At 41.0% G+C, this 142,220-nt stretch overlaps 9 protein-coding genes across 22 annotated transcripts; 7 read left to right on the forward strand and 2 right to left on the reverse strand.

Moving 5' to 3' along the window:
* Positions 1–3,395: 3,395 nt before the first annotated feature.
* rpa3 (replication protein A3) lies at positions 3,396–4,630 on the reverse strand. Its single transcript, XM_027023358.3, has 4 exons — positions 4,399–4,630; positions 3,984–4,058; positions 3,717–3,828; positions 3,396–3,626 (listed from the first exon to the last, which is right to left on the reverse strand). Exons 1-4 carry the CDS (start codon positions 4,495–4,497, stop codon positions 3,544–3,546), a joined length of 369 nt encoding a protein of 122 aa, XP_026879159.1. The 5' UTR covers positions 4,498–4,630; the 3' UTR covers positions 3,396–3,543.
* Positions 4,631–5,020: 390 nt separating this feature from the next.
* On the forward strand, positions 5,021–13,870 carry umad1 (UBAP1-MVB12-associated (UMA) domain containing 1). The gene is made up of 4 exons (XM_027023367.3): positions 5,021–5,269; positions 5,483–5,567; positions 9,653–9,738; positions 12,115–13,870. The coding sequence occupies exons 2-4, from the start codon at positions 5,489–5,491 to the stop codon at positions 12,391–12,393; spliced, it is 444 nt and encodes a 147-aa protein (XP_026879168.2). The 5' UTR covers positions 5,021–5,269; positions 5,483–5,488; the 3' UTR covers positions 12,394–13,870.
* Positions 13,871–14,031: 161 nt separating this feature from the next.
* On the forward strand, positions 14,032–38,872 carry glcci1a (glucocorticoid induced 1a). The gene is made up of 8 exons (XM_027023362.3): positions 14,032–15,019; positions 24,214–24,365; positions 29,031–29,126; positions 33,066–33,206; positions 34,014–34,163; positions 34,589–34,799; positions 35,251–35,371; positions 35,481–38,872. The coding sequence occupies exons 1-8, from the start codon at positions 14,614–14,616 to the stop codon at positions 35,827–35,829; spliced, it is 1,626 nt and encodes a 541-aa protein (XP_026879163.2). The 5' UTR covers positions 14,032–14,613; the 3' UTR covers positions 35,830–38,872.
* Positions 38,873–40,933: 2,061 nt separating this feature from the next.
* rims3 (regulating synaptic membrane exocytosis 3) lies at positions 40,934–79,191 on the forward strand. Of its 2 annotated transcripts, none has more exons than XM_027023356.3 (7): positions 40,934–42,193; positions 48,094–48,398; positions 71,556–71,697; positions 71,965–72,077; positions 72,539–72,640; positions 72,756–72,895; positions 72,995–79,191. In XM_027023356.3, the coding sequence occupies exons 2-7, from the start codon at positions 48,134–48,136 to the stop codon at positions 73,205–73,207; spliced, it is 975 nt and encodes a 324-aa protein (XP_026879157.2). In that variant the 5' UTR covers positions 40,934–42,193; positions 48,094–48,133; the 3' UTR covers positions 73,208–79,191. The 2 variants fall into 2 exon arrangements, with proteins under 2 accessions (XP_026879157.2, XP_081560088.1); XM_081703962.1 differs by lacking the exon at positions 40,934–42,193 and adding an exon at positions 42,217–42,927.
* A 1,464-nt stretch (positions 79,192–80,655) lies between these two features.
* On the forward strand, positions 80,656–102,134 carry ptp4a3a (protein tyrosine phosphatase 4A3a). Of its 6 annotated transcripts, XM_081703977.1 has the most exons (7): positions 80,656–80,869; positions 86,669–86,816; positions 94,243–94,771; positions 95,441–95,533; positions 98,076–98,206; positions 100,004–100,078; positions 101,043–102,134. In XM_081703977.1, the coding sequence occupies exons 3-7, from the start codon at positions 94,529–94,531 to the stop codon at positions 101,158–101,160; spliced, it is 660 nt and encodes a 219-aa protein (XP_081560103.1). In that variant the 5' UTR covers positions 80,656–80,869; positions 86,669–86,816; positions 94,243–94,528; the 3' UTR covers positions 101,161–102,134. The 6 variants fall into 6 exon arrangements, with proteins under 6 accessions (XP_081560103.1, XP_026879151.3, XP_081560128.1 ...); XM_027023350.3 differs by lacking the exon at positions 86,669–86,816; XM_081704002.1 differs by lacking the exon at positions 86,669–86,816 and having other exon boundaries at positions 94,246–94,771.
* A 3,790-nt stretch (positions 102,135–105,924) lies between these two features.
* Positions 105,925–110,976, forward strand: LOC113585695 (C-type lectin domain family 17, member A-like). Of its 6 annotated transcripts, none has more exons than XM_081704026.1 (7): positions 105,925–106,497; positions 106,853–107,288; positions 108,699–108,820; positions 108,956–109,024; positions 109,582–109,671; positions 110,486–110,567; positions 110,751–110,976. In XM_081704026.1, the coding sequence occupies exons 3-7, from the start codon at positions 108,769–108,771 to the stop codon at positions 110,887–110,889; spliced, it is 432 nt and encodes a 143-aa protein (XP_081560152.1). In that variant the 5' UTR covers positions 105,925–106,497; positions 106,853–107,288; positions 108,699–108,768; the 3' UTR covers positions 110,890–110,976. The 6 variants fall into 6 exon arrangements, 5 of the variants coding, with proteins under 5 accessions (XP_081560152.1, XP_081560157.1, XP_081560144.1 ...); XM_081704031.1 differs by having other exon boundaries at positions 106,856–107,288; XM_081704018.1 differs by having other exon boundaries at positions 105,925–107,288; positions 108,719–108,820.
* A 6,194-nt stretch (positions 110,977–117,170) lies between these two features.
* Positions 117,171–126,036, forward strand: LOC113585687 (uncharacterized). 2 transcript variants are annotated; one of them, XM_081704047.1, is made up of 6 exons: positions 117,171–117,558; positions 117,831–117,978; positions 118,192–118,447; positions 119,524–120,827; positions 124,714–124,780; positions 124,971–126,036. In XM_081704047.1, exons 1-6 carry the CDS (start codon positions 117,308–117,310, stop codon positions 125,162–125,164), a joined length of 2,220 nt encoding a protein of 739 aa, XP_081560173.1. In that variant the 5' UTR covers positions 117,171–117,307; the 3' UTR covers positions 125,165–126,036. The 2 variants fall into 2 exon arrangements, with proteins under 2 accessions (XP_081560173.1, XP_081560174.1); XM_081704048.1 differs by having other exon boundaries at positions 119,524–120,710.
* A 150-nt stretch (positions 126,037–126,186) lies between these two features.
* Positions 126,187–131,051, reverse strand: si:ch211-264f5.2 (uncharacterized). Its single transcript, XM_027023361.3, has 8 exons — positions 130,787–131,051; positions 129,344–129,658; positions 128,490–128,819; positions 127,863–128,063; positions 127,697–127,739; positions 127,438–127,532; positions 127,202–127,248; positions 126,187–127,004 (listed from the first exon to the last, which is right to left on the reverse strand). The coding sequence occupies exons 1-8, from the start codon at positions 130,830–130,832 to the stop codon at positions 126,906–126,908; spliced, it is 1,176 nt and encodes a 391-aa protein (XP_026879162.3). The 5' UTR covers positions 130,833–131,051; the 3' UTR covers positions 126,187–126,905.
* A 2,894-nt stretch (positions 131,052–133,945) lies between these two features.
* Positions 133,946–140,292, forward strand: LOC113585704 (pyruvate dehydrogenase (acetyl-transferring) kinase isozyme 2, mitochondrial). 2 transcript variants are annotated; one of them, XM_081704065.1, is made up of 11 exons: positions 133,946–134,210; positions 134,499–134,640; positions 136,225–136,296; positions 136,404–136,588; positions 137,226–137,315; positions 137,411–137,488; positions 137,724–137,800; positions 138,205–138,303; positions 138,899–139,009; positions 139,286–139,344; positions 139,477–139,614. In XM_081704065.1, exons 1-10 carry the CDS (start codon positions 134,093–134,095, stop codon positions 139,340–139,342), a joined length of 1,029 nt encoding a protein of 342 aa, XP_081560191.1. In that variant the 5' UTR covers positions 133,946–134,092; the 3' UTR covers positions 139,343–139,344; positions 139,477–139,614. The 2 variants fall into 2 exon arrangements, with proteins under 2 accessions (XP_081560191.1, XP_026879169.2); XM_027023368.3 differs by having other exon boundaries at positions 133,949–134,210; positions 139,231–139,344; positions 139,477–140,292.
* The last annotated feature ends 1,928 nt before the right edge of the window (positions 140,293–142,220 follow it).

The following is a 142,220-nucleotide window of genomic DNA, read 5'->3' on the forward strand; positions in this document are numbered from 1 at the left end:
ACTATTATGAGAACAACCGTCAATAGAGCGGAGAGGAATCGAAAGGGTTATCGACAAAGTGAACAGAGCTTTCCCATGATCGGGATGACAGTGGTCAAACCCTCCTTAAACCCTCCTTTTTACGTTTTGATGGGCTGAGCAATTTTTTTCGTATATGTCTGAAGCCTTTCATCATTGAACGTAACCAGAAAAGAGGACTGGTTTTGTCTATATTTAGACAATACGCCGCAGAGGAAGTTTAACACGAGTATTTAAACAATTTCTATAAGAGTTTTATACGGAAATCATCACAGACCCCAGATTTATAATAAATACAACCGAGTCCTAAATGCACCACTATTCCCCGTCTTGTTGCGTCACCTTTTTGCGTCAAAATGTGCATTTTTTGCACTTTTTTATAGACAGGATTGAGAACATTTCATTCTCTGCTCACGAACCCTTACTTGATATAGTTGCTGTTTTAGGCAGTTTGGACCTGTTTCCCTGTCTTCTCTGAATAATATTTGATCTCAGATGAAGTCCACAACCTCACCCCATGATATTGTCCCTTTATGTATCCCAAAACAGACATTTACTATGTAACAGGGCACAGTACTTTCTCTCATCAAAATATGTGAGCTTGTCCACAGGCAGCATTCCAATTGTTTTAAGTAAGCAACTTTCTGCCTCTTCTTAAAAACAAAGATCCTTAGTAACTTCTGGCCTATTTAATTTACTTCTAAAATACTTGAAAAAACTACTCTTTCCTTGCTGCTGTCACACTTAACATGCAATGACAATTTTGGAACATTTCAGCCTGGTTTAAAGCTCTTATAGTACAGAGTCTGCCTTACTAAAACATCACAAACATCACAATAAAGTGATAGGATGACCACAATTAATGTTGGAAATAATTTGTCCTCAGTTTATATCACTGGCAGTCAGGTCCCACAAGGGCCAGAACTTTTTTCATTAATATAGGCTCCCACTTGGAAGCATCATTTGGAAATATAATATTTCATTTCACTGTTACACTGATGATACTGAGCTCTATCTTCTTTAAAACTGAACAAGCTGATCTCAATAATGTATCTTAGGGAATGTGGATGGCCAATGTTGCCAATAACTTTCTCCAATTAAATGAACAAAAATCACAAATTCTTGTTGTTGGTCCCTCTAAATCTAATGAAACCTACATAAAAGCCTTGTTATGTTAACACCATAAATTTTCAGAGGAATTTCCAAAATCAAACCATCTCTCTCTGTTCTGGCTTGAAAGACATGGAATGACCCAATATGTTGGCGTACTAAGGATAGGATATATGTTACATTTGTCCTCTGGTTATTGAGAACAAAGCATTACAAAAACAGCTATTGTGTGCTACAGAAGAAGAGTGAATCTTCTACAGTGGTTACAGAAGGTGGACTCTTTCTCATATGGTTCAATACACAAACCAGATCTGTATAGGTGTTCCTTAAGAAATATTTGTTGGCTCAGTGATTAAGGTTCTTTACTTGTAATTGGAAGGTTGCCAGTTCAAGCCCAACCACTACCAATTTTCTACTGTTGTGCCCCTGAGCAAGGTCCTTATCCTTCAATTGCTCAAGTTGTATTCAATCATATCTGTAAGTCACTTTGGATAAAGTCGTCAGCTAAATGCAATAAATAAATGTTCTACCATGGGTGGTGTGACACAAGCTGTTGAGCAGTTGTAGAAGCTCCAACATGGCTTCTAAGATATATAAACTTTCCTTATGTGCTGTGGATGGTCTACCTAGTGCAGATGTTTTTTGTTTTTTTTTAAAACCCCACATTGATACAAAGCAAATACATATGCGACTCAACTTCAGTGTTGACTCAGTGTTCAATGTCAGTATATCTGATGCAGTGCAAAACAGAGTTAGCTTCACTTCCCTGCGTACCGATGTTCATGACCCGCAGGGATGGAAGCTTGTTGAACCCAGTGCTCTGGAGTCATTTGTTAGAGGCGTCAGGGAGAGAAATGGAGAAAGCCTGCTATATATCAGAGTACAGCTCACATGTTGCAGGAATTATACCCACCCTCCACCCCCACCCCCCACCCACTCACAGACAGACCTGCAAAGGCTTTCTGCTTGGCCAGAAAGCACTGGTTGGTGGCTTTGACAATCATTAATACTATAAAATGCATTCCAGTACTGTGTGTATTTATAAGGCAAAGAAAAATATTTATAGACTAGTGGAAGATGTTTAGAGTTAGGAAGATGAAATTAAGATGCGATGCCATCAGTACACACATTCAGATCACACATATATCAGATAAAGAACAGCCATTTTTATGTACAATTATTTAGTGGTTTCCTCGAGGAACGGGATCTTATAAAGATGGGAGAGATGCTATTAAACTAATTTCAGAACTATTTCACCATCTTTTCCAAAGGCAGTAGGCACTGGGTCTGGACTTGCAACAGCATGGCAGCTGGCTGGCCTCAGGGCACACCTCACTCAACCTCAGAACAGGTGAGAGAAACACTTACTGCCCATCACAGACAGCCCTATTCTGTGATAACACACTCACAAAGGGCCCTTTACTGCTCTATTGTGTGGTAGTGATTTTATCCAACCGAAAGCAGCGCCTGTTGTCAAATCCGGAGAGCCACGTGATAACTCCATATAGACTTCAGATGAAGGTATAAGGAATCTTCACGCCCACCAGGTGCTTTGTCATATGAGGTGATGGATGCACTCAAAAAAAAATGTCATCCATTTTTTTCTTTCCTAGAGCATATTAGGTTTACATATTAGGTTAAAGAGCCAGGTAAATCCCCACTATGGACACAATGCAATGGCTGCTAATTCTGTAATTTGATAACACAGTTCACATATTGAGACTGATACACCATAGTCTTTTGTTACGAGTATGGTGGCAAAATAGCAAAGTATCCAACTGTGCTTTGACAAGAAATTCAGTGCAGTCACATGAGACAGTAAAAACATGACTGGCAGGATATTAGCATCTCATTCTTAAAGAAAAGAAGCTGAGAAGTGCAAAAACCAAATTATTGAAATACATGTAGATATGTATTTAAAACATCTTGCTCAAATGAGTCAGCTTCTTTAAGAAAAAAAGACCATATATACACAGCAAGTGGCATCTATTAATTTCTAGCCCAAACCAATTTTCTTTACAATAGTTATGCAAATGACCATCTGTGAAATATGAAGTCTATCTTGTCAAAAGGGGGAAATCTATTCCTTTAGCATGTTTTAAATTCCCAGGGCCACAGTGATGTATTTTTGCCACCTACTGGTCAGAAACAACGACAATGAGTATGGCAATATGATATTCAACAGTAGAGGGCAGTGAACACTGACATTTCTAGAGTCACCAGAAAAAGCAAAGTCCCCAAACAGGTACATGAAATTAAATGGCAAATTACAATTACTAATGATTTTTTTAATTTATGTAACAAGACAAACATTCAACTCAAAGCATTTTGCAGTAGATATTTACATTGGAAAGAGGAAGAAACGCCTAAATACACAAAGTGGGAAAATAAAGAATCGCATTATATATTTCTTTTTTAACCACTAGAGGACATTTCAAAAGGGTAATACTGAGGAAAATCGTGAATGACTTTCAGGGCTTCATTGTACAGCTCCAAATCTGAAGAGAGCAAATGACAACAGAATGAATGATCTGAGAAACACAGTGTTGTTGGCATATTAGTGGATATTCACAGTGAGATTAGTTTACCAAAGGTGATTGCTCTTTCATCCCTGAACAGGTTGTATGCTGCAGCCATAATCGTTCCTTTGTTTGACACGATGCCAATAACTTCCACAACTCCACTCAGTTCTTCTTCCAACTAGAAGAGGAAAACGGTAAATAAACATAGATAAACGGTTTTGTCACTCTGTTTATTTGTATTTTATCTGAAAGTTTTATCATAACGTGCAGATTGGGTGGATGCTTGTGTTAAAACACAAACTGTTCCAGTATCTGCGCAACAGGGACACTTACAGGCTCTTTAAGTTCAACTGATGCCGTCTTTCCTTCTCCATCTGACAACGTGAACGCCTTTCCAGTTGGGTGAACCTGTTAAAACGAACAAACAAACAAACAAAAACAGAATCGCCAGCCCATGTACCTCGTTAGTTAACCAAGTCTATTTCCAGGGATGGGCCCCTAATGTTAGCTAGACAGCTATATAATCCAGACATATGGAATAAAATGAAGCTAGTTTAGCTAATTGCTTTTTCACTCCAGTTACATTAGCTACATTACCTAGATTAAATGCTTGATCTGATAAAAATGACTTTCTTTAGAGAACCAGTTTAAGCCAAAATGTTTAGTCTATTCTGAACTTAAAATAACAACCTTGTTAGCAAGATAATATATCTTATTGTAGACAAAGCTCCAGCTGGCTATATCTTACCTTTTCCACCCGTCCAATGAAACAGACTGGCCGGTTGGCGTACTGAACAAGCATAGATGCATTAACTCTCGTTTTTGGCGACTCAAATACGCCTGTCATTTTGAGGATTTACAGAAAGAACTTGTGATGGACACAAAATTAAGTCGGAAATCTCAAGCTGCTGAAATGAGGGACAATAATCGCGCGCGCGAAATATCTCGGTCACTTATGACATAGACGTACTTCCGCAGACGTATTTCCGTAGAGGTCGTCGATGTAAACGTTTCGCAAGAAACAAATTCTCAGTTATCGTTCCTTCAAGTTTTCAGCCTCCATTTAATTAGTTTGATTAATTAATTATTTTTATTTATTTATCGATCGATATATTTCTTTGAATTGTGTAGCATACCTCGATACATCGGCAACTTCTCATCTTATATGTTGAATGAACTGAGTGCTTTCATTTATTTTACACAAGGTTTAGGTTTGTTTGTTGCATTTCAAATTATTTAACATGAAAATGTATTTTTTTCTTATATACTTTGCACAACATAAAATTAAATAGACACAATAAGAAACACGCTGTTTTGGTTTCCTTACTTATCTTGCTCCCTAACCCAGTTCCCACTCGAGCCAACAAGGCTGCACCAGGCTGACTTGTAAACAAAACTCAAGCAAGTTTTTTGCTAGTGATCTTCCTTCACGGTCTCCTTAGTATTAAACCTGAAAACAGCTAGTTATCCGTGGAAGTGTAGTCAATAACGCATACGCCAGTCGTATGTCACTGGCTGTGTTTAACTAGCAACTTATCTAATTACATCTAGTTCATGTCCATTTATTTGTTGTTTTGGATAGCTACGCTAGCTAGTTAGCTGGTTTAACGCAAACCACAGTAAGTAGCTAGCTAGCTAGCTAATTGGTAAAATTGCTAAAATATGTTAACTAACAACCTGATGTCGCTGCTTTTCTGTTTTCTGCTATAGACTTACTCATATAGGTTATACTTTGGAAAGTTGTACATTATAGAAGTCACATGTCTATGCGGGTGGCTAACACTTTATTTGCTACAAGCTAGGGTTAACTTGCAATTATATTCTTCTGCTAGAGCAAAATGTTAAGTTTCTTGGGACTTCGGAAGGACTCAAAGAAATCACCGTCAGAGAGAGAAAGCGACGGATTTGTCTTTATTGGTGAGTTGTATGACAGACCGAGAGCCGTCTGACACTTAGAAAATAAGACCGTTGACACGGAGTCATGTTTGGCTTTCTAGCAAATTAAGCTTTCTAAGATATATAGTTAGCTGGCTGGCTGACTAGCTATTAATAATGCAGCGCTCCTCCTCTTTCTTTATCCTGTGAACAGATTATATGTGTATGTTTTTGTTTTGCGATTTTTGATATAATAAGCTTTTAATATGGTTCCTTCCTTTGCTGGATTGTATTAATATTATAGTTTTACCCCAGCAATACGTAACTGGCCAAAAGAGGGCAACACAGTAATGCTTAGTGAATCTGCAACGAAGACGTAATCTATTGAGGTAATTTATACCTCAAATAAAATAGGATGTGTCAATTTCGTATTTTTAAAGACTCCATTCTCCTGGTTCTGTTATTGTGTGTGTGTGTGTGTGTGTATATATATATATATATATATATATATATATATATATATATATATATATATATATATATATATAAGCTCCATATGATACAGCAAAAAGCTGATTAGCTTTTACCAAGCCATAGCTGACTACCAAGTTCTCTTAGAGTCGACGTGAAACTCTGTATATCCCTGAAAGTTGAAACTCCAAATAATGAAAAGACTGATATAGGAATTGTCTCCTATTTTCTATCCCTCCTGTCTTCTAAAAAGTGACAATTTTCTTTTCATCCTGTGGCTTCAGTTTTGGCAGCTCAGTGAGGAGCAGACACAGATGGTCGGGGGTCATTTGTGTATCTTGGCTAAAGCTGTGATTTTAAAAGCCAAAAGTTTCTTCCACATGAATGCAACATACTGACTTCGTCCACAGACATTTGCGGGCATGATTTTCCAGACACCAATTAAATCCACTCTTGGACTAATTTGCGCTGTCTGGTGGGACTCTGCTGAAAATCTTCTCTGGTGTAGGATATAGACATGATCCGTCACAGCTGACCAGCAATCTGTGTGATTCATTAATCAGTTTGCCTGTTGGGTATGACTAGCACAATCACTGGGAAAATACTGCTGATACAACAGTCTAACCCCAGCTATGCCCTTAAAAATATTATGACTTAGCTATGACAGTCTCTTCCCTCTTCCATAAAATATACAGAAACTGCCTAATTTATGCTGCTGTATTTCATAGTGTTTGCTTCCTTCTGGATATTCGGTAAGATTTTGGATTTTATATTGTACATGAAACACTCAAGCTGTGTAAAAGTTTTATTCAGATTTAAATGTGACTGTCATTAACTGTCAATTATCAGACACATAGTATGTAGGTCAAACCCAGATCTATATATTTAAGTGAGTCTGTGATGATGGTTCAAATTGGTGACAGCCTGGGATTCCTATGGAAAGATTAAATGGTATTAAGGTAGACAGCATCAAATTAATGGATTATTAGCAGAATAGAGGGAGGGGTGAATGTCTGGAACAAGGTTTATTTGTGGTTTTTCATCCCAAACCTAGATTTTGACATTTAGGCTGGTGATGCAATGAAATTCACCCAGGGTGACAACAAAAAAGAAAGCTAAAGAAATGGTAAATGGTAGGTAGTTAATGTTTGTTAGAGGTCAAGGAATAACCTGTGTAATTCAGTCTGACATAGATTACATTCATCCCTGTACTGTTATTCCCAATTAGGAAATGGGCTTGATAGAAAAAAGTTCCAGTGTTCCCAAGAGACCTTTAGGAGAATGTTCATTTTGCTCTTTGTCACGCCAAAAGAATTACATCTGCTCATGTGTTTTCTTTCTTCACATTTGGCTCACTGTTCAGGGAAATGTGATGAGTAAGGATTAGGCTTTTTTGCTTGAGCTATCAGTGAAACGATCATGGCCAATCAGGCTTTGAGTCCTTAAAGACGGGGCTTTGTGAAGGGCCTGCAGCTGACACTTTCAAGAGGAAGGACTCTTATAGCCACAGAAAACTGCTGTACTCACGAGCAGCTGCACCTCTTCTGAGGTTTCACTTGTATCTTGCTTTCTTCCTCTGTACTCTCGATATTACTGAGCCTCTTCAGTGTAAAACCAGCAAGTTTCTGCTTAGTTTTGTTGTGGTCTTAAAGACTCAAAACTTAACTGGGGGTTTTGAATGTTAGCCAGTAATGAGACAATACCCACTTGTGTCCAGCTTTATGAGAGGTCTGTGTATATTTCCAAAAAAACAGTCTGAGATTTAAGAACTTTAAATATGATGTTTAGTCAATTCGTCCTGTATTTAAATATCATAACACTCCTTTGTACTAAAAACAGAGCCAAGATTTTCTTGTCATTCTAATTCTGGATTAGCCCAAAGACCCAAGATGGACATTTGAACTTTTTTCAGGTTAACTTGACTGTTTTTATTAAAGGCTAAATATTTAGTTACTCTACGCCAAAATAACTCTTTTTTTTTTTTTTTTTTTTTTTTTTTTTTAAACTTTGCTCTTTATCAAGCTGCATTGGTCCTAAGCCAGTGGTTATGTTTATGTTTTCGTGTATTTAATGGGTTTTCCCTCTCTCTCTCCTGAAGGGTTTACAAAACAGGAGAGGCTAGACTTTAGCACGCAATGTTTAGATGTAGGGCTGCGGAGGGTCTTTGGTGGTTAAGGCTGGAGACGAGGCCAGGCTAAATGTGCTGACAGTATGTAAAGAGGAGAATATAGACGAGGCTTACTTTACATTGCATTATTTATCCAGGCAGTAGATACCTTTCACTTTGGGGTAAGACATTCCTTACCAATAATGTTGCAGTACTAAAGAAACTGTGCTTGCAAAGTTTGTAAAGCATCATAGCCAGGGGGTCACTTTAGGTCCTTGCTGCTATACTACGTTAGCCTTTAGGAGCCCGCTGTCTGTCAGCATACTAACAGTTGTGCAGATGTATATTTTGTAGCTTGGTGCACAGAAAGTATGGGCTGTACAATTTGAATAATTTTGCCACACCCTACATTGTTTGCTCTGGCCTGACTCGGCCATGACTTTGAGAAAATGAGCACTTAATCCTGGAGCGGTGTCGCCTGATACATCATAAAGCCGTTTGCCTCGCTTCATAGGAGACGCATGTTTTCTGCAACCATGGACACCAGAGTTTGGCGTGTTACTCGTTGCGAGGTATTGTGGTGAGATCAAAAGCTCACCACAGATAATTGCTAGGCCCCAAGCAGTGGGCTATGTAAGAGTGTGAGAAGCCCCCAGAGGATAGTTGTGTGCTTGGCAAAGCACTAGGAGAAATAAAACATAGACTCAACAAAGAAGTCCAAATGTATGATGCTCAGTAGTGGCGGGGTGGGGTAAAATTTGGTCTTGTTTTCCTCTCTCACCATCCCAGAATAAACCAATTCTGAAAGTACAAGTGTTATTTTGTGAATGTTTATGCTGCATTGTGAAAAACACTCTTCAAGAATATCTTTGGAAAAAGGACTTTTGGATAAAAGGATATTTTGGATGTAATTTTGTTTTTAAGATTTCAGAGGATAATGTGTGCATGGATGGGGTATAATTTGCAGTTTTCTTGCCAGCACTGGGCTCATGGAATGGGAAGGTTGTTGTATGTTATTTGAATGTATTGATGTTTTCTTGAAACTGCCACTGTGAATTGTGTTTGTAAGTACCCAGGAGAGCTAATGCTTTGGAATCCATTAATGTGATCAGATAACACTTTATTAATTGCAGATAATCCACATTATTGACTCAGCTCTTTTGAAGAAAAGAGACTAACACAGCTCTTTTGAATGACTAAAGATTAGATCTTCAACAAATCTGCCCACCTTGTTTTAACATTGTTTGCAAGTCTTACAGCAATTTAAAAAGATGAAATGTTAAATTGGCTAATTCAAACAGAAAGTAATAAAATTAGTTCATAACTTCGAGTTGTAGACAAGGATAGTCCAGATTCAGGACTGGCATACTCCAGGACTGTCAACTGTCAGCAGCATTTAGTCCTTAAACAAATCCATACACCTTCCATATCATTGTCACTTTCTGTCAGTACTTGACAACTTTAGTAGCACAATGTAAATGTAAATTATGGTGTTTTATGTTTTTTGCATTTCACTGTTTGTACTGATCGAGATTCTCCTGCATTTTAGGGGAGACTACTGAGGAACAGAGACAAAAAGTTAAGGCTGTTAACACTGTGCAACCCTCCACTAATGTCATCGTGCAGCCTTCAAAGGTGAGTTTCATTCATGCTTTCATGTCAAATAACCCAGGTTAGGTTTTACCAAAATTGAAAAAAAAAAGCAGGTATTTATTAACTTGCGGTTGAGCAAATGTCCTATGTGACTGAGTGTGCCATATCTTTAATTTGATCAAATTACAAATGACTTTAAATATCAGTAATAAGGAAGGGCTTAGTTGGAAGGACTGATTTTCTCTGCTTACATGCAGTGTGCAGTGCCCTCATGTGAAAGTGCAGCATTGCTGCTGGGCTCAGTGGCCCCTGGAACCAAGTGGACAAGCTCGTGAGGCCTTTCAGTTCTGCTGGCCTATTGTGTGGTCAGCAGGTACTGGACTCGGTCTGGGCTGGGCCCAGGGGCCAACACATGTCGCACTGTTATTCACATTATTCCCCTGCACTGCTTCCACAGCAATATGGCTAAAGAAAGGTGGACGCTTTGCATGAATGTTCACAATTTGTCCATCTATGCGGTGGGGTTTTATCAAAGCCTTTACTCTGTGCCTTTTGTTCAAATTATGAGGTTTTTTGCAAGATGCTGCAAAACAAGGGTATGTGTTGGTGTATGTGCATGTGTGTGTGTGCGCACGTGTGTGTATGGCAGTGTGGCACTGAATAGTGTAACAGATTGTCCAAGGCACCATGTGCCACAGGAAATAGAAGTATAAACCATCCCACCAGATTTACATTAACCTGTATCATGCATTCAGCTGTATAAAAACCTCATCAGTAACTGCTTAAATTCAGGCTGTTTAAACATTGTTTAAGCTCCAAATTTACCATTACCTTGTCTGATTTACGAAGCCTCCACCTGTTGGTTATCGATAGATTGGTTGGTTAATTGACTAAATTAATGAATGCAGATTTTTGCAGTGGTCCAATATTTCCATGATTGGGCTATACTGATTGGATGAATGTATTGCAGATGCATGTAAACAAAACTAGCCAACCATGGGAATGGCAGGTAATTCACACCAATACATTGGTATGGTACTATAGCAAGTGGTAAAAGGTGCCCCAGTGAGGGATGTACTGTCTCTGTTAACTGCAGAGAAACTGACATTTCCTGCATCTTTTCTGCATTGAGTATAACATTTTGACCTTAACTGCATACACAGCAATAGTACTGCCTGTATGTGTTTGGAGGGGTCTAAATATATTAAAACAAGCCACAGGGAAAACGGTCATGCAGCAATATATAATGCATATGTTTGTGTATTGTCATGTTTAAGGCATAACAACAGGAAACAGGTTAAATTCTTCTGAAACCAAAGACACAATAATTGACCAAGGCATCCTGCATCCACACAGTATAAGCCTGGTTTGTGGACAGTCACTCTTTTTATTTAGTGACTTTTTTACTGGTCTAAATGGGTGTGAATAGCAAATTTAACATGATGGTCTTTTTTCCCCAAATTTTTCAAACTTTTTGAAGGAGATAAAGATGCACATATGAATTTAGACAGCTGTTGCGTTCTACAGATCGTAGATAAACTGTGCTTCCTTTATGCATAAAATCTACGCGTTGAAAGTATCTAAAGAAAAAAATACGACAGTGCAGAATTGAGAGGCTCAGCTGCTATAGCTGGGCTGCAGGCATGTCTATAGGCAGGCTTGGTATACAAGCGTTTCCTTCCGTGGGTTGGTGATGGGCTTATTTGAATCTGCTGTGCCACGAAACCTCACCAAGTTCAGACTGGCTTTCCACTCTAAGCCCTGAGAGAACATTTCTCGACCTATTTGTGAACACCAGTTACAAGAGGGAAAAAAAAAAGAAAACACTGAATATAGACAGACCTGAAACAAACAAGGGGATATAGATGATGGTGATAAGTGTACAAAGGCCTTTCTGATATCTTCATACAATGGATAGTGTAAGATCACTCGTGACTCATGAACCATTCTGTAATTTTTAGGGCCACTTCCAGTAAAATCACACAGAATGGCTTCCCACTTCATTATTTATCATCAGTTAATATTCTATTGTATATTGTAAAAGTACTCTCCCCCCCACTTGACACCATTACTACGCTGATTTCTGCGAAAAACTGAGCCTCTACTAGTTAGATTTTGTGCACCTTTTTTGTTTCAGCAGTTTTTCCAGGTACAGATAAGAATAGTCTTGATAATTGCATGTCTATCAGCATGGTTGCAATTTCAACCACCATTATAAATATAAGGGGACCCATTATTTACAGTTTTCCAAAGCAGGAGATGCATTTCCTTTTTTCATTTTACACCCTTGAAGACCTTTTAGAAGTTCTGTGTTGCTACAACACATCACTTGAGAGAAAATCTAGAGACCAGCTGCAAACTCTGCACCATGTCACAGTGGCCAGTGTCTCTTCTTTTTAACCCCCTTGTTTTGTGTAGTCTTCCCATGCAGGTCAGAGCAGCCCTGCCGAGACCATCCAGCCAACCTCAGAGGCCCTGCCCTCCAGAACCACTGCAGAGCCACAGGGAGTGGAGGCAGTCCCAGCTCTGTCTGAGCTTCTCGGAGATATCCCTTTCACCTTAGCGCCACATGTCCTGGCCATGCAAGCCGGCGTGCCTCTCATCCCAGAGTTCGTCCTGCCCCGAGACGTCAATGAAACCCTGGCCAGCTTCTGTTATGACTTCACTCTGGAGAACTCGGTGCTCCGTGAACCATGATCGTTGCCTTAAACGCTCACCTAAAGAGTGAGACGCAAGCAGTTTTCAGTCAGAAGAATATAATGCTTAGCTCCCCAGTGGTTTAAGGTTTCAACTGCTAACATCGAGGAGTTTTGCTGTGTGTATTCTCAGCTGTATGCAAAGATGTCTTTGAGATGAAGGATGTTAGTATCTTAGTAAGATTTTGTGGTTTTTTTTTTAATGGATAGCTGAATTTTTTACATTTAAATTTGTTATATGATAAAACTATGTGCAATAAGGGGAGTGGGAGCAGTTTCAAATGTAAGCCTTTTAAGAGACAGTGTAATGTCTCAAGAGCAGTTAATGTTATATACAAACTGCTGTAAATGTACTGTCATACCTTACTGTAAAATGTCATCCATGCGCTTGAGCTTGTTGATAACTCATTTATTTCTCTGCAATTCTTGATCACACATAAACAGAAAAGGCCTCTTGCAGAAATATTGTGGCAATAAATTACCTTGTTCAGCGGTGCATGTTTTTAACTTTTATTTGAGGTTGGAGACCATGAACATGCCTCAATAAACAGCACTAAAACACTTGAAAGCACTAGTGCCCATGCAAAAAAACACCACCTCTTTTTCGCACAGTTTGCCTTGTTATGTTATTGGCATCGCTTGCTGTGTTATATCATGTCTTCCTTCATGTGTGAATGTATTTTGAATTTCAAGGTGGTTATTGGATTTGTTCAAGAGCTTGGCATCAAGAATAGAATGTCTCCCAGAGAGCAAAGGAGCAGGTTTTTTTGTCTTACGAGAAAACACCCAGATGAATGTGGCAACATTTATTTAGTTGAATATGCAATAGTATTTCAGTATAAGTGGCTGGATTTTAATATAGAGCATGCTGCTAATTACAAGTTGCACTCTGAAAATGAAAGACTTCCGCTTGCCTTAGCTACTTCAATACTTGGTTTGTGGCAACCATTTCTTATCCTTATATCTGGGAATTTCCTTTGTGGTGTGACCATATTACAACTATGAAAATTATTTTGAAAAACATCTCCTCTAGAAGTGAATCCCACTGTTTAATTTGTATATCTCGCTCTTCCCCTAGTCAACAGCTTCAGAATTATCTTGAGTTTTCCTCTACAATTTTCTTTGATATTATATTTTACTCATATAATAGGACTTTTTAAAATTTTGTTTATATATCTGTAATGCACCATAAAATCACACGAATTAGCCTTTTGCTCTCCACATTACATTTTTATGATGTACACGTGTATAAAAGTCGGAATGTGCTTTCAACTGTTCAATATTATTTATCCTGAGTTATGAGAATATGCCTGTGCTTCTAACCTTTGGACACTATAGAGTACAATCTCCCATGATTAATTGATGTGTGCATGCTAAACTTAGTAACTGAACCAAATAAGATGTCATCAACCCCATGACTGTTAACCAATTTATTTTGTTGGATCCAAAATGTCTCAATAAAGTCTTTTCTCAGCGTTTGTGACGGATAATATAACGGTTTTATGTATCACTTTCAAAGGAGATCTGTTAACTGCTATGATTTTTTTTTTTTTTAATTACGGTGATCATCCCTAATATTACCCACGACTCAAACAATTGAGGCTTTATCATCATTCGGGCTCATCACCCACGCACTGGCCTGGTTAATTTGTGAGTCTGCTTCTCCACGTTCAGACGACGCGCACAGCGCGCATTGTGTGGACTCTTCAAAAGCACCCATTGGATGCATTTCCAGTCAATCGTGAAGACCAGCCCAGTTTTTCCATCTTTGCCCACCAATCTGCAGCGTTTAGGCTGCGGGGGGAGTCGAGACTGACGACATGAGGATAGCGCTTATTCAGCGTAAACTTAGTTTCGTCCAACTCGTACCAGTACCTCTCTCGTGCATAAGAGAAGTATAACTTATAAGTTTGTAAGCGAATTTGTTGCAGATATTAAACGGAGCCACTGCTTTTTCGAAGAAGGATGCTAGCTACATTGCTAAAATGTAACCCAGTGAATTAACTAACAAGCAAGCGTACAATAAAACCTATATTAACTTAAAAGGTGCTTTCGTTTTATGGACTAAGCTTCACGCTTATTAAAATTATGTCTGATGACTGTATTTTAGACAGCACTATCTACATAAGATAAACTATATTCCAAAAGAAAATCTTTTAGGTAGTTTTGCGGTTGCTGTACTTTTCCAACGGGACCGGTTGCAGGCTGTGCAGTTGCAATCATGTCAAAAACGTTATTAAATTCAGCTCAGCCGCAACAACGGGCCAAACGCAGCAATGACGGGACCCCCACCACCTCGCCCGCCTCCGCCGGTAACAGCAGCACCACCAGCGGCGGCGGCGGCGGTGGCAACGGGAGCCGGTTGCAGCCCATTCGTGCCACGGTGCCCTACCAGCTGCTGCGTGGAAATCAGCGCAGCCCAACCCGCTCGCCCTCCTCCATCTCGGTCGGGAGCAACATTTTACCGATAACGTCCGGTTGCAGTCCCACTGTCCCCGCGCAGCTGCCGCTCGCGAACCCGGTTGGAAACGGCTCAGTAGACGCTTGGCCGGTCACGCGACAGAGACGGTCCCCACCTGACAGCAAGGGCTCACCTGAGCGCTGCACGAGTTCACCTGCTTTCAGAGGTAAATAACATGACTATGCGTTTGTTATTTGCTATATGCGTTTCATATAATGTCTATTTTATTTTTATTTTTTATTTTTGCACTCAATCAACCCTTCCGTAGATCTAATTGTTAGCTCTAGGCTAGTCAGATAATTGGGTCAAACTGTTGGTGGGGTCTTGTTTTTTCAACGATTGAATGCATTTATCCCTCATTTATAGGTATGTAACAGCTGACGCATATCGGAGAAAATCTGTAGCCTGGTAGCCAGCGAGGATACGCTGTGTAGACCTCTCTGTCTTTCTTGTGGATTTGGATGAATATTTTCATTTGTCTGTTTGGTCTGCATTTTGTTTCTTGTGCAATTACTGATTTGATGGAGCTACCCTAGGCACGTAGATGTTCGTTCATCCACCACAGACATGACATGATTAGACACAGATAAGACGCTGGTATGCCGGGAGCGTTTTTGCATCGTTTAGGGCTGTACTAGTTCTGCCCGCAGCGCCGTGGCTAAGATAGCTAGCTTTAGCCATATAAACATTAGCTTCCCTGCAGGGTTGCTGAGTAATAATTTCAGTGAATGCACAATGAGCAGTGAAATGCATAGAGCAAACCTCTCCACGGATCACCGTCAGCCGTATTGTGTAACGGAATGAAGGCTTCATTTACTCAGGATGTCTCTACCCAGTGAGCCGTTGTTCACAGGCAGATGGATGGAAGGAATTACGTACGCAATTTGAAGGTTGACTATAGCCACATAAGGCCTAGTCGTGGATCTGTGCTGTAGCCTGTACTGTTTTTCCTACGAGCTGTGAACATTTTAATGAAGGTTTAATGTGTGTGATTTTACGAGACGAAGACATTTTGTGGGGTTGTAATGTTTTCTGTGAATTTAAGAAGGCAGTCATATTGTAACTACATATACTGATGTCCGTGCTCAGCCATTTCAAAAATAACCTAATGATGCATTTGTGATGAGGTGGACCGAACGAATTGGTGTCGCGTCATATTCACCATCATCGACTGGATGCCTGGTGATTCAACATCAAAGACATTTTATTTATTTTTACTGTGTTTCTAGATGCAGAGTAACTGACACTAATGCTCTTTGCTTTCCAAGATTTGTTTGTGGGTGAACACATCAGTAATAACAAGAATGTTCACATTATTAAGGGGCCACCTGTTTAAAACACCTGGGAATATTTTCTTCACATAATGGCAAATTTTTATGTTGTTGATTTTACTACCAATCATGAAATCTGTTTTTCAAAAAAATGTACCTACTGCCTATTGCATTTCATGTGTATAATGACCCCGTTCTTTGTTTTTAACCTAACGCCAGCCACCCTGCAGTGTAAGGTTTTTAGAGGCTCTGAATGTGAGCTGAGTAGGGTATATCTTGTAAGGGTCCAGCTGAAGTGATTTTTTTCTATTTATTTATTTATTTATTTATTTATTTAGCCGCCCAGCCAAATGGCTCTATGACAAATGTCCAGTAAACCAGTTCTGTTGTTCTTAGGTCACCCCTTCTTAGTAGGCACAGTTTGGAAGTATAGTCTGAATCCTGCAATGAGAGCTCCCATGTGTGAGTAGTTATGGTCATGTTAGCTAGGGGAGTGATTTTTGTTTTTTGTTGATGTATGTTGGATAACTGCGTCGGCCTCCACATTAGAGAGGGTTTACTCTGGGTCACGGGGGGGGGGGGGGGGGGGGAATGGCTGTGTTTGTGGAGTTAGAATTTTCGAGTGGTGTACAGCACGCACATAGAGGTGAGAAGGGCTAGGTCTCAAGTCTGCCATCTTGTTTGTTTTAGTCACTTGTGAGCATGTCAACACAGCTGTGCGTTCATGGTCTCGGTTGAATGATGCTGGAAAGGCCTGCCAAGTGCTGCAGGCATTAAGGAAAAGGGATGTGGGTTGCCTACTGTCACATGACCTTTTCTGAAACTTTAAGAGGTGAACCCATATGTAGTGCTGGACGGAGCCCTGGGGCTGTCTCACGCGGTGGCTACCTTCCCTGCTGAACACCCCTGTATCACACTGGGAAACTTTGGCCCTTCTTGACTAGCTTACTAATATTTTTAGTCTTTACGCTCGCTTGACTGGTGCTGGTCCGTTTCACACTTCCCTTACAGTAAAACCTTGCTGATACACAGGGGACAATGTGTGAGTAATGTGCTGCTTGGTCTTTAGTTCTGTATTCTCTTATGATGAGCTCTGGTGAGCCTGAGTATCACTCTAAGCAAGTTTCTATCCAGTAGGTTGGCCTATTTCCATCTAAAGAGGGTTTTTTTGTTATGTTTTCACACTTGCATGTTTGAACCATTGCCCCATAAATAACAATAAAAAAAATAGTATTGCAATAAAAGGTAGTTAGAGGTAACACAGCTTTGTAAACCAGGATGAATCGTTTTGCTTACTGCTCTCTCTTTTTGGCAGAAATATAAAAGTAATAACATCATACATGTTGCCTTCATTTTAATTTCTTAAAATCTAAAATGAAATGGCATTCACTACCTATGAAACATATAAGAAATTGGTCTCATACCTCAGATAATTATCTTAAAACTCCTACAGGCTTTGGTTTTCAAACACTAATAGTTGCCCTTCTTGTTGAGTTGTAACCTGAATATGTTGTGAGGCCTACTGCAGTGGTGTAACAAGCATGTTTTATGTACACTCAGGACAGAATTGATGAGTACCACAGCAAGAGTGACTTTAACAGAGTGCAATTGATGTAGACAGTTCAATCATCGTGTACACCCACAAGGTGCACACATAAAGTCTTGCAGTGTGCACCATTGCATAACCAAGGTTTTATACTATATGTGCTAAAACGTGTGTGTGTGTGTGTGTGTGTGTGTGTGTGTGTGTGTGTGTGTGTGTGTGTGTGTGTGTGTGTGTGTGTGTGTGTGTGTGTGTGTGTGCAAGAATACAAAATAATTTGTGTGCGCACAATGAATACAAGATCATGATGTTACGCTTATGAGCTTGTGATCCAGTTAGATGTGCCTGCTTATTCAGATAGCTTTAATGATAAATGTAACTAAATGCTCATTTCATAAATTGATTTCTTCATTCTTCCAGTTGTAGAGTATTGGGTGGCAGAATGTTTATTAAGTTACTGTGTTGCATCGCTTTTATTTTTGGGGTTTTTTGTTTTGTTTTTTTTGGTTTAATTTTGGCTTTACAGTGCATACACTGAGATCCGAGATGGCATATATGCTAACTGCATTGTGAGAGTGAGGCAGTGCTGGTGTGACCCTACAGTGAACTGGTATCGCTGCAACTTCAGAGAGAGAGTGTACAGGAATTAATGTAATAAGGTATTTCATTAATTTCCTCATGTACTGAGCAGCAGTGTATCTCACTCTTAAAGGGACTGTGTTTGTGATGCATTTCCCTGTTCTTCTCATCTCTGCAGTATTGTACCTATATTGATATTACACAGAGCTAATTTAAATATATCTGTTTTTAAAGTTCCCTTGAATTTGGCACACAGATACACACCCTGTTGGTGAAGAAGAACTTATTGATCCACTCGAGGAATCTTAGCAGCGTAAACATGTTGAGCCTGTATAGACTAGTGGCAGGGTTTGGTGTGGGGTTAGCTGTATAGATGAATGAGCTCAGAGTTGGATCATGGAACTCTTTACATGGCTTTACAGAGAAGTCTGAGGCCTCATTGTTGTCATGGCAATTCCTGTTGTCTGCTCCAGTAAGGTTCCTGAGGTTTTCCACGGACACGAAGTTGACAGTCACAACAGTTGCAGTGTTATGCTGACAAATTTATCTTAACGCTACATTAATCATGGTATTAATTCATTGCATCTACTTCCTCTTTTGTGTTTTGTGAGTCTGCATGTGTTGGCGCTTTGCTTTTATAGGGCTGTAGAGAAAAAGAAAGGGTGCCATTGGTTAAGGATGCACCAATCAAATCGTCAATTTGGGCGACATAGTATCACTATCAGAATCCACCTGTATTAGTGTTTCTGTTTGTATGGCTGCACAACCGTGTGTAGACCTCTCCGTAGGGCTATTCTGTCATTCCCGTCAAGCTAAGCTGCTTATGTCTAGGCTAGACAATGTTAACAACTTGGTGGAAAATTGCTTTGATACTGGTACTGTACAACAACAATCTGATATGATGTGCTACAAATGCTGCACCTGGATCAGTAACCTAAAGTTTCTGACACATCTTATCTTGCATGGCTGTTATGTGAAGCATTTAATCCACTCATTGCATATGGTTAAGGGTGTTAAAACTGCAATAGTCAGAGCGAGTGATACAGTGATTAGCTGGAATTTACTGTGATTCTTATTAAAAATGGAGCTAAACATTAACAAAATCTGTACATCTATTATTTATCTAGTAAACTACTTTGTAGTTTTAAAATAATTATTATAGTTTTTTTATTATTAGTTTACACTTTCCAACTTGATAATAGTTGCAAAATATTGCATAAATGTCATTTTATTTTAATTCTCATTTTAGTAACAAATTATAGTAACACCCAGAATTTCAGAAGGAAATTTAGATTATATCAGAGGTGAAGGGTTAGTGGTTGCTTCTAGTGATATGGGAGGGTATGTCAAAGCCATTTATGAAGAGGGATGTGAAATATTACCAAATAATTTTGGTTTTGGAACGTTCTGTTCTGTAGGCAATCGTTCCAGTGTCTGTGCAGCCCATTACGTCTCTGCTCTCTGTGGTGAGTGGCGAGTTGGACTCTGATGCTTAGCGTCGTTGTCTGAATAAGTGTTTTGACATGCTTTGTACCTTCTGCATGGCCTTCAGCTTGGAGAACTGCATTGGTGGCCTTCCTAGCAGCCGTTTATTTGTTGTGACCTTTGTGCAACAGGAACAACAAATAGAGAAATAGAGAATTGAAGGAATATTCTATGTAAAATATAGTTGATTTTGAGCTACTGTGTACCGAGGCTACTTAAAATTCTATTTTGTTGTTGACATCTTCATGGCCTTTGTATGAATACAACAGTTTTCTATGGTTTTCACAGGTTTATTAGTTGTTTTGATATTTGAGTCATGAACTGGTAAAGCCACTTTTTTTTTTTAACATTGTCAGCTCTTCTGAAAGCATAAGGGCTGTAGCCCAGTAAACATACCTTTTTCATTACATTATAATTATACAATTATAATATCACCAAATAATCACACATATTGGAATCTGATTAAAAGTTTACAACTTTATCAGTCATTGTGCCCACTTCATGAGGACAGCTAACCTCGGATATGAAAAGGGCTAACAACGCTGTTAAGGCTGCTTATAGCTTTTTTTTTTCCTCTTTCAATTGTAAATGAACTTATGCAAAAGCAGGCTGATTGGTGAGGAACCAAGTTTATGTTTGTGTCCTGCAGCGCTGAACCGGCTGAGCTAGTTCAAGGCCTGAGAAGACCTTGCTGTGTTTTTGAGGGAGAAAGTTCACATTTGCATATCGCCTGTGTCTTGGTCAGTTCTTGTTGTTCTTTCATGTGGAAAAACTCTCTGAAGGCCAACCAGACCCTGAGTGTTTTCCTGTATTTTGCACAGAGGTCCTGTGTGTTGTGACTCTGTGCTACTTTAGCAGGGTTATGAGCACGTTTTCAGTGAGCTGGCTTGCTTGTTGTCTGCTGTGATGTCCACAGAGAATCAGAAACAGATGCCTATGACGGTCTGTAATTGCGCATGCTTTCACATTAACACCATAAAAAATGCCAGACAAATAATTCTGAATGCCAAGAAAAAATAACCAACAACTGTGGGAGGGATTTGCCACAGAGTGATCAGTTTTTAATTACCCCTTGCTTTACTGTTTGCAGTTGTAGAAATGTACACATGCCTTCTTATCTGGTGTCTAATGTTGGTGCTTATTTCTTAGGTGTAAAAAAGCCATGAGGTGCTTTGTTACTTTTCCCTTCATCAGAAAAATGGAATTGCTTTTGTTCGAGGTGTGAATAACCACACTGTTAATTGCAAAATCTAGCACTCTGTCCACCCACACCTTCTCTCTTTGTCTGTGGAGTGATCTATGTTAAAGGTCAATTATCTCATACGTGGCGCTTGCACTGTGTGCAAAAAATGCAAAATAAAGACATGAGTCCTAAAGTTGGGGTCTCTCTCTCGCTTCCTCTTGCACACTCCCCTCCCCACTGTGCGGGTGTCGGGATGCTCTCCTGTAAGGGATCTTGGCAGGAATCCGCACTTCTATTCATCTGCTCTCAGGAAACCCAAGAAAAAAAACAAGGTCTGAGAGGAAAGCTGGTCAGAGCCAAGGCCCTGGAAGCAAATGCTCTCCACATTCAGAGCTACCCACTGTGAGGCCTTTGGGCCAGCTGGAAGAGAAGGCCAGTTCGTCCTCTGCCGCCTTCTGTGTAAGGATATGTCATGTGAGGCTAACTCGCGTCACTCTCCAAGGCCTGTGGAGCAGGTACACTCAGAGATTACCCATGCCTGCTGGTTAGCTGTGAGAAATCAGCAAAGCAACTGGACGCACAATGTTGAGCAGTGGACGTTTCACTAAAGGGCACTGTTTCAGGTCGTCGCGTAGTGGACGTTTCACTAAAGGGCCCCATTTCACTAAAAGGCACCGTTTCAGGCTGTTGGCTTTGAAATGATCCATCATGTTGTCCTGCTTGTTAAGCTTGAGATGCCTCTATGTTTTCAAAGCCTTGTGTGCCACACTTTCAAGAGATGCCTCATACTTGGATGGCTTGTATTCTGACATGGATGTCAGGCCAAGTCAGAGAGGAGATGGTGTTGACAGGAATTGTGTGTGTAATGTTATGGAACCGGCAATGTACGAAAACTTGTTAATTTCACATGTGCCATGGAACCTGGAATGATTTTAAAAACTCCATCAGTTGCTGTTTAACACAGAACATCTTGAATGAGCTAGTGAATATTGTGTTATTCAGGGAGAGCCAAAGTTAAATGCAAATAGTTTGCAAATGGTTTGCTTTATGACATCTCCCTTTCACATGACTCGAGTCTGCTTTCAGGAAGCACCCTTTAGCAATTTGTGTTTCTGAGATGAAAAGCCTTGTAAATCAGTGGATGAGAGAAAATTAAGGTTTTAGATGACAATTTCACTAAAGTGAGGTGCTGGAGCTTTGGCCGGAGCTTGGACCACACAACTTAGATGGTCAGCAAGCACTCTATAATGCTTGCATAATTGAAAATTAATTAAGCTGAACTTTTTGAAAAGAACATGGTGAATGTGTAGGCAGTAAAAATGATTCAAGGATAAATTACTAATGGTTGAATTGGAGATAAATTAGTGTTACATAGATCATGTTAACTGGCCCTAAACAGAATTGTTAATGAATAAGTGTCTACAATGTAGTTTTAGACAAAGATTTAATTCATAATAATGACCATGGCTAAATTTGTCCTCCAAAAACACCTATGATTCTGTGCAGTTGTTCCAGATCACCCTGCATTTGACCATGGCAACACTCCATTTTGCATTCTGTCCCAAAAGATCACATGTTCACAAAAGGTCAAAAGGTCACAGTTCCACCTTTTGAGACCTTGATTGTTTTTTCAGTCTCTGAAACAGTTTTTTGAGTCAGCAGATGCAAGCTTCACAGTGTGCTTGATCCCAATTGTACAACGTGTAGCTAATTGGGAAATTTCAAATGGACTTTCTCAACTTCCTAAACTAGTATACTAGTATAAATACATGTAGTTAAAAATGTCTGTTGACTGAGCTGTTGCTCTCAAGCCATGGGAAAATGAAAGTAAAGTCTAGATGTCTTGTTAATGTTATGGCTGTGGTACTGGTGACAGCAGAAAGCTGACTGAGTGTTGTGGGTCATATGTTGGTACAGTAGTGGCTGTGTAGGCAGATTTGAGTGCATTCACGAGGTAGCACTTTTTTTTAAGCACACTGATGCTGCCTGCAGTGTTTATCCTTCAGCACTGAGCCAAGATTGGACAAAAAACTTTAGAAAATGCAGTGGGGGTAACCTACACACACAGTGCAAAAGCATAATTTGAAAAACTGCCATTTTATTTCCACTTGCTGTGTTGAACAACTTGGAACTCTGTGCAGTTGTCAGCTCCAAATGCAAACACTCCCAGCTGAATTCCAGCTGTGCTCCCATCCTATTATTTGCTGTGATGAGCACCCAGTGATTAAGTGTTCATGCCACGAACACCGCCGTGATAATTGCAGTGGGCGTGTGAACCTTTTCAGCTTTCTGGGAATGAATAAAAAATAAAGACGACGAGCTTAGAACAACATGCCGGTCCAGAGACAGACGGATCTGTATTGACCCGCACAGGAGGTGATCATCCTGGGAGACGTGAGCAGGGCCAGGAACAAAAGCGTTATTTTATCTCCAGCCTCCCCACAGAAGTGTGCAGTGGAGTGAAAAACATTTATGAGCACGGGAAAAACGCAATCAAGTGCCCATCAGGTAGGTGAGAATTGGGAATGTGCAGTTAATGCCAGTGGAAGGTGGGTTGGCTCGTGATGGTGGAACACAGGACAGTGTTGGATATCGCTCTGGGTCACAGTGCCGTGTCGGCCGGGGATGGAGGTTAAAAGCTCCATGCTACTGCTGATGACGTCTAGTACGTGGGTGTAAACGACATCATTGCTCTGGTGGAATGCTACCGGGATTGGGCTGTCAGGAGCTGACAGCATGTACAACCTTGACCTCTGTTCTCCCCACGTCTCAGGGAGACTGAGTCCGAGGTATTTTTATCAGGTGTTGGGCTGCTTTGGGAGTAGATGTCGTCCTTGTTCCCAAACAGTGAACTCCTGCAGCCAAGGTCTACATTCAGTATTGCAGCAGAGCTATGAACTATTCCAACAGTCCCAACACACCCCAGGACAAAGATGCAGTGCAGCTAGTACATAAGCCTATGTTGAGCATATGAAAAGAAATTGGTTTACTGATTGTCTTAATTTAGGCATGTTGTGATGTGATGTGGTCCATCATCACAGTAATTGGAACATGGGTATTGCACCTGTTGGATTAACGATTAACTGTACAGTTGTAACTAAGGTACCAATCAAATGCAGAACAACCTATTAAACTTTAAAAGTGTGTTGTGTGTGTGTGTGTGTGTGTGTGTGTGTGTGTGTGTGTGTGTGTGTGTGTGTGTGTGTGTGTGTGTGTGTGTGTGTCTGTCTCTCTCTCTTTCGCTTTCTGCCACCCATGTGTTCTCTCTGCTTTTTCTCTTTTTTCTCTTGCTGTCTCAGTGGAAAGGTCAAAGGCCCAGCAGGTACGGAGTGCTGAACCAATCAGGCGGACCTCCTCTCTGGGTGCAATCACTGGGCTCTACCTGTCTGGCCAGTGGCCCCGTGACCCCCAAGTGCACTACCCCTCGTGCACAAGAGACAAGTCCACACAGGTAGGCAAGTTGCACAACCTGCTTCCATGCCTTGGGGTTATTCAGATTTGTTAGTCTTCGTCTCCTATCTCAAAGGCTTATTTTTTCATGTGTGTTCGTTAATGTTGTGTAACCAGTGCCTGACTGTGGTCTAATATGCTTACTTACGCTTTAAGTAGGGTGTTTAACTAGCATGTAGAATTTGTAGTATGCCAAAATTATAGTGTGCAATAGTGCACACTTCACTGGACTTTTCAGTCCCAGGAGTCTATTAGCTGTTGCTTAGGCCATCCTGGCTTGTTTAGAAACATTAGTTTCGTTTTAAATACATCTGCCTGTTTTTAACGGTGCTGAATTATATTATGCTGTTAAAAAAAAAGAAAAGTAACCCATGTCTCTCAGCTTTGTTTCTCAGCTTTGGACTATCAAGAAGGCTCGAGTGCATTCCAATTGCACTGGTTTTAACTATACTGAGAGCTGATAAGTGTTCTTAACACAGTGAACTAGTGAGTGTATCAATATTTAGAACACGGGTGCACCAGTCAGATTGAAGCTCTTCACACTGACAGTCAGGTTTGCCTGTTGCCATTTGTTGTGCTTTGTGTCATAGTGTTTGAGAAGGTCCCTAAGAAGCCCTTCTGTAAATGGCATTCATGAAATACAAAGTAGATGTTGCCAAATGCTTTCAAAGTGGAAGGGATCCTCTTGAGAGGATAAAAACAAACCACCTATGAATAACAAGCTTCATGTTTCATATTGAAAGTATGTGCAACCTTTTATTTGAGTTGATTAAAAATGAGGAACGTGATTATGCCTGATGACTGATGGGTGCTTTAGATAACATGCAATATGCAATCCCACTGAGAGTCTTAGAGATGAATGCCCAACCTTCTGCGTAGGTGACTAGGTTGGTATGCAGCAGTGTTTTGATATACTTAGGACTGTTGGTCCTGTGCTGCTAGCATCCTAACCTTAGACACTGCTGTCCTCCCGACAACTGTGCGCATGAACTGGGACACACAGTCATTCCATGCGATAGACGTGCTTGTTCTTCCATGCTACTCCGACTTGTAGAGATACAATCAGCAGGCCATGACTGAGAAACAGAGCTACTGGGGTTAAAAAGGTTACGGTTTACGTTGATGTATTTCAATTTCTGTCAGTGGACAGGAGGTTTTGGATTTGAATAGTAAAATCCACCTCTACTTTGGGTTCTTTGATAAATGTGTGAAATTGTCAGTGGCTGGGAGGAACTTCAGCTTCCACCCCCTATCTGATCTTGTTCCTGCAGCAAGAATCAACCATCCATCTAATCCAATCTTGTGTAGCCAATCCAATATCAAATAAAATATGGCTTATATATGCCAGTCTGAAGCAAAATGCTGCATGTCAATAGGTGCATTTACAGACAGCCTAATATCTTTAGGTTTTAAGACCCAATTTTATTGGTTTTAAAATTGATTCATATAAACACCTCAGTCAGAATAAAAAGACCCAAACTGATTGAAATTGCAGAGCGGTAGTTTTAACCGTTTCATTACCTCCTGCGCATGCTCTGTGTCTTGAATGTACACCTGTGGTGATGTACTTTTCTCAAAATGGTGGCTTATAGGCTCAATGTGACCTCTGCGAAGAGCTTCCTTTTTAACTCCAACCCTTATCTAACTCAACATTATCAATGATGTCATTGCCTTATTGAGAGGATTACATCCTCATCTCTTGTTCTTTGGGTTTTATGGCAGATTAGGAACCATTTGACACACTACTACCACCTACAGTTTACAGTGCACTCTAACTGTGTGTGCCACACAGATGTTCCGATGTAATGCGTCAGTGCATGTAAACACCAGGCCGTATTGGATCACAGGCCATGTAAACAGTTGACCCGAAATCTTCAGTCAGATGACCAAAAAGTGTGCATGTAAACCCAGCTAATGCTAGTCAGATGTGCACAGGTGTCTTCTTTACCATGGAGTCTGTTTAGGTTCACCTGCCAGGAGGTGTGTCCCCTGACACAGATCAGCATGCTCCCACAATCCTACCTGCCACCTGTTGCAGCTCTCAGGGTGAGATTTCACAGTTTAGCCAGGTCAATGCCTCCCAGCTACACAGTTTGCCTATTGTGGGATTCGGTACATGCACTTCTGACCTGCTGTGCCCCGGTGTGCAGAGACCTCGACTGTTGTAGGTAGAGAGACTACTGCTGCGATGTTTTCTCCTTTTTTCTGCTTTATGCATCATTGACTGGACCTTGTAGACCTGCCATGCCTCTGTCTACACTGGAGAGTTCCTGCTAAGCTGAAACACGTCTGAGCACATCTGATTTTTAGAAGAACATATGTGTAGGAACCTTTTACCGCTGAGATATCAGGAGAGTTTGTTTGTTTGTTTGTTCTTATTTGAAAACGTGTGCTTAAACATCTGTGCTTTGTCTTGTGGGAAGCTTTAAGAAACATGGGCTGCCCTGAAAATGAGCAATGGGCCATAACGGTAGCCCATCTAGTTAGCATATTAGGTTCATATTGGGTTTCACTGTGCTCTCTTCCAGGCATTCAGTACTGGTTCTGGCATTCAGTACTGGTTCTGGCATTCAGTACTGGTTATTTGTGATGTTGGTTTAAGAAGCCTGTTACTACTTGAAGCCCAGGGTTATGAAGCCAGTGAGAAGTGTCAGTTGAAGACATCTCACATGACCTTATGCATCCTGTTTTCCCTAGTGCACACAGAAACCAAAGCTGTGCAGTCACTTTGTTGGACAGGCCTGTACAGCTGGAGGTATTTACAGTAGCACAGTCCCTTGGTACAGCTTCTTAATTAGGATCACGTGGTCAAAGTGGATCTGAATCAAGATCACAAAATTTAATTGGTCAAAAAATTACTGGTACCAGGTGAAGAGAGACAGTCAAAGATGGTCAGTACCTGAAACCAAGCTCATAATTGGATTAGCTTTAGGCTGTCAGGATGACAGAATAAAACCAGTGCATGTTTCTAGTATAATGTAAGGTTTTATTTCACTTTCCATGTGTCACTGTTCTGCCTAGCCCCCCTGTGGGTGTGATTTAGCAAGCAGATCTTGCACATCTGTTTGGATTTGCTGATTTTTATGATTCCAGAATCTGCATGAAACTGGACCTGTTCAAAGCTATGAACATGCAGTTCACTGGAAACTAGTTTAATTTAAATAATGCATTAATTGCACCTATGATCTGTCTGGTCTCAATGTACTCTAGGTCATTTACCTGCTGCTATAATAACAGTGTGTTCTGTAAGTTTAGCACACGTGCACCACACATTGCATCTAAAGCCCCTTTTCCTATGATACTGTACGTACATTGGAGTTTGTGTGACTAACCATGTATTCATCACAAGTCAACTCAATTCTTCCATTTAAACTGTTTATGTAATCATTAACAGTAATAAATAGTACTGTCATGAATGTACTATGTGTGGTCAAATATAACCTGGGGTAAATGTGGGGACATTTGCAGCAGTGCTCCTTGGCTTAACATTTTTAAATTATATATTTAATTAGTTAATTAATTACTTTAGCCATAACCCTTTCATCCTTGGTATTCTCATTCTGTCCTGAGCAAGCTGCAGCCACTGTGTCAGAGCAGTGTGTGTATGTGTGTGTGTGTGTATGTGTGTGTGTGTGTGTGTGTGTGTGTGTGTGTGGGCGTGGGCACGTGTGTGTGTGTGTGTGTGTTTGTGTGTTGGAAGTATAGGGTGTAAGATTGAGTCGCATTATCGCAGGTGTTCTCACTCATGCCTCCCCCTCTGAACAGAACCGGCAATAGCCACCTTCACAAATTACCCCAGGTTACATTTTTATTCTTTGCCTTTTAATGAATAGAGTAGTGGTTAAGGGGAGAAAAAAACCCTTGCTCCATTTCCTGTCTGGGCCTGGCGCTGATCTATTTCCAAAAGGCCAGCCTTTGAAATGTGACGTCCGTGCCCCAGATGAATGGAGGAACTTCGGTGTTTGCGCTCCTGCCCACAGCTGTGACCACAGTTCTCCCCTTGGGCACTGCTAAACATGCCTCTTCAGTGCTTACATGGTTCGGCTGGCCTGCCTGGTCATATTATTTTATTTGCATTTATTTATTCTGTCCATCCACACATCTGTGCTCCCTTCCTCCAATATTCAGTGTAGTTTCTCTGTATGATGGAACCCATGCAATCTATATACACATGCGTGCACAAACACACAGTGGTCTCCTTTGTCAGACCTTAGGAACCCTTTTAAAGTCTCCTTACAGTACATGGCTTGTCCCTTGTCCCAGGGGGAAACCTTTGTTGTTGTTGTTGTTGTTGTTGTTGCTATGCCTGGTCATCAGTGGATGTCAACTTCTTTTATAATACTGTGCTTGAGTACAATAACTTTGTAATCATGCTAGGCAGTGGCATTTATAGACCTCACTCAAGTTCATTCACTTCATAAATGTGTGTCGCAATATATTGTGTGTTTAATCATTATCGCAGTATGAGGCTTTGCAAAGCTGATATTTCAAAATATTGCAATATACAAATAGTTTCCCTCAAATCACAAAAAATGTATTGCATGCGGTGAGTATTCTTATTGACCCTAGTCTTTCCAAATGAGTGCATTGTGGGTGTTTTTAGTTTAATCACAGCATTCTCAGCACAAAACAAACATAAGTAAATAGTGCAGTTTTGTCTACTCAGACTCCTGGGTGCTGGACTGAGGAAACAGGCGAGGACGAGCACAGGAGCACACATCAACGCTCAGCATCGTGGGGCAGTGCTGACCACCTCAAAGAGGTATGGGCACTCATAAGGCACTCATAACATGCTCATAATTTGTGTGTGTGGAATGTGATTGTTTAGGCTTACAGTGGTTCTGCTAGTTTCACAGCTTGTGCACCTCATCTGAATTGCATACCCACGTTTGCCAGTGCATGCAGCTTTGGGAGTTGCAGTCTTAGTTGTGTGGTCATCCTTTCTGCTGCTATTCATGGAGTTTTATTGTCACTAAAATGCAGAGGATGGCACTTTTCATTATGGAATGATCATCTTTGTACAATGGTGGATATAGCTGCTCATATGTAGTGTGTGTGTGTGTGTGTGTGTGTGTGTGTGTGTGTGTGTGTGTGTGTGTGTGTGTGTGTGTGTGTGTGTGTGTGTGATAGAGAGAAACAGAGGGAGGAGGTCTGACATAAAAGCCCTTGTATGCAGTTCTGTAAAAGGATGGCAGCCCTAGACAACCATCCTTCTCTGCCTGCACTTGCTGCTATATATAACTTCCTGTGTGGCTGCAGACTTCCTGTGCCGCTAGTGCTGTGCTAGCGGTAGTGCTAGCCGCAGTTTCAGCAGATTTATCACAGTCTCTCAGCCCCACCCAGCCTGTGCAGTGAGACGGAGATGAGCCTGTATCCCCTGTAACGGCACGCTTCCTTATTCAACTACAGTTCCCCCAACGCACGCACACACATGAACACTCTCGTGCACACATGGTTTATGGCATCTCCTGATACTCCAAACTCCAGAACAATAAAGCCAGTGTAGATTTATGATCTGTTAGGCCAGGGGTGGGGGTCACAGAATAAAGTATGCAGTTGATCACTCATTCATAAGAGCTAGGAGTACCTCATTTGTAACTAGTACCTGCTGATGTCTGATTGGGATCACTTCTAGGGTGACATGAATTAGATATATCGCACCGTGTGTGTCTGTGTGTGTGTGTTTGTGTGCTCACATGGCTGAGGTGCACATGACACTCTTCTGGCTCTGCGTACTTTTTTGGTAGTGCTGTCATAGCTGTGATATGATAAGTATAAGCAACCCGCTCTGATGGTGTAAACATGTAAGGTGGTGCAATGTAAATACAGCTGTATATAAATTTGGCTGTTTTGCAGTTGTTGCACCTGCAAAATTTTGTGTAGGTTGTTCAGTGAAGCGTTTGGGGAGTTCACAAAATGCTGCACCGTTTGTGAAGAGCAGCTTTGCGGTGGCAGTGCAGTTGTAGCAACATCGGCCGGCATTGTTTAACTAAACGTGTTTCTCATGTGAGCTCCTGACCATGTCCTTCTAATAAATGACCTGCACAATCCATTTATGGCATTTTTTTAATCCATATTTTTAATCCAAAGTGTCTTAAGTACAACTTGAGCAATTTAGGGTTAAGGGTCTTGCTCAGGGGCCCAACAGTGGTAATTTGGCAGTGGTGGAGCTTGAACCAACAACCTTCCATATTAACTATTAATATCCATTACAGTATACACTAGTTGACATCAGTCATGTCTTGTAACTCCTTGGAGGCCATAAATGGGGAAAGGCAGGACCTATACCCGGCCATTATACAGGGGCCCTTCAGGTTTCCCCTCTACTGCTATGACAGTTGTGTGCGTTTCAGTTAACGTGGGCCAGGCACTTCTGACTGCCACTCTACTGTCAGTGTGAGGAGGGTCCCCTTCATCACCCAGCAGGCAGCAAACAAATATAGTCTGCTCAGAGGATGAAACTTCAGTGACAGAATAATGCAGTAGTAATTTACCACACCTGGACCTGTTTTTCTCGTAGGTCCTGTACTGATAAGCAAGGACCTTCTACATGCTTACATCCCACTTTTGAAGAAAAATATTCTGTTTACAGTTTTTTTTTTTTTTTTTTTTTTTTTTCCCTGTTACTATAGTGAAATGACCAAATGTTGAAATACTAACTAACCAGTTCTATTGACACTGAAGACTTGGGAGCAAAACTTGTCTGGACTTGTCCTGACTTGTCCTGCTATGTCTAGAGGTTGAAATAGAGCATGCACCTGCCTGCTGCAGTAGAGTCTGAATCCCTGTATATTAACACTCACTGATTTGTCCTGCGTTGATCAGTTTCTATGCTGCTCCATTTTGTGTCCTTACTACCTGTGTATTTCACCTCTCTCCATTTGGCTCTCCCTGTAATTTCTCAATGTTTATAAGGGATATTTTCATGAACTCAACTTCGGCATTTAACAACAGAGTCCCTGATGTCGTCAGTGCCTGTGTGTGTTAATGCACATAGGTCCATGGGTACACGTAGGTCATTTTCAACAGTGGTCCGTTATAAGGGGTGTCTGTGTATTTGTCTCATCATTTTTGTGGACGAGTATAGAATTAGAAGCTGTGATACTACAGGACTTTGGCAGGCTATCAGGGGGTGTGTAGGGGGTGTGTGAATCGAATGAGCTAGACACTGAAGTCCGAATAGGAGGACCCATAGAGGGTAGCAGAGAACATCATAACTTCCGGATGTAGGTGGATAAGCAAATAGTGGCAAACCAACCAAACGCTAGGATAGCAGACTGATGGAAACATTCAATCGAAGAAATTTATGGAAAATACCATGGAATGAAAGGAGAAATAAAGCATGAAATGGAGAAAACATGGAAGGTTAACACCAAGGTTGTCCCAGTAGTGACAGTGACACTTTGGCTGTGATCCCTAAGGGTTGGAGGATCATGTAGTATTTCAGATATTTTGGGCAGCAAATATATATCATTAAATGCTAAATAAATCACTGAATTTTTTTGTAATGTGTAGTTTCTCTATGACTTTGCTTTGAGATGTGATCACCGCTTCCAAAATGCTCTGCGTTATGTATATTTTAAAATGTTATTTAACGTTCTAAATTCTGTACAGCTCTCTGAGACGTTCTGCAATCCCAGCATTGCACACCAACATACACAGAGCAAATGCGAGGTAGTAATCGCATAAAACAGTCTGTCTCAGTCCTACTTTCATCATCTGCCGAGTGCTAGTGTGTCTTTTATCTGTGAGATGTGCAAGACTACAAGTAGCATAGATGAAACAGAACATATAGTAAGTTTGGAGGGTGTGTACACCATGGTGTTCGAGATGACCGCACTTTCATGTCCTCTCAGGGTGGAAGTTGAAAGTAATCGATCGTGTTGTTCATGCATGACTGAGAGGTAGATTTGTGGTCCCTCATGCCTGCCCATCTAAGCCTGTGGAATCTGGGTCTGCTGAGCTTAATAAATCTCTACATCTCTTCAAATACAAGCATATTGGTCAGAACCTCCCCTATGCACATCCTTGTCTATGTTTAGACATAATTATAATTTGAATGCCCCTTATAACATTCAGTAGTGATCTCCCATTCAAACAAATGGCCCTGGTAGCCCAAGGGGTTTACAGCATGCTGTTACCAGTAAGGTTTTCTTCCTATGTGTACTTCCCATTGCTGTACTTTTTTGTATGTTTTATAGCGCCACCTTGTGGTGCTTCATTTAAGCACTTTTGGCAGTCCTCTTTTCGCACTACATTCTAAGAGAGCCACTGTGCCGCTCGGTTTACAGTTTAGCTCATTAAATGGCTCAATGACTGGCTCATGAGCACTGAATTTGTAGTGCCACCCCAATATGCATCGGTGTTGATAGTACAGAGAAACCAATTCTGCCAACACACAGAAATGAAGAACTCTTAAGCAGGGCCTGCAAGGACATTGGCTTCAGCCCGTTCTGTCGACCATTCTGTTCTGTGAGACACCACTTTAAGTGCTCCTGTGTGGGTATTACTGAGAGGTTTTGAGGCTAGTGATCAACAGGATGCAAACAGGAAGGTTACTTAAACTGCTGGTGTCTGTTCATAACTCATTTTGTAGCCCACCTCCCTTTTATGGTCTACGGTTCACCATAAATCCTCTGATCCCATTTGAGAAAACCTTCAAACACCTATACACTCATTTGTCTCTTTTTGTCTCTCTCAGATAGCTGACCTCCGGTCACAGCTGCAGCGGAGTAAGCAGGGGTCAGGTCGTCATAGCAGGGACAGCAGGGAGCACTTGTCTCCCCTACACTGCTCTGTCATCAACACTCCGAGTACCATCAGCATAGCCAGCCAAGCATCGGTACACAGACACACAGAGACATACACACAGCTTGTACCAATAACATAGCCATCCAAGCAGCACACACACACACACACTTCCTTTGTACCATTAGCAGTGTCTGCCAAGTTTTGGTTTACACACAAACACAATGCCAGTACTACTAATATAGCCTGCCAAGTGGTGGTGATCACCAAAACACACCCCCACCACACACACACACACACACTGCCGGTACCATCAACATATACAGTCAAGTACCGGGGAGTGCACACACACACACCCCCATGTATATCCTGTACCATCTGCACAGCCAATCCCGCACCACTGAGCATGTGCGTGCACGCGCACACACACACACACACACACACACACACACACACACACTCACACACACACACAGCCAGTAATATCGAATAACATAGCCAAGCACTGGTGAGTGTACACTCCCACCTTCACCCTATACCATCTGCACAGTTAACCAAGCATCAGTGAGCACACACACACACACAAACATACTGTCATCTGTAGTATTCTCAACACAGCTAACCAAGCCCTGGTGTGTGGGTAGAACACACCACCACACATAGGTATAGGTGTTTGACATTCTGGTGCTGTTCCATTTTTTTGTGGGGGGGAGGGCTGTTAAGAAAATTTTACTTACACGTATGATTGCTTTTGCTTTTGGGGATCTTTGGGTCACAATCATGTTGATAGAATGACGCCTCCTCTACGTCAGCACTGTGAGGTGCTAGATGTTTTTAACCAGGCCTGTATGCGCATTTCTAACTGCCTGTATGTGCATGCACACGCTGTGTCTCCCTGCAGTCACTCATGTCAAAGCCGGCGCAGATGCCCTTGTCCAGCATCACCGTGCCAAAGGCCACCATATCCAGAGTGCCTAGTAGCATGGAGGGCATCAACCACGAGCTGGAGAAAGTGTTCATCAAAGACAACGGGGAGAAAGAGGAGCTCAAGGTTTCTGAATGAGGCTTTCTTTACCATTCACGGGAAGACCAGGGCATTTCAGTTGAAGTATTTTAACACTTTAAAGTCAAACGCACGTTTAGATGCTGAGCCTTGGCTTACATCAGTGAATTTCTGCTTTTACTTGTGGGAAGGACTTGCGTATGTCTCGACCACTGAACACGCACGCGCTCGCTTTTTCCCTGTCAAATGAAGTCTTAGAGACGTCTTATTCTGGGGGTGCTGTAGGCAATATGCCACACGCGTGCCTTTTGGAGGTTCACATACTCATAAACTTGTACTGTTTAGGGAATCAAGTGGCTACTGGGGACTGGGCATGCTTGATATATTCTCTCTTCGTCTCTCTCCCCATCCCTTTCCTCATTCGTTCTCTCTCCCTCCTCCTCTTGCTCCCGTTCCGTTCCCCCTTTTCCCAGGCGCTGGAGGTCCCCGATGGCCGCCGCGCTCCATTTCCCCCGCAGCAGCGGAGCAGCAGCAGCCGTGGCGCCGACACCCAGACGCCGTTGGCACCCGGCCGCTCCAGCAGCTGCTCCAGCCTCTCCCCCTGCCCCTCGCCCGCCTGCCCGCACGGCTCCCACGACGGCAGCCCCTACTTCGCGGACGAGCCCCTCGACGAGCGTGACAAAGGTCGGGTTCCTGCGCTCATGCGGTCACTGTTTTGGGACTGTGTCCAGTCTTATCTGCAGAGGGTCTTGTGTAGCTGCAGGTGATGTCACTTGTTTAACCAGTTGGCCTCTAAGGGGTGATAACGGTTGGAGTGAAAACCTGCCGGCACACTGACTCTGCACTGTTTCACATCACTGCATACTTGTACTTGAATGAGGTGATGTTGCCTTTGCTGGAAAATATATACCTCTCTGCAGATTCAGCATTTTAGCTTGTTTATCTTTTTGTGTATAGTTGGACATTGTGATTTATTGTGGAGAGGTTATTGAATGAATAGCTAAAGAGTTCTAACGCACATATTGTGTAATAATGCGTATTTTTAAGCTCCGTTAATGCACGTGTTGGACTGCAGTGTGTGGTTTGGTGATGGCTCTGTGTAAGTGAGATTTTGGCCTGTGAATCTGCACTGCAGACAGCGGCAGCAGCTCCCCGCTCCCAAAGTTCGCCTCGTCTCCCAAACCCAACAACAGCTACATGTTCAAGCGAGAGCCTCCAGAGGGCTGTGAGAAGATTAAAGTGTTTGAGGAAATTACGTGAGTGTGGTTTTATTTCTGGAGGTTGCTGGTAATTTTCTATACTTGTATGTGTACACACACACACACACACACACACACTGCACTGACGGTTTTCTCTTTTGTTCAGGTCCAGACAGTCGGCAAGTCTTCCCCTCTTCTCTTGCCCTGACAAAAACAAGGTAAACTTCAACCCCACTGGTTCCGCCTTCTGCCCAGTGAAACTCGCCGGCTCTCTGCAGCAACATTCTGCCTCCCAGCCGGAAGAAGAGGTTTCCTCCCACGGGCCGGGACCTAGCTCTCCCCTCCTCGGAGCCGCTGCTACCGCACCAAGTATCTTTGCACCCCTCTACCCCACTCAGGTCTCTACTAGTACGAGCACAGATGACCCCCCGGAATCTGCCATAGCCCCTCCCGCACATCGGCAGGAGGCACCCTCGGAATGCCCCGCCCAGCCTCAGAACTATGCAGTCGGCTAGATTTACATGGAGCTGGTCTCTGTGATGCCGCATTTCGTCCACCACCCCCCTACCCTACACCGCCACCACCGGCCAACTAGAGAGACGCTACCTGCCTAAGCCCCGCCTCCCGGAAGGGAGGGCCCTACCTATTGTGCTGAAATTGTGTCTGCATGGCATCGCAGCAAGGCCCCAAGCACACAAATCACGTCTTCGTGTCCACACCATTCTCCTAAGCATGGTCTGCCAACAGCAATGAACGATTAAAGTGTGGGGGCAATGTCACGCTTTGGGCAAGCGGAGAGGCTGATGTTGAAATGGGTGGAGGTGAGGGGCAGCTGGTGATGGGTATATATGACCAGTATGGAAATAGAGAAATAGATATTGGTTTTCTGGACCTCAACATATGCAAACATGAAATTAATATTGGTTTACTGTTAACCTTAAAAAAAAAAGGGGGGGGGGGTGTAAGTGAGCTGTTTTTAAGTCTTATTTATATAGTTTCTGATCAAGTTCAGTTACATTCCAAGCATTTTAGATTTGCTCTTTTGGGGTCATTCACTTTTTCCATAATGCTAATGTGGACAGATTCACTATTGTCAAACGTAAGCAAAGTGATGCACATATTGGCATTGATAATCAGACTGCACAAAGCACGGTACTACTTTTTCACCTACAGCAGTCATTCTGGTGAAAACAGTGAAATTACACGAGGGGTTTAATATAGTCAGCAGCATGTATCTGAAGCTGATAGTATGTTGATTGTTTCAGTAACAATCACAGTATGAATAAGCTCTCTCTCTCTCCTCTCGCTATCTCATATATTGTGTGTATGTGTGTGTGTATGTTAGTGTGTGTGTGTATGTTTGTGTGTATGTATGTTTGTGTGTTTGTGTGTGTGTTTATATATACATATATATATATATAGCCAGATATATTATAAGAGGAAAAAAAACTTTTGATTTGAAAAGCATATATTACTTTATGTATATTATAGATAAAAGAGAGATATACTGTATTCTTCAGAAGTTTGTTTACATTCTGTCCAGGTTTTGAAACTTTTAAAATGTTTAAATGCAAAACTAGTTTAAAATAAGGTAAAAATTACATTAATTACAAGAAGGCCAGAGTTATTGCACAGTATCCATTTATAGCCTCGCTTCAGGTGCGCTACTCGGAGTTTAAACTCAGGTAATTTGGAATGTACTGTGCACCCATCCACAAATCACCCCCTACCCAATCCCCCAGCTATTTGACATTTAACCAGTTTTTTGGTTTCCTACAAAAAAGGTACTTGTGACATTCCATGTTAGGAAGAGTACTCTGGCTTATCCGTGAGCCTCCAGGTGTCACCAGCAGTTTTGGAAGGATCTGAAGGGCACTACAAATCCATTGACAGCATTCTGTGACAAACGCTTAGCGTCACCTCAGAAGAACGGAAATGAGATCTCATATGGGACAAAATTAGTTGCAGCTGTCACAGCCATCTTGGCAGTAATCTGACGGTGAAGGTTCTATTCTGCATTGCCTTCAAGGTCAGATCTGTGCTGCTGGCTCTTAGGAGAGCAGGTGTGGCCGTGAGCTACTGTGCAATGCTCCGGAGATGGCAGTCATGCTTAAAGGGTAGTTGCACCGCCCCGGTCTCTATTATGCTACACAGTATGGTTAAAGGGGTGCTGTCCTCCCAATTGAGAAGAGTGCGTGTCTACCACCAGACTATAATCTCACTGTCTTGCCAGTTTAAGCCCAGGTTTCTAAATTGGCATTGGGCGTAAAGGTTTCTGTTGGATCCCAGTGTTCAGACGTGACACTCATGCAGGTGCAGTGCAGATTCCACGGATTTCTCTTTCACATCTCCTCTCACTATCTTCATCTGTTGGCCTGCAGGCTGCCTGCACTTGGCACTGATTGATTGTGGGTGGGCATTATTTTACAATTCACGTCAGCCAAATTTCCAAGGAGATAAAGGGGGTAAAAGGGTAGTTTCATTGACCTTCTCTAAGAAGAACTTTTTTTTTTTTTTTTTTTTGGTCAAAATCAAACAGCATCGTCATTGGAATATTAACACTGCTCGACTAAAGCAGAACCCAACACGTTTTGATTTCTTACCCGTATCGACAAAGTCACTGGCCACCAACTTGCATTTTAGGTAAAACAGCTTTAAAAATGACTAACACTTTTTTTCCATTTCTTTATTTCGCACCTTATCAGAGATCAATAGTCTGTCGAGTCACTGCTGTCATTTGGTAAGCTAAATGTGTGCAATAGTAATAAAGGTAATTTATCAAGTTTGAAAACGAACACAAGGAAATGCTTTATCGCTTTAATGTCTTAACGTTCCGTGCTGAACAATGGAGTCCTCGCCATTGCGTTGCGTAGTTTTGAGACTGTGGCCCAGACAGCATGCAGCCATCTATCGATACAAATACCAGCACTGTTGCTGTTACCAGAGCACACTGCTAGCACATTGCCAGCAATCCATTGTTTAGTTGCATGAACATGAGTTTGCAGATCAGGTGAAGGTCACCCTTGAGCTTCTTGTCCAGACGCGCACAATGGCAATAAAGTTGTGTTGTTGTAACCACTAACCAATCAGTCAAGAATATGCCCAAATGTGAATGGCATTTGGTGTCAAAGGGTAATGAACTTTGCTTTTAGAGGCAGAATCCCCTTGAGAAAGAAAGCCAAAACAAAAAAAACCCCAGCCACAGTTAAAGTTTGAACACACTCCTGTCCTCTGTTTGTCTCTGTATTCTGTAGCGATCACTCTCTGCAGTTAGACTATCATTAATGTCAGCAACAGTTTGTTGTCATTGTTTTTTTTGGTTTTTGGGTTTGTTTGTTTTTTTGCCTCTGTGCTTTCACTTTATCGTCGCCGTGCTGCTGCCTTTGCCTTGGGCTAAACAGCTTACATAGCACTTGTACATGTGTCTGATGTTCATGTCTGGTGACTCTCAACAGACAAAATAAGCCACAACTTTATTTTCTTTAGCCTGATGTGGCTAATTGTTTCATATTTTTCAAGATCTTGTGTCTTATTTAAATAAAGTTAGCAGAATCAAAATATTGTCTCCTTATGCTTATTCAAAGCAGGTTCTTCCTAGTATTAGTTATTTCTATTTAGAGTGTTTCTGGCATACAGCAAAATGTTTTTGATACTGGGGTTTATGTATTTACAATGACATATCAGGTGTATTTTGAATGTTTTACCTTTTATTAATATCAATAATAAAAAGGTTATTTAGTTTTAGGCCGAAGTACTTGAGTAAATTTGGTAATTCTGGACACTGAGGGAGAGTTTCAAGTAAAGTACAATAATGATTTTAGTTTATACTGTGTTTGATTCAAACATCACCAAAGAATTTAAAATTGTATCCCACTAAACTAGAAAATTGATAAAGGAATATTCCCTATAAAAAAAAAAATAGAGAAAAAAAACTATTTAGGATAGTTAGGCATAATTGGATTTCCGTGCTGGATCCTTTGATAAATCTATCTACCATTATAGTGCTACTGTGTAGCTGTAGTAGCGTAATGTATGCAGCAGGCGGCGGTAAAATATCAATTCTAGACGGGAGCATGAGACGCACGTACATGTCACATGATCTAAAGGGCTGCGTGTTAGACCGTCAGCAGCAGTCAAGAGGAGTCCACTGTTGACTATTGGTCGTATTCTAGTCCTTGATGGTGTTTTTCGGGAGGAAAAATCTGTATCACTGTTTTAGGTGGGTTTTTTTTTCTGCTTAAGGGGATATTTAATGAAGCTAAACCTTGGTCAGTGTGCTCCATTTGTGCCACTGTTGCATAACTGATGATGGATGGGGAATAAGATCTTTTTTTTTTTTTTTTTTTTTTTTTTTTTTTTTTTTTTAGCAGAATAATTGCAAAAATACTGGCAGTAGTCTAACAAAATTGGCACCTGTGAAATGTGCAAACTAATGTTGCAAGACTTCACCTCTCATTTCAGCCTGCAGATTTCAGCTTACTTCTCGCCCCCCATGACGTAATGACGATTTTTTTTTTTTTTTAAGAATTTTTGCTGAATGCAAGGTGTTTTTGATCAGTGAAAAAAATGGTTGGAAAAAACTTGCTGCACAAATTAGCCTGTTCCACAAAAGCAAAACTGTTTGGTTCTGTATGGTTGCGGTCAAAGCAATCAGTTAAATATTGAAGAAAGAATCTGGTGTCATCATTCTTTTCAGTGATATTTAGTATGAACTACAATTAATTGGCTTCTTGAGCCTGTAGTTTTGCTCCATAAATTTGTGGATTCGTGCTCTGTTTTAATAACAAATTTTCACATGGATGTGTTATGAAACAACATACCACGTCAGGATATCTTGTGGGAAAAATAGCTTGTTTTTTTACCACCAGAGCCCAGAAGACCTGCATAAGCTCCCTTTTCCTGCAGACACTAAGAGCCAGGAGCACTGCAGACCACGAGCTGATGGTCTGCAGATGCATTAGACCAATCTCTAACTCCTGAAACTCCACACTACTAATACACTGCAAGATCAAAACATCCAGACAGCAAAGCAGATGCCCTTATTACTGTCTGGAGAGCAGAGGAAAATGATCACTGTTTCCTGACTAATCTAATTTCCCCTCTCTTGGGATTTTGGGATCCAGGCACTAGGTATGCTGGTCAAGACTCACTAAAGGCCACATAGCAATGTCAAATGAATCACATTCTGCTTATAGTCCATTCAATGTTAATCCATTCAGTGTTAATGTACTTCAAACATATTCAGACTATTAGACAGGGTACAAGATGTTTTAGGTTGTCATCAGGTCTTTTCTCATCTATTTAAGTTGAGTGTATTTTTCCACAGGGTTTTGGTTTTATTTTGGTGCTGATGTTGATGACTGCGTAAAGTTGTTTACGATTGCCCTTAATGCACTGCACATGACACATGGGCAGCTAAACTTTCAGTACTGATGCAACTACTTTATACCATTACAATGGTAAACCAGTTACATATAAAGCCCAGTCTTATAAGAAGTTTCACTCTCAATGGGAAATTCTAGGTCTGGGCTCAGTCTGTGTCCTGAGAAACAGCAGTATGAATTATACCTGTTTGTGCGTGTGTGTGTGTGTGTGTGTGTGTGTGTGTGTGTGTTTTAAGTATAAAAAAAAAAACACTGGTACATTTAGTTCTGTTCTTTTCATCCTGCTTAATACAATTCTATCAGAAAAGAGCAATACATTAAGCTTATGGTGCCATATATGCAACTTAATATCACCTGATGCAGAAACCAGTTTCTATTCAGTAATGGTTTCAGGGGACACTGTTCTGGTTCAGGTGCTGCAGTTACATGAATACAGAAGAGCTTATTCACTTATTCTTCCATAGATGGAGGAGAGTTAGTCGTCACAAACCAGAACCCTTCTCCATGGGGAAAATCTCAGGCTCATTCCCGGCTCATCCCTTCACGTCCTGCAGCAGCAGGAAGCGCAAGCAAGCTACTGTCCTTGGTTTAAAGCCCCGAGGAAGGTTTTAGACCTCAAGCCCCTCTAATCCAATAGAAGTCATTTTCCAGGTGTCTTTCCCTGCCTGGTCATGTTGCCCTGGATCTCCAAATCCATAAAGCTCTACAGCTGTGCATGCATTCTTAACAGTCACAACTCCCTCTTATCGGCACTGGAGGTCTGAACCAGGCTATTTGGAGGGCGGTCTTTCAGGTGTTATGATTGCAGAGGTACTTGTTTAGGTATTTAGGCAACTATTATAAATTTAACTGAATAAGAGGAATGAATAAGAGGTTAATTCTATTAAATACAGTCTGAGGTGTGGTGTGGTTGCGATTATGTTTTGAAGCTCACATTATCATTGTGTCATTGTGATAAATCAACAGCACCATGGCTGTAAACAATAAAGTAAGAAAGTTTCTTAACAAAATTAATTTTTTAGAATGTGGTTCTAAAATTCTCTTCTAAAGGCTTCACACTGAATACCCTGACCGATTTTCTTCTGAACTACACCAAGTATCAGTTCTCCGAAAATATGGTTCAGTGCCTGTTGATTGGAATTAATTTAAGAATCCTAATCGCCTCTTCTTGTTATCCTACGCGCATCATTTTGCATCGGGGGACTAAGTGGGTCAGGTGTGTAACCATGGAGATGGGTTAGCTGTCGGAGGCTGGCTCTGCGCTCCGCGGCGCGTTGAAAATGCGCTACGGCCGCTTCTGAGTTCACTAGCTCCATCGCTTGCAGTCGCTCCGTTGCCCTCCGTTCGTGGATGCAGCTCAGCAATTCCCTGTCACACGAAATTATCAAACGAAAACAAAGCCCAAATAATGTCATTCATAACGACACGACAGACGCCAAAAATAATTTGACAACTTTCGAAAATTTCGTTTCTGAGATTCACCCTGCTTTTAGCGGTGAGTATGCTCTTCTTTGCATGCACTGATGAGATTTCTGTACGCGAATCATTGTCGCGGCTTCACGGCAGAGTATGGGCTGCCAAAGAAGCCCCATTATTCGTCTCACAGACTTGGTTGTTTATTTTAATTTTGTCACTCTGCACTTATCGTGCATTGTCTGTAAAATGAAGCAGGGTGTAAACTATAAAAATGTTATGCATTGTGTTTTACTGAGGGATTTAAAATACTGGAAAAAAAACCTCTTGCTCGATCCCAGTTGGTTCATAGGATACTGAGAGATGCTACAATGTACAGTGGCCTGCTTATACCGGTGTCATGTCGGACACCTGGCCGTGTTCGGAAATTCGGTGTTTTTCCACAGATACTTGCTGCGTCTAATTTAATTTGTCCCTGTTCTCCTGAGGTTTGCTTGTTGTAGGCTTCAAGAGGCTTATTGTTTCGTGCTGATCGGTAATTTAGGATATGCATATTATGCAGTCTAACTTAGTCCTCGACCACTGGTCTAATTTACCTGTTATATTTGACCTGGCCATTGACGATTCAAACATTTGCGCGATCAGTTTCTTAAGATCTTTTCCCTTTAAATATAGTGTTCTTTATTATAGGTTGGCTGGCACTGTAATGGACAAGTTTTGTACATTTTTGTATGTAAAAGAATGAAAAACAAATGATGTATTTTCTTTCATGACCAAAGAAAAGCACGAGGGCTCGACTGTCATCGTTCATAAAAGGTTTGAGTATCTAATTTGTACAACTGCCTCGTAATATCTCTCTCTCTCTCTCTCTCTCTCTCTCTCTCTCTCTCTGCTGTTTAACTATTCAGGGGAGAGGCTAATTTAGACTATTGATTTCTCTGAATTTATTGTCTATTTTTGTACCGTTAGGACTAATGTTGGACTCCTGCAGAAACTATTTAGTTTGGAGTGGGTTTTTTGCTGCAGTCCTGTAGAAGTTATAGTGTAATGGCCAGTGATAGTGAGTAATCTTGAACTGTGGCTCGTTACTATGTGTTGTGTATGACTTTCCTTTATATTATACTAAAATGATCATAACAGCACTGTAGATTGTTGTCAGTGTCTACACTTTTTACATGCTGAAGTGAATGCTTACCTCAAGCAAAGGCTTGTGCATGAGTAAATATCAAAACATCCTTTATCCTTCATTGCAACACTCCTAAATATTCCAAATATTCCTACTGTAGAACATCCTGCTCAATTAAGCACAGTTCCCAATTACCCCAGAAAGCTACAGAAGTATTTGTTAATCATATATTTTCCCAGAAAGCATCTAAAGTCCATGTACTCCAAGTACTAAATAATGTATGTGTTCTGAAAATCACAGGTATGAAAGTCTGCTAAGAACTGAGAGGCTTAGGCAAGTTTTGATGTTTTCAATCACCATGGTACCCGAGACAACATCAGAGAGCCATCTCATCTAGATTGCTTCTCTGCCCAGCCACTGGGGCAGCTTGTACCTTCAGGCAATCACTGTTAGCAAATGTAATTAATTTAAAAACCACTTGTGAAGTGAGTCAAGATGGTCATGTCATTCCAACCCATGACCTGACACTGCTACAAGCGCAGTATAACCAGCATTTATTCAGGCGTATTACCAAACCACTTAAATAGGGCTTATGTTACCTGTGTCTCTCCTCCCTCTCCCACAACACTCCTTTAAACTAGTCCAGGTCCCTCCCCTTAATTAGTCTAAGATGCAGCTAAGTTCGTTGAGTTAGGGGAGGTGGGATGCATAATGAGTGGACAAGTCTGATTGGGCCATTGCGGAGGCCCTCTGGTGAGGCGACAGGCAGCTTCACTCCTCCTCCCGTAACATACTGGACCCTCCTTTTCTGATCACAGATTTCTAAGGTGGATTCTGTCTCTGGCTCATCTGCTCATGTCCATTTGGATTATTCTATTGTCAAGGAATTCTGACTTTTGTCTGTTTGTGTGAAATTCTTTTCCTCTTTTTGTATATTACCCTCTTTATTTATGCTACTCTGCTGCTCTTGCTTTCTCACTTCTCTTATAGATTTTCTATCAGCACAGAGCCAAATATTGTGCGTGTTACTTTATTTAACTATGTCCACTAGGAGTGGTGACAATAAGAGAACCATTACAAATAATGACAAATAATAATGATAACTATGTCAATAATAAAAACAAACCAGTAAGACCTTAACAAGATAGTAAGCCTTTGTTAAAATGACTCCCTGTGTCAACCTGTATATTGGAGTTTCAACTGTTCCCTCATCCCCCAGAGTTTAAAATCCACTGAAGTGCATTCAATCCCAGTGTACTGGGCCTCCCTGCTCCAAATGAATCACTCTTCTTCACTGAGTGGTGCTGGAACATTGTTGTGCACCTTTGAAATGAAAATCAAATGAGTAACACATGTTGGTGTTTTATCATAGTAATGAGTTTGGCTTGGCTCCGTGAGCGTGTAGTCTGAACAGCTGTAAGTGGAAGTGAGAGGGAGATCAAAGGGCCCAGTCCAGTGTCCCCTGTTACCTTGCTCTTCGAACTGCTAAATATGGAGAGCCATGCGCTCAGGACCCTGTCGCAGCCTGGCCAGACATGCTCTGCTCCCAGCCATGGAAGACCACTTTGGACATTGGGTCAAGTGGCCTCTGATGAAGTTCAATTCAATTAAATACAATTCAGCCTAATTTATAAAGTGCTTTTAGCAGCAGACCATCATAAAGCTGTGTCACAGAAATCCAGGCCTAGATCAATAAATAAGCAAGCCAAAGGGCGACAATGGAGAGTAAAAAACTCCCTGGTGGCATTAAGAAACCATGAGAGGAGCCTGGCTCAGAAGGTGAACCCATTAATCTCGGGCTACACTGCTGCTATATTGCAATAACAGTACCAAGGCAGCAGAGGCTGGGTGTGCCTGCTCTTAAATCAGCATACCACAAGAGGCATCTTCTATCATAGGTAACTAAACCAAATACGAAGCTTTCAAAACCCATGGCAGTCCTCTCTAGACCAGATCTGCCAGACCTCATGCTCCCCTTGAGAGGAACCCAAATAGGGTCAAGGTGAAGGGGTCATCGTTAGTCACTGCATGAAACAGGCCTGGGCCTTTCATCACTGGCCTGTTAACCTACTTCCCCTCACAGGCATCACTTGGGTCTTCTCTGGCTGTGTGCTCCCCTCGGCCTTCACTTAATGGTTGCAGAGATAAAATGAATAAAATAGCTTCTTCAGAATGAATATCACAGAAATGCCACCTTTGATTGTTATGAGCCATGTTCCCAGTTTACATCTAGCTGACGCTTTTATCCAAAGCAACTTACAATTATGAGTGAGTACAAGTTGCAGGTTAAGGGCCTTGCTCAGGGGCCCAACAGTGGCAACTTGGAAATTGTGGGGCTTGAACCAGCAACTTTCCAATTATAAGTCAGGTACTTTAACCACTGAGGCAAGAGAACAATAACTGGACCACACCACAGTCCATTTAATTGTCCTCTGTTGTAAAGATGAAATGGTGTCATGACTTACTAACAACACTCACAAATTATAATCTAATCAAACCATAATTACTGTGTTTGTGCCATTGTTAATTTATGGTAATACATATGTTCGTTTCAAGTTAATAATGGTTTAATGCTATTGTTGAAAGGTTTTTTTTTACAGCAAAGATAAAGATGTTTGAAGGTTTGATAATGTTTTAGTTACACAGTTATTATTCAGAAAGGCACTCCTGAAATCTGATGCTGTAGTTTATAAAAAAAAAACAATCAGTTTTATTAGAATGAGGTTCTGTGAAATGACTGAACAGGTGACACTGCAGTGTTTCCATTCAGAATTGCCTCTCTGTGCCTCTGTGTCAGCTGGCCTGAGTGCAAGCCCTGCTCCCTGTGAAGGACGTTCACCAGCACTCTCACAAACTGACACACAAACCAGTACTGAACCAAAACCCTCCCAAGCAAACTCTATGGTAACATAATTGTCATGGCAATGTGAAGGGGAACTATATCAGATTTCCTGTTCAGTTTTGCACACTGCCTTTGATTCCATAAACACACACACACACACACACACACACACACACACACACACACACACAATTATGTAAAGTGAGAGCTGAGTGGTTGCAAACACCAGGTATGGACACTCAGCTCACAACGTCTCAGCTGTTCTGTGTCATTGCAAGAGTAATGCAAAAATGTCTCACACACACCATTAACATACCTGTTGTTGACCATTTGACTGTTTGGTGTGTTGAGTACAAATAAGACCAAAGTCACACCAGGTTCCATTGTTTGAACATGAAGAAGAAATGTGCTGCTTCTCTGTCACAGTCTTAATTATACTGATGAATTGCACCCAAGACCAAGGACAACTGCGTTTATTATTGGCACACACTCTGAGCTACCCCAGCACTATCAGTGTTTTGCTTTGTGAATGCTGACAGCGGAATTGTAGACATACTTTGCCCTGTGTTAATAGCTGGGGCTGGATGACAGAGAGCCATACGGAAGAGGCCGAACAAAATAAAGGCAATATGGAGAGCTGGGCCTGTGGGCGAGGCGGGAGGGAAGAGATAAACAAGAAATGAGAGAAATATAGAAGGATCAGGGAAAAAGAAAAGAAAGAAAAAGAGTGAAAGAGAGCAAGGGAGTAAGATGTGCGTTTGAGGCAGCTCATTAGCCAGTGCGAACACACTCAGCTCCTGCTGCGTGTGACATCTCCTTCATTCCTCTCAGTTCTTCCCTACCCTGTCCCCCCCCTCCCCGTCTCTCCTGTTAGTCATAGAATTATTCCCTACACCTCTCGCTCTGCTTTCCTCTCCCTGTTCCCTTAGAGTCCTTTTTTCCCCACTCTTCTTTTGTCTCTCTTCCCCCTCATTTCTTGTTGACAGTGGAGAGTGTTCTCCAAGGGTAGTAGGAGCTTCCCTAACGCAGAAGGAAGCGCACAAAGTCATTTTAGAGCTGAAATAAAATAAATAAAACTCACCGTTATCTCTTTTTTTTCTCCTTTCTCTCAGCTCTTTTGCTCCCTTGCTGTCTCTCTCTCTCTCTCAATGTATCATTTTATCTCATTCATCTTTTAAAATAGAGAACCTCATGATTATTTCTGCACCTTTTGCTCTTTAAGCCATTTACTCATCATTATTAGTTGAACCTGAGACATGTGAGTAATTTAAGGGTTATATTTTTAGAACTACCTTTAAAGATGTCATTTTCTCAGGAAAACACCAAAGGAGAGAATGCTGGAGCTTTTACTTAATAGCCATGACCTCTGCTCATCCTCATGGCATCACATTTGAGGGGCTTCCAGTTTGTCTCCACACATGTAACAGCCCTCAACACCCAGCACATGAAACCCAAGTGTTTTACCTCTGCATAAAAGGGCTTTACATGTTATTGTAGAGATGGACAGAAACAGAATAAAAGAGAAAGGAGCCTGGGTGAGAAAGAGCGACAGTACTCAGTGTTAATGCACGAGTGTTCACCACAGGGTTTCAATATTTAATGCAAACTTGGGTGTGGATTTTAATCTTGGCATTAGAATACAGCAATTAGAGTAGAAGAATATGAACATATTTAGTGTTCATAAATCAAAAAGGACGGTTCTTTTATAAGGAATTTTAAAAGGACTTCATTTCGTTAAGGGTTATTCTTGAAGACTTGGGAAGTTTGTTAAGCGCAATGTCTGTCTGTCACTGTGTGTATGTGTGTGTGTGTGTGTGTGTGTCTGTGTGTATGTGTGTGTGTGTCGTTTTGGGGGGTACAATTTCCTTTCATAGTTCATCCAGTGAAATGTTCTATTTCACGTAATGCTCTACATCCCAGTTCTTTTAACATTTAATGAGATCTCTCTCCATGGTCCATACTGAAGATGGTAGTTGGGTCAGCATGTAACCCCCCTCCGCTCCTCTCCTGGCAGCCCCTGTCCAACCCCCCTGCTGAGAGGGCCGTGCGGGACCATGATGCTCAGCGGCTCAGTGGAGGTGTCCGGCCCCAGCGGGGGGATGAGTGTGGCGGCTGCCCGCAATGTGGTGCGCAGTTCCAGCATCAGCGGCACCATGTACAACCTGGAGAAAGGTCCCAGCGGCACGGTCCCTGACATGTCTGCTGCCATGGCTGGCTTGACCGGAAACAAGAAGCGCCGCTCCAGTCTCGGAGCCAAGATGGTGGCCATTGTGGGTCTATCGCAGTGGAGTAAGAGCACCTTGCAGCTCAACCAGCCAGGTAATGGACTCACCTGTGTTTCTATTACTAATTCCATCTCAGTTTGATGTCCTAGCTTGGTTTCCTAATCAGGTATAGTAGTTACTGTGGTTTGATTGGTATTAAAGCAATATCTTAGTAAAAAAAAAATAAAAAAATTTTTAATTCAGAGTTGTGAAATACTCACTTTTTCCCTAAATCAGCAAAGTCATGTTTATGTTTATGTACACATTTATGATTGGTGTCCAGATTTTTCTTCTTTGGTTTTGTACTGAATTGATGAGGCTAATGTGCCTAACAACAAAGGGAAGCGTGTGCCCAGAAATAAGCATTTTTCAAACTGGATGCTGAAATCATCACACACACACAAACCTCAAACTACATGGAGAAAATGGACAAGAATACTGGCAAAAATCTGGTTTTAATATAGCTGATGCTACAGTTTTTAGCCTTGCAATGTATGTTTATCAATAATTATAGAAAACAGTATGTCATGCAGTGTGGAAAACGTAAGCAAGCAAGTAAGCAAGCTCCCTTGAGATTACTTAACATCTGAATCAGATTTTGGGCAAGATATGTAATGATTTTAGCATGCAGTTTATCCGGTGCTAATCGTTGTAAATTAATTTCCCTCACATGTGAGCTATATAGTAGGTCAAGTGGAAAAAAGAAGCAACATTTTGACACCACACATGCTTCGGCTGATCAACAACATTTAAGGTAAAAGGAAAGTTGTACCAAGATGATTTCTTGCAAAACCATTCATTTAATCCTTGGATTGGCATTTTAACGATTCATGCAGTTTTCTCTGGTCCTTTTCTGTCTCTGCTACTCTCCTTTTGCTGAGTTTCTAGCTGTGTCTGTTGTCATCATTCGTGCGGTGCTCGACCGCGCGCTGTTCCGCACTGTTGTCTTTTTTCCATCAGCGCTGTTGCGTCTGCAGGTCAGTGTGACTCTGACATTCTCCTGCTTCTACCTCGTTATCTCCCCCATTCTCGCATTTCCTCCCACCCTCACAGAATCGCTTTCTCTCTCTCTCTCTTCTTATGCTCTATCCTCCTTCCCATAGTCCTTTTCAAGTTTATTTTCAGAGATGTTCGAGGGCACTTTTTCTTTGGGTTTATTTTCAGATGTGCCATGAGGCTGTAGTGTGCAGAGCTGACCATTCAGCATTGCAGCAGTGGTCTCCCACAATGCTTTGTGGTGAGTGCAGACTCATCATAGGCTAGCCATTCAGCTCTTTAGTAGCAACTCAAGCGCAAGAAGTGAGGGTAAGTGAGGGTTTTTTTAAACCATAATTCAGTGCATCTGCTCATATCTTTAATCAGGTTAGCCATGATTTGATGGCACCAGAGGGTGTTCATGTGTAGCATGTTATGCTACTCTCTGGACCTGCCCAGCACAACTGAGCTACATCAGGCGTGAGTGTTGTGCAGCAGTAAATCAGCATTAACCCAGGCTTCTCCTCGGCACAGAATTCCACTTTTTGGTATTGGGCAGTGTAAAAGAGAAGATTATGTACTGCGTGTGTGTTTCACCTGAATTGAACACTATTGGTTGAAGGGAGGTGGGATTGTTGTTCTGGTTTTACTTCTCCTCTGTGGTCATACCAGCAAGGATACCATCAGGACTCCTGCAATATAAAACTCTTCATCATGTAAAACTCTTCAACATCACCAACAGCATCACATTCAGATGCTAACAGTGACACCTGAGTAGAGTGTTACCCCCTGGATTATTAGTTAGAATGAATGAGAGATACAGAAAGAGAATCAGCTGAGACAATTAAGGAAAGAGAGAGAGAGAGAGAGAGAGAAAGAGAGAGAGAGTGATAGTCTTTCAGGTGCCAGGAGTGTTAAATTTAGTCTTCAACAAATACATTTGTTTTTAAATCTCAGTTCACAAGTCCTTACATGTCTTCAGGAACCCTCGAATACAGGGTTTAAATAAAGGAGTATGAAGAGAGAACTCATGCATGAATGAATCGCAGTGCAGATCTGCAATAATCAGTATTGAGATGCCAGTTGTTAAGAGGTTTTGGAATGAGTGCAAACAAACCTCATTAGGATGGACATTGTTCAGTGAGTGTATTGTAAAGGTCTTGCCAGCTACTCAACTCTGCACCCCACCTTCAGCAGTGCGGAGCTTGACCATATGGGAGATGGTGAAATTAATGTGAAGATTAGGTTAGCACAGAGTCTTTTGTTTTTACTTAAGGGATAATAAACAAAAGGCCTGAAATAATATTCATTTTTGTGCACAATATTCCACAAACTGTTCATTTTATTTAAAGGTCTCATGGCTGTCTGTCACCCTCTGCCTGACACCAGACCCTGCTAAGGAACCTAGCAGTAACACTGTGTCTGTTGTCTAACTCTTTCTTTCTTCCAAATTGAAACTTAAATAGCTTTATTTGCCATCAATTATAATTAACAACTGTTGTGAAAATATATATTTCTCTCTCTCTCTCTCTCGCTCTCTCTCTTTCTGTCAGTCTGTCCCAGTGTTTATACCCTGTGTCTGCTTGGGGATGGCTGACCTTTTCAGACTGCTCTCATCTTCATAGCCCCCCATCCCAAATCCCCATGGGCTGGCGTGGGTTGAGGGTTGACTGGATCGGGGCAGGTGGCAGTGCCGTGTGAGATTGATGCACCAGTCCAGATCCTTTCTGCACATTTCCTACTCCTTTGCTTTGTGGTGGCATGAGTCCACATGTGCTACACATCGACTTCAGGCTGGCCTGTGGAGAGGGAGATCAGTGCAGATCCCACAACTGAGCATACAACACTGCAGCCAGTTCGGCATTGAGAAGAATCTATAGAACCTGAGCATTAAAAGGAGGGAGGAACTAAGAGATGGGCATAGACCAGTGTTTCCTTCCTGGTGGATCCTTGAGTTGTCCTGCACTGCACAGCTGAGCGTTTTTTCTCTCTCCAAATGTACCTGCTTCAGCTCATCAACTAAATAACAAGCTCTTTATGACACTAAAATGGGAGAGTCAGAGTAGGGTGAACAATAAACAGTACAGTGAAGAGGTATAGTATGACTGGGACCAGAAACCACCGGAATAGAAGAAAAGACACTGAATGTGGAGCAGCGAGGTGAAATGTGGTGTTGCTAGAGAAAGAAAAAAAACAGAAATAGCAACAACAGTTGGAGTTAAAGAGAGAGGCTTACCTCATCTTTCTGGGTCAGTACCAGGCCCATATGGATGCGTGACACTTCCATGCTGGAGCGTGACACCTCCTCACTCTGGCGGCCCCCTTTGGCATCCAAGCGTATGTGTGCTAGCCACCTCCATCTCCATGACGACGGCAGGGCCAGGGCACGTGGCTCCACCAACCCCTTGGCCCTGACACGCACACTTGTCAGAAGGAGGTCGTCGATGTTCTCACTGCGGGGTGCCCTGGCTAATGGAGAGGATCTTCTAAATATAGATGTTCAAAGAGCAGTAGAGATTGAGAGAGAGAGGGAGAGGGGGACAGAGAGAGAGGGAGGGATAGAGAGAGAGGGAGAAAGAGAGAGAACGAGGTAACTGAGGAGGGATCACTACCAAAATTTAGAATCTGCTTTGTACCCTTTCTTCTCTGCAGGCCTGTTGCTGACTTCAGGTATTAAAGGCTTTGGGTCTGGTCCTGTTTGGGGTGGTTGAGATGATGGGTTTTTTGGATTTAAAAGTGAACCTGTGAGGAGTGCCCTATGGTCCTGTAAAAACCCCACAATAAGTATTTTGTACAAATTCATAAGATATTGGCTGTGTTTCTCTGTATAGCTGTAAATCTAATATTCTCTCCAACTGCAGATTTACAGAGAAATATTAACTGAAAGCTTATGAAAACACAATCAAATAATACAGACCAAAATTTCTCACAAATGTCTAGTTTTAATAAATGAAGTAGTTTTTGTGTATCTTAATATTTATCTGGCTCTCCACAACCTTTAACAACAGCAACACTTTTCATGTGTCTCCTTTCTACTGCTGTCTCTCTGTCTCTCTCTCTGTCTCTCTGTCTTGCTCTCTCTATCTCTCTCATATAACTTTACTGAATCTTATATCCATAGCTGATCACTTTGTAAGTATTGCACAGCACGGTTAAACAGGGATGACAGGAATAACACATGATGATCCTAGATCACTTTCATGCACATGGATCACTATACTGAGACTATAGTCATAGATATGGATCACTATACTGAGACTACGGTGGATCACTATACTGAGACTACAGTCATAGACATGGATCACTATACTGAGACTACAGACATAGACATGGATAAGTATACTGAGACAACAGTCATAGACATGGATCACTGTACTGAGACTATAGTCATCACAGACATGGATAAGTATACTGAGACTACAGTCATAGACATGGATCACTATACTGAGACTTTAGTCATCATAGACATGGATGACTGTACTGAGACACATTGCATATTGCATTGCACAAAAAGCATGAACAATCCAGTATTATACATTTTATTGCTTTTTCTCTATAACTGGTGCAGAGGCTATTTTGAAGGCAGTCTCTCTTCATTCTGTTTTTAAAAAGAGCCTGCTGTTCTGTTTTGCCTGGATTCACTCACTATGGTCAAGGTGTGTCATTGCACACCAGATGAAAATGCCAATCAGAATATTGATCAGAAAGGTCAGAGCAGGTGTCACTCTATCTCAGCATTTCAGATCACACTCCTAGTCACTGACAGATGTTTCAATTCAGAGCCAAGCTAGTGGGAGAGAATCCACATTCACAATTATAACACTGATGATAACACTGAGTTGTGTTTGAAAGTGTTAACCAGATAACCAGATTTCTTTACAGAAAACAAACATCTATCTTTATAGATAGCAAACACCCAAACCCAGTGGAACTTGTTCATTCTCAGCAGGCTGTAGTTGTGTGTTTCATATCTAGAGCTGTGTTATTGTGCATGTTTCATATATAGAGTTGTGTTATTGTGTAAAGCTAATGTATGGAGCTGTATGTTTTGGCATGGTTTATGTATAGAGCTGTGATATTGTCTATGTGTCATGTATAGAACTCTGTGATTTTGTGTGGTCCATGCGCAGAGCTGTGTGTTTGTGTACAGTCCATGCGTAGAGCTGTGTGTTTGTGTACGGTCCTTGCGTAGAGCTGTGTGTTTGTGTATGCTCCATACACAGAGCTGTGTGTTTGTGTACGGTCCATGCACAGAGCTGTGTGTTTGTGTACGGTCCAAGCACAGAGCTGTGTGTTTGTGTAGCCAAGCCTCCCTCTCACTGGGTGTGAGTTTACACTCAGTGCTGAATGCAGAAGACGCTCCTTCAGGCAAAGGCAGAGAGCAGCTTCTGGCCTTTCAGCTGTTCGAACTTGTGTAAGAGCATGTGAGGTGAAAGTGTTAGCTCTGAGAGTGAATCTGTAAACACATGTGTACTGAAGAAAATGTGCTTCAGAGCTTCCTAATTATCTACTTATCCGATGACCATATCTGAGTCAAATATGGTGAGATGGAAAGAAAAGCAAAGAATTTGAGATATGGACTTGATGCATTGATAGAGTTTTTATTACTGGATTTAACATGGAAACTGATGAAGAGTGAAGACCCTGAGTTTACAGTGCAGGCTTCATTTGAGGGCATATACGTCTATAATCGGTAAACCATGAAGCAAAAAGAATATTTTTTTTATGCAGTTCTTTCAGTTTTGTGTACAAAAGCTAATTGGATATGTAGCTGCCAAATAGTTTATTGACTAACTGTGTTGTTGTAGCAGCATTTGTTTATTCATGAAAGAGCCAAGCAAAGCCTGAGTTGATTCTAGATGTGGCTTTTGTGTCTGGGGTCTCTTAGTGGTGACTCTAAACATTAGGTCTGGAGAACTGTTGCTGGCCAACATTAGGCTGAATATAGAGTACATTAAAACAATATGTGTGTCAGAATCCACTCACTGGTGCATTAAGAAAAAGAAATTAAGTAAATTTAGCAATAACAAAAGACCTGGATGACCACCGAAGAACACATTAGTGCATGGGAATACTTCTCATCACAAAGTAAAACTTCAGAACACATCATGAAGCAAAATGCAAAACTCTGGTAAGCTTAACAGAAAGAATAGCTTACAGCTTGCAAAAAGTGCATGAGGAGCATGAAGAGTTGTGGAGAAATGTTATATGGACAGATGAGATTAACCTTTACCAGATTAACAGATAACAGAAAGCATCAGGGCAATAAAACAAGAGGGCCTTCGTCCATAGCAATCCATCTCATCCAAAGCTCATGGTATGGGTATGCATGGCTGCTACTGGAACTGGATCGCTTGCCTTCACCGATGATGTGACTGTCAGTGGCAGGATCGAGTCTGAAGTGTTAATTGTTAATTACAAGTACCTTACCTGCTCAGATTTGCCCTTGCAGCTGGACAATGATCCTTATCATAGAATTTGTTTCCAGGGTCTTGGTTTTTTTTTTTAGGGTATGTTGCACAAATGAGAAAACATATGTCTTGGTGAATGTACATATAACATACCAAACAGACTGACATACATACAATATTCTGATACATATCAAGTATAAACAACAGGGAAAACTGTTATAGGGACCTAAACACAATAATATAAAATAAAATAGATTTTAAAATAGAGGTATAAGAGAACAGAAGTGTAAACATGACTTGGCCCAGATGTTGTTAACTGTTGTCTGTGATCACCTGTGCTGAGCCCCAGGAAGTATTACTGATCACAAGTCTGAAAACAAATGCCCCTAACAAGCAGGAAGAGGGAAAATAGAGTAAAGTACAGAACAGGTCTAACAGACTTCAGGTAGTCAGGGATAGCAAAGGATGTGCAATCAGATGGATTGGGATATCAATTTCAGTTGAGTAATAGAAACATAAACAGTTTCGACTGCTGAAATTTTACGCTTTTTGGCCTATATTGAAATGCCAGTGGTGAATCAATTAGTAATTTCTTACTTGGTCTAGACTTGGGCTTCAGATGGGTTTGAGAAACTGGCCCATTATGAAATAAAATATTTGACGTCCTCGTCAAGTTTCTGATTTCTGTCTGTAAAGTGTCCTTGGATTTAAGAAAGGTGCTATATAAATGTGACTAATAATAATAAATTACCATGGAACCTCTTTTCTCTGATAACTCTCCTTGCCTCCAGCTGCATTTACAAAAGTGTCAGCTAAATGCTATAAATGTAAATACATTTACAACATTTATCAACATCTTTTATCCAAAGCAATTTAAAATTATGACTGAGTACAACTTGAGCATTAAAGGCCTTGCTCAGGGGCCCAACAGCGGGGCTTGAACCAGCAACTTTCCACTTATGAGTCAAGTACCTTAACCACTGAGCTACCACTGTCTCTACCTCAGGGAAAGAACTGCACTCCTTTTGATTTCTTCATTTGCATTGTGTAAACTGGTTGCTCTCATTTCTCATTGATATGAGTCAGGCTAGTCTATTCCTTATTGATCTGCCATTAAAATCAGCACAACCTGCAAAGTTTATGTTATGTTGCAGAGTAGCCAGATTCAGACCAATTATGTTTTTGAATGAAGCTTGCTGACAGCTATTGACCTGGCAGCTGCGGTACACTCTCAGACGTCACCGCAGTGCTCTGAGGTCTGTTTGCCCGGTCGTAGCTGCTTTTATCTGACATAGCTGTCTGCCTGCTATCTGTAAAGTCTGTGTGATGATACAGCACTGTTCCAAGCTGTTTATTACCTCTCCCTCTGTCTCCGGCCTTGCGAGTTGACACAGTTGTGCACCCTGCCTATATATGATTTCAAACAGTGTCTCCTTTTTATTTTCCCTCAGATGTGTGGTGGGCTCGCTCCTTTCTGTGTCACACCTGCGTCTGCCGCTTCCCCTTCTTTCTGGCACTTGTTCTTTCATTTCGCAGCTTTGCTCCCCTCTTCCCCGCTTCGGGGAATTTTCAGGCAGATGTGGGCCATAGCTAGCCTCCCAAAAGGGCCTTGCTGCAGTCGTCTTAGGACCCGAGGGAGACGTTGTTCTGAAGGGCTCATTATTGTCCAAGTCAGAACAGAAGAGCAAAATGCACACAGGCACAGCTAACCCTAAGAATTTACATTTACCTGACACTTTTATCCAAAATGATTTACAATTATGACTGAGTACAACTTGAGGGTTAAGGACCTTGCTTAGGGGCCCACCAGTGGTAGGGCTTGAACCAACAAACTTCTAATTACAAATCATGTACCTTAACCACTCAGCTACTACTGGCCTAAGCCTAGGCCTATCCCTAACCCTAAACCTAACCCTAAACCTAACCCTGAACCTAAACCTAACCCTAACCATGAACCTTACACTATCCCTGAACATAAACCTAACCCTAAACCTAAACCTACCCTGACCCTAAACCTAACCCTAAACCTACCCTAACGCTGAACCTAAACCTACCCTAACCCTAAACCTAAACCTGTATGTGGGTGCTCTGCTCAGAGTTTCTGATGAATTTTGGGTTAAGGTTAGGGTTAGGGTTGACTTCTATTTCTAAAGTTCTATTTGCAAGACCCTTTTATTTTGTTTTGTATGACCTATGCTATTTTGAGAGTAGAGGTATCCATTTATCTTACTTTTAGACTTGCATTATCTGTTCTAGGTCATGCTGAAGTAGTCATGAGCTTTAGTTTATTCTCCTCTGAGATAAATATGCAGGTAATACTCTGTAAATACACCTCAGTGGTATATTGGTAGATTTATATCATTCTAGTCTCTAGTTTTCAAGAAGCTTTCAGCTCAAACTGGAAAAGCAGGTCTGGGTATTCACTTAGGAACGTTGGTACAAGCGCACACCCCAGTGCCAGCAAGAACTAAATATAACCCAGCCAAGTGACAACGAGTGAAAGACGTGCGCATTAAGAAAGGCCAAACAGAATGAATCACACCAAGGAGGTGGTCTGCATCTCAGGCGAAGAGAATTCCCTGAGCCAGAAATTACATTAGGCAGGCCTTTTGGCTCAGGGGAGACCACGAGGCTGTTTACCAGTTCAAATTAAGACTAAGAAAACACAAAAGATTAAACAGAAACACTGTTATGGCTTTCAGTGACAACGCTGGAACCCAGATGTACACTGCTGAATGAAATAATCCAGCCTTGGTCAGTACACACATAGATTGCTGTGTTGAGTGGGTCTGCTTTCCATGGCTCACTGGATGGGCTGCCTTATACCGCCCCCCGGCCATCCTTTCTCTCTCTGTCTCTCTCCCTTTCCCTCTATCTCCCTGTCTATTTCTTTCTTTTTCTCACTTTCTCTCTCACATGCACTCTCTCTCGAATTGACTTAAAAAATCATTACTCACCTCTCTGCACGCTGAGAGCTACTGTACTGCATGGTATGCTTTTAACTAATCTAGTGAATGTATGAGAGAAGTGGGCTCTCACAGTGGCTGTGATGGGGGAAAATTACACTGTTGTGTTAGTGAGTGTATTTGTGAGGGCATCTTATACTGCCACAGTGGTTATATTACTCCTCCCCTCCACTGTAAGGGCTGCTGACATACACGCAAATGTGGCAAAGCTGCACGTTTCTTTCTCTGTTACTCTTTTTGTCCTGCCCTTTGTGTTAACTGGAAATGATAAAACCAGTGGTTGATAAGAAAAATGAAAGGGATTCAGTGTGTGTGTGTGTGTGTGTGTGTGTGTGTGTGTGTGTGTGTGTGTGTGTGTGTGTGTGTGTGTGTGTGTGTGTGTGTGTGTGTCTGTGTCTGTGGGCACCTCATACATCTGTTGTTTTGTTGGATGAACTGAAAGCTTCATCTCTGTTCTTAATTACTTATAACTGTGATAATTTAAAAAATCACCTTAAAACATTTTGACGTTGGAGATCATTAGTTCAAAGTTCATTTTCTAAATGGTGTGGAGAGAAACCTATACTTTGCAGGTCTTCACAAGACAGCATCAGCCTTCCTGATGTAGAATTCCCCTATAGCGAGAGCAGGTCCTCTCTAATACTCGCTGATATTATGGTAATTATTCATCTCTCTCTGTAAAACTTCGTGCGTGTTGTGCAATCTGGGGGCAAAGATCACAAATACGCCTAAGCCTGCTGACACCTGCATGAATCTTACAGCTGACCTCAGCACCTGCAGGGGTTTGGCCACCTCCCGTATTCCACCTCTACACTTGTCCTGCAAAACCATAAGTTAACAGTTTCTGGGTTTCACTGCTATAACTGATGCTGGCTTGATGTAGCGGTTTGAGCGATTAGTCTAGGGAAATATGATGTTGGATAATAACCCACACTTCATGCTCTTAGGGTGTCGTCATAAGCAACGGCTGGGAGAGTGAGATGAGTAAGTTGTGACAGTCTATCGATTTCCACTCTGAATCACCAGCTCTTCTCTCAGTGTGATTCAGACCTGAGCCTTGGGAAGAGAACACTAATATCCAAATTCTCCTGACCCCTCCTGGACCTTGTTTAACCAGTGATTTAGAACTCACGCATAACTCATTCATTTTCTCTATATATGGACATGTTCAGAGAATGCATCCTATTTCCTCAAACCACTTTTGAAAGCTCTTGAAGCACTTGTCGTGTGGCATGAGCATGTTGATTTCATGGCTTGCGATTTTTGGCCATAAATGATTCATCAAGTATCGCATGGTAAACAGACACCTAAAACACGCATGTGAAATGTGAGCAGATGTAGTGGTGTTTGCCCCAACATGCTCCAGCAGGTCACTCCAGAGCTATTTGAGGGTGTGAGGAGTCCATTTTACTTGGAGAATTTGAAGATTTGGCTGTAATTTTCTTTTTGACAGCAGGTTTGCTGGCGTCAGGTCCCATAGCGAGTGGTGTGAGCTACTGGTGTGAGCTACATGTGGACCAACTGTGCTTGAATCTTTCAGGTACTGTGAGGTCACACTGTAGCACTGTTGGCTAACTGTAGCAGAGTGGAAGGCTTCTCTGTGTGGTTAGTGAGTTCCTGTTAATCGTTGGGTGCTTGAGAATGATCAAAGGGGATAAATGTCATTTTCTTTAAAAAACAAAAAAACCAAAAAAAACCCCTGCTCTGTTTAAGACTGACATCTTCACGTTTGCAATGCTATTACAGTCAATTGCCTAATGGACACAAACCCATTTCCAGCCTAAGATTAAAAATGCTACACCTGGTTGTGATATGTGGTTTTGTTTTTGTTTTGTTTTTTTCTTGTAGAATCCATGTGGAGAGGAAAGTAAATGTATACAGCTACATGTTAGTGAGCGATTAAATGAAAGTTTTGGGGGTTTTTTTCTCTCAGTTAAATTTTTGGCCAAAAATTCTGCACCCATGGCAGAGTGGTTTATTGACGTCGAAGCTCCCATTTACAAGGCCTGGTCTTCCTGCTTGTTTATTCTCTGTAATGTTGCATGGCGAAGCTGTAGTGAGCTTCTATGCTGATGTCTATGCTTCATCTTTGCTGCGCCAGGCCTAGACGAATCTCTTTGAAGCTGAATGTAGAGGTTACGAGGTGATAAGCACAAAGACTCGGACGACTGGCTGGGCCCAACAGTGTATCGGCCAACTGGTGTCCACCATGTAGATCAGGAGTTTGTAACACTGTTCCTGTCTCTCTTAAATATGGCTGCTCTGTTTATCATCCCTATTGAGCGGAGAACATTTGAGTGGTGCTCTGGTGATGAGCTCTGTGGGATTGAGAGCAGCTGAGTGGTGCCCTGGTGATGATCTGTGTAGTGGAGAGAGCAGGTAAGAGGTTGAGAGGCATTGTGTGAATGGTTGTTTTGCTTTTGGAAGCTCTGCTGTCTGCGCTGTTTGAAACTGGAGTGAGAGCATAGGGGCAAGAAGCATCCGCAGACAATTCACACTGCAGAGGTTTTCACATGTGTGTGCAGAAACACACACACACACACACACACACACACACACACTACTTGAACCATACAAGTGTAGCATTAGCAAAAGGAAGCACACCAAGTCTCCCTTAATGTAATCTAAAAGGCATATGACCACACACACATGTACACACACAAGTGCTCCCACCACCCTAAGCTCCCACAGGGTACCATATGCGAGGGGTGCTGAGACAGGGAGAAGCCAAGACATCGCTCCATTTCACCTCCAAATTTCACTCCCTTTCTCTCACTCCTGTTCACAGTCCTCTTCATTTCATCCACCCTCTGCTTTTCCCCATTATTTTACTCTCATTTCCTTTGACCTTATTTAACTCTGAGATCATTGCAATGCTGAGATTTAAAGTGGTAGAGTGATTTGAACAGAATGCGGAAGGGATTCTCTAGCAAACTATGTGAATTCTTCAGTGTGATTAGATTAGCCGAATGAGCACACCACTTGCACTGAAGCCAGAATGCTCACATGTGAATAGAAATATGTAAATGTAATATGTGTATGTAAATGTAATTTGTAATATTAATATGTAATATGCAATATGTAAGTAGACTGAATGCCTATATAGACACCACAGAGTTTCTCCTTGGCTAGATGGAATGACAGAGGCTTTCATTTGTGGTTTCGGCCTTCACCTCTCCTTTAATTAGGTGCTAAGTAATTATCCCCATAACTCAAACATATCAGCTGAAATTCCCAACACCTCACACTCCTCCCCACACTCCTCCGCATGCTCCTCACCACCCCATGCACCATTACCCTGGCGTGCCTGCCCTGAAGGTTTCCCTAATGCCAGCTGACATTTATATACTGACTCACAATGAGCAATCTGTCTGCACAGTTGGAAGATTTACCAGAATGACCCTCCAAATGCTAGCCCAGCTGATGTCTCAGAGGTAACTCTGTTTGCTGAATGGTAAGTTGTTTATCATTCCCCACACTGGCGCTCTTGTTTGGGAACAGGACACTATGGCAACTAACAATTTAATAATTTGCCCTTTGCTTAGAGTTTGGCTGAGTTTGCCCTATGTCTCCTCTTTAAGACTCCTTCCTACAGAGAGCACCGAGAGGAGCAGCATGTGTGCCACCTCTCCACAGATGGACAGGATGGGTTGAGTGTGTGGTGTGGTCAGTGTGTGGTCAGTGCCCAGGTGCAGTGTCTGAGAGCCTGCAAAACAACACAATACCCAAGGCAACTGGGCAAAAGGGTCAAAACAGCTTTAAGGGCTTTGACACAAAAAATATTAAACACTTTTGTGCGTTTAGGTCGGTGTTCTACACATGAGGGATGAATACATTTTTGTAATATTACATATCTGGTATTCAAAGTAACAGTCTCCAGTTTGCTAGACTGGAATGCTAATGGCTCCAGTTTGAAACCGTGATAGCTGGCATAGCAGCAGCTTTGCCTCTGCACTGTGCAGTCTGTGGTAAATACAGTGTGTGTGCAGGGTGGAAGGCAGACTGAGCACAGTAAGGGAACACTTTTGCAGGACCAGCACAGCTCCTCTGTAATGTCAAGCCTCCACTGGATCGTTATCGTTTGAAGATGAAAGATTTCTCGTCATAAATCAAAGCACTGCAGGGCTATGGAACACATGAGCATGCGCACACACACACACACACACACACACACACACACACACACACACACACACACACACACACACACACACACACACACACACACACACACACACACACTCCCAGCCGGAACTGAACACCTCTGCCAGACCACCAGTCATTAATGAGCACTTTAGGGGCTGGAGTGCTTTTTTATCACAAATGATGCACCATTCCCCAAATCCAAATTCAGAATGTAGTGGGTTTGTTTGCGGAAATGTGGGCCTATTACTTCCATAAATGACTCCTTGGTTACTGTTGCTATGCATAGCCCAATGTTGCTGTTGTGACTTGAGCCAGTAAGCTAAGCAGGGAGACACTTAGCACTAAAATGGTAACATTTGGACATTTTGATGTTTTGATGCTGTTCCAACATAATTTTATACTAAAAGGTGTGATGTATCTTATTAACTGAATTACATTCACATTTATGGACACAATTGCATAGGGTAATTGTGCGTTCAGTCACTGTTTCTATCTCAGCTCAGTTTAATCTCTTCTTGTTCCATGTTCCATAGCGTTGCTTCCTAATTTCTGGGTCTTAATTTCTTTCTGTTTCTGAGATATTATTTTGAGCAACAGAGATCAAACCTCTTGGATCCTTATATAACCAAAGACAAAAAGCATAGAAGACATAGACACTGCATCCCAAACACTCCATGACGTATGAATTCTTTACATCCTCATACAGTCACACTCACTTTTGAACACACACAAATATAAACTGCACACTACACTGGCACACATGTTGAAGCTGATAAACCTGAACTGGCACACATTACACAGTCACACTCACTTTTGAACACACACAAATATAAACTGCACACTACACCGGCACACATGTTGAAGCTGATAAACCTGAACTGGCACACATTACACATTTACATTTCTTATTCTTCCTCATATACGCTGTCAGACACACACACAGACACACACACAGACACACACACACACACACACACACACACCCATCCCAGTTTGCTGCAGCTCTGTGATAGAGAGCCAGGTTTGTGTGACAGAGGACTGGCCTCCATCCACACCTCTTTCAGTCCTTCAGCATTTCTCCAGGGACCACATTACCCATTCCAAAGTCAGAGAGGGAGCGCTTTAATTAATACTCTCCGAATGTCAGAGGAGAGAAGGTCCTCTCTTACTACATGCTTAGGCTCCTGTCCTGCTCTTCACCATTTCACAGGTAAAATGATTGGATAATTTTACCTGTTCATTGTTACACCAACTCTTTATAACAACATATAACAAAAAAAAAACCCCCACAATATGTATCCCGCAACATGCTGGTTCTTCACAGATGGTGTTGATGGTTTATTTTCATGAATCATATATGAACTGCAAGTGGAGTCTGTGCTGTTTTTTGCTGATCCATACTTGACTTTCCCATTAGTGTGGAGCAATGCTTTGCTTGTTCTAGCCTCATTCATACTATGCTGTGACTGGTTTTTACACTGGATGTGTAATGAGGTTTGTCCTGAGTTTTATTCCATTTTGTAGTTGTTTCATAGTAGGTAACACATAAAGAGATGTTTGGAGGATGAGAGGGAGTCTATATATTAAAGATTGTAAATGATACTCAAGGAAATGGTTGTCAGGTAAGTTACCATGGAGTTTTTGTGTTTCCTTAATTCTTGCAATATAGGTATCATTGCATTAATATATAATATAGATTTGTGTATAATAACCTTAATAGTTTATTAAAAGCTTATACAAGGTGCCTAGCTGAATCATTGTCCTAAAAAATGCAGATTACACAGTTTCTAGGGATTGTCATCCATTTCTATAATCACATACACTTCTGAAGCAGTAATAGTCATGTAGGAGGGTATAAGAAAAACAGGAGATAAAGGAAAAAAGAGTGTGCAGACAAAGAAAAACAAGCCTGATGATTCCTTTCCATGTGAATCAGAATTGAACAGACAGGTAAACAGAAGGAGGAGGAGGAGGAGGAGGAGGTGAGGAGTAGAGAAGAGAGAGTAAACGATAAGTGCGAATGAAAGAATGAAAAAGTAAAGGTAGAAGAAAGAGATGATGATGATGACGATGATGACGATGCAGGAGTTCGAGAAGAAGGGTCCTTGCAGTAGGGAATCTTGGTGCAATGCAGAGAGCATTGTCATGGAAACGGGGGGGGGGGGGGGGTGAGAGAGAGGGAGTGAGAGGGAGTGTACAGAGCTGCTCTGTTTCAAATGGAGGTAGACAGGAGGTGGAGACTGTGTGGCTTTAACCCTCAGGCCCACAGTGAGCTAGCATCTACTGATCTGGAGACTGATGAACTTTACAGGTGTTCTGTATCTTAATTGTGGTTCCTTTTCATCAGTATGACTTCTACAATCCTCCTGCAGGTTTAGTGTTTGGAGAACCCATGGTTTCAAGAAAAATGAAATCCCCAGTAGTGCATCCCAAACAATCCCTGACATATGAACACCTATGTTGACTGAAAATTCAGTGTTAGAATTTTTTTTTTTTTATCTTCAGTTAGATGAAAGAACACAGCACACTTATAAAAAACAATCCCTTAGGGGAACTTGTGCTTATTTTGTGTATTTGTAAAGCAGCTGAATAACTTTACCCTAATCTAAAACCCACTGGATTATACATACAATTGCTCATGCAGCTATTCACTGAATTATGCATCTATATTTTAATTTGCATATTTAACAACTGAAATTGAGATAAGAACATCAAACTGGCCAGACAAATGTTTCATCACATCTCAGCAGGTCAATCAAGAAGAAACATAAAATACTTGAAAGTCTGTAGATGACCATCTCTGATATCCCACGCTGGATTGCTCTTCCATATTCAGAGGGCAGTGTGTATAAAACTGCAATACAGACAATGTATTCTGGAGGGTGGGAAGATGAAAGCATGTAATGGACCAGTTGTACATAAATGGGGCTGGAACAGAGTTTGGGGTGTAGTGGGGAAGGCATAGCCTGAAGATTTGTTGGATAATGGTAGGTATATGTCTTATTTTGAACAGCAACAGTTATTATCAGAACTTTTGTTTGCAGATTGTTCCATTGCTGAGGTGGTGTCTTCATCGAATTAAGTAAAAAAATCTGTTTTGATCAGTATCTGTAACTAGCTGACAGCCATCAAAGTACCAATTGTATGGGAGTCCTCTTTCTGGAGAGAACATGCACCTTAATGGCCTGAAAGTAGTTTTAATTGTTTTATTTTATTAATTTGTTTTAATAATTTGTTAGTCGAATTATTAAAATTATGAAGATCCCATGGCTGGCTTCCACTTCAGCCCTCACAGTAGAAAACAGAGAACAGTAGTGGAAGTGAAACTTGAGGCACTGATGTCAGTGTTTCAAATATGAAGTCAAAAGCTATGACGCAGGCTTCCTTACTATGGTTATTCTACCACTATTCGACCAAGACGTGTAAGAGGTTTTCTTTGCTGTAGATCTTAATCCAGAATATTTGAGGATTTATTATCAGGATTTTTTTTTTTTTTTAATTAGGTAACTGAAACAGTTTATAACAAAGATATGAGGCAATATTTAGATGAATCTATGCTGGAACAGTTCTTGTGAATTGGTGTAATGATACATAACTTCCAGTGATCTAGAAATATTTCACTTTGAAAACAATAGAAGAGATGGAAATGTACAGGCTTCTAGTGGTATAACCCTTTTCAGTTTAGTTCTTTATATTTGTTTTGTGTGGATGTTCATTTGTGAAGGTATATCAGATATATTTAAAAGTGCTCTAATACATTATAAATACATGAGTAATATACAAATTTTGCTAATGTGTAGTGTTGCCTTTTAGATCTTAATAAATTATATTTTAATAAATATAAAAAAGATTCAATGTTAATCATAAATTATATACAAAATCAATTTTCAGGTTATGCACCTTTGTAACATTGTCTGTAAGAGGTAGTCTAAAATACAAAACACACCTAAAGCACATGTAAGGTATTAACTGAACATTCTTAATGCTCATGTACCCTCTATGAAGGATGTCTTAGTTATTTAAACATTCTTGGATGAGGTCTGAGATTATATCACTATGAGTTATGGAGGTGACGTTAATAATTTTGTGCATCCGTATGTAATGAAAGGGCACTGATAGTATCTTTAAGGAGGAATGAAAAGAATGCTCGCTTAAGTGTGTAGCCTGCAGAGCCTTATGTCACCCTCCCACTCTAACAGTTTAGATATTCCTGACTACAGCCTTATGAATAAACTCAGTGCACCCTTTTGCCTGTGAGGTGCCCTCAGAGTTCTGCATCTTCTCTCCTGCCCCCTTCTTTCTTATTTTATTCCCTTCTTTGCTTTCTACCCTTTTTCTTAGTCTCTCTCTCTCTTTCTCTCTCTCTCTCTCACTCTCACTCTCTTGCTCAGTCTTGTCACCAATTACCCTTGTCATGGAGAATGGGGGGTGGGGTGGGGGCTGGGAATATGTGATGGGATGTGTTGCGGGGTCCCTCCAGCTGAGATAAAGAATCTAAGAATCCTTTTCTTCAGGCAGTGGCTGGACGCTGCTGTCAGATTCTGAGCCATTTACACACAAGCCCCAGAGCTGTCTTCTCTTTCATTTAGCCTAGTCACAGAGAGCACACTGCAAGATGTGGTTTGGAGAAAATCACCCCTACAAGTCTGTAACACAGCAGGCTTCTCTTAATGGCCCAGAGCTCCAGTAATGGTGTCCATGCAATATTCGATAGTATTTCAAAATTTGAAACCATAAAAGCCTCTTATTCACACAGTGCTGAGCTCTTGTACAGACCACCCGCATGGACGTCTTCTTAAAATATCTACCATTGGTTGTGTTGTGTTTAGTGATGAAGCTGTATTTTTAGCCCTGGGTAATCTAAAATGTCTGTTCCCCATGCTCTCTGTCTTGGACATGAGGCTGTTGCAACAGATACCAGACGGAGTAATGTCCGGGGCTTTTCCCTTATGAGACGCCCAGCTGAGCTGTTGTTCTCCTCCAGCAAGCCTACATACTGGAGGAGAATAGCAGCTTGGCTCCCCATAGCCACAGGTGTTTTCCTAATGAAAAAGACATACAGCGCCCTCCAAAAGTCCATGGGAAACAAAGGGACAAAATCATTATTATTGCCACTGTGGTTTAAAGCAAGTCTACAAGACAAAAGAATGGGATGTTATACTTCAGATCCAAGCATGTTTGCTCACAAACATTGGAATAACATATATTATTGGAATAACATATATTTTTTGCCAACATGCAATGATAAAAAAAAATATGTAAAAAAGAAGACCATAATCTTAGTTCTTATAAAAGGTCTCTGTATGGTGTTGTGACAGTGGCAGCAAGGGAGCAGGACGTGAGCAGAGGAGTTTCTTTTTTTCTCCATAAAGTAAACACAAACATGTAGCAAATATGCATAAACAAATTACTGGCAGGAATGACTCGAAACGAGAACTCGGCAGCTGAAGACTCGAACATGAACAGGACGCTCTTAATCAAGAGCAATGCACATCACAGGAGGTATGTGCCTTAGGGCTAGATCAAAGGAAACTGAAACAAAACACAGATGTAGGTGATTACTGGTGATGGGTGTGTGTGTGTGTGTGTGTGTGTGTGTGTGTGTGTGTGTGTGTGTGTGTGTGTGTGTGTGTGTGTGTGTGTGTGTGTGTGTGTATCTTCGTCTGGCTAGGTGCTTGGTGCACCATAACAAGTGTGTGTATGTCTGTTTGTATGTATGTGTGCTATATATGTATACATGTGTATTTGGTTTGATATGTGTGTGTGTGTGTGTGTGTGTGTCTGTGTCTGTGTCTGTGTGTGTCTGTGTCTGTGTCTGTGTCTGTGTCTGTGTCTGTGTCTGTGTCTGTGTCTCTGTGTGTCTGTGTGTCTGTGTGTGTGTGTGTGTGTGTGTGTGTGTGTGTGTGTGTAAGCTTGCACATATGGACATATTTATGCTGAAGCATGAAGTGTCCAGATTAGCAAATGTTATCTATACCTAAAAGTGTTACCTACACTAACCTGGGCCAATATTTACTAGTTTCTGCCATGCTAATATTTACATTTCTATATCACCAGTAGTAGTTCCATTACATCCAAAATATTAGTTAATTAGTTACTTTATGTCTCCCACACCAGATAATAAAACAGCCAGAGCAACACATTCTGAGGAAAACAGATATATTTACCTTTTGGACACTGCATGTGCTTACCTCAAGTCTCAGGTTCAGTGACTTACCCAAGAGCACTAGAGGCTAAAGCAGACAGTGTTAGGGTCACCTTCAAGTTTCAAGTTTGGTTTATTTGTCACATACATAGTCATACACAGTATAACTCGCAGTGAAATAGTTGAGAGTGCTCTGTCCAAACTGAGGAAAAGAAAACAGGGGTGCATAGAGGAATATATATTCTATATATGTACAAAAATATATTAGCAATGTAAGTACAATATATGTATATTATGTTTATATGTTTATTATGTTTACACATCCATTTCACTGCGAGTTATACTGTGTATGACTATGTATGTGACGAATAAACCAAACTTGAACTTGTTCAGGACGTGTTCACACGTCACTCCCCTTCCAGTTACCTGCTCACTGACCTCGCTGGCTTGGTGCCTCCTGTTCCTCTGGGCTTTTATCTTAGTCTATAACCTCTGCATTGTTATAAGCTCTGCACTGCACTCATTAACACATTTACCTTCAGACAGCAAGGCCTCCAGTTGCATTTCTTCAAACAAAGCCTAGGTGGTATGAGATAAGATACTCTGTATGCTCCCACTGACCCAGGTGTTGAATGCTAATCCTTAACTAACCTTACACTAAATATCTGTCCATGGCAGGTGTCCAGTGGCACATCTCCCTCCAGTGCACAGGAGCTTAATTAACTGCATTTTTGCACTAGCTTCTGCTAAAGTATTTGTGTTTAAACATATAGGTGTGTGTGTGTGTGTGTGTGTGTGTGTGTGTGTGTGTGTGTGTGTGTGTGTGTGTGTGTGTGTGTGTGTGTGTGTGTGTGTGTGTGTTTATGTGTGTGTGTGTGTGTGTGTGTTTATGTGTGTGTGTGTGTGTGTGTGTGTGTGTGTGTGTGTGTTTATGTGTGTGCGTGTGTTGCTTCACAATGGGAGAAAAAAGTGGATCATCGATTGAGCGATGTGTGAGAGGTCGCTGACATCACTCTGGGAATACCATGCAGGCAGCCCTGCCGTTTTGACATTTCTCATATTCTCTCTCTTCCTCTTTCTCCCGCTCTCACTATCCCTCTCTCTCTCTCCTTCTCTCCCTCCCTCCCTCCCTCCCTCCCTCCCTCTTTACTTTCTTTTTCTCTTCTTCTATCTATCACCCTCTCTCTCTCCTTCTCTCAGAACTGTTCCTTTTAATACTTCATCAAAGAGTCCCTGTGGATGTACTCACCCGCTGTTCTGGTATTTACTGTGTGGTTGCAATGCAGGACTGGAAGGAAATGAAAATAGAAAGATTGAAACACAGGTGAATGGAACAGTACAGTGACACAGTATTGAAAAACAGATTGCAAACCCACAAAACTCTCTTGCAGTATTGGGGTGGTGTGTATGCAACCTCAGACTGTGTTAATCTGACCAGTACAGATGAAACTGTACACCCATTCACAGCAGCAGCCAACGATTGTTTAGATGTTTAAAACATCAGCTCTAGTGTTGATGTAAGGCCACACAACACTGTTTGTTTACACTGGCTGGGTAATGCAAGTCTTAAAATCATGCTGCATGAGAGTTACCACTGTCCAATTGCAAATAGTGACTTTGTGGTGTGCAAGTTAATCGGACAGATATGGCCCTGTCCTTAATATATGATCTGTTACACACACACACACATACACACACACATACACACACACATACACACACACACACACACACACACACACACACACACACACACACACACACACGCGCGCGCTTCCGCGCGCGCATCTGAGGCGAAAGCGTAAGTGTATGTGAAACAATGCAGTTGTAGCCTATTGTGGGACTCATAGTGCTCCTGAAGTCTTCTTTTGTCTTCTATTTCTCCCGCAACTTGTGCTCATGCATTGCGATTTGAGCTGCATTTGCAGTCGCCGGAGTTCTGTTTGGAAGCCAGTGAGTTGTGTCTCTTCCGTGGCCCACATCCGCATGGCGCTGACGGAGAGACGGCATTCGCAGCGTCTCCCCATAGGCAAGTAGAATGCTTTCTTATGTGCCAACACTGCTGATGTCAGAGCCTTGATCCGACACTCCATCTCCATTAGCAAGGGATAGAGTATCATTGCAGTGTGGCTCTGTGCCACTACAGCATTATAGTGGGTCTGTTTGTTTTATTATTTTATTAGAATATTGATTTTGTTTCTCAGAGGAGTGCTGATTTGTGGGAATCAGTGCTATGCTGTTTGTTGTGTTTCTTTATACAGTGGAGGTTCACAGTGATCTGAAAAGCTGTATGAGCTGATTCTTTACTCTGGCTTTGCTGCTTAAAACACTGGACTATTTTAACTACAGTCTTTTGTTTGAATAACATGCTCTATTGGGCTTTACTGTACTACATTAAATGGTAGCTATGAAACTTTGATTCTTCCGTAGAGACTGCCACAAGCATTTATGGTCCTAGCTGTTGGATTCGATCACTAGGAACTTTCTCCTCTATTGTGAGCATCAAGGCCCATGAGCAGGCTATTCCTCTGTGGCTGTTTGTATAACACCCCCCCCCCCCCCTCCCCCCCAGCTAAGGAGCAGTAGCGTGCATCCGAGCCTGTTTTGGAATATAGCCTAAAATGACAATTCTTTGTGTTTGTTTAATGGATAGTTGTGTGTACTGCCATGTGTTTAGTTGACTGGTTCACGGACTATACTCATGTATGAATGTTTACAGCTCGTGTTAGGCTGCCAGATCGGCACATTATCCTGGTCTGATCCAGAAGGCAATTACAGGGCTCTCCAAGTTTCAGCACACCCTCCAGCATCCTCAAAGCCTCTGGCGCGATTGACTCCAGCTTCCCCTCGCTCTCCTGTGCCAGTGTCGGCCGACCCACCATCTCCCCGCACCGCTCCTCTTTTACAACGCTCTCCCTCCCTCTGACTCTTGCCTTTTCTCTCCTTTCTTCATCAATCAGGTCAATCCCTCCATGTGGAGCAGTAAGCAGGCACGCTGCCCGGATGTCCCCCGTCCTCCTGGATGTCTGGTTCACTTTAAATGCCAACACATATTTAAAAATAAAATAAAATAAACATTTCAGCTTTTATGGCACAATCACTTACGTTGTATGCGATCGTGGATTTTGAATAATCCTGGTTGTTCATTTTGTGTGGTTTTTGAAATGCCCTGCTTCTCAGGGATTCGGCATTTTGGTCTCAGGGGGTTTGCATGCCTGCAGCGCTGTGGGACCTTTATTATACACATGTGCTTGTGAGCACTCTGGAGCTGGCCTCGAGCACTTGGCCAGACAGTACCGCTCGCAGCAGCTGCAGATCGCACCTGGCCGGATCGGATACGTGGACGCATTTGCTCATGTTCGCGTCTTAATGTTCAAATAACCTCCCCCTCTTTTTTTTAGGGCTGCATTTTTGGTTTGATAACATCAGAGCCGAACATTTCTTTACCGAATCATTAAATCTGTCTCTCTGCCCGTCTGTCTTATTTGTCTAACCATCGTATGACGCTTGTGGTGTATTTCTTCGCGCGCTTTATCAGACGGCGTTGTGGTTTTCAAATGCACCACCAGATGGCGCCACAAAGAAGCTGCGCAGCACGATCCGGAGGAGCACGGAGACTGGTATAGCCGTAGAGATGAGGAACCGTGTGACACGGCAGAGTAGTAAGGAGTCAACGGACGGCAGCACGAACAGCAACAGCTCAGATGGAACGTATGTAAAAAAAAAAATTTTTTTTTAAAGCCCTTTTTTCATACTGCAAATGCAGGCCGTTTATGCACTTTTTATAAAGTGTTTGCATGCAAACACACTTGCCCATATTCATTGACTCTAATGTGATGTATATTTGTATTATATAAAGACTGAGTGTTATTTTATAGACAATATGTGCAGCTCTATCATTATTATGTATTATACTGTCGCATGGAGCACTATTTGGGAAAAATAAATAGTTGCTCAATCCCATTTGATGCCCAATAGGTTTATCTTCCCAACCAATCGTCTGGGCCCTGAAAACCAATTTAGTGACTTCTTGGATGGCCTTGGTCCCGCTCAAATAGTTGGACGTCAGACATTAGCCACGCCCTCAATGGGTAGGTCTCATTGCGCAATTGCTTCCCCTAGTGGACAGATACTGTAATTGTTTTAAAGCCGACTACGTTAAGGTGTGGACCACCACACCAAAAACAGAGGCCTGTGTTTCCATCTGATAAGATGGATAAAATATCTGATAAAATATCTGATAAAATATCTGAGGCTCTTTCTCTGCTCTCACTGCTAATTTTCAAATCCAGGAAATGCTGGCAGGGTTTTCTACAGCTCAAGTGATTCCAGCTCAAGTGTTTTGATTCTCTGATCCACACTAACTTGTTTTACTCTGTATATATACCATTAGAGCAGATATTTTGTCTTTAAAATAAAGAAGCAGTGGTTGCTTATCCAACACCTTAGAAACCACTGTGGTTTATGTCTCCACCTGCTGATCATCAGTGAAATTGCAAGCCAATACAGCATTGCATGGAGATGCCATAAGCTGATGTCTCTGCCTGCACAGGTGATGTACATATTGGAATAGTGGACAGAGGTGGTCAAATTGAAGTGGAGATTACCCAGGCCAGGGGCCTAACTCCTAAACCAGGCTCAAAAAACATTCCAGGTAAAATATCCCAACTTTAGATGAACTTTGCTTGCATTTAAGCATTCAACATGTAGTGTTGAAATACTATTCAGCAAGGATAAACTTCTTAACCTTTCTCACCTGACACTGGCAGCAACATATGTGAAGGTGTATGTTCTGGAGAATGGGGCGTGTCTGTCCAAAAAGAAGACCAAAGTAGTGAAGAAAACTCTGGATCCAACGTACCAGCAGACCCTGCTCTTTGATGAGGGCCCCCAGGGTAAAGTACTGCAGGTAGGGATGATGATCTTCAGGCACTCAGTTAGCCTCTAAAGGCCCAGTCAGGCATCGCGATAGCGGGCCCACTAACACTCTGAACCGCTGGTCTGTAAGGTGATCATCTGGGGTGACTATGGCCGCATGGATAGCAAATGTTTCATGGGGATGGCCCAGATCCTGCTGGAGGAGCTGGACCTGTCATCCATGGTGAGCGGCTGGTACAAGCTGTTTCCCACCTCATCTCTGGCAGACCCCAGCATCGGCCCACTTACCCGACGTCTCTCCCAATCCTCGCTGGAGAGCGCCACTAGCCCCTCGTGCACCTAGATGGGTCCTTGGCCGGATTCTCCACTGAGCATGTCCTCGATGACTTCTCTCTGTGTGTCTGTGCTCTCTTTCTCTCTGTGTGTAATTCACTCTAAAATATGTGCTCTCACACCCCTACCTTCCCCATAGAGCATGCAAACACACACACACACACACACACACACACACACACACACAAACATGTACAAACATTCTGATATATATTTATCCCACACCTGGAAAGCTGCTACTCCAGGGTACGTGGCACACAAACCCCCATAGGCACACATGCACAGACACACACGCACAGACACGCATGGATATGCATGCACCCACAGATGCATATAAGCCCACAGGTGGATATGTGAGAGTTATTGAGTTTAACCAGCAAACACACAGAAGATTCATGGTGAGGGGGCATATGGGTGGTCACACACTGACCTGTTAGTTGAGAAACACTTTACAGACAAATGATGTAAATGTAGCATTTATGTTTGCCCAAGCCATACACAGCAGAATGGAGCTAACTTGTCCCTTAGGGTACATCCTCATTCTAAATACCAGTTTCTTTCTTTCTTAAACTCTCTATGCCAAACCTGATAAAAGTTTATTTTTTAAAACCAAAGCAATTCTTATTATCTGTGGTATCTGTAGATAATGGATATGTAGCACAGTCAACGACTTGGGTGAGATGCAAAAAAGAAAAGAAATACTATAAAAACTAAGAGAATCAGTTTAATATATATCTATACATGCTCACACCTAGAATTATTTTCACCATTGATAAAGATGAACGAGCAATGGTGCTTAAAATAAACAAAACTGATCACAGACATACTATATGTGACAAATACCTGTATGTACATACATATTACACATAATCTTGAAAACTTCATGTAATCTAATCAAAACATTTTTTAAACAAAACAAAAAAATCTTTTTTTCTTCCGAATCATTACTGTTAGCATTGTTGACGCTCGTGTTTTTTTCTTGACGCTGAGACATTCCCTTTAACAGCCCAGACTGGCCCTAGTCTGGACAGACTGGCCCTAGTCTGGACAGACTGGCCCTAGTCTTCACAGCTCAGACTATTTTTATTTTTATATGTATTATTGCACCATGCAGAATTTTTGTCTGTTTTGCTGTCTTTTGGGTATCCTCATAGCCCAAATCTCTCGTCGGATCTCTTCAGGTCTTTAACCAGGTCTAGAGACAGATCTGGTAATTGTAAATACAGATTTTGTTTTTAGATTCCATATTTATTTTCATTTTGCAGAATTTTGGGAGATTATAGTGCTAATGAGCGCCTTAGAGACAGTGGTGATGAATGGGCCCCAAAAGATTCCATCACCTTTTTTCACAGTGATTTTATTATAAAATAGGTAAATAAAAGAATGTGTTCCTTCTATGCTTAAACCTAACATATGGATCACTCTCTGTGCTGTACATTTTAAACAGCTGTTTTCTTCAACTTTATCAAGGATAGAAGTAATTCTGGAGGTGACTGTAAACATACACACACACACACACACACACATGCAGTAATGCACACACAGTCTTCAAAGGGCAGGGCTCAAATAGACTGGTCAGGTTATTTAAATGCACATAGCTCCAATCACATAAGGTAGCATAAATATATAACTAAACAGAGCAGAGGACATAAATATATAGATAACTAGATAATATTTGTGTTTATGTATTTATTGACTGCATTCTGCATGTTTACTCAGCCCTTCTTTAAAAAATGAAAAATATAAAGTGCTGTTTGAAGCCTGCCTTTAAACATATTTAGAATATATAGACTGCTTTATTTATTTTGCTGATGTTGTAAAATTTTCATTTTATTTGAAAAATGTTGATACGCACTGAGGAGTGGATATAGGATGATGGCCCACCTAACGTCTCACCATAAAAAAAGAATCAGTTGTTTGACTAAACGACTAAACCAGCAGCTCTCGACAAGGTGCACAATAGAACCCAAAAGGATTAGAGTGGTTGGACCAAGGCTCCTGAGAGGGCGTGACCGCCAGCGAGCTGTCCAGATCTAGGGAAGCAGGTGGTCCTTTTTGTGGGGACGAACCGTTTTTCTCTACCAGCATATAAACTTGAATTATAAAATGCATTCGTCCCCACATACCGTCCTATTCTGTAGGTCATTAATCGAATGAGAACACCAGCAAGAACAAGGGCAGCAGTGAAAAAACATCACTGGACAATGATATGGGTTTGATGGTGGACCACCCTCGGTTGTACGCTCAAAGTCTTTCAAAGGCCAGAATAACAGACATTCTCTGTGCACAGCTTGCCTTTTTGGCATCCAAACTCTTTAAACATTGTTATCATGGCCACTAACCAAAATAATGGCCCACGTTAACCCCCAGCTCTGAAGCAGAATGACTCTAGATTGCATGTTCAGCCTATCCTAGGCAGAACAGAGTTTTGAAGGCTTTTCTTCTCTTTAGGTGTGCTCTCTTATCCATCATAGTTTTCTGAGTTCAGGATGTAGTTCTGCAGAGTCTGTTGAGTTGCGTTTTTCTGAGCAGGATTTCTAGGAGCAGTTATGCTTTGTCAAGATATACTGTGTGAAGTTTCCTTGGTTTTGAATGTTTTCACAATGTAAAGAATCATCTCACATATCATATTCCCTTAGCTCTAATCTTTTCTCCATATACCATGGGGCACAAAGTTTGTGGCTTATTAATTTTATGGATTATCTCTGACCATGATGGGAGTAAAGACTACAGTTTTCAGTGTCACCTCAGTGTTCAGTGTTAGTGATCCTGTTCCTGTGTTTCTGGTGTCATCCCTGTGGATGTAATGCATACAATAAGAACAGCTTTTATCTTCAATATGCATATGTGCCTGGTAAGTCTGGTCAACAATCATTTGCATCCTGCAAAAATATCTACTATGTATTGTTGCACGCTAAATCCAAATACGTTTTCCACGTGTCTCTCACCCTTTATTTTTTAGGTCCAGTATACTCATCATGAAAATTTCACTTAATGTGAAATATGTCATTATGCGTAAGTGGAACCAAGGGCACTGGATGCCCACTGTATTGGCAGACTGATACTAGACATTGAAGAGGAATGTTTCTGAGGCAAAATATAGGAAAAAACATTTTAGAACTATGTTTTAAAATATGTGCATATTTTAAATGTCATCATAGCTCTACGTATGAATAAATAGTACATAATGTAAAATTTAATTGCTCTTAATTATCTGAAAACAGATTTGAAATCAGCATACAAAGTAGTATAAGGTCCACCTATTTTGGTTTGGGAAACACAAAAGGTTGAAATTTTGTTGCCCAGTGTAATTTACCAAAAGGTTCATCGTATTACTTTTCTTGGTCTGTCAGCCTGAGACTCCTCCCAAAAACCATCTGTTGTTGGGGAGGTCGATATCAGTAGGTTGGTATATTTTCTGTATCGTCAGAAAAAATAACCCATTGTCTCTGTATTTGCCAGGATTAAATTTAGTCAACACAAAGCAACTCTTTGGACAAAACTCTTGGTTGAAACTCTTGAAGATTATTGGAGATGGTTAGATTGTACTGAGAAAAAAAAAGCTCCACAATATTGTATCCATAGCTGAATGTTTTCTCTTTGGTAAACTCTATGAATTATTATTAGATATTGATATTTTTCCATGTGATTTTTAGGTATACTTGGGACTTATATGCATCCCATAGCTAAATGAAAGGCAAAACGACAATTCGATCTATTTCTTCCTCCCTCAGTAATTCCTTTGGTTAAATATTTTTATTGTTCTGCTCTGAGATGAAAAAGGTCAATTTACTTATTTCCTTTATAGGGTAATGTAATTGAGCAGTAAAGCCTATTTAATGCTTTAGGTACTGTGGTTTGTTACTGTAAATACAAATGTATACTGAGGCCATGCTTATAATGACATAAATGATGCACGATTTTGCAACAGTAGAAAAAAGACATCGTTGTACCATCAGATCATTATGGCTGTGGTATGTGCTGTGCAGTTAGTTCCTTGGACACCATACTATTGATTTGTTGAGCCTCGCCACCTGTATGTTATCGGCCAGTAAAATTAAAAAAAATAAAAATAAAAAGTAGACTTTGAATGACTTGCTATCAGTTATATGTCATGCAGATAGTTTGTCCTTGATTTATGTGGAGCTAGGTGATCTTGGCACACATGAAAGGCTGGAAGGGTAAAGTGATAATGAGGTGCACACTTAGTGTTGGGAGACCTTGGTGATAATTATGGCTAATAGGAATAAACCTTCACCTGATTGTCATGCGGTATGTCTGTTATGCTTTTACATTGTCAGAGATGGGCAATGAGACTTTTTTTTTCTTCAGTGACTGTCAGATACTATAAAGTGTACAAATGTTGTATGTTGAAGGTGCTTTATGTGGCTTAAATTAAAAAAAAAAACACCTAAAACTACTTGGTAGGTGATCTCCATTTTCACTCATTAGTATAATATAAGTTAAAGAGTGATTTAAATCAAAACCCTGGCAGGGCTTTCTGAAGATCACTTTTGAAAGAAAAAATATACTGAAAAAGTTTGCTCTATAATGAGATTTTTTTAAATTTTTTTTTTAAAGGAAAAAAAATATTTGAGAGTGTTTATTTGAAGGCTAGCTAATGGAAACTGCTTGGCTGAATTCTGCCTGTGAATTCTTTTCATGAGGGCTTGTGATGTCATTTGCCTTACTATATTTTTGAGGTTTGTTACAAGTACATGACAGGAGTGTTACAACAGTTTGGATATACCCTAAAGGCTTGAGCATTTGCTGTTATGTACTAGAAGTATGTTAACAAAGTTTTATGATTGTATTTCTTTTTAACAAAGGTATAAATTAAGCTTTGTTTTTGATATTACATTTTATTAGACATGTACTCTGAATTCTGATAATGTTACCGAGGATTAAGTAATTAACTGTCAAATGAACTCATTTATTCTTCACAAGGATTGCACTCTGGTGCATGATTACATTACTGTTTACATATATGACAGATTCAACATTTACAGAAATCTCTATTTTTTGGGGGGGTGGGGGGAGGGGGGGAATCAGCATAGGTAGAAATATTGTAGCATTAGTTTGCCTTCCATTCTCTGACAAAATCCTTCAGTTTGCAAAAACCTTGTCATGGCCAGCATGGGGCACAGGCATTTACCCTGTTTGGTTGGGTTTTGACTCTAGATGACCAGTGAGTTACTTTTTAGCTATAGACACTTTGTAACTACCACTAGAAAAAAAGGTATATGTGCTGCTGTGGTGTAATCTTTCAGGTTGAACACACAAGAATAACTTGACTTTGGTCAAAAATTTAAAAGAATACATTTTTATCTGCTTGAATATGTAATTCTGCCATGGTCAACTAATGTTTCTTTTTGCTGTCTTTACACATTAGTCACTCTGCTCTCTTACCCTCACAACGTGTATCACTGTTCATAACAGCACAAGAAACTTACAAGTCATTTTTCACCCTGCCATGTTTATAGAAGAGTTTTAAAAGATAAGACCAAAACAAGAAATGTAGCTCTCCTAAAGACAGTGCCCCGTTAAAACCATTGCTGATGTTTTAAAATAACTGAAGATAAAATTGTTTTATTAGCCTAAAACCTGAGCTCAGAAAGGACAGTGTCTGGTGTCCCTGCAAATAAAGTTGTCAAAAGTGGTTAAAGTGCACGTTCTGGCTACAAACATTTTGCTCATTGTGCAGGAGTGATATACTGTAGAAGAGCTACTACAACATTTAGGGAAAGGTACAAAGGTAGGAGCTATAATTTTATACTTGTGCTTTGTAAATGTTTTCTATGTGCAGTATTTGATAATGTAAAACTGGTATTTTTGTGGTTTGTACGCTGACAAATTGATTATCTAAGGTGCACGTAGTTTTGTAAGAAAAATTGGAAAGAACTAAAAACACAAATGTTTTGAACCCGAAGCCTGTATCTGCATGCCTGTTGAGTGACGGAGGATGGAAGTCAATAAAGATTTATTTGAATCATCTTTTTGCTTCTCTGTGGAAATATTTTTGCAATTGGGCTTACTTAAACCATACATTACATGAAAGAAAGAAAGAAAGAAAGAAAGAAAGAAAAACAAGCAATTGGAAGTGTTAGAAATTCTCTACAATGTGACTCCCTTTTCTGTAAATAGTTCTCCCCCTCTCTCTCTCTCCCTCTCTCTCTCTCTCTCTCTCTCTCTCTCTCTCTCTCTCTCTCTCTCTCTCTCTCTCTTTCTCTCATGTCTTGCTGTCCTATGCTGTTTACTTTTAGATAGCTGCAAGGCTGTGTCAAATAGTCTGGGGTTAATGTGTCATTCTAGAGAACGCATATCACATCATGTCCGAACATATTGCACCTGCTATGTCATGTACATATTTCTGCTTACTCATCTGCTTTGCTTTGTCATCTATATACACTCATGTATCTCTGAATAAAGTGTGTGTGCTGCTCAGCATCTCTGACTCAGTGCCACTCTTTCTGAGAAATGTGCCCCAGGGCCCTGAGGAGGAACAACCAGACCCAGGCGGGGGGTCAAGAATGAAACCAGAGAGACAGGGTTAAGGAAAATAGGAAACGTTTTCATAACAGGAAAATAATGTTACCTGTTGAGTTTAATCAAAGATTTTGGCACTGTCTACATACATTGATACAGGAGCTGCTCAGAGATATACTGGTTTAATTTGGGAGTAGCCAAAGAAGCCAAGGTTTCCATTCACCATTGAAATATGAGCAAAAATATTCAGCAGCCTAAATTACATTTGCCTGCCAATCCTCTTCCATTTAATTTTCATTTATGCTTATCTAATATATGAAAAATAAACACATGGAAAATGATAATATATACGTTTAGAAGAATGTAAGATTCTTTAAGAACATCTGGTAGTGTTATGAATATAAGTTGAATATAAGTATTTGTTTTGAAATATTGAATTTATATAAGGTTTTCTCAATGACCTGTTGATTCATTCGGCATTTGCTGCTTAGAATGTACTCTTTCAGTTGGACCAACTGTTAGAAAATAAAGTATATAAGGTGGCCAGTCTTAAATATTTTTAGATTTACAGCATTTAGCTGACGCTTTTATCCAAGGCGAATTACAATCATGACTGAATACAACTGAGGGATAAGGGTCTTGCTCAGGGGCCCACCAGTGGCAACTTGGCAGTGGTTGGACTGACTGGCAACCTTCTGATTACTAATCAAGTACCTTAACCACTGAGCAGAATGTAGTTTTCTATATACAGCATTATTAGCAACCGTAACGGTAGTAGCCGTTTAATTTGAGTGTTTCAGAAAACTGCGGTCGATAGAATCGTGAATGTACATTATGCACACTAGGAGGAGCCATACAGTGGCAGTGGCACATTTCCTTCCAACTTTAAAACACTGCGCCAGCCGAGGCCGAAAGACATAGAATGGATTCAGTTTAATCCTGTATCAGTTTTATTTGTCCCAAACCCATGCTACCATACCAATGACCGCATCGACGTTTCGGCAACTGACACAAAAGAGGTTTTATTTGCCGCTCGCCGGCATGGTCCTCGCTATCGCCTATCCGCGTGCAGCCGGGCCTGTGACGTAGGATTTCGGGAGTCGTGGGAGGACCGCGAGCTCGCCTCGAGTTATCAACATGGATGGAGAGAATTAGAAATAGCACTCAGATGAACACGTCTAACTGGGTAAGTGAAGCTAGTTTAACGCGAAATGCTAATTTCCATACGACATGCATAACGTTTGTGTATGTTTACGAAACATATGCTGGCGAGTGTTGAGGTTTTTCCGCACCATGTGAACACAGCTGGCGTGCCGTCCATACCGGCTTTCTGTCGGATTGCTGTGGCACAGGTTTATCAGTTTAACTAGAGTTTTAATTAAAGGTATTCAAAGAGACTAACTCCACTTGGATGGATGGTAAGATTTGGCCTTTTTTATATGTTGGCTAGCAAGCGTATCACAGAAAACAACCTAGATCTTTTTCTGCAGTTTTAGGCCAGCGAGTCCTGACGGTGAGCCCTTGCGAAATGGTCCTATTCGGTATATAGTTACTGCATGTTTCCCGTGTTTCTTTCTCTGTCGTACCTACAGCGATAGTGAGTAGCACGGTGAGGTAAACAAATCTGTCCTGCAAATGAGGACCGTATTACTCGTCTGACTAGTTTTCCCCACCCTGAACTCCTTACTAGAAACGTTATGTCGTCGTGACAAATACCTCCAACCAGTCATGGACAATACACGTCTCGGTAGCTATTTAAGAAATGGTTATCGGCACAGCTTGGCTTACGTTTATCTGACATTTAAGTTTAGTTGGGTTAAATCCTTCCTAATACGGAGAAGCAAATCAGTCAGGCAGCCTGCCAAAGGTGTAGCTACTGGTATGGAAGAGTTGCTGGAAAGTGAACCAGCATTTGTAGTCTGAAAGTATCTTAAATGCTGTGAGTGTGGACTAGTGAACGAGAATTTACACCACACTTTTTTTTTTCGGCATAACGTGCTACAGAATACACAGACTTTCTGCTGGTGTTAAAATAAGCTTTATAACAACAATAGCCTCGCCAACAGTAAAGTCCAACTCTTGTTACTGTGTTTTATGAGTTAAAACAGTCAGCATAGCAACAAGTAATTTTGGCATAACGCGTGCGCCTTTTTTCCCTTTCCCTTTTTCATGGACTTACATAACGATCTAGAGTATTTGATTTATTTGCGAAGAATCTTGAAAGTGTATGCGCAGTTCAGCAACAAGTTGCACTCCAAACACTTCAATCTTAAGGGCTCTTGCACTATTTTTGTGTAGTTGGAAAATCTCGGAGCCGGGCTGGACCCTCGCACAGGGGCGCGTCTGCTGATGTGACATGGTTTTGCCACTTTGCGTCATCCCTCTTGAACCCCAAGGACGCTTCAGACGCAGATCAGATGGGCTTCGAAGTGCTTTATCAGCCATGCCCTTGCACTCGTGAGGGTTCATGTTGTGTGACGTTCTTGGCTTGTTTTTTGGTACATTTTCAAAATGATTTTTATTTGGGTTTTTTATTTATTTATTTATTTACTAATAGATGGTTGCTCACCACAGCACAAAACTTTCCCTGCTGTGATCCCGTATGTGGTGAGAAAAATACCAGTGGATTCTCAGGACCAAGAATTCTACAGAGCTTTCCCCTAGAGGGTCCTGAGCCTCAAATAAATACTTCCACATGACCCCCTGTCCTCATGCCAGAAAGAGCTGTTTCTGTACTCCCAGTGACGTCCAGGAATTCTTCATATGTCATCTGAAGGTTCTTATTGCGTCTGGGATTTGTCCATGGGGCTCCCCTTATTGTGAGATTTCTTGGGATCCTACTTAGCCCTGGGCTGTACTCAATTAGGCCTGACCACAGGCTCATCTTGGCCCAGGGAGAGGCTCTGTTGTACAGTCTGCAGAGTACATGCAGCAACTAAAAGACCTTATAGCCACACAGTCCTTGGATGGGAAGAGGTTTCGTGCTTGCATAGCTGATGTGAAAGTCGCAAGTTTGAGTAGTTGTAAACTCTTTATCTCATTCTTTATCTCATTCAGACTGAAGCCTGAAGCTACTCTAGTTTTTATTATTATTGTTTTCTCCTTTTCCTCAGTGGAGTTGGGCCATCCATCCTCATCTCTCGAGTACGATGCTTATCCGCTTCTACAAAATGAGTGTAAATAAACAGCTGCCTGTCGGCGGCTTTGAAGCCTGGCCTGAGATCGATGGGCATCACAAAGCAGTTGACCAGCGACAGTTTTGGGTCACGTAGGCTGCTGCAGATAAACGGTTGTCCACCACACACTACAGGCATGGCTGTCAGGGGGGTCTTACTGTAACAACAGGTTTCATCTGCTTTTTGTTGCATGGGGCATTCAAGTTGGTCCAGTAAGTTTTATTCAGATAAGGAGTTAATGTCTAAAGGCTTTTATTTGAAACTGCCGAAGCACACGTTTCTCCAGCCTTGGAGAGGCACATGGGTTTGTGTTTTTGTACTCAGCTGCATGGGTTTTCACTTACTGATGCAAGATTTTGTGTTCACATGGTTTTAATAGTGAGACCAAAAATCACTTGTCAGTTTGCTAGAGTCAAGGGCTTGTTCATCAGAGCTAATGTGTTTGCACAGGTTTTTTTTTGGTCTCAACAGGATCACCAATGTTTACAAAAATGTAAATGATCAAAATTTGAAATAAGAACCTTATAGATGAACAAAATATTCAGACTGCATTTGTTTTCAAGCAGGCATACACATTACAGGGGACCTTTGTAACCGTTGCTGAGTAAACATGTTGGCTGTGTTGTTTGACCCACCAGGGAGCTAATTAGGTTGTGTGCACTACAACTCAGAAGTTCTGGAGTGTGACTTAGTGGCGAGTGACATTTCACTGTCGAAGTTTACTTTCCCGGGGCATTTGGCTCTTCCATTCCAAGTAGCATACTTTAAAGGCAGAGAGCCACAGTTTAAGTCACATGATCATTTTAGAGCTTCTGTATCACTTGCTTCCACTGATATGCTTGTCAAAGGGCTGAAGATACATGGAGAGGTCAAATTCTGGATGTGATTAGAGCAAATATCAAGAGCACTAAATGGGTTTAGGGTTGGGCTGTATGACCTTGAATCTATATCATGATATAATTTGATGCATGGATGGTAATGGTATATTTGTGTTTAAGATTTTAATATAATTGCTCCTGAAGGGGTAAACATTGGTATGGCAAGTGCATGACGGCTATTACTGTATTCATAGCTGTATTACTACATATTTCAAAAAGTACAGAAAATAAAATCTCTATGCTTTCACTAGTCCTAACTACAAAACATTATTTCTGCATGAAATATGAATTAAACATTATCTGTCTAGGGCTATTATGAACCTGCGACTTCAGTGAAAAATTGTGATCATTTAATAAAACCACTTGTAACAATAACTTGGGTTTAAATATTAGCAGGCTACATACATGTAGTATAATTTACCTAAAGTAGAAGTGTTACTCCTCTGAAGGCCTTTGGTAAGTCAAGGCTTCCTTGAACATTTATATACTTGAGAAAAGTTTCTAACACTCATTTTCTGGAGGAAAATTTACTGACATGGCAATTTTCTGGGAATTAAAATAACTTGGTTATTTATCAGTTGTTATATTAGGTGAAATGAGCTAGAATCATTACGTTCTCATGTTTTGTCTGTAAAAATGATTGAAATGACTGATTCAGGCAGGACTAAAAGCACTGAGGTATGTGTGTACACACAGGTTACTCTTGTCACTTTCTCATACTTACAAATGTGTGGTTTTCAAGTGGTGAGAGAGAGATTGCTGGTGTTTTCTAAATTTTAGCTAATAAGTGTATCAGCATAACTTGCACAATATAGTTTGCTGGCTAAGGTCGGAAACTTTGAATGTAACCCAATTCCATTTCCAATTACAGAGGACAGCTTCTTTTTGGAACCAGGTCTTTGAGGTTTGCTTTGGTCTCGGTTGCATTTACGTTTTCCTACAATCCTCTTCTACTTGGTTTTGTTTCTCCAAAATAATGGTTAGGAATCGACTTAGCAACGTGTACTAATGTTTCCACTCACGTGGGAAGAGTAACATGTGTTTACTCTAGTAGCCTGAGTAACATGTCTAGCAGAGCAGTTAAATGGAAGTCGAGTAATAATCTGCTTGTACATGTACGGTTTAACACTGCATTTTTGTTTTGAATAATTAATAAGAGTGAAGGTCTTTTATGTTGCCAGCTGCAGATGTTCATGTTTATTTTGTCTCGTGAGGTGGCTGTTACTGATTAGCTTTTCTTGGGCTTTTTGTGTTGTGGCAAAATCCATACCATGGCACTGCGTCATACCAGTATACTCTTAATACCGGTATGCCACCCACCCCCACATTTTAGTGACTTGCCTCTTAAACTGTGATTATTTAGTGCTAATGTTAGAAATTAGTCAATGCTTCTGTCAGGATTCCTATTTAGAGAAACCCCCTCTTCACAGCCTACATCATAAAGAAAGACACCATCCCCTCTGCTGTGCATTTCAGGTTATGGAGCTAATTACATTAATATTTAAGTAATAGCTTATGTAGAAAGAAAGTTTAAAGATTCCAGAGTTGAATGGGATTTTATGAGTGATGCATGTTGGGGGCTGTAGTTTTAAGAATGGGGCAGGGATTAAAGGAGTGACATGAAATTAACTTCAACTAGGTGTTGCGGTGTCAGTGGTGCATTCTGACAGGCCGTAGTCAAAAAAGTCTGTGGAAACCATATTGTTACAGTAAAAGTTCCCCATTGTTGACTCTTCTCCATAGTAGAGAAATGTATTGTTCTGATTTCATGAAGTATTTGTAAAAAAAAAACCCTCTTTAATTAAAGAACCATGGGTTGCTATCCAAACTTTAACACAACTGTAACTGGGGGGGGGGGGTAAACATTGTTGTTGTTTTCTGTTGTGTTGCTACTTGGTCTGGCTGAGCAAAAATCATGAGTGGTGATCTACCAATGAGTACAAAGTTTCCATGTTAGCATCGCAGGCCTATAGAGTTTGTGGAATTTTCATTAGGATGGAGCCATGGCCACGAGGGTTGTGCCTGGATCTGTCCTAGTGCCTCATGCTCTTCAAGAACTGGACATTTCCATCTTCGAGCCCAAAGCAGAAAAGTGGCGGTTGGTGAGGTTTCGGCTGGACTGGGTACAGAAGTGACTGTGTACTTCAGATGGAGGAGGTGGAGAGTGGAACCCTCTGTGGCAGAGGGATTCACATGGCATTTCACAGCACTGAGAATTTTGAGGTTTACTTTGCAGTGTCAAGTTAAGACCTTTTCTCCAGCTTTCAGTGAAATGCTCTTGTTTGCTGCAGTCACACTGAGATACTGGATGGTTAATTGAACACAGACATAGTGGCTTTAAAAAACTTGATTCAAGCAGGTGTTGTCAGGAGATGAGTGGTGCATGAAAATGGCATTGGAAATTCAAAGTGAGGCTCTTGTCATTTCGGAAAAAGCTGTAAGTGTTTGTGCTTTGTCTCACAGGTCAACCCCCATCTGCTATTGCATTGTCTTTCCCTTTTTTCCTTCTTTTTTTTCTTCACGAGACTGAAGGTCCAGCTGCAAGTCTCAGACAGGAAACCATCTCACATCAAAATAACATCACAGCTGCAGAAGCAGAGAATATCCCGCAAACAAAAAAATCCTCCATATAGTATAATGCAGCGTGTCCTTTTAGTTTTTGTCATATTAGATCATGGTGTATTTGCACCTGCATTTTATGATTTTCCATTATTGTAAGTAATGGTACCTCAATTTGTTCAGCTAGGTCACAGTACTGCAGTGCAGTGTGCTATTGGTATGTCTTGTTCACATATAAAAGGCTTGAATGCTCAGGTTTCACTGAAAGATGCTGAGAACTTTGTCATTTATTAATGAAATGCTGCTTTCTCAAACTTTGCTGAAGTGTATGTATGTATGTGTGTGTGTGTGTGTGTGTGTGTGTTCTCTCAGGAGGCAGGATAAGGGATTTCCTGCGTCATGTTCCCCATCTCTGGTCTGACAAATTTGGGCATTCCTGGCCTATCTGAGTGCTATTGGAACAGCAGTCCCTGATGTGCTCCTCTGAAGAGGACATGAGCGAGTATAGGCTAGTGAGTCGGTATGGTCGTGCTTTTTCATAAGAGGAGAACGATGAAGTACAAAGCGTGTTGCACTTTAATCTTATAGCTGTATTGTTAGTTTTACATCTGGCAGGAAAAGGCACCTGTTCTGTCACCCTAACATCCTGTGTTGCATTTTACAGCTGAGTGATCATGTGGTTAAAAAGAAAAACAAAACAAGAATAAGTCAGAATGTCTACAAGTAATTTTCCTCCACCTAAGATGGCTGCATGGCGCTATTGTGTCTTGCTGAGTCGGCTTGCTGTGTAGCTCTAGGTGGGCGTCTGGCAAACAACAGAAACTTGTAAAGTGTCCATAAATCTCATAATTACATGATGTGGGATTTGGTGGAGGATTATTTCTTGGCTTGAGTATATGCTTTACTTGAAGGCCTGTGGATTTTTGTGGTGTTTCTGCCTGAAGCGTTTGTTTTTCCCTCTCAAATCTACAGTACTGGTCCAGTATCAAATCTTCTCCTTAGCTCAGGAGAAATTGTTAATGAGGACAAGGTATCTGATATCACTCTGTCAAGCTGTTTGAATTAGAAATGCAAACTGGTTGCTTTAAAAGGGGTGAGGTGCTTGAAATCGGTGTCTTCTTCTGTTAACCATAGCTTCAAGGCATCCAAGAAAATCCAGCAAGGGTCAGGAACGTCTCCTAAAGAGGATTCAGCTATGGGATTGGGTCTCTACCGGGGCACAGCTTGTTCAGGACTGGCAGCAGACAGGTGTGAGTGCATCTGTAAGCACAGTGAGGTGGTGGGTGGCCTGGTGTCAAGAAGGGCAGTAAAGAAGCAACTTCTTTCAAAGAACAACATCAAGGACAGACTACAGGAAGTACAGGGATTGTACTTCAGAGGACTGGGCTAAGGTTTTCTCTGATGAAGCCCCCTTCAAACTGTTTGGCACATCTGGAAAAATGATTGTCTGGACAAGAAAAGGTGAGAGCTACCATGAGTCCTGTGTCAGGCCCACAGCAAAGACTCCTGAAACCATTCGTTTCTGGGGTTGCTTCTCATTCATGGGCTCACTCACTGTTTTTGCCAAAGAACACTGCCATGAATAAAGATTGGTATCAAGTTAGGATTTGGCCAGAAAGCTGATATCCAGCATGCCAGGGTAAATTGCAGAAGTCTTGAAAAAGAAGGGGCAGCACTAAATATTTTTCATAAACTTGATGTATGTGTCAAAGTTAAAAAAAACTTGTGAAATGCTTAAAATTGCACTTGAGTATACCATAGGAACATCTGACAAAATATCTAAAAACACTGAAGCAGCAAACTTTGTGAAAAGCAAAATTTGTCAATCTCAAGCTTTTGTACCTCTAGTTACCATGGTAATAGGCACCATGTTTAGCCATGTAACAATTGATGGCATTAATGATGATGGTATCAGTAATGTCAATAATAACTGTAGTCAATTGGTTTGGTTGCTGAGTAGCTACCAGTGTCACTTCAAAGACAAAACCTTCTAACAAGGGTGTGGTACAATAGTGCTATTTTTCTAATTTTTTATTTTTTTTAAGGTTGATCTAAAATGGCTGAGCTACAGTGGCATAGATGGACAACAGTGGTTCAAGAACATGCACAGTGAAATGAACTTTGCAGAATGTGCCAGGTGGTACCGGTACCTTTTATAGTTAAGGTGGTTTGGCTCTAAGACAGTGATTATTTTCAAATGACAGTGATTCAGTGGTCATACATGCATGAAAATGTTAACTTTTACAGCATTTATCAGACACTTTTATCCAAAGTGACTTACAATTATGGCTTAATACAGCTAGAGTAATTGAGAGTTAAGGGTCTTCCTCAGGGACCCCACAGTGATTGACAGTGGTTGGGCTTGAACTGGAAACCTCCTGATTACTTGTCGAGTACCCAGTATTTCCTAAAAATCATTAATGCCACGGCAGAAATTGCAGGTTGTATGTCTTCTTAATACTTGAAAGTTTACACGGGTCTTCTCTTAGAAGATGATGATGATTTTCAAAAAAAAGACCATCTTTAAGAGAAATATCCTCTTTTTTTGGTGCTTGGTTATAACATGTTTGAAAATTGTTCCAGCATCTTCCAAGCAAGATTTCTCTTGTTGCCTTAAACAAATCACAGGCTACTTTGCTCCTTAACTAAAGTTAACATTGCATTAACTTTACTTCAGTGGAAAACTAGGTTTGAACCTCTACATTTTTGTGAAGAATACAAAATGAATAGAATATGTAAACAAAACATTATATTTTATTAAAGTAGTTGTTAGTTCCATCCCAGGCCACGTTTGACCTAGTTTATTTCGGGTTGTAAATGTCAAGCTAGTCACCCTGACGTGGCATTCTGAAAACCTCCAGTAACAGTTGCTTTCTGTGCAACCAGGAGAAAAGGCTTATTGTGCAACTCTCATAGCCAGAGCCCTTCCAAGAGAACAGTGCCAGGCTCCTTTTTCTTTAGATATCAAAAAGCTGTCACAAACAGATTGTTCATAGCATGGCCAGGCCTGTTGTCTGTGATGTCTTCTACGTTGTATGATTTGATGAAGGACAGATCTCATGCGAGAGCAGTTTTTCCGCTGTTGGATCTCCATGTCCTGCCCTGGGGCTCTTGCATATTGCAGGCCTCTTCCTGTTTTTCGGCATGACGGAGTATGGCTATATCTCCAAGCTACTGACTGGAAGCTATCAGTGAGGAATGTCACTGCAGGAACCGTGAGGTGGTCACAGAGTCTCTTTGGGTTCATTATAAGGCCATTTCCGTTAGAAACTGGGCACCCACTATGAGATTTAAGGTCCTGAGTTGGCATTTATGCCAAGTCTTTGGGTATCTCCTTTTCTTTTTTTTAATTGCCAGTTAAATCACTAGTTATTATGAGATGTCATGTTAAACATTATGTGTTTAATTGTGAATGTGTCACTATATGACACACGAGAGAGTCTGCATTAGAGTAACTCTCTTTCAAGGTCTATATCTCATTTCAAAGGGTAAGGGCTATTGTGTGTTTGTGTGTCTTCCCCTTTTGACTATGGTGATGTTCGGGAATTAAGATTTTTTTAATGGTCCAGCTGGTATAAAAGGTCATAAATTTCACAACATTCTTAGCAAAACAACATGTAATGTATAAAAGGCAGTTTCGTGTGCATTTTAATTACAAGAAATGGTAAATTGAATTCAGTGTTTTTCCAGAGTGCCTGCAGTTCTGTGTTTTGCTCAAGACATGGAGTCCGTCCATCGTGTACAACCTGTTGCAATGATTTGCTCACCTTAAACCTCTCTGCTGTCAAACACACCTCACTCAATTTATACACACTGTCATGAAAACTTACACGTACGCAGACATCATATCACCATCCATCTGGACCTTTGCATTACAAATTTGAGCCATGCAAATGGATGTTTGCCTTGAGCATCTCTGTATTGCAGCTCATGGCTTTACAGACACAGGGAGCACATTTCATATAAAAGCACTGGGGAATGTAGTCAAGACTACCTCTCAGAACGTTTGGTGAAGGTTATATAATCATTAATTAGACATAGGAATTCACTTTATTTGTAGTACTGAAAAGCTACAAAGATCTCTCCAACACTTATCTGTATTCAGAGAATAAATGACTATAAGTTTCTTGTTTCACTTTTGAAGTAATGAAGTGCCTGTTCTCTTTAGGGCCATGGTCATGAAAACTCACATGTATGCGGACATCATATGTACATCCATGGTAGTTTCATGCCTTTGAAATTCCTAGGAGGTCCCCAGTTATGTGAAATTGCAGAAGAGCTTGATGAGGTGGCGTAACAGATTTGCACCTGAGGGGGGTGAGGGGTGGGTTTGTTCTGCTACACAGAACAGCAGTCCTGCTCACATGAGCGTTCCAGGACGTCACACCACATACGGACCCACTGGCCATTAGGGAAGAGTCTTGTTCTATTATGCAACATGCCATTGGTCATATGATGTCTCATTTCCTTTCCATAAATTCCTCGGCAATTAAACCTGTATGCTGAGTTGGATGAGTCTTTCATCCCATCACGCTGTAGCTAACTACATGATGAGTGAAAGTGATTACCACGATGCTTTATCTAAAACTGGCAAGTATATCTGTTATGACACAGTAACAGTCGTGCAGGCTTCCAATATGCCTGTTCATTTTTGATAGCATGCCTGCAAGATAAATTCGTCATGTTTTTCAAAAAATTAATGGTTGCTGCCCCCCACTTACAGCATCCAGAGTCAATTCAATTACAGATGTTTCCATTGCTCAGATTGGTACTTAGTCTATAAAAGAAACCTTGCTAAGATGGACTGATTTTAAAAACATGTTGCTTGGCTGTGCTCGAGATAAATGCACCACGAGACAGCTGCTGGGGCCTATTTTTACCAGGCAGGTGCGTCAGACGCGGTGAGCCCACAGGCCTCAGTGCTGGAAGGTACTGGTCAAAACAGCCCTGCCCTGTCTACACTGAGACCACGGTCTACATTCTGGGCCAGCTCTGTGGGCAGTCCTCACCAGGACTCGTCACCGCCTCTGTGGTCATGGCTAAATGGTTCCGTTTTAAATACAGGGGTTGTCAGCTTTTCTGTCTTTATTTTCTTTGATTTTATTTGGTATGAAGTTGACGAACTTACTATGTCCATCACAAACTGTTCAGGGAAATATTTGCTACAGATATTTCTGCGTTCAAGAATGTCTGGAATGATGCACAGACCTAAAAATTAAAAGGTGGGGGGTTACGCCACCGCTAGTCAGACATATCTGAATGTTGTTCTGCATACCATCACTGTCACCTGAGGATCCAGTGCTGAGCTTCCTCTTTTCTTTTGTCCTCGTCTGTGGACCTGGTTAGTGAAAAACAGCAACTCAAAATACTGGTTCTGAATGTAACATGAACTACAGAGCAACAAATTCTACAAATCGTGGTGCTTCCAAGAAATAACAAATGGAGTTCTCTAAGCTGTTTCTACCTGCTTGTGTCTTGGCAAAGTGATGAAAGGGCATGTGTCTTGAGTTGCAAGTAGGCCTAAGGAACCTCCGTTTCTCTTTTGATGTGTCTATTCATATTGCAGTGAAGCTGAACTAGCTAGCCCCACCTTCCCCCTTAGAAATTCCTCTTTGCTGTCAATTAAACTGCTATTATCTCCCTGTGTGGGTGATTTTTTTTCAAAGCACTGTCATACAAACTTCCTAGATGCCCACAGCGACTCTTCAACTCGTCAGTGCACATGTTTACTTGTTATTTTTGCGCTTATGGGAAAGGGCTGTTGTGTTGAAGACGATAGGTAGTGCAGTTCACCACAGCATCACAATCACCGGTCTGTAGCTGCGGATAAAAAATCTCCCTCCTCAGCCTGTGCTATGAATACATGGCAGTATGATTTTTTACCCCTCTTCTGATTCAGACAAGTGTGTCTGTGTTTGTCCATAACCCCGGTGAACAGAGAGTGAAGGACCTCACACAGCTCTTTGGATCATCGCTATCGTACTTTCGTGCATTAAAGGGTAAAAAAGCGTGCTTACCGCCCTTACCCCCCCACACACACAGAGAGAGAGACAGGGTGTGACGTTATCTCACGCTTTTCTAATCCATTTTCCGAGTTCAGCATCTGTTTACCGGCAGGAGGATCACATTTTTTTTTTATATGAAAATGTCGGTCCAAAGCTTTAATTTAAAATGCTTGCTTTTCGCTAAAAGATCTCATTAAGAATATTTTTAACCCATCTGGATAGCAGACCTATTCCCATTTGAAGTCGGTATTGTTTCACAAGTTCAGGATTAGATTTGTGTAAAATCTTTATAATACATTGGCCTATGAACGGCAGTTGTTTGATTTACACTCCGATACGTTTCGAAACAGGGACGCGCACATTAACCGCTATCCGACAGCAAGAATTTTGACCGATCAATGCCATCAGTAGATAAGCTGTACATGTGTCTACATGTGCAACCACCCACATGTAACTTCAGCTGCGTGGGAGCAAAAAGGAACACGACCAAGTACCGTGTGGGACCATTTCGAGATTATCTTGTAAAATGTGCCATGCCGTGTTGAAATATAGCAGTAGTAAAAGCACAATGCAATGCCACTTCCGAAGCAAATATCAGTTGATGGAGGACAAACTTTGCTTTCCATGTTGGCGGGTGGAAGAGATAAATTGGAGAAGCCTTTCAGTGTTCGTGAAGGATATTTTGCCCGTTGGCGTGCTCTGTGGTGCGTTTTAAGGTGCTTTGTCGAGCCTAATTACTAAATGCATTCAGGACCGACTATTATCCTTCGAATTGAAGCTCGTTTGATTTGACTGGTGTTTGTAATGTCACACTCCTCTATTCTAAATCGTACACTCAGGAAAAAAACTTCAATGAGCGTCACCAAGAATCATTACTTCGGCGCGCTGTTTTGTGGTATGTTCAAGTAAATATGCTTTTTTTTTTTTCTAAAGGTCGGTGAGTAAGCAAACGAAGCATCTCTAATCTAAAGTAACTTTCGACGATAACGTGGCAGATTTGGGTCGTAAAATGTTATCACTTCCCGACATAACTTGAGACTCCAGAAAGCCGGTCAAATCTTGGGCGCATTTATTTGTAATTGACCCATCGTCTAGAAAGTTTAAAGTACCTTGCGCAGGGTTACCCGTGTCACTAGCTGTGATGGCTGGCTTGCAAAGAGAAATTGCGCAGCAGACTTACGCTCGGCTTGCTTTCGTCTGTCGGCGCTCTTTTTCGCGTACTCTGTTTCACGCCCCCAGTGCGCCTCTCGGAATAACGATATTTTCTTAACAGTTTCTGAGTTGAATGTTTTCCTGACTTGAACGAATTCACTGTGGCTTTTAAAAGACACAAACATATGTGTTATATTTTGACACAATCCACTTCAAAGGTGAGTGCGAGTGTTTATCTGAAATGCGCTCTAGCGGAGCGCAGGTTGCAAGCCAGCTCCGGGTAAACCAATTTATCTATGAAAAACCGCAAATTAATCTAAAGCTCAACGTGCTAGTGATGCATGTTTACCCGTGGATTTGAAAATATATATTGATAATTGATCTGGATGGCTAAAATAAATAAACTTTTGAAGGTTTGTGGATTCTATGAGAGAATCACATTGTCAGAATATTTTGCACTAGCTAAGACCATGTAATATGAAGTTTGTGTAGACACATCAGAAGGTTTTTCTATGCTTGTGACGTATTCTGATAAACCATACACCAGGTGACTAAAGTTTCTTATGATGTATGAAATAAAAACTGCCAGATGCCTACAACAGGATATGTTGTGCAACTCTGAAGTCTAACATGTTGGTACATGTTGGTACATGACGCTCCATCTCGGGCTCTGAAACTGAAACCAATGCAGTATTTGAATCCTTTGTGCCATATTTGTTTCAAATCATGAAATTACACAAAATATGAAACTATTTCTCTCTCTCTCTCTCTCTCTCCCCCGCACTCTAGCAGTTGGAGTTCCTGCTGTAGTACTATACTTCATGGCTTTCTTGCAGAGAGCTGGAGACTACTGCCACGCTCAGCATCGGCGCTTTTGAGCCAGGGGACGATGCTCTGCGTTGCACCCACCGGCCTGTACTGATCTCCACCTCATCAGCCTTCTCCCTGCCCCCTTGTCTGACCACCTGGCCTCAGCAGCTAATGGGGTGATCTTTGCGTTCCTGCCAAAAGGAAGCTTTCACACAGAGGCTTGTTAAGCCAAGGGAATACAATTTAAGCACCCCAAGTGTCTTGAATGAGCCTTAGTTTATTTTCATTACAAACAAACAAACAAAAAACACTGAATACAATTCAGCAAGGCCAGGGCTGTTGGGTTTACTTTTCACTGCTGCGTAAAGTTTCTTGGAGAGTCTGTGCTGTGGAAAGAACCAGCATGGCCCGGATGAACAGGCCAGCCCCTGTGGAGGTGCGCTACAAGAACATGAGATTCCTCATCACGCACAACCCCACCAACTCCACCCTGAACAGCTTCACAGAGGTGAACCATAGCTCTAGCTTCACGACCCAGCACCACCAGTCATTTTGTTGTTATGGGAACCACTTTATTTCATGCTTTGCACTCTTTCTATGTTGTCCTTTTCACCCACCCCCCACCCCCACCACCAAAAAAATCACTGTTATCCTTTTACTATGGTTCCTCCCATCATCCCTCACTCCCCCGGAAGTACATGTGCATGCACAGCCACACAAGTGTGTATATATATATATATATTTTGCCCTCGTCTCCGCTTGGCTCATGCTCTTAAAAAGGCGAGCCCTAACACTGCATCTGCAAAGCCCCCATTACTGCAGTGACCCATCCCATGCTGTCACATGGCATGGAGGTGCAGGTGCAGCTTGGAGGCTTCTGTGCCCGCTCACATGGCAACCATGCATCTCAAATGCATCGTCCGCGCGCTCTTACTCACACTCACCTGATGTGCTTGCCTTTTATTTATATATATATATATATATATATATATATATATATATATATATATATATATATATATATATATGAAGGGAGACCGATCATGTTAGATATAGCACATGTAAATGTTTGAGTTTGTCTGCATGCTCTGCTATTTTTATATTTAAATGATACAAATGTGTGTTTTGTTTGTATGTTGAAATCTTGTTTTCTTTAGTCTTTTTTGGCTCTTTTCAGGACCTGAAAAAGTATGGCGCCACAACTGTGGTTCGTGTGTGTGAGGTGACCTATGACAAGACCCCACTTGAGAAGGACGGCATTACTGTGATGGTGAGTGTTTGTGTGCTCTCCTGCTTTTCAAAACCATGTTTACAGAGAGAGCAATAGAGCGAGAGCGAGAGAGAGAGAGAGAGAGAGAGAGAGAGAGAGAATGAGAACCAGAGGAAGAGACTTGCACACAGACCATGAGATTGTGTGACAGAGCCGATCATTAGGAGGCCGGTCATTAAAACGGTTATCAGAGACACAGACCTCATGTACCCCTTATTTCTCTCTCTCTCTCTCACACACACACACACACGATGACACTGACTTCGTAATGCAGAGCTGTTCACTGAACTACACATGTTTCTTATTACTTATTCTAGCATCAACATTTCCCTGTTGCTAGGAAGCATTGGTGCTTGCTCTGTCTGAGCTCCCTACCTTCTTCCTTTTTGCTTTTTGTTCATATATATTTATATATATATATTTATATATATATATATATATATATATATATATATATATATATATATATATATATATATATAAAAGCCAGAGTCTGTTGGCTTCTCTGCCTTCTGCTGAATTGAAGGCCACACAGAATGTGTTATACTGCTTACGACAGGCACAAGAACACTGGCAAAGTGTTCAGATCTGTCTCAGTCACAAAGCACAGAGCAACTTGAGCCTTGGATGTTCATATGTACATTCAGGCTGAGCAAGGGCACGGGACGTTGGACATGCTGTGGTGTTTTCAGGACGTTGTTTCATGCGTATGGTAATGCTGTACCCAGGCCCCCTGAGAGCTAGTACTCAAGAGATATGAGTGACAAACAAGGCTCTCATGGGAACAATCAGCAGTGCTCTCTCTCTCCCTCTCTCTCTCTCTCTCTCTCTCTCTCTCTCTCTCTCTCTCTCTCTCTCTCTCTCTCTCTCTCTCGGGAAGGTGGAGTAAATGAAGAACTGCATCTGTAATTTGAAGTCAAATACCTGTTTGATTTAATGAGCAAACATATCATACCATGCATTGTTTGCAGCTCTTGTCACCATGATTATGTGCTTGTTCTTTTGTGTGTATGGGCAGAGACAGAGACAGAGAGAGAGAGAGACAGAACTTACTACCTAATTCCCAAACTAGGTCAGGGCTGTTTACCCAACCCACATTACATCAGTGGACCCCATCTGCTCACATTCAGAAAGTTCTTGACTAAGCTGCCTTTCATCCTTTGGAAGGTGTGAGGATAGTTGTATCAGGGCCTTTGAAAGGTTTCAAAGAGTTTTTTTTTTTTTTTCCCTTTATTGCTCACTTTCCTTCCAGATTTTATCCTGGGAGGTGTCACATACTCTCCTGCCCTTCCTGAATGTCATGTCCCTAGAGCTTTGGGGGGAGGGGGGGGGGTGCTGTTTAACGTCATATACTTTTCTTTCTCTCAACACTGCAGTGATATAAGCACTGTACTGCTTCTATGAGCAAGGCCTGTAATCAGAGCTCAGTCTCTGCCCAGTCTCTGTGGCTGTGTGTTCACGGGCGCTCGCACTTATGTGGACGTGCTGGGCTCTGTGTGTGTGTGTGTGTGTGTGTGTGTGTGTGTGTGTGTGTGTGTGTGTGTGTGTGTGTGTGTGTGTGTGTGTGTGTGTGTGCGCGCGCGCGCGCGTATGTGTGCATGGCACGTTGCCGGTGGCAGCTGTATTGCATCAGGGCCCCTTCATGGTGTTTTGGGTGGGCGGGAATGGGCTTGGTGGGGACGGGCAGAGAGATGGGGCAAAATGTTCCGTAGCAGTTGTGAATCAGGGCTCTGACCCCTCTCTTTACCTTGGGGTCAACGAGGCATGAGGCAGATTGCACACATGTATGCCCACACTCGGGCAATGACAGCTATCATCTACATGCTTCACCACCCCTCATCTCTTACACTTAAACACACACGCGCTCTGTAACAGAAACAAGTGCCTCTACTTTACTCAGTATCACCATCAATAGCTTAAAACCTTGTATTCCTTCTAAATAAATATGTGGACAAAAAAAGGCCTGAATTATTCTCTCCCAAACAGACTCATTTAAAAAGAGAAAAAGCTAAATAAATGGAAATCATATTGACTATAAATTCCTCCTGCAGCTGATCCTATACCAGAGGTTTAGGTTTGGCCTCAGGACCTGGATTTCTGTTCTGTTCAGGCACCCAACATGCTGTTGCCAGGTTATCAGGTTCTGCAGCCTTCGGTGGTTCCTGAGTATCAGGACTTGGAATAGAACAAACCATGGGCTTGTTAGAGGTCACTGTGAACTGGGTTGAGAGCCCCCTGCCCTAAACCTTATTCAAATGCTAGGCTTTGCATGTATGCTTGGTTCATTTTTACCCTGCATAACTTAAGCTCAATTCAGGTGAGCTTACTTCATTGTTTTCTTGCAGACCACCATCTTACTCACCTTGAAGTGAGGGACATCTAGACCAGGTGTTCTCATCTCCACTCCTGGTGTCCCACTGCTCTGTGCCAGTGAAAGCTATTCCCTCAATTACCTAGCTCTTCACAAATTGGGTTAGGCAGACCAACAACGCTGACTGTGTTGCCAGAGGCTAGCTATTGACCGCTACGTGTTTGTGTGCAGGACTGGCCGTTTGACGATGGTGCTCCACCTCCGTCGAAAGTGGTAGAAGACTGGCTGAACCTGCTCAGGAAGCGCTTCATGGAGGAGCCGGGCTGCTGCGTGGCCGTTCACTGTGTGGCTGGCCTTGGAAGGTCAGTCGGTGTCCAGTCTGCCTTAGCCAGCATCCACTCTGGTTCTGTTTATTTGCTACGTTAAAATACCCTAGGATGCTTCTGCCATACATGCATACAAAAAATCACCATATCATTTAGAAGAAAAAGAAGAAGAATTCACCAGGGAATCATAAGGTGTGGTGAAGTTAAACAGATTGACACTGAGTTGCAGACAGCAGCCGTATGAACGGTGCGAGTGTGTGTATTGGAGAGAGGTGCCTCCTAGGGTTTTTAGGTTCATGTACACTTGCCTGGTGCCACATACACCTCTCTCTTGCTCAGCCTTGAAGCTTAAGCTGGAAAAGAATGTGAACTGTGTGCACTCCAGAACATAAACCTCTCTTCTCTCAGGAGACATTTTTTTAATATTTGTTTATTTTTACTGGTGATTGTTGCCAAGGTTGATGAGCTTCTTTGGCCTAGTGCCATGTTGTCTCAACTGGCAGCAAGATATCTGTCTAAAGCTCCAAGTGGGCCCTCAACCACTCCACTGCATAGTCTCTTGTCTGACATACTCTTGTTGTTGTTGTATTGGTATTGTTATTTTATTATTAGAAACACTGTGGGGTGAGAGCCCGAAGACAAAACAGGAAGTCGCTTTTTACTTGCCTTCTCCAGTGTGTGCTCTTTCTTTAACCTACAACATGAGACTAGGGTCTCTCCGCTAATGGGGTCTTCGTCCAGTCTGACCTTTCCTGCGGTTTTGATCCCTACTGTTCTGTTCTGATGGAGCATGGTGTCTGACACCAGCGGTACACATCTAGGCCTCCATGTGGTGCCCTAGATGCAGTTTTGCTAGAGGAGCATAGAAGATTTCTGCCCACAGAAACCTCTGAGCAGCACCACAAAAACTCTGATAGAGAGTGGGCTGAAGTATGAAGATGCCATTCAGTTTATTAGGCAGTACGTACACACACACACTCAGACTCACTCACACACTCACTCTCTTTCTCACACTGACACACAACAGCTTGTATGGTACTTACCAACCTGGTGGAAATACTTTTCATATCTAAGCCTGCTTAGATATGGAAGCAAACAGTGCTGGTTATATTTGGAGTTATGTTCCCATAAGGGCCTTATGGGTTCTGTTCATACTATCTCTCGCTCTTGCTCTCTCTCTCTCGCTCTCTCTCTCTCTCTCTCTCTCTCTCTCTCTCTGTCAAACACACTAAACAAAAGGCAGCAGGGCTAATGATGGTTGTTATAAAGGCACTGAGTCGAGAATCATAGTCGTATTGTTTGCGTCTTCAAGGTGGGGAAACCCACCCCCACCCCACCCCCCAGTTCTAATGCACATTTCTCTCATCCACAGGGAATTGACTTCAGCTCTTGAGAAACTGCCAGTGTTTTCTTGGCCTGGCATTATTTTCATTTAATTCAGAAGGCAAATTCTCCCTTCAGCGGGGCTTGTTCTGAAAAGTGGGAGGGGAAATTACTGTTTGGGAATCTTCTCAGAGGCTGTCATTCAGTATTTAGGAAGAGCTCTGGTTTTTATAAACTCATTTTAAGTCTTAATCTTAACAACTCTGCATAGGATCCCCATTAGTAGAATTAAGGAAGTAATTTTTTTTGTAATGATGGTTAATACTTAACAGTCCTAGAAGTCTTTGTTTTCTCTAAGTATCAGTAACTTGACCCATTTTATTCTTGATTTAAGACAGATGGGGGGGGGGGGTTATCTTGGAACATGACTTTCACTTTCCACACTCACACCCACACACCTGTTTGCAAAAGGGGTTTGTGTCCCATTCCTCATGTGTAGCTTTTCTGCAGGGCTCCAGTGCTGGTGGCTTTGGCTCTGATAGAGAGTGGGATGAAGTATGAAGATGCCATTCAGTTCATCAGGCAGTACGTACACACACACACACACACACACACATACACACACACACACACTGCAGCTGCATGTGGTCATCACACAGTCCTTGCCAGAGCTGGAATGTAGTCAGATGGATTTAAAATGGATTCCTGTGAGGTTGGATAATTCTGTTGTTTTTATTAAGCTTATGAACTTTATCTTGGGTGACCCTGCCCTGGTAAGTAACATTTTGATCGGGAATAAAGAAAACAATGCTTTAGTGATTCTTGAACCAATATTGAAATTCTTGGGCCGATGCGATAACCAGTGATTATCATCTGGTTGTGATGAAATCCAATATTAATACCTGTTAATTTTACCTTTATGCATTTTAAAGCAAGAATATACTATAATCTTTATATGGAGTGCAGTGGGTATAAGACCTGTTAAACTAAAAAATGGATCATTAATTTATTGTGCATAACCATGCATAATAAGTAAATCAGACATTACTGTAGAATTACTGTAAACATACATTTGCTTTAAGTAAAATAGTTTAATTCTGTTTTACTTTCTAACCTTTCTCAAATGTCATTTTAATATAACTGCAAAACTATAGTAATCAGACATACTTTGCTCAACACATAAAAAGAAAAAAAAAATGTAATTGCCCATTAAAATTAACCATCTGTGATGATCATTTTACAATATACAAATGAGACCTAAATTAAACAAGGTTTAATCTTTTGGATAAATTAAAATTATCGGCCAAAATTCCAATATCGAAATGATAACAATTCAAAATTGTTCTCACCATGAAACTGTGCATTAGTGATACTGATGGTGATACTTTGATAGTGATACTGATACTGTACATCTCTAGTGATTTTTGTGTGTTGTAAACAGAGTTTTAAATGGTCAGAAATTCCACTGTAATATAATTTATAACAACACTCAGGTTTGCTTAAACCAAGTGCTGATTGTTCTGTTGACATCTTGCTCATGTTTTCACAGGAAGCGACGGGGAGCAATAAACAGCAAACAGCTGACATTTCTTGAGAAGTACCGGCCCAAGCAGAGACTGCGCTACAAGCACCCGCATATCTTCAAGAACAAGTGCTGTGTGATGTGAGGCTGGCACCTCCGCAGTCGCACCTGAGCTCGACTTCACGCCCTGAGCCGTAGTGGACGCACTCTGGCGGCCTGCCGTTAATGTCGCAACTGATTTGGTCTGACTGTCTCCCCACTGGTGCCTAAAACTCCCCACAGAGTGAATACTGCCATTGCGCCTCTCAGGTCAGAGGTTGCCAGGGGTCTCGCCCCCTCCCAGGTCAAAAAGAAGCACCAAAGTTATCTAGGAATGACACCTATAAAAAAAAAACAAAAAAAAACACCTCAAATAAAAAACTTTGGGCCTGATGGACTAGCTGATGTGAAGCCAGTGGGTGTCATTCAAAATTATTATTTTTTTGGTATGTTTTTGGCCTTCTGTTTCTCTCGCACTCTGGAGACTCAGGTCCAGTATTTGACAGCCTTAGCTCCTCTGTTGCTGCTCTGAGACACTGTCGCTTACTGTAGACTTTTCCCATGACATTTAGGAATTTTGTGAATAAGTGCAGTAATGGAAACGGACTGTAAGGATGTGAAGAAGGTCTCATCAACACTTCTTCAGACATGAGCGGAGACTTTGAAGTCTTGTGGAGAAAGTCATGCCCCCTGTATTAAATGGCCTAAGAGGAATAAATAAAGGCTTTTGTGAACTTAGTATCAAAAATGCTTATATATAATGTGGTTTTATTTGTTGATCATGTTCTTTCTCTAAGCTTTTCATGAAATGGAGATGAATTGTTCCAGAAGTCACTTTATGTGTGAAAATGGGTCTTTCAGGGTTTGGTGGACATGGGTCCCTATTAGTGATACCATTGCCTGCCTGTTGCATGCAGGTCAGAAGACATCTGACATTGAACAGGTGGCCTTCTGTGGTTGAATTATTCTGATGAGCTCATGAACTGGTGTCAAAGTTTAAGATGCCTCTCTGATTTTGAGAAATGCATACCTCCTGCTGTAATGATGATGATGACTATAATAAAGTCTGTTTATGAATCATCTGGTCTAGCGTCTTTTGATGCGTAATGAGATGACTGCATCATGCGTGAATAGAGACATGACTCAGCTTATGTACTGCGGTCATGTTTAAGCTTCACTTTAGACATGAGCATGGGGCCCTCTGCAGGACAAAACTTAAATTACATTCAGTTCCACGTGAGTCAGGTGCAAATTACATGTTCTAAACTGCACAAGGATGTGCAGACTTCCAAATGTAACCCTCAATGACCAAAGCTACATTTTTATTTTAGTATTTATAAAGCTATAGTCTGTATTTGGTGTATTATATTGGTGTATTATATTGTGTATATTGTGTTTGCGATCTTGGTAAAGATGATTAAATTACATTAATTAAGAGCAGTGGTAGCTCAGTGATTAAGGTACTTGACTAGTAATAAGAAGGTTGCCAGTTCAAGGCCCACCACAGCCAGGTTGCCACTGTTGCCCCCTGAGCAAGGCCCTTAACCCTCAATTGTTCAAGTTGTGTTCAGTCAGAAGTCACTTTGGAAAAAAGCATCAGCCAAATGCTGTAAATGTAGTGTGTTTGCTCTGGGCTGCAGACAGTGGTGGGTATGAGAACTGATCATAGCTTTTCCCTTAGTCAAAAGGCTGATGCATTCTACTTGCTAATTACATTGAATGAGGTTAGTGTGAGGATGGTGTGGTTGAACTAGCATTTATATAATCCATTCAGGAACATTAATTAGACCAGCGGCTGTCACTAGTGTGACATTTTAGCATTCTCTGTTCCATCATCTGTTTCAGCTTATCAAACTATCCAGCCCTTAGTGTACAGAGTAGCACAGTGAGTGGCAGGCTCCTCCTGCTTCAATACAGACCTAAGCATCTTCACAGAGCCTTATCATTACCTCATCCAGGTAATATGGACAGTCCATTATGTCATCCAGATAATATGGACAGTCCATTACTTTGTCCAGCTAATTTGGACAGTTTCCTCTCCTGGAACTGCACACAAAGTTCAAAGTTCAAAGAGGTTTTATTGTCATTTCAGCTATATACAAGTACAGAACAAAAACAAGACAATGTTCCTCCAGGGCCATAGTGCAACACAAAACAGTGCAACAGACAACATGCTACACAAGTGTAAACAGTACAATATAGTGCAAAAATGTCATTAAATAAACATTAAATAAACAATAATAAATACAGGACAGGACAAATACAAAATGAGTAGACAGTGCAATTATTTAGTCCAGTACACAGTACTGGGCATATGTAAAGTGAGTTGTGCATAAGAGTCAGTGACATGCTACACTGAACATAGCAGTCACCGGTAGCAGCCAGAACAGTTCAGAGTACAGTGCTGGTTTAGTACAGTACTCTAGCAGCAAGTAGGATAATGCGCAAGTCTGCAACAGGAGTGCATAGTTAGTTTATTTGTGCACTAGTCTGATGCAAAACAATGTGTGAGTGTGTGTATGGATATGTATGTATGTATGTGTGTGTGTGTGTGTGTGTGTGTGTGTGTGTGTGTGTGTGTGTGTGTGTGTGTGTGTGTGTGTGTGTGTGTGTGTGTATAAGCATGTGTGTACGTGTGTGTGTATAAAAGTGCCCATTTTTGGAATCTGAATTAGAATTGGAGTTAGCCAGAGTTCAGGAGTCTAATGGCTTCTAGGAAGAAGCTGTTGCACAGTCTGGAGGTGTGGGACCGGATGCTGTGGTACCTTCTTCCAGATGGCAAAAGGGTGAGGGGTGTGTGGGGCCTTTCACAATGTTGGTGGCTTTCCAGATGCAGCGTGTTATATAGATGTTCGTGATGGAGGGAAGAGAGACCCCAATGATCTTCTCAGCTGTTCTCACTAGTCTCTGGAGGGTCTTGTGGTCAAAGGTGGTGCAGTTCCCAAACCAGGTAATGATGCAGCTGCTCAGGATGCTCTCTACAGTACCTCTGCAGAAGGTAGTGAGGATGGATGATGGGAGATGGGCTTCCCTCAGCTTCCAAAGGAAGTAAAAATGTTGCTGGGCTCTCTTGGTGATGGAACTGGTGTTCAGGGTCCAGGTGAGGTTCTCTGCTAAGTGAACACCAAGGAACTTAATGTTCTTGACGATCTCCACTGAGGAGCCGTTGATGGCAAGCGGGGAGTGATCTCGCCTTGCTCTCCTGAAGTCAACAACCATTTCTTTTGTCTTGTCAACATTCAGATACAGGTTGTTGACCTTACACCAGCTCACCAGTTCTCGCACCTCCTCTCTGTATGCTTACGCGTTGTCTTTGTTGATGAGACCCACCACGATCATGTCATCAGCGAACTTGATGATGTGATTCGAACTGTGCATCGCTGCACAGTCATGAGTCACCAGTGTGAACAGCAGAGGGCTGAGTACGCTGCCCTGGGGAGCACCAGTACTCAGTGTGGTGGTGTTGGAAGTGCTGTTCCCGATCCGAACTGACTGAGGTCTACCAGTGAAGAAATCCAGGATCCAGTTGCAGAGGGAGGTGTTCAAGCCCAGTAAGCTCAACTTTCCAATCAGATGCTGAGGAACAATGGTGTTGAATGCTGAACTGAAGTCTATGAACAGTATTCTTACATAGGTGCCCTTTTTATCCAGATGTGTGAGTGCCAGATGAAGTGTTGTAGAGACGGCATCATCTGTAGAGCAGTTGGAGCGGTACACGAAATGCAGGGGGTCCAGAGAAGGGGGAAGCTGGGTCTTGATGTGTCTCATGATGAGTCTCTCGAAGCACTTCATGATGATGGATGTGAGTGCGACTGGACGGTAGTCATTGAGACATGACATCATGGGCTTCTTAGGCACGGGGACGATGGTGGTGGTGTTGAAGCATGTTGGGACCACAGTGCAGCTCAGAGAGATATTGAAGTTGTCTGTCAGGACATCTGCAAGCTGGTTAGCACATTCTCTGAGCACACGACCCGGGATGTTGTCTGGTCCAGCAGCTTTCCGTGGGTTAACTCCACTCAGAGTACGCCTCACATCAGCCGCCGTCAGGCACAGCACCTGGTCATTTTGAAAAGGGATGGACTCTGCTGCAACGTTGTTCTGCGCTTCAAACCGTGCATAGAAGTCATTCAGTGCATCTGGGAGGGTGGCATCACTGTCACAGGAAGGTGATGTTTTCCTGTAGTGAGTAATGGCCTGAATGCCCTCCCACATGTGCCGTGTGTCACCAGTGTCTTTGAAGTGTCCATGGATCCTCTGTGCGTGTGCACGCTTTGCTTCCCTGATTGAACGTGACAGTTTGGCTCTTGTTTTTCTGAGAGCCTCTCTGTCACCCGTTCTGAAGGCTGAGTCATGGGTCCTCAGTAGCATGTGCACGTCAGCAGTCATCCATGGCTTCTGGTTGGGCCGTATGATGATGGTCTTGGAGACAGTAACATCATCAATGCACTTGCTGATGTAGACCGTCACTGATGTTGTATACTCTTCCAGGTTAACAGTTCCACCGTCAGTAGCAGCCTCCTTGAACGTGATCCAAGTCGTCTGCTCAAAACAGTCCTGAAGAGCAGAGATGGCTCCTGCTGGCCAGGTTCTCACCTGCTTCAGAAGCGGTTTCGAGCGCCTGACGATCGGTCTATATGCAGGGATCAACATTACAGACATGTGATCAGAGTATCCGAGGTGGGGGCGGGGCTCCGCCCGGTACGCACCGGAGAGGTTTGTGTAAACGAGATCCAGCGCGTTCGCTCTTCTCGCACGTTGATTGAATTTAGGCAGTACTGACTTGAGATTGGCGTGGTTGAAGTATCCGGCGACAATAAATAGTCCGTCTGGATGAACGTTCTGCAGTTCACTAATCGCTCCATACAGCTCCTGGAGAGCCTCTCGTGTGTGCGCACTGGGTGGAATGTACAGCGCGATTATAAACACGGAGGTGAATTCCCGCGGTAAATGAAAAGGTCTGCATCTGACAATAGCAAACGACAAGCACAGAGTTTTTACACCAGGACTCGCTGATATAAATGCATACTCCTCTGCTGCGTGTTTTGCCAGAGAGTGCATTGTCTCTATCGGCACGGATTGAGACTAATCCAACCAGATGAATGGCGGCGTCTGGAATACTGTCGCTGAGCCACGTTTCAGTAAAGACTAAAACACAGCAATATCTGAACTCTCGCTGTGAAATCTGCTGGAGTCTGATGCAGTCCAGTTTAGTAACCAAGGAGCAGACATTTGAGAGAAATAAAGATGGTAGAGCAGGCCTGCTAGGATTAGCTTTTAGCCTAGCACGGACCCTAGCTCCCTTCCCCCGCTTCTGCTTCCTTGCACAACGCTTGCGGTGTCTCCCCCTTCGGCATTCGGACTCAGGCGAGGCCGTGGTGTGCAGGCCTGGTACGCATAGCAACGCGAGCTCACAGAGCGTCTGAAGCACGCCGTCGTCCAGGTAGGTTTGTGCATTATGTCTTAAGTGTAGCAGGCTATGACGGTTGTATACATGGAGGTTGGTTGTTTCCATGTATGTGTGGTTTAAATTGCTGGAAGAATGTAGTAGAGACGACAGATAGTAGCACAATAGCACCATTATCGGACCTGGTGTGGCCGCTGCGTGCTACCGCGCCGCCATCATTTCATCAAAAATGAAATTGCTTGTTGTTACACATATCACTTTTCTAAAATCCAGCTGCCTTACTGGTGTTCAAGTAGACTGTATATCAGTTCAGCTACAGCAGGTCTTGTATGGTGTTCGCAGTAAGAGTCAGTGCTCAAGCCTCAATGGTGTGTGTGTGTGTGTGTGTGAGGAGTGGGAGCTATCTGGTCTAATTCCACAGAACAGTTGCTTTAGCACAAATAGCTGAAAAGGTTCATGTTGGCAATGTCAGAAGGGTATCACAACACCCAGTGCATCCCAGCTTTCTGACCCCTGTTCACTGCTGAAAGTGGCAACAATGAGCACATGAGCATCAGAACTGGACAATGGAGAAATGGAAGATAGTGGCCTGGTCAAGACATGACACAGGAATGCACAATGGGAAGAAAGAACCGACAGATGCAGCAATATGGCAGTGGTGCAATCGCAACGAACTTGAAGGATCTGCAGCTAATGTCTGTGGTGCCAAATACCACAGGACACCTTCAGAGGTCTTGCTGAGTTCATGTCTCGACGGGTCAGAACTTTTTTTGGCAGCACAAGGGATACCTACACGATATTTGGCTTTAATGCCAGGGGTAACTGATGTGTGTATTTTCACATTCTTAATCTCATATCTTTACTTTTATTCTTTTTTAAAAACTCTATATAGGTATGTATATTGGAATACTTTCCACAATATTTGTTTCAATAGTTATTTAAGTGCAACTCATTCTCTTTAGATTTACAGTATTTTACTATACTGTCTTTTGATACATGTTGTACTGATACTGTTAGACATTTTGAATCTGAGATCAGTTTCCCATCTGGGATTAACAAAGTGTAAATGTTATAAATCTTGCCTATCACAGTAATTTCCACTGAGAGTTTACACAGAGCTATTCTTCAATTTAAACTAAAGGATGGGCTTCAGGGTAGTAACCAGCAGATTGTGTCTGTAGTTCATTTAAAAAGATAGTTTTATTTTTAGATGATGACGATATATAAATTACTTGATTAATTAGTCTGATTGTTTTGTGGACTTCATTCAGGAATGTGCATATTTATTTTTCATTGATCTAGACCTCCCAGCAGATCTGGTAGTAATGAATTAGTGATGCTTAAGATCCAGAGAACAAGCAACAGCTGATTTAAACAAATATTTCTCCAAATATGTTCACTGGCCAGCAAACTATAAATGTGGGAATTTAATTCAGTGTCAATTCACAGAAATATAAAGAAAGAAAGCTGGGACAGGCGAGCACATTACCATGAAATTGATCATTACATTTACAGCGGTACATGTAATTTATGGTATTTGCTATCTGTTTGTGTTGCTCTATGTGGGGGAGACCTCAAGAGAGCTCCACAAATGGATATGCATAGTGCTATCCAGTTGCAGAGTATTTTATGTCTGAATTATTTGTCTGAATTCTTCTATTTTTGCATTGAAAAAAAATAGGCTATTGTTCTGTCATCCAGGGCAATATTAATAGGGATCGCTGTGCTGGGAGATGGAAACTTTTTATATACATCTGCTTGATAAACTGTTCCCAAGCAGGCAAGCAAAGTTATTTATATAGCGCTTTTTACAACTACTGTTTTTACAGGTACATATGCCTGGGTCCACCAAGCTGTACATATATGTACCCTCTGGTTATTTCCTGTTGTGGTTATTCAAGTTATTCATAGATGCACCAGATAGAATTATGAGAATTAAATGCATAAAATCGTAGAAAAGCATCTAGAGTTTTTACTCAGAGGTTTATTTTAAGTGTTTCTCAGCCATTACAGCACATAGGTCCCATTGGTTTTATTTGGACCATTTTAATTTTGTCAGAGCTAGTGAGCCAATGAATCATGTAATCTTGTGTGTTCTGCATAGTGCAGTTCTACGAACATCATACGCATGGAGAGAGAATTAAACACACAATAGTGGTTTCGCACAAATCCAAATATGAGCAAAATGTTTTGGGTGATGTTTTTACACTTCCTGTCTGTCCGAATATAAATAACAGGGTTCACTTCCTGATGTTAGGGAGTGTGAAGCTTCGGTGTGTACAGAAGCTTCTAAAATGAAAAACACCAATGAAAATTAATATTGGACCCTCCAATAGGCCCTTGGATAAAACATCCACAGGTAACGCTTTAGTTTTCTAAAGTGGGCAGACAAATAATGTTCTAATACTTTTCAACTTAATTTATGTGGTATTGTTTTATACAGCTTACATGGACAAGCTCTGTAAATATGAGGATGTTTTCTCATTTTCTGCAGAATCAGAGGATGATGCTTATATAAATTGTGAGGGACTGGACTGGCATCAAAACCCCAAAGAACCCATAGGTAAGATTTTATTAGCTACAAAAACATTCCATAAATGTTCACCATTCACCATTTAGTGTGAACTAGTTTAGCTACAGTTACAAAATGCCTCATAATTGTCACAAAGTAGGTTGAGATAAATAAAACATGGAAAATCATATGTAAAATATAGATCCCGCAAGAAGTGTGTTCAAGGTAGATTAATATAACTCAGGGATTGCTCACAGATGCCTCTGAGCAGACTGTCCTGTCAGTCCGAAAGAGGAGACCTCCTTTCTCCAACAGATCTCTGAAGGTCCTTCTGGTTGGCCTCTCTGTCCTTCTGCTCTGTGCTTTAGGATCAGTCTGTGCTCTAGGGAGTCTGTGAGTATCACTCAGCTGCACTTCAGTTTCACTGGTTATGCTGTATTGGCTGTTGCTTGCACTGTGCTCACATGGGTCAAAGTGGTTTTATTCAATATTTTTGTTTTTTAATAGAAGTATTGGTTAAAACAACGCATTATAAACTCTATGAACCCAGTAATTTTACTAACCCATGACGTGAATATGATTTTAACCTGCATGTTCTGCTTCTACAGATTCCAAAAAAGTGCTCCCCTTTGACACATTAAGAGGGCAGTTTGCTATAGCAGAAGCCATACTGTTAATGCAGGAACAAAGTGCTACAGGTAAAACTTTGGAGGTTCCTGTTTTGTTCTAGCTCATTATGGGAGAGATAAAATTATACACACAAACCATTAAAGACAAAGAAATGCATAGAGATTTGCATAGAAATCAAATAAGAGGTGCCATAATGTTCAAGAAAGTTGAATATTTCTAAAAAAAATAATATCTTTATTATTAATAAAAGACAAGCTTTACTATTTGTTATTTTGATAACATTTTGTTAAGAAATTAATCAACTTACCATAGAGGTGTAACATGGGGAGGCAGGCCATTGTTCAAACAATCACAGATGTCTACTTAACACAACAATATACAAATGTAAAACACAAGAGACAGCTGAACACAATATAACACAGTCAACAACAGAGGCACATGTACAATTCAGGGTCAAACACTGACAAAGCACAACATTCAAACAGGGCTTTAAATGCACATACTAACAACGATAACTAGGGACAGGTGTAATACATGACCAATTAACAAGGTCGGGGCGTGACAATGGAGACACACAGACACAAAAACATCACTCAAACACAGAAAGGAGTCTAGGAGAAGGGGCCATGCCTTGGCAGGTTTTAGCTCATTTACATTTAAAGTTTAAATCAAAATACAATTCACTTACAAAACTGCTGGCCTGTAATTTATCCAAATTCTACTCATTTATACTCTGAAACACAAATTATACTGATGATAGATTCCTGTATCTTTGTCAATGCCCTTAACAAGGTTGCAGGCTTAAGATACACCCCCCCCCCCTCCCTCCCCAAATTATATCTTATTTTCTGCAATAGGTGTTTTTTTCTTCACTTGTTAAAGAAACTTATTGGATTGGGCTGAACGATTTGGAGACTGAGGGAAAGTGGAAATGGGTAAAGGGCGAGCCCCTGAATAACATAACGTAAGTTCATGAAGTTCATTCTTATAAAAACTGGGCTATAGAATATGGGCCATTTTTATGTGATGTAGAATAGTGAGCCCTTACAAAATATTTTCTTACTTTTGTTAGTGCCAAAAAGAACAAAAATAAAAGCTAATTCAACAAACTAAGATATATTGCTGTGCTTTTTTTTAATCCATGAAGGTTCTGGTATATGATGAGAGATGAACCAGACGAGCCTGATTACTGGAAGTATGAGGACTTTTCAGGAGAGAACTGTGCCAGTCTGAGAAATGGTGGATGGTTTGATTCTTGTTGCCGTAAACAACAAACATATCTGTGAAAAGTAACAAACTGAATTCTCCTCAAACGGCACTGTTGTACATGAGCTTTTGTGCAAATAAATAAACAAATGTCATCATCCAAATGATTAATTTTTAGGCGAGATAGTCAATATCAGGTTGTGCTCTTCAAAAAGCCTGATTTATTTTGGTTAAGTCCCAAATTTTGTTTTTACATATGAACTGTTGGCATTAAATTAAGCTGCAAGAGATGTAAGACCAGCCACATCTTATTAACAGAGGGAACAATGATTGCAAATTAAAAAAGGGATTTTATTTATCAAGTGTACAGGATTACACAGGTGGGGTGGTGTGAGATTTTCTCATCATTTATTGCATGTTTTGTTGAGATCTGGTGAGTTCAGCCTGGTGGCTGCCAGATTTTCTGAGAGCAGCAGATTAATGGGAATATGTTCACTTATTAATACATAATAAGTGATATCACAATTAGTGATACCTTCACTTATTGATAAATATAAAGATTAAAATTTCATAACTTTTTACGGAAACTATCAGTGATGCATAAGTAACCTGTCCTGAAAACCTTTCAAATCAGTTGGACAAAGAATTTAGCATGTTAACCTTTTGCCTAGTTGCCAAGCTGTTTAGACATCAACCAGACATTTGTTTAACGTGTATAATATAAGGTGGATATTACATAAAAGCCTACAGTTCAGTCTAGCCACACTATGCGTGATGCACTTCTAGTCATAGGCATATAATGCACATTATTTGACATTTGCTAAGTGTAAATGACTTATTAGTTTACTGGTACATTCAAAATGATTTACTAAATAGCAGGTTCAGTTATAATCATGGAAAAATGGCTGCAGTCACAGGCAATTTTGTGAATCCCCAGACATCTGTACAGTTGTGGACAAAGGTTTTGAGACTAGCACAAATTTTGGTTTTCAAAAGGTTTTCTGATCAGTTTTCATGGTGGTAATTTGCATTAACTCTAAAATTACTACACTTCAGCCCTGCCACAAAACAGCCTGCTAACATAATTTCAGTGATCTTCTCTTTAGCTCAGGAGAAACTATTAATGAGGAAAAGGCAGCTGATATCACTCTGTCATTCTAATTAGAAGAGCAGACTGGTTGCTTTAAAAGGGTGGTGAAATTTTGTTTGAAATTTTATTCTGTTAACCATGGTTACCTCCAAGGGAGCACGTGCAGTCATCATGGCCTTGCATCAATAGGGCTTCACAGGTAAGAACATTGCTGCTTCTAAGAGCACCTAAATCAACCATTTATTGAATCATCAAGAACTTCAAGTAGAGAGGTTCAATTGCAGTGAAGAAGACTTCAGGGTACCCATGAAAGTCAAGCAAGCACCAGGACCGTCTCCTAAGAGCAGTTACAGGATCAGGTCACCACCAGTGCTGAGCTTGCTTAGGAATGGCAGAAGACAGGTGTGAGTGCATCTGCATGCACAGTGAGGTTGGAAGGCTTTTGGAGGATGGCTTGGTGTCAAGAAGGGCAGCAAAAAAGCCACTTCTCTCCAAGAAGAATATCAAGGACAGACTGACATTCTGCTGGAAGTATATGGATTTTCTCTGATGAAGCCCCCTTCAAACTGTTTGGGATATCTGGAAAAATTGTCTGGAGAAGAAAAGGTGAGCTCTACCATGAGTCCTGTGACATGACAACAGTGAGACCGTTCATGTGTGGGGTTGCTCAAGGTTTTGTATAAGAACACTGCCATGAATAAGGAATGGTATCAATACATCCTCCAAGAGCAGTCTTCTTGCCGTAAATGTAAAAAACATCTGTGAAAGTAAAATACTTCTCCGTAAATGGCAATAATGTACATAAGCTTTTATGTAAATAGATAAACAAATGTCTTGTCATCAAAACAGCTCCTTTTTAGGAGAAATTATCAATATTAGGGTGTCCTAACGCCAGCCAAATTTTATTAACAATAATTACTTGTGAATTTAAAAAGGGGTTTTATTCATGAAGCATAAAGCACCACCCTGAGTTCAGTCAGGGTGGTGCAAGATTTTCTGACTTTGATTTTATGATGAATCTTTCCACAAAAGGTAGGTATGTGATTGTATAGATAGTTTTTACCTTGTATTTTAGAGACTATAGATTGTCTGCATTATTAGCAAATATTTGCTCAAATTAATATATTAGGAAATTAATTTTGTTCATTATTTTTAAAATATAATATAATTGCTAAATGGGCATTTTAAGTCTGAAAGAGGAGGACCCATATGTTTCACTTAGTATGCTTTTACTGCCATTAAACACTGCCCTGAATATTGACTATTTATTGCTACAACTTGGAATTTATCTACATCATCTCAAAAGCAGCTATTCCAAGGCCTTTGCTGAAAAAAACATCGACTCCTTAGTGTGTTGTATTTACACATCAGTCTCTAATATTCAATTTCAAGACAGATACAGGCAATATCAAACCAGTTAAATTATCAGAATTGTTTAACATATAATTCTTAATGAAATATTTTGTTCTGGTTTTTGCACCTTTTTTTTTTTAAGTCACTGTAACGTTACTCCTAAAAGTTTCAAATGTTTTAAAAGTTAAATAAACAAAGAATACTTTTGTAACTTGTAGTTGTTGTTAACATACCTCACACTTAGGTTCAGAGGCACTAACACTATTATTTTTCAACATAAGTGAATATTTTGATAATAGGCACTTTTCCACATTAATCATGTAATCCTACTACCAAAGAGTATCACAATTAGTTCATCAAGGACATTATTCAATGACAAACTGGATGTGATTCAAAATATTTCCATGTGAAATGGACTACTAATGAAATTTGACCATTTTAATGAAGGTTCCAAACCATAGAGATTTAGGGACTCAACATTCAGTTTGAAGGGAACTTCATACAGCGCATGGAGCAGGAAGCTAATATAAACATTTACTCATCAGTTATTGCAAATCTTGTCCAGATTTTCTGGTGTGTTAAGACTGGTGTCTGGCTGATTATCTGAGAGCAGCAAATGAATGGGAATATGTTCATTTATTTTTGTGAGGAATATTATTTCACAGCTTTTTGCTGAAACTACACTATATTGCCAAAAGTATTCGCTTGTCTGCCTTCATACTGTGATGGAAAATATTATTCGATCATGTATTATGTGATTCATATATAATGATTCATATATAATCATATTAATCCTTCCATCATATAATCCTATATGAATAGTTTAGTCTGCATACTCTGTCTCTGTATATTGTGTGAACAAATGACTGTTGGAATGTTGCTTTATGACCTGCATGTGTTGTGACCTGCCGGGGTCGTAAAGAGGGATTAGGCTTTTGTTTTTTTGCAAATGGTGTCTGTGCTTTGAAGTGTCCTGGCATATGCAGGAATGTTCATCACCAAATGGAGCAGGGAATGCATAAACAAGATCACAGCGCACCCCCTCCCTGGGGAGGGGGTTGAAGTTTAGATATAAGGAGTAGTGTCAGTCTACCCCTTTAGAGCTTTTGCTTCAGAGCATTAGCTCTCACACAACTGTGTTTTGTGTGTCCTATTTTCTTTATTAAATTACTCTTTTAATCACGTCTGACTTGCTGTTTATTCAAATTTCCACCACAATTTGCATATGCAATCTTAATCCATAGGGTTTAATATGATGTTGACCCACCCTTTGTAGCTATAACATCTTAAACTCAGGACATCTTAACAGCAAGCCAGTCAAGTTCTTCCACAGCGATCTCACTCATCCATGTCTTTATGGACCTTGCTTTGTGCACTGGTGCGTGGTCATGTAGGAATAGGAAGGGTCCATCCCCCAAACTGTTCCCACAACATTGGAAGCATGGAATTGTCCAAAAGCTCTTGGTATGCTGAAGCATTAACATTTCCTTTCACTGGAACTAAGGGGCCGAGCCAACTCCTGAAAAACAACCCCACACCATAATCCCCCTCTACCAAACTTTACATTTGGCACAATGCAGTCAGACAAGTGCCATTCTCCTGGCAACTGCCAAACCCAGACTTGTCCATCTGATTGCCAGATGGAGAAACGTGGATTGTCACCCCAGAAAACATGTCTCCACTGCTCTATAGTCCAGTGGCGGTGTGCTTTACGTCACTGCATCCGACATTTTGCATTGTGCTTGGTGATGTAAGGCTAAGATGCAGCTGCTCCGCCATGGAAACCCATTCCATGAAGCTCTCTATGCACTGTTCTTAATCTGAAGGCCACATGAAGTTTGGAGGTCTGTAGCAACTGACTCTGCAGAAAGTTGACGACCTCTGCACACTATGTGCTGACCTTGCTCTGTCATTTTACGTGGCCTACCACTTTGAGTTGCTGTCATTCCCAATCACTTCCACTTTATAATAAGACCACTGACAGTTGACTGTGGAATATTTAGTAATGACGAAATTTCATGATTGGACATGTTGCACAGGTGGCATCCTATTGCGGTACAATGCTGGAATTCACTGAGCTCCTGAGAGGAACCCATTTTTTCACAAATGTTTGTAGAAGCAGTCTGCATGCCTGGGTGCTTGGTTTTGTACACCTGTGGCCATGGATTGGAAGTGATTGGCACACCTGAATTAAATTATTTGGATGGGTGAGTGAATACTTTTGGCAATAGAGTGTATCAGTGATGCATAAGTAACCTGTTCAGGAAACTTTCCAAACCAGCCAGTAAAAGAATTTAGCATGTTAACTTTTGCCTAGCTAATAGCAAGCTGTTTAGACATCAACCAGATATTCTTTTCATGTGTATAATATTGGGTTGATGTTACAGAAATAGCCCACAGTTCATTCTAGCTACATTGCCAAACAAATTAACTGTATAATTGCCCAACTGTCATGAGAAATAACACATAACATGCATAATCCTGCATCTTCTGTGTGATGTTGCAGGGCTTTCTGAATTAATTGATTTAATCAACTGTTCCCTTGACCTGCATCATGCGATTAGTATGCTAGGAAGACAGATACACTGCTTAGGGACATAATGTAACTTCTGTAATTGTTGCACATTTCCAGCATGCCTTTTTTGCACCTGCTGGATCACCTAATCATCAATTCTTTATGTGGGCTTAGATGTTGACCCGAGTATGGACGTAATCAGATTTCTTATTACAGTAACATTTCACAAAAATACCAAAACCATTTACCAGGATCAGTGTCTCATTTACACATATGTAGTTTTCTTAACTCTCAAAACACACAAGCCAAGATCCCAATCTGGTAACCCATGAAATGAGAAGGAATTAACAAACTGAATGTATAAATAATGCATAATAACTGAATATATAATATCATTATTATTATTATTATTAATGTTGAAAACATCTTGCGAGACGTACACATGAATTTGTGTTAAGTTGCAGATTTCCAATAGTAGGCTACTTATTAAAGATTCACACAATTTTGGCAATCTCTGGTTCCTTTTGATAGGAAATTAGGCCTGACTGCATAAAATATGCAGTCTATGCTAGATTCTGATCTCTTTGACTACAGCCCCACCTATTTTGAGTTCCAGTACATGTCGGATTTTAAAAAATAAAAATAAAAATCAAGTTAAAGCCTTTCAAAATCCTATAGCTCTACTTCAACTACTTACTGGGTAGTTGCAATTCAGTGGTAAAGCTACTTGACTAGGAAACAGAAGGTTGCCAGTGTTGGGCCCCTCAGCAGACCCTTAACCCTCAAGCTGCATTCAAGTTGCTTTGGATAAAAGTGTCAGGTAAATATACATATGAATTATTGAAATTTGACCCTCTGAGCTAACTTTCATTACTTTTGCAATTCTTTGTTTGTGTATTCCACACTTCAAGAATTACATGATTTCAATGGATTAGGATAAAATTTGTACTGAACAGTCAAAGAACAGTAAGGATAATTTATAACATTTATTCATGTAAATGTTTTACAGTAATCAGATGAATAAATATAAATAATTGTAATGCAATCTAACAACCGTTAATTTTCAAAAATTAATAATGCCGCTTGTTTTCACTTTTTTTGCAAACAAATTTTGGTTATGTGTAGTATTAACAGGCTTATAGTTCTATCACACCAAAACGTTATTTGGCGCTGCATAATATATTGAGTGCCACAGATCTTAGAGCTGAAAAATCGACTTTTTAAGATATTTTGGCTGCATGCTTTCCCAAGAAGGATTTTTTTTCCCAATTTCGTTGACACTTTCTTTTTTTTTTAATAGCAAACGTTCGTTGTCGGTACAAAAATTAACCCCACACAGGTGCCGCGTGTGCCACAGTACAGCAGGTGGCGATATGCGTAATACTTCGTGTTTGTAACTCAAAAGCACCGCAAAGAAGGATGTGCTTTCGAAGGATGGCGGTTTTTCCTCGCGCTTGTTAATGTTTTGTACTTACAAGTAAATCGAAATCTCTGTTTTACTACGGAATTGCAACGATAGTTAAGTAGCCTGCGCAGAAATATGACTTCGGGGACACTTCGAAGTTACAGAATTCGTGTCGGCGATGAGTTCCCCACTTTTGAGGAGGCGGAGAGGGCAGTCTACAATCTGGCCCGCGCCGAAGGCAGCGCTTTCTGGAGAAGGGACAGCCGGACCGTACGAGCTGCGTCCAAAAGAGTGAAAACTCCGATCAACCCACTGCTGAGATTTTACCAGGTCACCTGGGCCTGCCTTAAAGGCGGGCGAAAGGACCGGGCCAATTTACATTCGAGGTGAGTCAGTCATAACGCAATGGGCCCGAGTGTGGCGCTCGGGGTGTGATGTTTCTATGTCTGTGTGTTTGTATAATTACAACACGCACAATGAACTAATGTTCACGCATTTAGATGGAGTGATTAAATAGCTAAACAACCAAATACATAAAGCTTTGATGATAGTTATCAACGCACACCTCGTTTATGGTCAGCGTATGAACGCATGGTGGCGTTCATAGTCTTTGCCTGAGTAATTAGTTGATGTTGAATTGATTTGTTGTATTTTAAAGAATTTTTAGCAACTGCACAGCGAAGATTAGGGTCAGCGCAAGTCGCGATGGTCAGAAGCTGGTTGTGGTGAAAGCCGATCTAGAGCACAATCATCTACCTGATATACCGGATGCGCACAAGTCTCGAACTACAGCTCACTGTGACCAGGTGACATTTGTTGTTGGTTTTTTTTTCCTCCTGTCATGAGTCAGGACTGCTTTCCCCTGTGAATTCCACATATCCGACGGTTTTCTTTGCAATGCTGAGAGGTTGATAGTGGTGCTTGAAACCTTTCTGCATTGGTCCAGTTTTTTTTTTTTTTTTTAACATGTAAACAGGATTCAGTTCATTTTCTTGTTATTCTTTTTGATTGTTTATAAGGAAGGTTCAGAGCAGCAAAGCCTGTTTGGGCAGGAGCAGCACGGAGTGCTGAAGAGAAAACAGCAGGCCACGAGGAGAAGAGAGCAGCCGCCTAGCAGAGCTGAGCAGACTGAGAAGGGCCCGATCCTTCCAGAGCAGAGTGTGAAACAGGTGGGGCTCTCTGATAGCCCCAACCTGAATGGGGTTGGGCTTTCTCCGAGTCCAACCTGGGACTATAATCTGGATGGAATGTTGACTGAGATTAAGAATGACACAGGTACAAATATTCCATTAATATTTAGTTTCTAATCAGAACATATCAACATTAAGGGTCGAGCACTATCATTGTAAATCAGATTACAGAGTATTCTAAATCTCCCTACACCATACTGTAATCTGACCCAAACATATGTTACAGCCAGTGAGGGGCTATTTAATCTTTTTAAGTAGATGTGGTGGTCTGGGAAAGATAGGTGAGTAATTTCTTCTTGAAGAAAGACAATAATAATAATGATGATAATGGTGGGCACCTGACCAAAGCCTTTAACCCTCAATTGCTCAATTTGTATTCAGTCATAACTGAGTATGCTTTGGATAAATGCGTCAGCAAATGAAGTTAAGAAGTGAAGCTGGAATTACAAAGAAAGAAAGCACTGTGACAATAAATTTGACATTACTGTCTGCATAGCTTGGTGCAGCATTGACATCTTGAGACCTTTTCTCATGCGCATAATGTTAGTTTCTTCAGATTGTGTTCTCTCGTCCCTGATTCAGATAGATTGGCTGGATCAATATAAATTGACCTGTGTTTTCATATACAGAAATCCTATTCTGAAGTGGATTTTTTTGTAATTTTTTTCTGTTTAATCCCTTGATAAGTAGGAGGGGATAGAATCGTGTTTCAGGGAAAGTAGGGGTGTTGACACCCTGTCCTCTGTGGTTGCATTGCCCGTGCAGCCAGAGAAAGAGCATTTCTGTTTTCTACAGTAATGTTTGTAGTTTACTACATAAAAAGCTGTAAAATAACTACTGACAATTCTAGACAAATACTGACAAATTCTAGAAGGACAATATTAAATAAAAGGAGCATAACTGAAAACCAGCAAAAGAGAGGAGTGAGCTGAGGCAGGAAATATGGATGCCTTGAAATATAAAATATGCGTTGCAGATTGTGCAGATTTTCCCCATTCAAAAAAACTTACCAGTATCTTTGAAAGTTCAAAGTGTTGAGTGTAAAGTGTGCTGTTTAGTTTTCCAGTTCACGTTGGCAGTGATTGCTGATGCACTATTAAATTTAATAAATTAGCCAGAGGTGAATCCAGATGAGTGATGTAGTTCCTGCTTGTTTTTCAGACAACATCGTGGAGGTGCTAGTTGATGAGGGCCGTGAGCTGAGTGGAATATATTACCAAGACAAACTCATGCAGAAACACTTTGAGCTCTTTCCTGAGCTCCTCCTGGTGGATGCTACCTTCACCCTGGCCAGTCTGAGTATGACAGTGTATGTGCAGTTTGCTGTGGATGGTAATGGGGAGAGTGAGATTGTCTCTGTGTTTGTGGTCAACGAGGATGCAGAGACTGTTTCTGCCATGCTGGACATATTCAAACACTACAACCCTGCATGGGAAAGGACCCAGAGCATTTTGACAGACCGGGGCTCCACAGATAGGGAGGTCTACAAATGCTGCTTACCCAGAGCCTGCATTCAGTCCTGCCCCCTACACACTTTTCTGTCAATGGAGCGGGAAATTAACCCTGAGAGAATGAAAGTGAAGCTGAAACAGAGACAACATTGCCTGGAGCACATGCGCAAGATGTTGTACTCTAGTTCTGTGGAGGAGTACGAAGAAAATGTGGAGAGTTTCTACCAGACTGGAGTCAAACCAGCTATCAGTTACTTCAATCGCATGTGGAATCCAGTGAGGGAGGACTGGGTGGTGGGTCTGAACGAATCTTGCCTGTTTAAGCAGGGCTGCACAGAGTGGCTGGCGGCCGTGCATTACAAACTCAGCCGGATTGCCTGCAATTTCTCTGACCTGAAGAGCTTCTTCCTCGAGCTGAAGCAGCTCAGCCAGACTCTTCGGCTTGGCCGTGAGAAGCACCTGGTCAAAGCCATGCTGAACACTTTGTCCTTGTCCTCTTCCTCAGAACCCGTCACCGCCGAGGCGAAGTACTCAAAGATGCTGACTCCCTACGCACACCAGCTGGTTCTGAAGCAGCTTTTGCAGATAAGCAATGAGGGAGTACCCGATGTAGAGACAGAGGGAGGAGCAGCCGCTGTTCTCTCTGGCTGCGGGCCAATTCGGGTCACGGCCACGACGTGCACCTGCCCGTTTGCCGCGCTCAACAGGTTGCCATGCCGGCATGTGTTTGCGTTCAGGGCAAATCGTGGGCTGGATCTGTTCTCAGAGGACGGGGTGGCAGCGAGGTGGTGTCTCAAACATTACTGCAGGAAACTCCTGCAGGAGGATATGGAGGCACTTGATCCATCAAGCACTGATCCGAAACATGGCTTTACTGAGAGCTTGCTGCAGAGACTGGTAAGGCTGACTGCAGCGCCCTCTACTGAAGTCTATGAAGAGCGCATCGAAATACTTGGGAAGCTGGCCAGCCTTTGGAAGCAAGGAAAGCATGCTTCGGTTATTGAGCTAGTTGAGGTCAGATTATAAAATGCATGCTATAATGTAAAGAGACTCTCATGCTAACAAGGACACTGCTGACTCAGCCAGAGGTTTTTGTTTTTGTTTTTTATGCCTGAGAAGTTTCTGTAGGCGGGGAGGTGTTGCATTTAGGGCCTGGCAGTATATTTTGGCAAGACCTCTTGATATAGCACTGGTGTTTGCTCAAAATCACTGGTACCAGCAGTAACACTTGGCTTAGTGCAAACTGAACGTCATTAGCAGTGTATTTGGTCATTGTGCAGAAGTTCTACCTCAGTAACAGTATTCTCTGTGAGCAGGGTTTCCTTTAGAAATCAGGAGAACTATAGGAAATACCTCTTCACCCTGCAGTATTTCTTACCTTTATGATCAACCAGCTGAAGTATTTATCCTTTAAAATACTACTTACATTTCATGTTGTAAGATTTTAGATGGTTAATTTGAAAATGTTGCATGAAAAATTATATAAAAGTCCTGGCAGAATTTCTGAAGGCCAAGCAGTCAGCCACAGTGCTGCAGTGTTGTAATACTTGGAGGATATTGCATTATTGCTGCATTACTTTATTATTGTATATAACTAGATGCTAGATTTGTTTTTTCTTAAATATTTCAATGTTTAATATTCAGCTAATTCATATCATTTACAGTGCACATTTACTCATGGGTAGATTGCCTGTATGACACATGGAAATTGTTAGAAACTGGTCATATTTACATGTTTTGCACTAGCGCCATTGTGCTACACTATGAGGCTTTTATTTTGCTTTTACTTCTAATGAGCATACTAGATGTAAACAATTGATACATTTAATGAAAAATGCTCACATCATCCAGTGGGGGGAGACATGCAATTCAATACTTCAGAATCCCTCTTAAAAAGCTTCCCACAGTGAGGATATACCTGCTCACAATAAGTAATATGGGAATACTGGTCATTCCCTTTTAGTTTGAAGCATTGATTGAATCTTTGTTTCTTTGTATTAGCTGCTTTAACAATAATTATATCCACCAAAACTACAACTGCATTGTACCCTGTATCCTTGTGACTATTGTCTGTTAGTGCTATTTGTAGTTTAAAGTACTCTGTTTCTAATGCGTACCTATTACTATAGTCATAGTCTATAACCTTCTCAAATCAAAGCTTTAAAGAGTAAATTTAGTTGAAGATGCATGTGTCCTGATTCTCAAGAGCAGCGTGTGCTAAAAAGTGCTCTCTGCTGCCAGGAACGACTGCAATTTCCAAGATGTATGGTACAGCTTCTGGGAAGCCTGGTTAAAGAATAATTTGTTCCATCACTGTAGTACAGTAGACATTTTCTCAGACGTCAAGACCTCATAAGCATTTGGAACGTCCAAGTGCATTTTGTAACAACTAACAGATCAAAATTTGCTTGCCTTGCTCCATGCATGTTTCTGCGTCATGAGAGCAATGTGAGGACAATCTATGATGTGCTCTTATCTGAGGGTTAGGAGAGGTCACTATGCTCCACCAGCCACATTTCCCAGCACAGTCCGTGGCTGGGTGCCACTGTTGCTTACGTGGCTATGCAAGAAAGACGAAGGCATTTCCTCACATAACCTTACAGTGCCATTTTGATCTTGGTGAATGGTTTTTGGGCTGTACTTGCTGACCACGCTGCACCACAGTGAAATGCACTGCATGGACAGAAACTGCTCATTTAATCCCCCACATTGTTCATGTAGGCACAGCAGATTGCGAGGCTGATGGCTGGGATGAATCCACAAATTATGGGAACTTTCCCAGTAAATCAAAAGTAACAGACATGGCGGTTTTCTCTGGCTCAGAGATGGCAGTGCCTGGGAGTTTCTGCCCTGTCACTGAGCTTATCGCCTGCTAAGCACATTAGTGAATTGCTGTATTCGTGCCTTTAATGCAGATTTAGTTTGTTCTGATGATAAGTTTGTGTGCTTCCAAACCTTTTTTTTCCCCCCTCTGAATTCCTCATGGTTTATGGCATAAATGGCTTTCAAAATGTGATGTCCTATTTTAATTCAAGCAGTTGAGTCTGCTTTGTTGGTATGAATGTCACATGAACATTTCTGTGTAGTGGTTAGAAGTGATTGTCCCATGACTCTAAACTTGTTTTAGTTCATGTTTTATGTGTATAACACTGTGCCTTTGCCAGAATGTTCAACCTTCTTTTCATCTGTCCACAGAATGCTGTAATGCTGTGGAACGTACAGGTTGTCTTTGGCAAACTTAAGACAGTCAGCAGTGTTACAGAGCAGTGCTTTCGACCTTGGTGTCCACACATGAGCCACATTCTGTTCAGTGTTTTCCTTAATGTCCCCTCCTGATTATGACATTTGTTTGGGCATTCTGCTACATGTCTTTGTGCTTTTAAGGAGAGTAGTGGCCATGCTAAATCTTCTCTTGTAAACTGTTTTCTTGTCTGGGAACCAGTAGGCACCCAAATCTTTAGAAATCCTATTATCGCCATTTCCTGTGTGGTTATGGGTACAAATATATTTTGATCAGATTTTGTTTGGTTGTTCATTTTTTTGTTCATCATGATGTACTTGCAACTAATTGGGCAATGTTGTCACCAGTCAGCAATAATAAATAATAATAAAAATATCCTTAGGTTTGTCTTATTCAGTCAGGTAAGTTTACAGTTGGGGAGTTAATGTAATCTGAACATTAGGTATTATTTACCATAAAAACCAAAATAAAGTGTCTACCTCTGTGTAACTATTTAGGAATTTATGATTAAATGGTCACAAAATATAACTGATATCACTGATGCAAAACACACAGAACAAAGTGTAGGGTTATATCAGAAGTAAACAAGATATGGGGTAATACTTTGTGTACTCCTTATGTAACCTCTTGCTTAGCCCTGATGCCAGATCCTGCAGCATTCCAGAACAGTTGATTCTAATGCCTGTGCTTGATATAATCATCACTGCTTAAAAAGGGCTTGTTGATTTAGCCTGCACAGCTTTAGAAAGAATAAATATAACCCTTACTAATACCCCTCATTGAAATATTGTGCATATATTTGTTACTGTTTTAGATAGACTAGATATAACTACCTATAGTAGAAAACCTGTAAATACAACCTTCACAGCTGTAGATACAACTCTCACTGTGGTAAAAAGGCTGTAGTTAAAATAACTATTGTACACAGACTGTAGAAACTGTTTATATTCTAACTGCAGTAGAAAGATTGGATATAACCCTTGCTGTTATATACAAACTAGATTTGGCCCTAACTGCAGTAGGAAGACTGCTTCTTGGCATGTCTGATCTAACCTGTCAGACCTGCAAAAGAGGTGCTTGAGTTCCATTCTCTGATCATTGTTTCACTGTGGTTTAACCCTGAATTAAGATGGGTGTCTACAATTACATAAAACAAAATTCACCTGCAAATTAAGGAAATGCACCATATTTTGCTATACCTTTTTGTTGATGGTCCCCTATAGATGATTTGTAAATTATTAGTTTATCTTTAGCAATCACCTGCCTACTCAAATGCAAATGAAATGTGAAATATTCTATTAAATCTAACAAATACAAATGGACAGAGGCAAAAACAACCACCTGATTGCCTTCCTGGGTCATGAAAATCCTTGAAAGGATTAAAACATACCTAGACCCTTTGCATCTTGGTTATCAGGTAATAGGTGTGGATGATGCCAAATAATTTTTACTGGAAAAATGTGTAAGTGATTAGTCAAGCTGTTGTTTGATTTTTTTTTTAGCTTTTAACCCTAATCCTCCCTCATTTTTTGAGCATGTGAATGTTATTAACTTAGATCACCAATTGGATTAAAAGATTACAGTTTTTTTAGCCTTTAGGCCACAGAGTAAAGAGTTAATGGGAGATTATTCCTTTCTTTTCCACTCTCTGGCACGCAGGTCTCCAGACGTACCTCAGCATGCTTGGCTGACATTACGTCATGGATGACAGCCCACCACATCCCAGGTACTCCCAACCCTTATCAGGACCTCACAGTTTCCTCTGAGAGCTCCCTGGTATCACCACCTGAAGCTGCCCGTAGCCTGGGCATAACTTTGGACAACCAAAGTTGTTCTCAAATCATGTTTCAAATCTAACCCGGTCTTGTAGAGTCCTCCTTTGTAACATACGAAGGATTTGGCCCTTTCCCTCGCAGGAAGCTGCCTGGGTGCTTGTGCAGTCTCTTGTGATGTCAAAGCTAAACAACTGCAACTCGCTACTTGCTGGTCTTCCTCTAAGAGCCATCAAACCTTTACAACTTGTCCAGAATTCAGCAGCACGACTGGTCTTCAATCTTCCGAAGTTCACACGTTACTCCACTGCTGCGTTTCCTTCATTGGCTCCCTGTAGCTGCATGCATCAGATTTAAAACCTTGATGCTTGCCTACAAAGCCAAAAATGGACAAGTCCCTTCATACATGAGGTCAATGGACAAAGCCCGATCCGTGCCTCAAGTACTTCGAACCTCAAGTATGGCTCGGCTTGAAATACCTTGCTTCAGGATTCATGGACGACAAGCATCGAGACTATTTTCTGTCCTGGCTCCAAGATGGTGGAATGAACTCTCGCTTGCTGTCCGGACAGCAGAGTCCCTTGCAGTCTTCAAAAGCAGACTGAAGACCCGTCTATTTGCAGAATATTTAAATAACAACTGACCCTGCTCCTATATTGACTAAACAAATTAGTACTTATTGTGGGATATTGTTTATTATACATAAGTTGTCTAACAAACTCCAGTACATATTGTTTATTGCACTTATCAATGTGTAAGATAGACCTTATGTATTTTGTAGTTCTAGGCTTCAGGATTGATTCCTGTATTTTTACAGTATTCTAGATCATTGGTATATTGGACTCTAACCTGCTGTACTGGCTAGGATGTATACTATGAATAAATGACAAAGCACTTTTGTAAGTCACTCTGGATAAGAGCGTCTGCTAAATGGCATAAATGTAATTGTGAATGAGACTCCGATCAGATTTATACAAATACTGGGCCACCTCAGGGCTGTGCTCTTTCTCTTTTACTTTTTATCCTATATACCACTGTCTGCAGGTATTCATAGTCATACCACTTTTTGATGAAATTTACTGAAGACACAGTCCTTCTGTGGAGAGTCCTTGTGCCATTTTGAACCAGTTCTTTCTGAATTTGTTGAATGCTATAATGGTGCTGAATTAAAACTAAACATTAAAAAAAAGAAAATGATTGTGACTTTCTCTTACCCGTATTAGTGGTGTCATTATTAAAAGACTGCATCAGTACAAGATTCTGGGCACTATTTTAGATTACAGACTGAAGTTCAATAAGAATACAGAAATTACTGTCAAAATGCCATCAAAGGCAATTCTGTTTCAGCAAGTTAAAATCCTTTGGTATAAAGAAAACATTCTAAGCACTTTTTATTATATTTTGGTTGAGTGTCCTTTCATGTTCCTGCAAATGACAGTTTTTTAGCCTTAAAGACAAAAAGTACTTGCAGCAGACTATGAATTCCTTCTCAAAGATTGCTGTGGTACAGTGCACTCCTTGTCTACATACTGTGATCAACAGACACTTAGGAAACCACATAAGACACAGAACAATATTCTTTATACAACAGAGTTTGCTGCTGCTACTTCCTTGAGGTTGATGGCAGTATACTAGCACAAGGCTTGTTTATGTGAGCAGTTACAACGGAGATAAAAGAAGACCATCTGCAAACCATTCTACTTAAGAAAGCCAAGGGCATTCCTCATGACTAGATACTCATTTTGCTTGGTAACGTTGAGTGGCTTTCTTCTGGTCCATGTCTCTGCTTTTATCCCGGATGGATATTGTGAACAAGACTATGTTGTGTACAGTGTAATCGTGTTTGGAATCATGTTCTGAGTCATGTGTCATGTGATTTCATTATGTCTATTTATGTGTGTTTGCGTGTTTGTTTATGTATGTTTGCATACTGTGCCTGCTTGGGCTTGTCACCAATTGCCCTCCAGTGATAAATAAAGCTGTAGTGAATTGAACTGAACTGAATAGAATTGGATAAACAAAAATGAAAAATAGCTGAATAGGAAATGCTACAGCATTGGAGCATTCAAGTCTTGTTTTCTAAGTTGCTGTTATAACAGTAGTGCTTGCTTCCTCATCAAGTTCAAGAATAGAGTTGTTTCTCCACTCATGATCCATCAGATCAACATCATCCTTCACCTATTAAAAATGATTAATTATCATATGTATCTTAGATTTTTTGTTCATAAGCTTGTAATTGTTATTGTATTTAATGTTCATTTACAGTGTAGTGAATGTTTTCTTTTTTGTCTTAAAATAACAAATTGGCTTCCATTCATGTTAAACATAAATCACATGTCCTGTGTTTTGTGTTCATGGGTTTGGTGTTTGCTTACAGTGTGCATGGCTGACTCCATCCTATCTTCAGTCATGTGAGTTCGGCCTGAAAAGTTGCAGGACACATTTCAGACAAGCAAGGTGCACTGTTGTAATGTCTCAAAACATTTAATGGAATGTGCCACACAAATCACTGTGTAAATAAATATGTAACCCATGAAACTCATGAAAATGATACTCTTATTACTGATGTTACTCTGTAATAAAGGCCAGAAGAAGTAGCTGTTTCACTCACTGCACTGCATTTGCTGCCTCCAGACCAGTGCAGCTACTGTAGCTGCTGTGAGCAAAATCCCTCCTGTGACCAGCACACCGAGCCATATATGCAGACTGAAATAAACAGGAACACAGAAGGTGACATCAAGAATAATACATGTCCTTTGACATCTTTTGTTATGGTCAACTAGGAAACATCAGAAGGAACAAAGCTGGATAGCACAGCTTTGGGGGACATTAGCGACAGAGATGCTAAGGCAGGAGATAAAAACACGCACCTGTTTTTGACACTGGGTGCAACAGATGGATGTATTGTCAGTACTGTAATGGTAAAAGTAAATGACATTAATTGTGTGTCGATAACAAAGGAAAACCTGCTGAGTCTGTTATGTTGAGGCTAATCTAACATGGACCTGGTGATGTTGCAGGTTTGCTCAGATTTACCTGCAAGAGGAAAGGTTGACCATGTGGTTAATTTACTTTCAGGTGATCCTGTTGTCGTAGGAGATGTTGGTTTATCTGAGATCAGAGAGGAGGTTGATCTTGGTTCAAATGAAGTCACACGAGCAGATGTTTCTAGTATTTCTGAAGTGAGCAGTGATGTGCTTGCTGAGGGTGTGGGCAGTGATGTCAGCTCAGGAAACACTGAGGATGAAGTGAGAGTAACTGGTTTTCAGTAGATGTAGAAGGGACAGGCACTCTTTTGCTGAATATAAGTGCAGGACGCATGAACAATATTGTTTGCTTGCTCAGGAAAAAAAGTTACTTCAGTACGGATGATTAATTACATACACGAGTTGATGCATGATGGTTGTTTTAGATTAGTATTTAGAGATGAAGATTAGAATTAGGAAAAAAAGTTAAGATTAAGACTAGAATTATTTAGGATTAATATAGTTAGTGGTTGGATTTACTTGGGAATATGAATCATTAATGTATGCTATTTCATATAGAGTTATATGGTTGGTGGATGGTATAGTGTGCAGGACTGATTAGGTTTGGTTAGACCTAGGCTGTTGGATCTAGTGTTAGGTTCAGAGACTTGTTGCATGGCACTGGGCCACCCCCCACCTGTGCAGTTTGGAGTAGTGGGAGCTGCAGTAACATTGAGATGGACAGGGACCTGTATTCCTGCTGCCATGCACCAGTACCAGCCAGCGTCTTCTCTCTGAAGACCCACCAGTGTCACAGTGAAGCAGCCACGGCCTGCATCACTGAGGTGGAGCTGTGCATGCTGGGATGGGTGCATGCCATGCTCTGATTGGCAGGAGTGCAGGTCTCCACTTCTGCACCACTTCTTCTCAGTGTCCTTCAGCTTGTCACTATAGAAACAGTCTATGCTCACATTTCCTCCTTCTGGGCCAGATACTGTACCGTTATTCACCCATAGGTCCGGAGTATCTGCGAGCAATAACACAAGAATCATGGTTTATTGGCTTTTTTGTCACACCAATGGATAATTCATAATGTTTGATGTTTGTAAAGTGTTATTAATTTTGCATATCATAAGAAATGACTAAATAGTTAATATTCATATTAGAAAATAATATTTAGAGGAATCACAGCTTGAACAGGATCAGGGCCTTCATCTATCAGCACATTGAACACATCTTCCATTCAAAACATTTATCCAACATTTCCATCCAGTACATACAATTTGCAACCAGTATATTAAATTGGGGTAAATAGTGCGCTCTTAGTACAGGTAGAGACTGTGTCAACATTTTCTATTTAACAAGTTTACTTAGAAATAATGAAAATTAATTTCCAGTCTCATCAAACTATTCCATCCTCATTTAAAAACAGGAGGGCATTTTTTTCTTTAAGCCTGATAAAGTGTAGAAATCTTGTGCCTGTTTTTACATTCATTCTGAACGTGTGATTATGTTTACTTAAAAAACCCAACAGGATTCTAGTTTATTCACCTTTGGTCACCAACAGCTCCAGGGAAGTCCTGACATCTGCCTTCATGAAACCTCCAATCTTTATAGCACACCAGTAGCGTCCTGCATCTCTGCTCTGGAGGTTCGATATCGTGAGAGTGACTACCAGCTCTGCGGGGCTGTCTGTGATGCTTAACCTGCCTTGGGAGTCCCTTACAGCTACACATGTGTGCCAGAGTTTACCTCTGCACCAGAACTTGACATGTTCCCTGAACATCCTGTGGTAGTGGCACGGGATAGTGATGGAGCTGCTGCTCCTGGCAGTCATCTTGTCCACTGTCCATAGACCAAAGCTCCCTGCCAGAAATGTGGTGACAGGGCTGAGTGGTTTTACATCTGTAAGTGTAGCGCTGATACTTTCTCCATACAAGATCTCATTTGTGGTAAGGTGTTGTAATGTGGGAAACACAAATTTAAAAACACTCTTTTGCAATAACAGAGCAACTGGTTCACTTCAAAAAGTAGTTTCACATCAAATCAACTAGGTGAAATAGGTAGTACATTTTAATTATACTTTTTAATTATTGTGAATAAGATTTGTTTGGTGTGTGATCATTGCATTACCAAAAGGACTGAATTATGGAAGAAATTCCATAATACTTTTTTATTCAAAGTATTAAAATATTATATTCTGATATATATACACCAATATGCAGTAAGACTAATCATACTTTATAATTAATCTCACACACACAAATCTTTTTTTTTTTTTAATCATAGTACATGAGTGTATAGCTCGTATTTTTACTCATGTCATATTTAAATTGTACACAATGTATTATTTATAAAGATGTGGTTGAGGACACTTTCAGTGTCTGAGATGGGACCAGTCAGGTCAAATCAGACAATGGAAGGATATTACCAAGTATATTAGGTAAAACATGTATAACAATGGTTGTTCTTTTTATTCATGGGAACATAATAAACTATTGGATGTTCACCTATTAAAGGAGTGTTGCCAGGAAGAATTGCCAGAACTTCTCCACAATGGAGAAATGAAGGTAATTTGGTTTCACTCTGAACAGTATCTTGCCTCTGGAGAGAGAATTTCCCCCACACTTGTATATCCTTTATAAGGTAGCTTTGACAAAATCACCCTGGACATATTCTATCAACAATAATGATAACTTCATCTAGTCAAAATTCTCAGTGTCTAAAATCCCCTAAAAATCAACTGAAGCCTGAAGTCTACAATGATGCGCTTGGATGTCTTTGTACAACTCTGGTCACATACTTCACCTCTGAGACACGCTAACAGCTGATACAAATAATAAGCCTAATAATTGGCTGATATATATAATGTAATTTTAAATAGACAGCAGGCATCATATATTAACCACCATGACCAACTTAAGACTTTTTAAAGCACTGCACCATTATCTTACTGTGTCTCAATGATCCTTCCCTATGAAGTGTGAGACCTACCTGGTATTCCAAGAAGTACAAGGACTGGGACCAGCTGTAGAGTCATGACTGTCTTCTCCGGGTTTCACCAAAGTGTTTGGCTAGTGTTGCTGGTGAACAATATGATTCGGACAAACGTCTATACTACTTTTTTAGACCAACTAGTTATCTCTTTTTGTATGTGTTGAAGAGCTGAAATAAAAGGTTGCCTTGTTTGATTTCTGTGAGTGTAGATCTGTTTGACAAATGCACAATATGTGTGCCTTTTGATATGTGTAGCTCCGTACTAAACTCTCACTTCCCCAAAGCACGCTGTACAATTTCAACACACATGAAGAGAAAAAAAAAAACACTTTTCTTCATTTTTCCTCTTCTATGTCAAATCTTCTATGAGACTGGACTTTCCAGTGCAAATAAACAGAAGATGAGTCATATTCAGTTATATCTTGCCCAATCACAAAGTTAATCCATCTTTCTACTATTTGGACTTAAGACACAAGGCAGTCATACTGCTATATGTAACTACTGAACTAATGTAAGCATTACTACATGGAGCTGTGCCTGTATGGGAAGGGCTAGAGGGTGTTTTTATGTTTTATCACCAGACTTAATGAAATGTCAACCCACAATTCTGTCTGCTCATCTGAGCCTGTCTGGGTTCATGCACTCCCTGAGCATCTCGACCAGAACCTCCTCTCTTCCTCTGTAAGGGCATCTTTTCACCAAACAGCAAGCCAACGATCGGTTTGATCTAATTATTTCAGCATCAGACAGCAGTGTTTCATTTGTTTTTTCTTTGGTAACATGCTATAACAATAGGATTGTTAGTGACTGTTAATTACATTATTGTATAACAATACTGTATATTTATAAATAAAATTTACTTTGTAAATGGACTGGCACAGGATGATGCTCCTATCAAAGCTGACTTGAACAGCCAATTTATAGTCACACACAAAGAATGCCTGGAGCAGTTTACAAGAGCCAGTAAAATAAAATATAACAGAGGGTGGTTTCTGAGCATCTGAGTGCATAGAAAATTAAAAAACCTCCAGAACTGTACTTTTGGTCAAGTACTACCTGATATTCTTAACCATTTACAAATAAAGGTTCAGAAATTCTTATATAAAGTCTTCATTATCCATAAACTAAAATACAGCACATAATATAAAGTTCAAATTCAAGTTCAAAGTTCAAAGAGGTTTTATTGTCATTTCAGCTATATACAAGTACACAAAAAAATGAGACAATGTTCCTCTAGGACCATGGTGCAGCACAAAACAGTGCAACAGACAACATGCTACACAAGTGCAAACAGTACAATATAGTGCAAAAATTTCATTAAATAAACATTAAATAAACAATAATAAATACAGGACAGGACAAATACAAAATGAGTAGACAGTGCAATTATGTAGTCCAGTACACAGTACTGGGCATATGTAAAGTGAGTTGTGCATAAGGATTATTATTACACTATATTTATTATCAATTGTTTACAAACTTTTTGTAACATTTAAGGGTGAAAGAGGATGCGGGCACGTCAAACAAAGACATACGTTTTAATGTAGATTTAACACTCATGACTCAAAACACACATTAACACATTACTTGGGTCAATCACTGACAGCTTTGACGATACGACACGAGACTTATATACACGCATGACAATTACACACAACAAGGATCAGGTGACCGACATGAGAGGGCCTGGCAATACAGATACACGTTTGAGGGGGGGAAGGGCCATACCGTGACATATATTTATTATCAATTGTTTACAAACTTTTAGGTAATGATTAAGTTTTCTTATTAAATCTTATTAAATGCTATACATGTTTTTATAAACTGTTGCCTGTAATTATGGTGTTATTGATTCTCCTTTAAGTTGTCAAGCATATAAATCATCTGTAAGTAGACAAATTACTAGCAGCCTATCCACTGTTAGTAGTCATGAGAAAAGGCAATAATAATGCAATAAGCAGCCAGACAATAAATTCCACTAATTCCACACACACACACACACACACACACACACACACACACACACACACACACACACACACACACACACACACACACACACACACACACACACACAAATTCCACAAATTTCTATGTGGACATTTAGGATTGAAATGAAAGATATTTAAAATATAAATTAATCTTGGGTTGGTCCTTACCCTCTGAGGTTATAAACTTCCCACACACTTTGTAGGTGTTTCATAGAAACAATCGTGTATCTAATTTTTTTTTTAAAAAAGACTAAAAATAGAAAAGACAGTTTGAAGACAATTTACTGGCTTAAGCAATGTTTTGGGAAAGCTGCTCCACTTTTTACATCTTCAGTAATTAGGTAAATCATACAGGCAATGGGACAGAATGGAGGATACTAGCACAGGTAGTAAAAAGGCACAATTTAAAACAAAAATAAAAGTATATTCAAAATGGCTTTCAACAGGTCACATAATTCAGAAGTTTGTCAAAGCAGTATTACATATTGAAATGCTCAAAATACTAGTCAAAACTAATACAGTAAGTAAATTATGGTACCATGTTGTAATCTAAATCTGTACAGATGCATACATAAGTGATTCTGCTTTTATATTTGATTTAAAATATATGTGTTGTGTCATTCCTTATGGACTTTTACAACATATGTATTTGATGTCACATCTTGTGTGTTTTTACATGAGAAAAAAGAGAAAACATAGTGTAGGTTTTATTTTCGGGCCTACTTGACAATCTTTCGCTGATAAACAAATTAGCATGTATAGGTTGTGAGTGTACCAGTGCATTTAAACTCACTGTGTAGAATATGCATGAGTTACTGAGGCATTGACGGTAGATGTCTGATTTTAACTAGTTAGTACCGGACCATGACCTTCTCAAAGGATAAACGAGTTTGAATCCCAGTCCCTGTTGAATGAAGTATGTAGGCATATAAAACCTTTGTGGCTTTACTGACAAGCAGCATTCCAGCAGCAACTGTCAGTTCCAGCAGCAAATAAACACGTGAAGACAAGTTTTGGGGAACAACGCCTTGAAGATTGTTGACAAGATTCTCTTTGAATGCATTAGTGCCGTTGGTCCCTCATTGGTCAGTCTAGGGTGATTACGTAACCCGGTGGGCGTGTTCTATTTTGCGACTATCAAATCGAGACTACTGGCATCTTCAGACAATAAGCATAAATAGGATTATTCTGCTTATTACAGGAGTAAAAACTGTGCCACAGATATTACCTCTGCTGCACGGCATAGTCGAAACCGACCGCATCCATTTCTCAAGGGAAAATATTTTGTTTGTTTGTTTGTTTTTAGAACACAATGAAGCTTGTTAGGTTTATCATGAAGAATGCCGTTTTGGCAAATGTGCCTAAACATATCGATCACTTTTCAAAATTCTCACCTTCACCGTTATCGATGAAGCAGTTCCTGGATTTCGGTAAGAGTTATGAAATGCACCTTAAACTCAAATATATCAACATTTTTATGCTCATTCATAATTTTCATTAATTATACGTCTAGGATACTTTTTAAAAATATAGCATGATATTCGACATAAACAATTAAATACAATTTATGGACTCAACTTATGATTTATAATGTGATGCACATATGCTTCATGCAAGAGGTTATCTTTGACAAAGACTTAAGGATTTTGCTAAAAGTGATATGAGATTCAAACGCAGGTGTAGAGCTTTGGGATGATCTTCTGTCACTGCTATCGCAGGTTCTACAAACGCCTGCGAAAAGACATCGTTCGCTTTCCTCAGACAGGAGCTCCCGGTGAGACTGTCGAACACCTTGAAGGAGATCAACCTTTTACCAGACAAGTTACTCGGGACGCCCTCTGTTCAACTTGTGCAAAGCTGGTAAGATTCTGACCGGAACAAGCGATACTTCGTTAGGTGATGTGCAGCCGCTCAAAACACGCTCATACTGATTTCCTACATTTCGTTAATAATGTTTTGACAATCCCGAACATATCTAAAATATAAATTTTCAAAACAATTGTTGCCCTGTTTATTTGTATGAATTTGCAACTTTTTGTATGAGGAATTATTAAGCAGCGTGCTTGCGCGACAGACAACGTAACTGCACGTCGATCTTTGTCCCAGTTTCTGCTCTCGCCTGTTTTGATTCTGCTAGATTCCGCTGCACTGGCCACCCCGTTGTCTTAACAGTTGCTTTCAGCACCCAAAACAGGTGTTATGCGAATATTAATAATCAAAAGTCTTTATTACCATTGGCACTAACGCCTGGTATAAGCTGGTGTTGAAACACCTAGTAATAAGTGGCACCGCTTTAGGTTCGTTCTCTCGTTTTGTTTACTCCAACGTCTGATTATATACGTCCATAACAGCTGCAGAGCGGGTGGAACATGAGACGTCTGCTGCTGCCTATAGGCTTGTTTTTGTGCCACAGCACGTCACTGGAACAGCGTGTTCCAGCGCCGCTTCTTCTGTTGTACGACTGGTGGTTACCCAGCGTCTGTCTGTACGTTTACGCGGGACATTGTGCATCAGGAGCTGATTTTGCTTATTTGTAAACTTAGAGTAGACGCTGGCATGACGAACATTTACAAGTTTTAAATATTTTTAAAAAGATGTATAACAAACCTCCAAGAAACTCGAAATGAGTTACTTTGTATGTGGGAAAGGCTGAAACTCCCTTTAGATGATTAAAGAAACAGAGTTACACGAATCAACATATGCATTCATACTGAAATCTGAGGAGCCCAGTTACTGAGAAAAGTAAACCCCATCTTTGCGATTCCTGGAGTACATCATATTTAATATAGGGTCTTCCTGAGAGTGAGGGGCTTGGCTTGTTTGTCTCTGAAATGCGGCCATTTGATTGGTGGAGAGACATGCGGGTAGTTTTTGAGGGTTCATTAAAGAAGACGTTCCACCCAGAGTATCAGATAGGTAGGTAAGGTGGATTTAGGATACACTGTAGAAAATGTGTTCTGAATCACTGATCATGAGGTAGAAAAAAGTTTTATTTCTTCACCAGTTTAGGGAAATTAAATTATCCAGCAAGAAATATTATTCAGCTTTTAAGAAATTTGACTTCTCCTTTTAATCAAATTAATAAAAATTTGAGTACTGCATCAATTATTACCAGATAAAGATGACATTACACCCTTTGTAAGGACTATTTCCAAGAAGCTATTTTGTTGTGTTGACTTGATGATGCTGGCCAGGTCTTGGTTGGGGATGAGGGGCAGAGTTGGAGTGAGGAAAGGTGCAGCTTTCCATGTATTTCTGCATAAGCCAAGGTCAAGTAGAACACAACGAGCTGTGGGAAATGTACCAGTTGAAACTATTTCCTGTAGCGGAAGTCATTAACACCACCAGCCATTCACAGTCCCATCCACTGACATCTTCACTGAGCTAAACAGCCCACACAGGAGAAATAATAACCTGTAAACCTCTTTGTTTCCCCCACCTCAGGTACGTTCAAAGCTTGATAGAACTCCTTGAATACTTAGGCAAGAGACCGGATGACCAAAAAGTTCTACAGGAGTGAGTATCGTATCCCCAGTGAAATACTTGTCTCATATAATGAGCACTACTAACATAATGGAGATGATGCTCATACTAAAGTGTTGTATTTCTGTCCTTCGCTCCAGGTTTGTGGAGGCTCTGGTAATCATCAGGAACAGGCACAATGATGTGGTCGCCACCATGGCTCAGGGTGTAATGGAGTACAAGGATGCATTTGGGCAGGACCCCGTCACCAGCCAGAATATCCAGTACTTCCTTGACCGCTTCTACATGAGTCGCATATCCATTCGTATGCTAATCAACCAGCACAGTAAGTAACTGTTTAAAATTCCTAATCCCAGCATGATAACATCTCCACCCTAACCCTAGTACAGTAACATCTTCATCCAAACCCAACACAACAACATATCCACAGTAACTCTGGTACAATAACATCTCCACCCCAATAGTGTATAATATCCATCTTATCCCCTTGCAATATATCCATCCAACCCAATGCAGTAGCATCTCCCTCCAATCTTGATTCAATAACATCTCCACCCATTCGCAACACAGTAAGAACTCCACCCTATCCCCCATTATAATAACATAATACAAATAGAAATACAATTTCCTACACCCATCTGCCATGCAATAATATCTCTACTCAGCTCTAAGCAGTAACATCTCCACACTAACAGTTCCCCTTCAAGCACCACACAGTAACAACTACATTGTAATCTCAGTAGAGTTGGCTAATCCATGTTCAACCTAACACAATGCAACCAAACCACAGCACTGTAACACTTCCACCCTAATGAACTACTCAGCAATTACTTTGTTCACCAGTTGTACTGACCAATAAAAGAGACAGCCCCATTCTAACCTCACTCTTCATGAACTGCAGGATTTCTCCTCCTACTGGTCTCCTAAAGGTGTGGCTCTACTGTTTCCTTCTTTACTTCTAGCCCTGATTTTTGACCATGCCTCCCAGCCCACACACCCCAGCACTATTGGTTGCATTGACCCCCATTGTGATGTCACTGAGGTCATCCGAGGTGAGTAGCAGAATCACAGTTACAATACTTTAGCCTTTCACAACAACTGCAAATGAAGAGCTGGTTGTAACATGTGGCCCAATTTTCACCCACAGATGCCTATGAATGTGCTAAAATGCTGTGTGAGCAGTACTATTTGGGATCCCCAGAGCTGGAGCTCAGGGAGATCAATGGTTAGCATCCAAGGACACTGTCTTCTCAAAATGGTCCACTACTTAGTCTTTCAGCCTTCACTCACACTGAATTACTAGGGTCAACTTGTTGACTCATTGTTTTTCAAGACCATTAACTGCAGTTGCCCTTTGGGCAGTGCACTGAAACATAAAAATGTTTTATATATTAATTTAGGAGGACTGAACTTACTGTTTGCTGTGCTTCTCATATTATCGTTTCTTTGTCATTTGGCAGCAAATGACAAGTCCCAACCTATCCATATCTCCTATGTGCCTTCTCATCTGTACCACTTGCTCTTTGAGCTCTTTAAGGTAAGAAAGGTCAGCTTTGACATGCTCAAAATACAGGTCGAAGGGGGGTGGGGTGGTGAGGCCAACCTCATAAAAGCTTTCTTGGCGGGAGGTGAGAATAACTGAAAATAGCAATTACTGTTCTCTGTTTTCTCATCTTAAAATTCAATAAAAAAATGACTCCACACTTCTTGTATGTATATTCCTTTATCTGAGATCAAGGGCTGTGTATTGTCAAATGCATCTATTTGTGATTTCTGCTAGGCTGGCATAGTTTGCTAGTTTCTGTAGCATTAATTAAAAATGGTAAACCTATTACAAGTTTCAGCAAAGACATTAGTCAACCATTATTTTGAGCACAGCTGAACACATGAGTAGTATAGTCAGATTTGATAAAATTAGTTTGATTGTCTCTGTCACTACAGAATTCTATGAGGGCCACCATTGAGAACCATGAAGCCAGCAGCACTTTACCACCAATCAAGGTTATGGTGGCACTTGGTAGAGAAGACCTGTCAATCAAGGTGAGTAAAATCGAGAGCAGAAACTCATAGGAGATGTTGTACTTGTGCCAGCTTTGCAATAAGCAAGATAACAAAGCTATCACCCTAAACAGGTGTCCTGATTTTACGTTTATGATTACGTAAACATAAGTTCATGAAATGTCATGCACCCCATTCAACCTTCATCCCATCAAAGTACTGATTACGGGGGCAGAGATCTTGCAGCTGCCCTCTGCATGCTGCTTCAGCATGTCTCCTCCCCTCCACCCCAACCAGTGCTCTACATCACCCTGACATTGTTATATAACCGACTATAATCAGCATCACTAACTGGCACTGAATCACGGATCCTAATACACATTAACCAGATACGCAGAATTCCCCCTGCCACTGAGAGAATCATACTGTTAGATAATGATAATGTTAACCAGAACCACTGGTGCTGAACCTTTAAAAGGTCTGTTTACCTCATTTTACCTAAGCTCAAAACCTTTTGGGTCACTGAGATATGTTTATTCTCAGCTGCATCTTAACACATAAGAGAATTCTTTAAGCTATGACCTCTTGGTGGGTGTGTGAGTGACTTTAGTTGGTTGGTCTCTTTTTTACGTTTCAGATGAGCGATAGGGGTGGTGGTGTTCCTTTCAGGAAAATTGACCGGCTCTTTAGCTACACGTACTCTACCGCGCCCACACCCACAATGAGCGACCAACATCGTGCTCCACTGGTATGCTTCACACACACACACACACACACACACACACACACACACACACACACACACACACACACACACACACACACACACACACACACACACAAACAAACACACCAAAACACACTACTCTTACAACACATTTTCCTCCTCACACACAAAAGCCCATCATAAATCAGATGTCATCTACCTGTTTTGACCAGTAGCTTAGCTCTACCTTCCATCCCTGCTAGGCTGGCTTTGGCTATGGTCTGCCTATCTCTCGTCTTTATGCTCGCTATTTCCAAGGTGACCTACATCTCTACCCAATGGAGGACTATGGCACTGATGCTGTCATTCACATGAAGGTAAGACAAACTGTAAAACATATCCTGTAATTAAAACAACACCATAATGTAATGTATATTTTTATTTTGGGGTGTTCAGATGTAATGTATATATCCACTCTCTAATCTACAGTAATATTCCTCCTTCTTTAGGCTCTGTCCACAGACTCTGTGGAGAAGCTTCCTGTGTTCAATAAAACCGCCCTACGCCACTACAAAGTCAATCAGGAAGCAGATGACTGGTGTGTACCAAGTAAAGAACCTCTGAACTTGTCTAGCTATAGGGTTGCTAAACAAAACTCTGGTCTTAACTACTGCAGCAGCAAAGCAGAGGCTTTGATCTGAGTGTTCCTGCTGGGGCCTACTATAACACTGACTGAACCTCTAGTGGGTTGTGAGGAACCAACCAAACCTTCTGGACAAGATCTTCTGGCCACCTCAGCAGAGAATGTATGCAGTTCCTGCATAAGCAAATAGGACCACTTGCAGCTTCTCCCAGCGTCCTGTAGGCCAGTGGGACTGAATCACTGTCCATATCAGAAAGACCAAACTATGGTTAATGAGTGGTGGAACAACTCAGGTTTGTGTCTTCTAGTAAGACATCACCCTGCAGAGGTCTGACCCAGGTAAGAAGGTATGACTATGAACCCTGTACTGTATGAGAAGGTTTTATCTGAGTGAGAAGACAGGGATCCACATGGAGAATGTACTCAAGTGAAGCTGAAGAGATATAAACCATAAGTGGTTGAAAAGCCATTGCGAAGAAGAAAAGCAAAGAGCATGAAGTGGTGAAGTGGTGTACTACAATGATGTTAGTTCACCCCGAAGTAATTTCGCCCCAAACTGTAATCTAAGCAGTCTTCTGTTCTGCAATCACATTTGCAGCAATTTCATGTTGTTGATTGTTGATTATTTCAAACGGTGCTGTGCCACATATATGACAATGAATATTAAAGAATCAAAATATTTTCTAGGACTTGCTGATTGAATAAGTTTTGCATAGACGTTTTAAAATTTAGATTTATTTTTGTGTACTTTATGTATATTAGCATAGAAAAACGTATTATTTTCACAATGTTTTACTATTTTTAATCTGGTTTTACTTCAATTATTGATTGAATTATATTAATACAAATGTTACTTTTTTTTAAAAATTTTTACAAATGCACTTCTTACATGTATATTTTTAAATATACATATTTTGAGAGTAACCTTTAACAAAATGTTCTCACAATAAACACTGAAAGATATCAACATGCAATTACATACCCACATGAGGCAAAGAGCTCAGTGCATGTATCACAATGCACACATATGTGGGATTTAAATACATCAGGTTTCCTAAAAGTTTCCAAATATATGCTTTGGGGTTTTGTTTGACCTTGTCAGACAAGCTCACTGTGGATCTATAAACCTTTGCACCTTATACACTCTCTTCTACTCACAGTACCTCACAATTTACCTGTACCTCATACACAACCGAATCTTTAGTATGCACAAGGACACGATTTCTCCAACACGTTTCTCATCCTGAAGACACATATAGTAATATCTCCTGTGTTATTATCCACCTCATCATATGAGGTTCTGTGTACCAGTGCAAGTGATAACAGTGCATTGGCATGAAGAGACCATATTCTGAACCCAGAAAAGACAAATACAGATTTCTCACAGAAATGACTGTATTTAGTAGTCTCTGGGTTTGTACTTACTCATCCTGATAATAATCAAGCACCTTAGTGATGTAACAGAAAGGTGCTTCAAACGAAGTGGAACTATAGTTTACTGATCAGTCAGATAAGCTAACCTTAAATATGATCCCATAAAGCCCTGCTCAGGTAGTATAATAACACACAGACACAAAGCATAGATTGCTTATGTCAGTCAAGAGCACACATAAAAGCGTCACCATGCAAACCGTGATGCCAGAGGGGAGGAATCATTGACAGTTTATTTCTCCATCCTACAGGGTTGTTTTTATGCTGTCTTTGCATATGAGTGCTTGAGGGTGTGTGAACAAATGATGCATCAATTAACAGGTTAAACTTGACAAGATCACTAAGTTTCCCAACACCCCAATACACATACCCACACTACTACTGCTGCCTGCACACAAGCATACTGTAGCCAGTGCCAAGTCTAGCCTGGGGACAATACTGTAACCACTTTGACTGATTGACTCAATGTAACTTTTTCAGAGACTGACGAGAGATTGAGTATTGCTGAGGTCTTGGAAGAAGAAAGATAAGTGTCCATGGAACAATGGTAGACTTAAACCAGATTTTTAAAAAATGTATTATTTATATTAATATTATTATTATTATTATTATTACATTTATTAATTTTAATTTTTTTTGCATAAGCAAGAAAAAAAATGTTCTCAAAGTGTGATCTTGAAAAACAGTGTCATTCATACTTTTCATACTGTGAAAAAGAGAAACACACCAAGCATGACCTTTATGTTTTTAGCAACTTACTTGGCCTGCTCTACATAACATGAAAGTTGGAAAACAGTATTTTAATTAAATGTAAAGAATTATATGCAGCTGCGTATAGTAACGTACAATAAACACTTTGGTGGCTATCAAATGTTTTTAATAGACTATATATCCTGGCAAGGTTGCTGTACATCATTTTTTGCCACATAAGGCAGACATTCTGCTCCTTATAATGTATGACACGTTCATTGTAAACAGTCCTCAGTATCAACACAGCAGGTCATGTGTCAGTACCTAAGCATGTGCTCTGGGACAGCAGCACTCAAATGAGAAGTGTAATACTTGATCACCACATTACCATAGTACATTAATATTCATAGTGTTTGCAGTTCAGTTCCACATTTAACAAGGTCTGAAGGAAAACATGGGCTTTACACATCCCTGAAATGTAAAGTAAGC

The sequence above is a fragment of the Electrophorus electricus genome, chromosome 2, assembly GCF_041902795.1.
Source record: "Electrophorus electricus isolate QZ-2024a chromosome 2, ASM4190279v1, whole genome shotgun sequence".
NCBI lineage: Eukaryota > Metazoa > Chordata > Actinopteri > Gymnotiformes > Gymnotidae > Electrophorus > Electrophorus electricus.

Coding starts and splice junctions, on each gene's coding strand:
- rpa3 (XM_027023358.3), bottom strand. CDS start 4,497: ATGACAGGCGTATTTGAGTCGCCAAAAACGAGAGTTAATGCATCTATG. Junction 4,059..4,398: donor TCATTGGACGGGTGGAAAAG/GTAAGATATAGC, acceptor TCGTTTTAACAG/GTTCACCCAACTGGAAAGGC. Junction 3,829..3,983: donor CAGTTGAACTTAAAGAGCCT/GTAAGTGTCCCT, acceptor TTCCTCTTCTAG/TTGGAAGAAGAACTGAGTGG.
- umad1 (XM_027023367.3), top strand. CDS start 5,489: ATGTTAAGTTTCTTGGGACTTCGGAAGGACTCAAAGAAATCACCGTCA. Junction 5,568..9,652: donor CGACGGATTTGTCTTTATTG/GTGAGTTGTATG, acceptor CCTGCATTTTAG/GGGAGACTACTGAGGAACAG. Junction 9,739..12,114: donor TCATCGTGCAGCCTTCAAAG/GTGAGTTTCATT, acceptor TGTTTTGTGTAG/TCTTCCCATGCAGGTCAGAG.
- glcci1a (XM_027023362.3), top strand. CDS start 14,614: ATGTCAAAAACGTTATTAAATTCAGCTCAGCCGCAACAACGGGCCAAA. Junction 15,020..24,213: donor GAGTTCACCTGCTTTCAGAG/GTAAATAACATG, acceptor TTGCTGTCTCAG/TGGAAAGGTCAAAGGCCCAG. Junction 34,164..34,588: donor GGGAGAAAGAGGAGCTCAAG/GTTTCTGAATGA, acceptor CCCTTTTCCCAG/GCGCTGGAGGTCCCCGATGG.
- rims3 (XM_081703962.1), top strand. CDS start 42,881: ATGACCAAAGAAAAGCACGAGGGCTCGACTGTCATCGTTCATAAAAG. Junction 42,928..48,093: donor ACTGTCATCGTTCATAAAAG/GTTTGAGTATCT, acceptor CTCTCCTGGCAG/CCCCTGTCCAACCCCCCTGC. Junction 72,078..72,538: donor ATTAGCCACGCCCTCAATGG/GTAGGTCTCATT, acceptor CTGCCTGCACAG/GTGATGTACATATTGGAATA.
- ptp4a3a (XM_081703977.1), top strand. CDS start 94,529: ATGAGCCTTAGTTTATTTTCATTACAAACAAACAAACAAAAAACACTG. Junction 98,207..100,003: donor TGTGTGGCTGGCCTTGGAAG/GTCAGTCGGTGT, acceptor GCTTTTCTGCAG/GGCTCCAGTGCTGGTGGCTT. Junction 100,079..101,042: donor GCCATTCAGTTCATCAGGCA/GTACGTACACAC, acceptor ATGTTTTCACAG/GAAGCGACGGGGAGCAATAA.
- LOC113585695 (XM_081704018.1), top strand. CDS start 108,769: ATGAAAATTAATATTGGACCCTCCAATAGGCCCTTGGATAAAACATCC. Junction 109,672..110,485: donor GCAGGAACAAAGTGCTACAG/GTAAAACTTTGG, acceptor CACTTGTTAAAG/AAACTTATTGGATTGGGCTG. Junction 110,568..110,750: donor GAGCCCCTGAATAACATAAC/GTAAGTTCATGA, acceptor TAATCCATGAAG/GTTCTGGTATATGATGAGAG.
- LOC113585687 (XM_081704047.1), top strand. CDS start 117,308: ATGACTTCGGGGACACTTCGAAGTTACAGAATTCGTGTCGGCGATGAG. Junction 117,559..117,830: donor CGGGCCAATTTACATTCGAG/GTGAGTCAGTCA, acceptor TGTATTTTAAAG/AATTTTTAGCAACTGCACAG. Junction 118,448..119,523: donor TGAGATTAAGAATGACACAG/GTACAAATATTC, acceptor CTTGTTTTTCAG/ACAACATCGTGGAGGTGCTA.
- si:ch211-264f5.2 (XM_027023361.3), bottom strand. CDS start 130,832: ATGACTCTACAGCTGGTCCCAGTCCTTGTACTTCTTGGAATACCAG. Junction 129,659..130,786: donor TGTACTTCTTGGAATACCAG/GTAGGTCTCACA, acceptor CATTTCTGGCAG/GGAGCTTTGGTCTATGGACA. Junction 128,064..128,489: donor CACTACTCCAAACTGCACAG/GTGGGGGGTGGC, acceptor CTTCATCCTCAG/TGTTTCCTGAGCTGACATCA.
- LOC113585704 (XM_027023368.3), top strand. CDS start 134,093: ATGAAGCTTGTTAGGTTTATCATGAAGAATGCCGTTTTGGCAAATGTG. Junction 134,641..136,224: donor GTTCAACTTGTGCAAAGCTG/GTAAGATTCTGA, acceptor CCCCCACCTCAG/GTACGTTCAAAGCTTGATAG. Junction 137,801..138,204: donor TGCTCTTTGAGCTCTTTAAG/GTAAGAAAGGTC, acceptor CTGTCACTACAG/AATTCTATGAGGGCCACCAT.